General features: G+C 40.9%; 1 protein-coding gene across 1 annotated transcript; it reads right to left on the minus strand.

Moving 5' to 3' along the window:
- Nucleotides 1–2686: 2686 nt before the first annotated feature.
- LOC124132288 lies at nt 2687–98305 on the minus strand. Its single transcript, XM_046496143.2, has 23 exons — nt 98134–98305; nt 55084–58432; nt 54523–54695; nt 53346–53516; nt 47944–48087; nt 46683–46813; nt 40675–40875; nt 33908–34030; nt 30816–30977; nt 29333–29429; nt 27779–27975; nt 26700–26930; nt 24633–25071; nt 23105–23331; nt 21885–22118; nt 21290–21460; nt 14502–14656; nt 12919–13636; nt 11467–11587; nt 9972–10213; nt 9271–9448; nt 6345–7619; nt 2687–5488 (listed from the first exon to the last, which is right to left on the minus strand). Exons 1-23 carry the CDS (start codon nt 98189–98191, stop codon nt 5373–5375), a joined length of 8913 nt encoding a protein of 2970 aa, XP_046352099.2. The 5' UTR covers nt 98192–98305; the 3' UTR covers nt 2687–5372.
- Nucleotides 98306–115145: the final 16840 nt, after the last annotated feature.

Below are 115145 nucleotides of genomic sequence, written 5' to 3' on the forward strand. Positions count from 1 at the left end.
ATCTCCATTCTACCATGACTAAATAAAACCCGAACTCTTTGGTGTCAGCAAATATACTGATTTGAGCGGCATGGTATGAGTCCACTGTTTTGAGTGGATTATCGATATGAATTACGGAATCACCGAACAAAATATGGCGCTGTAAAAACTCAAGCAGTTTGTTTACATGTAATACTTCACTCGAACATATGACAGGCATTGAAAGCATATAAGCAGGGCAACTTGGTAAGCTAACATGAGGTGGGCATCCCTAAAGAAAACAAAGCAAGCTTTGCAAGGCTTTCGCTCCACATCGCGCGTCACCATTATGATGTCATATCGCTCATTGTGACGCAAAAGATATGACGTCACAGTGGTATATAGAAAAGCGCCAAAATTCCAAGCTCTCCGTTGTCTCCAAAACGTTAATTCCTTCCCTTTGTAGATTCCTATTGTGTTTTCTCCACGAAATGTATTGCCACACATCCATTGAATATTGTAGTAACCGCATCTGTGCATTTTGTAACCTTTGTAATATTAGCTTCCGTGGTGATGCGGCCGTCAAACCAGCTGTTTCAATCAGAGGGGGTTTATTGTGATTGAATAGCCTCTGACTGACCAATCAGAATCGAGTTAATTCAAAATTGATGGTAGAATTCCCATTGTGTTGTACATTAACTGTAAGTCTTCCTGAACGAGCTGTGCAACTATGTCTCTTCTTTTTTATTACCGTTGTATACATTTATGACTTAATCCTTGTCATATGGACCTTGGTCATTGGATACATAAGCCTTGGTCCAGAAGCGACAAATAGGAAGGTCTCATCCCAGTTGCTCAGGGGCACCAACAGAACAACACACCAACACAACTACCACTATGTGCTGACATGGCACTTGTGCTTTTTGTATATATATGTATTTGTATGAGGTGAGGTCAAATGGTGTTTAACGTCGCGTCCAGGATTATTGCACTTATATAGCGACGTGCATGCACGTATGTGTGTGTGTGTGTGTGTGTGTGTGTGTGTGTGTGTGTGTGTGTGTGTGTGGCTGCTTGTACTAGTCCGGACTGATGCCGATTGATAGTGCTAGCCCACTGAGATACCATGCCGCAGTTTAACATGAATACCCCACCCCAGTATACTGACTCCGAGCCGACCAGTCCTTGTTTTAGCCCCTTAATGCCGAGCGCCAGACAGGGTAACAAGTACCATCTATTAACGTCTTTTGGTATGACGCGGCCGGGGATCGAACCCCGGACCTTCCGCTCTCCGGGTGGACGCTCTACCACTAGACCACGGAGGCGGTCTGTATTTGTATGAAGCAAACTTGTATATATACCGTAAGCTATAGATTGCATTTTGTCACTTCCTACCGGGAACCGAACATCAACCCCTTACATATAGCAACATGCAAATAATCATTGTCAACGTTACGCGTTTCTCCAACGCACGCGCCGAATACTCGTTGTTATTACCTTATATAGTTGTCTTGGAATAGCATGTTGTGCGGCATCAGGCAAACCACGAATGCCTACTTTTCTATGTAAATTAGGTGAGTGGTGAAAAACAACAGGTAGGGCAGGACATGCTTGCCCTTTTCTTGAACACATGGTGTCATCACTCATTTTCAGTGATCCATTCCTATTATCTTCTCCGCTAATTGTTTTTACGCCCAATGGAATCATGCATTTACGTTCTGTATTTACCTCTACAGGGTCGATGTTTCTCTTGGTGGACTGAAGTCCTCTAGTTTCACCAAAAGCTGAGTAGCATTTATCAACTGTGCCGAGTCAGATACGAAATAAATGTTTGGGCCGAGACATTAAAACAGACTTCACTGCAAAACGAACGCAGTTCTTTTCTTTATAAACAGCATAATCTCTGAACTTGTACACAGAAGGCGTAATTCAATATTAACATATCGTCTTCAGTTTTACCAAATAATAAATTTAGTTTTAGTAAATGTGCCATATATATCTTGATTTTCTGTATGGTCCATCACTGTATTATTTGGTTTGAGTACTGGTCGCCGTCGGGCGCCGCCAAGTAACAAAGAGACCTTTACTTTATTATGCAAATTGTGTGAGTGGCGGGTGCTACCGGTAGGGAAGGACATGCTTACCCTTTTCGTGAACGCCTGGTGTCCTCACTAATTTTCGGGGCACGGGTGGCCCAGTCGTCTAAGGCGCCGCGATTCGCTGTGCAGAGTTGCGTCCCTTGGGCACGCCAGAAACCTATGGTTGTGGGTTCGAATCCCGGTTCGCCCCGATTATGTTTCTAGGTTTGTCAGCACCATACCCGTGCCTGTGGGTTTCACCGAAGTGGTAAACGTCTAAGACCTGCATCACTTCGGGCTTTCCTCACACATTAAGCTGACACGCCGTGATATGACTGGAATACTGTTAAAAGCGGCGTTAAACCCAACTCATTCATTCACTCACTAATTTTCAGTATTTCGTTGCATGAAGGAATAATGAAAGTGAGTAGGAATGTCAAACAATGTAACGTCCCTAAATAGCCACAGGAACCAGATCACTACATGATCAATAGATGTGAACAGTTTCATGAAGGAGTAGAGAACGTCTTCTTGGGCAATTCCCTTACAGCCATGCACCCAGTGAAACCACTTCACCTGTTTCATATTTAGATCTATGCGTAAATATTTAGAGTGACAAAAATCTATATTAAAACAAATGAAAGCAGTAAAAGGCTTTTCAACAAACTTATTTTAATAGATTATGATACGAACATATAATAAATAAACAGTCAGGGTTTTGATGCCCTGAAGTAACAGCCAGCATTGTACATATAAAGAAAACAACAACAACAAAAACATCAACAACATCAACAAAATGTTTCAATGAATAAAATAACCCCCCCCTCCTCCTTTTATCAAAAATATATTGTAAATATCATTCCTACCACCTAAACTGTAATATTTCACGTCAATATCTTCAACTTGTATTTAATTTAACACTTCAGTCGGAAACAGATAAATGTAAAAAATCGACAAATGTAACCAGAATGTTGAATTATGTTCCTTCCGATTGACAATTGAAATGTTTATTGAAGTTTGTATAATAACTGTCGTCAAATTGGGTGTAACAAAAGACGCGCTTCCGAAATGAAATATTCAGGGAACTGCTCCATACTGACAAGCTTTTGAACCAGAGGACTCTCTGTTGAGACTAATGTTTCCGAGTAGTAGCCTGACGACTTAATTTTGATTACCTTCCTGAAACTATGACCACATGTTGCTTGTTGCAATTAAATCATTTAGATATCACCGGGGTTGTGACCATACACGACAGGTTACGTAATATCCCGTATATTAACATGGAAAACACAATATGTAACTTCTAAATAAACAGACATTGCGTCACACATGTGCATGTTCTATACAATATATAGGACTAATCGTATTATCAAAAGAGGGCTAACTCTTGCGCCGATGGCCCTGTTTCTGGAGCTTACAGTGATGTACGTGCAGTTGATTGTGTGTACTTCTCTCAAATATGGAAAGGTGAATTTAATAGGGCTCTCTTCAGAATGGCATGGATTATTTACCAAAACATAGTTTTCGTCCTTAAGGACTCATGGTCCATTTCTTTATGTGTAGAGTACGTAAGTTGGATACATACAATATTAGCCTCTAAAATATGAACACTTAACAACCACATCTAATTATGTCACACAAAATGTCAATGACTTTGAATTAAGACTGTAGTCCGGGCAAAACTGTAAAATTGAGAGATGAGTCTTCAAATTAAACTTTTCAATATCATGGTAAAGATATTTTTCGTCTAGATCTTATCTTCATAAATCATAATTAAAGAATCTCCAAAAGCGAATCCACAAACGAAAACAGCTTTTCAACAAATTGATTTTAAAAGACAATGATATGTGCACTTCTTTAACTATCAATCAGGGCTTTCTTTTAAGCCCCGTCGTGACAGCCATCGTTGTATATATTAGGAAAAACACAAAACCATCAACAGCATAAAAGCAATAAAATCTGTGATTAAACATAAAATCCTCTTATAAAATATATTAAAAACATCATTCTCTCGAGCTAACCTGTAATATTTCTCGTCAATATCTAGAACCTGTATATCATTACACTTCAGTCGTGAACATTTAAAGGTATAAATATCGACTAATGTAACCAGAATGTTGAATTATGTTCCTCTCCGATGACAAATGTTTATTCCAGTATTGTATAATCACTGCCGTCCAAAGTGGTGTCATAAAAACGCGCTTTTGAAATAAAACCTTTTAGAGAACTACTTATTCTTTGCTGTCAAGCGTTTGAACAAAACAAATTCCCTGGACTCTCAATTGGGAGTAGATTTCTGAATATTAGCCTAAAGTCTTAATGTTGGTTTCCTTTTCAAACTATAGGTGCATGTTGCTTGTTGCAATTAAACCATTTAGATATCACTGGGGCTGTCACAATAGACGATGGGTTACGTAACCCCCCGTTTATTAACATGGAAAAACACAATATGTAACTTCTAAATATAAAGACATTACATCACACATGTGCATGGTGTATAATAAAAATATATAACTTACAGTATTATCACAGGAGGGATAACTCTTGCGCCGATGGCCCTACCATGAAGCTTACAGTGTTGTAGGTGCATCTGAGTGTGCACATGTGGACCTCTCTCAAACAACATATCGTAATGCTGATGGAAGGGGGAATTTAAAGCGTATTTGTCTGGACTATGGGTAAGATTACAAACATATGTTCATCGTTAAGGTCTCTGAGGTGCCTATGTTTGACACGCGAGCTGTTAACACCACCAATATTAACTCTTAATAACCACATCTATGTAATTCACACAAATTGTAAATACATTGCAGGGATATATTTCATCTACACGCTCCTAGATCATATACACTTTCAAAGGATGTTCATGTCAGGTGGAGCAAAAGAAATCCAGTTATTAACACACATGGAATCTTGAGTAAAATTTCTCTGAAGTCTGTATTTTTAGTGTATATACACGACTAAGACTTACATTAGCATTGCAAATAGATAATATACTTGTATACTATTTGATAATGATTTGTTAACACATGCTAATGATATAGTCGTACAAGACTTTCTTACGATTACGGAAAGGATTTATTTTTTGTAGAAAAGAAACGTATCACACGTATAAAAATACTAATCTCGACCTTAATCTTCGCGTGTTAATGGCGGATACAGAACTGCACCAACAGTGTTAATATGATCATCTTCCGAGCTATTTTGTCACGTTTGCCAAATAACGATTTTCATCAATAGTACCACTGCTCCATCAATGTTTATATTTCAAATTAACCCCTTTAGTCCAGATGCAATCTCTATCATGTCTAAATATAACTAAAGAGTAATTATCACTTAGATTTCGCTTTCGCTTTCGTTTTTCTTTATCAAGGTCCCATTCAGGTCATGTTGACTGGTTGAGCTCTTGCAGCAAGTGCGTCCTTCAAGTTCATGTTCATTTTGTGGCCATACTGAAAAACACAAATACAGTAAGAATGAAATCTAGAGCGTTTGATCTGCGAATGCAATACTATTGATTGGGGCGGGTACATCCTTCAAAACTAAACATAATTGGCAACTTACATTTGGATAATATTATGATATTTACACAGAATAACAGAATAACCAAAATCACAAAGCCATGAGTGAGTGAGTGAGTGTAGTGAGTGAGTCTGGTTTTACACCATCATGTACAAGTGTAACAACATTACAGAGGGAAAATACATATCAATATATTCATTACACTGGACAATTTGATAATATAGATCGCTGTATGATGAGTTTGAAAATCACTCAAATGACCTTCTTTCGACCTCCACAATGAATCTCACGTGTATGTAAGGGTGAGAGTGAGTGAGTATGGTTTTACGCCGCTTTTAGCAATATTTCAGCAATATCACGGCGGGGGGACACCAGAAATGGACTTTACACATTGTACCCATGTCGGGAATCGAACCCGGGTCTTCGGCATGACGAACGAACGCTTTAACCACTAGGCTACCCGACCGCCCCCACACAAAGCCATGAATATTATTCAGAGCAATTAATCTGTTGTTGTAATATGTGTTTAAGTATAAGTTCACCAACTACCAGTGTCCACCAATGTCATTAAATGGTTCATCTTTAACAATGTGTTTGTGTATACACAACTGGAGGACGAATAGATTTCATGAATAGAATTTCAAAGTTTATATTCCTTTCAAAACCAAATCCACGTGACTGAATTAATCATGGTTCTTGTGAGCTAAGTGAGGTTATTTACAGGATGTATGTTGACAACCGCATATTCATAATGTATTTCTTATACAAATGATTAAAATCGCCTACCGTCTCTAAAGTCCATAGCTGGCTGTTGTGTATTGGTCAACACTGGGTCGGGTAGTTGTTTGGATGTGTCCTTCCCCTTGATGCGAGTCTTAAGAGACTCCCACATGTAAGCGAACAGTTCAATTTCCTTGAAAGTCAGGTTCTTGGGGTCGTCACCGATCAGGGACATAGTGTCCAGTAGAATTGTTATAAACATGTTGGACAGGCCAAAGAAGACGATAAGGACAAAGGACACGAAGTAGACGAGTGATATCCAGGAATCGCTGACAGGAACGTTGGTGTTTCGAAGGCCTGCGTTTCCAAGCACACCGGAAAAGAGGGTTTCCATGGTGGTGAGCATATCTTTGTAGGCAACTGCGTTTGCGCCGAACATGACTTGCCCCATAATGCCAAACGCAAACAGGACAAGGAGGATGTAGAAGAAGAAGCCTGGCAGTGTCTTTGAACTCTCCTTCAAAACAAGGAATACAATTTGTGTGACTCTTGTATAGCTCATGACTCTCAGCAGCCGGAGTGTTGCTATGCTAACCAGGAAACCAAGGACACAGTTTAAGATACTGTCCCATACTGCGATGTGGTAGAAGTTGATGAAGACGCGTTTGTTTTCTTTCAACAAGGCCATGGCTTCGTTGGTGTATTTGAGACGAGTTAAGTACAGAACAACAGCCACGAATGAGAAGATGACACTGACCAGCTCGACAACGTTCCAAAACTCTTTGAAGAAGCTCCATCGGTCTTTCATAAGCTTGAATGTGATGTACCCCAGCCATATCATCGTGAATATGATGAACGCGACTTCACAGAAGAGAATGTACTTTCCAAAGCTTCCGTCGTGGCTGAGCTTTCTAAACGGAAATATGTATGTTGACTCGAGGACCCCTCCACTCTCAGGGTACTCGACAAGTATCGAGACGTAGCAAAAGAGGCTTATGCTTGGGTTGTACAGTGTGAATTCCAAGAATACAGCTCTAGTATCACTATCAACCCACCGGTATTTATATATGTTATTGTATACCTGTTCAGCAACTTCTTTGGTAATATCCAGTTCAACTATGTAACCTCCTCCGCCGTAGACTGTCCTCTTGCCTGTGATGGGAAGGCCCCAGATGTCTAAGGCTGAAACAAACGTCCATGCATTGCTGGTGACAGAAACAGCTTCCTCGTTGGGACACTTAGGTGGCTGCCAGCCTTGGCACCAGTTCCTAGTTTCTTCTGTAGCCAGGTCATACATAGGGTGACACAGAGTTTCGCCAACGTATGGTATTTTGCAAGTTTCTGAAAGACGACGGACGAAAATATTTGAGTAATAAAAATATCAAAAGCGGTGGTACGGAATTTCGTAAAATCCCGTACACCCCTCTAGCATAACAAGTCAGAGAAACCAATTGTCGGTGCAAGACTTTATATTAATAAGTTATGTTGTGTCCGCCTCTCCGTTTGGTAACGCAAATCGGCAATTGTGTAGTGACACATAAGTGACGTTCCATAAACATTACATCATATCATACATACACAGAGAGAGAGAGAGAGAGAGAGAGAGACACACACACACACACACACACACACACACACACACACACACACACACACACACACACACACACACATACATACATACATACATACATAAAACTCTGAAAGCATCATAGTCATATGCACCATTGGCAAAACTGCACTTTCAATGTAAAGTGGGGGGTACACTGAAACATTTATGCATGACAAAATATAACTGGATATAACTATCCGAACTATAACACTCCTTGACTTAGATGACCCGAGGCTGACCCTGCGAGCGGCAAAGTCATGGCTTAACTTACCATGACAACACGGAACGACAATACGTTTAGGTAAATGTAGTAGGGTCCCCGCTCGACGCCATTATGCATTTACGACACGATAATGATGATGGTGATAGTGATGATAATGACGATAATAATAATAATGATTTTGTTGATGGTTCTTTACTGAACAGAATGAGTGTCAACCAAGCGAAGTGCCATATCAAATCGGCCGAGACTCAAGCTTTTCAAGGAGAGGCTATCTAAACGACTACTGCATCGAGTTTATGTGCAGTGTGTTGAGAGGATCAGCAACCCTGCAGATTCCTTCGCTTGGGTGAAGCTTTGGCACAAACACAGTATTTTAAGTGACATGTGGGAGTGGCTCGATCATTTTATTACCGTCTTCGCCATGCTTGTTTGTTTTGACACAGACTTCCTTAATGGTACGACCCAGATTATGTAGAGGGCGTCATGGAAAATGATAAATACAAAGTTCTTTGGAAGAGGCCCGTATACAGCCACAGACATATCAGGCCAACAGACCTGATCTTGTCGTTTTTGATAAATCCAATGAAATCATTCATATCATTGAATTTTCTGTCCCTTTGGACACAAATGTGATTAACAAGATTCAGGGAAAACATGGCAAATATGCGGACCTCGCTTTCGAAATGTCATCTTGCATCCCAAGTACCAAGTTGTCCGACACCCCATTGTTCTCGATGCCTTAGGTATGGTACCTCCTTATCTGATAACTGACATTGGGAGACTACCCGCGTTTGCTGCCAGGAATACAGCAATTCTGATTATCTGGGTAACGCAGAAGTCTGCAGTGTTGATGTGTCTTCACATTCTCCGAAAAGTTCATGGTGGGTTTGACTGGGCAGCGCTTCCTGGGAGAATTCCCATTCGCTGGCTGGGCTGCGTGTAGAGCCCTGAGCTGATAAAGAGCCTAACCAGCCTGACCGTGCCAGGATCACCCAAACCCTCTTTGCTGAATTTTGGTTATTTGAATCTCTACATAAAAATAATATCCACTCAAACCCACTCAGTCAGCTGTTTGGTTAAATGTGATATTTCTCCCACTGTATGAGTTTAACTGTCCTATGTTCACTCCCTATATTACACACACGGTAGCTACTTACTGTTTGCCTGTCTCACTTGGCGCAGTCGAGGTGCTCCTATCCGTAGGTTCGTCAGATCCGAAATCCTATATCGCATGTTCGGAGATAGTTTTGTTTTATTATCAAAATCCATCTGAGGGAAGAGATTGGGGATAACAGTTTTCTCGAGCCATTGGAAGTAATGCGCGGTTGTATTCACCTGTACAAAGACAAAAAGAACCTTATACGGAGCACGGACATCGAAACATATTTTCGAAAAGTCTCACAGAGAAATTTTAATATATAATATTCTTCACGCTTATTGGCAAATGAACTATTGCCTATGGTTCAATTGTTTCAAATGTTTGCGAAGCGGTCCTTAGCATATTAATGCTTTGGCGCAACTGCTTTTCGATGACGTCATCCATTGTTCATAACGTCCCTTTTGATTTGACGTTCCAACAATAGTTTGACTGAGCTGATGACTCTCTGACTATATGATCCATGATCCAGTCTACAGATTATCTGGGCATAACTTTATTAGCGATAAATTAAAGAGACACTTTAACTGAAGCAAATTCAACTTAAGTCAATAATAGTATATTAAAGCGACCATTCATCAAAATGAATTTTGTTGGGATCATAAAGTTAAAGCAATTAAATGAACTTTAGTTAACGAGGTTTCACGGTATTGGATGCCAAATTTGATATGGTTAGATCTGCATCAGTCGAATTCAACATACACGTTCCAATGTAATAGCCGGTTTGAAGGGCTCTATGAAGGTGTTCTTGATGTTCTGATGGAGATGGAATCCGTGGGGGTCTCTGTTGCTGTAGCTGATGCTGGCGAGAAGCCAGAGGAAGAAACTGTTAGCGAGCAGTTCCTGAATCACCTTCCTGATCATGGTCCGGCGCCGACATTGCATCGTCGCACGTTGGAGTTCTTCTTGTGAGAAAGGACTTTCGTAGTCGAGCCGAGACCGATCTGTGCATGTGAATACATGCAGACCTTTACAATGTGTATAGGAACACGCACAACTTTAAGGACAACAACTTCTGCTTTATTGCATTTAGCGACGATGCGATGTTGATTCTTAGACCATTATCAAGCTGGAGTAAGAATCTACATTGAAACGTCGCTCAATGCAATAAACTATAAAGCTATTTCTTACTCACTCACCAACTTCTAGGATGCCAATCAAACAGTTACTTTACAGTTGAGTTCAAAGAAAATTAATTGTAATGGATTCAATATGATAATTATATATTTCATCGAGTGAATCATAATCTTGTTTGTTTACACAACATGTTGTTTTGATACAAGTCTTGGGCCCAAAAACAGGAAGGGTATTATACATTTGTACAAAACAACAACAGAAAATGAATAATTCAATTACTGTTAATGACTATGATCTGCACCTCCCGGGGTATGCTCCCACATGATGAGACCTTCTGATGCACCTGAAGTACTGATAAGATTGATAAGCGATAGCTTCTTTTTTTACGTCGCACTCGACAATATGATAGCGGTCTGTATAAATTGACGTCATGAGCATCAATCTTCGCATTTGGGACAGCGACTTTGACCCCTTGAAAGACTGTCCAGGGCCTCCTTCCACAAAGTGATCTTAGTTGATTGTAACTCACTGGGTACGCGATCTTATATTTTTGTTTGAACGACTGCACTTCCACAAAGCAATCTTAAATAAGAGAGTTGTAAGTTAATATCCAAATGATCAGTTGCTCAGGACCAACTTAGATCGCTAAATCTGATTTTAAGTTGAACCAAACAACAAAGACTTCTATAATGATGAAAATGGATCGTGTATTAAATAACGGGTTTTAGATACCGCATCCGCCAGCTGGATACGCTATATGAAGATGAACTACATGCGCCGTATCGTATGCCTCGCCACACCCTCATGAAACTGTTAGAAGCAATCCCTCCATCTATTACACCAGCAACCAAGCATTTGCATGCGTCGTCTGCTAAACGAAGGGCACTCTAAGGGAAACAGCATATCATGACTGAAGATTCAGCTTAAGAACTTGTAAAGTTACAATCGCCTTAAGACTTGGAATGGGCATAAATATTAGCTAAGACGACTTTAAATCGACGTAACTCCCTGATATTGATTGTAGCTACGATTGCTTTGAGGAACGGGACCCAGAGGAGCACCCAACCTTCATTAATACAATAATATGTTCATGAAGGTACATTTGCAAGGAATACAGCACCTGTTCCATGCTGGCCCATCTCTCTGTTCATCCTGCCAATATGGTTGAGGTCAATCTGAGATGGTTTGCTTGCCTTCAGTGTCTTCAGCAACATGGCAAACATAATCGCCAGCACAAGAACCTACAAACGAAAGTCAAAACGAATATTCTACCATGAATTTGGAATTTACTCGATTCTGATTGGTCAATCAGAGGCTATTAAATCACAAAAAAAACCTCTGATTTAAACAGCTGGTTTGACGGCCGCATCACCGCGGAAGCTAAAATTCATAGAATAGTACTATTTTCAGTCATTGTCGGTAGGCATTTTTATATAATTATTTCTACAATTACGGTTACAAAATGCACAGATGCGGTTACTACAATATTCAATGGATGTGTGGCAATACATTTCGTGCAGAAAAACACGACAGAAGTCAACAAAGGGAATGTATTTACGTTTTGGAGACAACAGAGAGCTTGGAATTTTGGCGCTTTTCTATATACGACTGTGACGTCATATCTTTTGCGTCACAATGAGCGATATGTCGTCATAATGGTGACGCGCGATGTAGTGCGAAAGCCTTGCAAAGCTTGCTTTGTTTTCTTTAGGGATGCCCACCTCATGTTAGCTTACCAAGTTGCCGTGCTTATATGCTTTCAATGCCTGTCATATGTTCGATTGAAGTATTACGGTGTAAACAAACTGCTGGAGTATATACGGCACCATATTTTGTTTGGTGATTCCGTAATTCAGATCGATAACCCACTCAAAACACTGGACTCATACCATGCCGCTTCACTCAGTATATTTGCTAACACCAAAGAATTCGCATTTTATTTAGTCATGGTAGAATGGAGATAAACATACTGTGTTTTCAATGTAGAGCTAGGTTACCTGTAGATTTAACCGCGCTAAATTTAACATTTGAAACCTCACGCTGCGCGTTCGGTTCCAAATTCAATTTAGCTGGGTTAAATCTACAGGTAACCTAGCTCTACATTGAAAACACAGTATGTTTATCTCCTAATTCACACCCTATGTATGCTCAAAATGCTACATAATAATCCCGGCCAGTTGATCAGAGTGCACACCAACTATATTCTCGGCTCCCTAGGGTGTATGCACCCCACGCTGTCGTTTGGAGGTTTGGTCGTGACCAACTCATCCTCCCGGTTATCCATTCACTACTTGGATAAAATACGTGTAGGCATATTTCGAATAAAGTCACATGCCTAAAGAGACAGCATATGTAGCATGTGTTTCGGTGCCAAGCAGACCCTGAGCCCCAGAAAACCTCAGGGTCAAGTTTGCCGAACACGGTCATCCAAATAGAGTTGTGCCCTGTGCGCTGTACGCATGACCTCAGGACCGCATCCTACCACGTTTACCCCATCATCTGGTATTGGTTGTGTCAAATAATAGCTAATGGCACCTCATGCAGAGACAGTGATTACCCTCAAACTACTAACCTTCACAGGGTCCAAAATGATGAGCGATTCGAAGAAAGACATGATAAAGGTCATCAGCCATTCTTCTGAAATGTCCTTGCCCCACTCCATGCTGTACAACATTATGAAGAAGGCTGATAAGAAGACACAGATGAAAGCAAATACCCAGGAGATGTACACGCAAAAGTGAGGCAGGACACCATCTTGGTCATCAACGATGTCCCTGATGGCCATGATTTTTTCAATGGCCTTGGATTGTTTGTAGAAGTTGAAGTTCCGGAAGCAGTGGGGTATCCATAGTCTGGTTGCATCCTTTGTGGCCTTTTCGCTTAGTTTTGACTTTCTAAACAGGAGCATGATAAAGAAGACTGGGACAGCTACGATGATGGTTGAAGCAAACGAGACGTATATCTGCCTCAGACTGAAACTGATTGGGCCAATTTTAAAATCCGACGTTTGGTGTCGTTTTACACTGTTTGTTTTAAAGAACATGGCGTTTGTGATCATTGTCAACATAAGCAAAGTGAAGCAACACCCGACTCTCTGACCTCGACTGAAATGACTCTTAATTGGTCGGAGGAGGACAGACACCCACAGGTGGTCATCGGTCACATGGTGACGTGCGTGCTCGAAGAACATGGTCTTGAAGGTCTTCATGTTTTCTGTGGAGGATACTGGTATAGCCTTTTCTAGTACTCCTTCTTCTAGAGACAGCCATTGGTAGCAAAGGAAGTCCGCTCTGTTAAAGGATGCATATACATGTACTAGTAATTGATCACAGCTGATATGTATCATTGATATAGCGTCTGTTTTATATTACTTTATTTGCATATCCACCGATCTGAAAATATGTGTGGAATAAATATATAACTTTGACAATGCTTTGATTGAGATTAATCTGAATGTAAACTATTTAACATTACTAATCAATACATATCAATTGGTTAAAGGTCATATGTCCAACAAGAAACAAGAGTGAGTGGCTTTGATGTTATGCCTCTTTGAACATTATTTCTGTTTAAAAGGCGTGTGACGTAAAACTGACATATCAACCAAATATGTATATTTTTCATATAATATTTTCTTAATTTCCAGTAACCATATATACTTTAAGGAACCACTTATTGATAACAACGGGTTTTAGAATATTATTTTATGCCTACCAAAGAAAACCAGCAGAGAGCTACCAAAATATGGAATGTGTACACACTTTAAAAAGAAATGGCCGTTCGAAAATGCTAGTAATGATGAGAATCCGGCACATTTTCAATGAAACCAAACACTATTTTTGGTTACATTGAAAATGTGCCTGGTTCTTATAATTCTGTTGCTAACTTTGTGGACACTGTGTCTTTATTTGTAGTTTGTGTACCTGCTTCTTTCAAAATGTGTACCTATTCCATAGTTTGGTAGTTCTCTGCTGGCTATCTATGGTAGGCCTGATATTCTTTTTATTTCGACCACCGACCCAATGGTTTTGTGGGAAGCACATTCGGAAACCGAGTAATAAAACAACAATGCCGTTCAGATGTCATGCTCCACTGGCACCGTGTATGAAACCTTTTTCAACATTTTCTGATGACTCTAACAGTGATGAATCTTACTTGTAAGCCGTTTGGAGATCGGTGACCTCGATCCTGTTGAGGTACCAGGATGTTGAATCCCCTATTCTGTCATGCCACACCCGGAAGTATTGTAGTAAGCCAAGGCCCTCAGGAACAGCCATCAGGAAGTGCATCGTGCTCCCAGTTTTCAGTTCCTGACGGCATACCACATTCAAATAACAACGGTTTACGGATAATGTTTCATATATAATTAATCTGTGACTTTGTTCAGGAAAACTTGGGAAGAAGATATATATATAAGACGTCAAAGCCAGAGGCCGCCTCCGTGGTCTTGTGGTAGAGCGTCCGCCCGGAGAGCGGAAAGTCCGGGGTTCGATCCCCGGCCGCGTCATACCAAAAGACGTTAATAGATGGTACTTGTTGTTACCCTTTCTGGCGCTCGACATTAAGGGGCTAAAACAAGGACTGGTCGGCTCGGAGTCAGTATACTGTGTCTGAGTGGGGTATTCATGTTAAACTGCGGCATGGTATCTCAGTGAGCTAGAGGGGCGGTCGGGTAGCCTAGTGGTTAAAGCGTTCGCTCGTCACGCCGAAGACCCGGGTTCGATTCCCGACATGGGCACAATGTGTGAAGCCCATTTCTGGTGTCCCCCGCCGTGATATTGCTGGAATATTGCTAAAAGCGGCGTAAAACCATACTCACTCACTCACTCACTCAGTGAGCTAGCACTATAAATCGGCATCAGTCCCGACTAGTACAAGCAGCCACACACACGCACGTGCATGCACGTCGCTATATAAGTGCAATAATCTTGGACGCGACGTTAAACCCAATTTCACCTCACCTCACCTCAAAGCCAGAGAATAACCAGCCTCGATTATCACCTGCTGGCCTGACCTAGATAAGATGTTCTCCCCAAAATGCTCAAGTGTAATACTGTACTGAAATACATCCATGTGAAATTTTGGGATATGAAGTAGGCATCTCCATGGACACATTTGTACTCTCCTATTGCTGATCTGTTTCTTTGTGTATACGATTAAGAATTTCTTCTCTGCCTCAGGTTCCCTAACGAAATCGTTACAATGACATTCTAATATTTTTTTAAAAATCATGTCAAGTGAGTGAGTGAGTATGGTTTTACGCCGCTTTAAGCAATATTCCAACAATATCACGACGGGGTACACCAGAAATGGGCTTCACACATTGTACCCATGTCGGGAATCGAACCCGGGTCTTCGGCGTGACGAGCGGACGAGCCCGCCCAAATCATGTCAAGATTCTTACAAATCGCTGCCTGAAAATTATGATGTTCTACTGTCCAACATAAAATAGCACATACATAGTTGGTTTGTTGGTTTGTTGTTTTACGCAGAACTCAGCAATATTCCAGCTATATGACGGCGGTCTGTAAATAATCGGATCTGGACCTGACAATCCGGTGATAGACATCACGAACATCGATCCACGCAATTGGGATTGATGACATGCATCAACCATGCCCAGCCTACAAAATGTTTGACATCTAGTTTAATTTGTGTGGCATAGCACTCTACTCTTGCAAAATGTGGGGTGCGACTCATACATGATCATATTCATTCAGGTTTATCAGTAGTGTAATATCTTTTGGGTTCTTTTATAGCTAAAATAGATAGAATTGTCGTTAAACTGCCCGCATGTTATCAGAAATCAGCGGGCCACTGTAACTTGATAATGCCCTCATATTGCTTGACGACGGGCCATTATCACGCCCGTTGTTAGGTGACGTCATAGGGTAGGGATAGGCGATGTCACGTTCAATAGTGACGTCATCTGGTTTGTTCTATGGCGTTTCCATATTTGTAAACGTTGGTCAGTGACATTTGTGTTGATTGCAGGAAATATTTCAAAACCGATATTATTGTTTTTATTTATTTGATAACAAATTCCTTCCATTTTAGCTACAATAACGGTAACGCTCTTTTTCAGGGCATTATCATTTGCAGTCGGGCAGTTAATGGAAGACCTCGGGCTCTACAAATGATAATGCCCTGCAAAATATCGTTACCCTTACATTAACTACACACATAAACTCTGGATGTAGGCTAATTGAAAGACTTCTACTTCTTTAATGGTAATACAGCATGCTTTCCGGCATGGGAGATAACTCCCACCAAGTTAATACTGAAGACCACAATGGACACCATGCGAGAACTGACGATTATCAATAGCTTGGTGTTCATAACAATTTGCAACAGGTAGTCCATCGAGAATCAAGATAAAAATACCTCTACCTTACTCAGATTCACAATAAGGCATTATCAGTAGGCGAGTATCAGACAAAAACATTCAAAATGACATATAATTGAATAAAAAGCTGATGTATAAATATCTTGTCTTACACAGGGATGGTCCGCGACACAGGCAGATGTATAAATGTAGACCCCAGACTTTGTAATGGTGGAGTTTCTGACATTTTACATTCAGCGCAACTGCGGTTACTGTCCCAAAGTTCTGCTGGGATTTTAACAAACAAACCGGATGTCGAAGGACTATCTGCCAATATTCACACAAATGCTTCACACGTAACAGCCCAACACACAGCGCTCTCATGCTTTTATCAAAAGGGGTGCGTTCCAACCGCTCCTCTTCAAACGCATACCAATGAAAACAACACAAGGCAAAGCACCAGCGTCCATTTGAATGTGTGTCTTGTCACATCAGATCAGTAGTTACATTATTTTCCACACCGCAGATGCTATGTTTTTATCAAAAGTTTTTTTCTCAGGTTTCCCGCATCTTCCCAAGGCAAGGACTATAAAAGTCCAGTTTCCACCCTTGCCGAACTAGGCTAGTATTATGGAGTTACATTTTGGCTTGCCTAACGAGTCTATGCATAGTCCAATCAAAATCGAGCAACGAAATCAAAATCCGGTTCGTTAACTGTCATGCAGATTTCGGTCGATTACAGGATTTGCAAAGCATGTCCACCGCCAACTCGTTGTCACCAGATATTTTCCAAATCTTTTTATGTTTTTAATCAAGGTGCTCACGTGATTTGATGCATTTCGAGATGTAAGGCCCGTTTTATCACAATATAGATCTTGATTATCGATCAGATCGTCCTGACCGGGAGCCACCATTTTGTGTGAAACAAACGCAAGTGATACGAGAGGTGGAATCTGATTGGTCCTTAGGAGAGGCTTAGAAGGGACATAACTGGTAATAGCCACTGGTGGCGCTACGATCGAGCCCAGTAATTCCAGCCTAGTTCGGCAAGGGTGGAAACTGGACTTTTAAAGTCAGTTAACTCTCTTGCCTCGGGAAGATGGGTTTCCCGCGACAGTATACGGGTCCATCGTGTCTAAGAATGGCATAAAATGGCTTCCAAACATTGTGGCAACAATGTTGCGAAAAGATATTGATCTGGGTATAATCGCAGTTACATTTACATCACCACCATTTCATGATATACTAGTTTCTTCAAACGGACTCGCTCCGAAAAGTCAACAAATCAAAACAATGAAAAAGGTCAGCAAACATTTCAGACTTATTCACATCTGTCGTATTCTGTGGGAGAGTCTGTAAACGACTACATATCACACGATGTGTCAACTGTCAAGTACACTAGCTTTGCCCAGGTGCTAACCTTGATACAAGAAACAGGCAACAGTGCAACATGGCAACCTTTGACATAAAGTCAGAATTTCACCTTATGCCTATAAAACCAGATGACTTATACCTTTTAGGCAAACAATTCAACCATAATTTCTACTTTGACAAATATCTACCATTTGGCTGTTCGCGCAGCCGACTTAATTGGCTGCCTATGCATCTTGTCAATATCTTGTCAAATTGTTGTTTTAGCGACTCTCATCTTAATATGGTTATACAGTTGCTTTGCTAATCCTCTTGTGTAGTTCGAACCCCGGTTCGCCCCGATTATATTTCTAGGTTTGTCAGCACCATACCCGTGCTCGTGGGTTTCACCGAAGTTGTAAACGTCTGAGACCTACATCTCTTCGGGCTTTCCTCCCACATTAAGCTGATACGCCGTGATATAACTGGAATACTGTTAAAAGCGGCGTTAAACCAATATCACTCACTCACTCTTGTGTATTTGCTCAGATTTAATTAATCAGTGATCGTTGTCAGTGTGAATTGGGTTTTTGATCCTTTATAGTGTCCCCTATTGATACAATTAGCTGATGGTAATAAAGCCGTGAACCTATTACCACGTTTTCATTAATCACAAAAAGAAACTGTGCACATAGTAAACCAAAATTTATACTGGAACTGCATGTGTACACAAAATATAGATGTAAAAACAGTAATTTTTTAATTGTATTAAACCTACACGTTTGTGCACGTGTATCTCGATAAACTGCATCGAGCACATGGATGTCAAAAACTGCTGTCAATTTGGGAGCTCAATTGTTTGATGTTTTATTGTTTAAAAAATTGAGCCATGATTCACGACAGCATAGCTCATGCGGCTATTGGTCAGTAGGGGGATGCCTCGATTTCCATTGCCACCGAAACACCATTTCAGTAGTGTTGAGACGTTATCACAACAATAATGAAGTTGCGGATCACCAACGTGCAGGATGTCCACGCATCACAACGTCAAGATAGACAGATGGATACGGTTGACCCATCTTCGGCACAGGTGACTGCAGTGGCCACTGCTCAGATCATTCCAGACTTCGTCGCATCCATCCCGACACAGTCAGGAACCGCTTACGTCATTTCATGATTAAGACGACGTCGTCCCGCCATACGACCTATCCTGACCCAAGGTCATACCGTCAAAGGTGGTGCCGAAATCACGTCCGTCAACCTCAGTTGTCGTGAGGGACTGTTGTTTTTACAGACGAGTCCGGATTTAACATTTCCCATTGTGATGGACGTCAACGTGTCCACGGAGCGTCATGCTTAAGCCTGTGGCATGGAGAGGAATCACTTTGGGGTGGTTCCGTAGTGGGATAATGCACGTCAGAGAACCCCTTTAGTTGTAGTTCAGGGTAATTTGACAGGTGTGGGCTACAAGAATCAGATTCTCGGACCATTGTCAATTCTGTTTCTTCAAAATCAGGATAATGCCCGTCCTCACAAGACTAGGGTTGCTATTGATTTTCTTCAACAGCACAATGTTCAAGTGCTGCCTTGGCCAGCAAATTCACAGAATCTCTCCCCAATAGAGCATGTGTGGGATGAAATTGTTTGACGTGTACGCCGTGTACCAGACAGACAGATAACCTTCGTGGTTTGGCAGCAGCATTGCAGTGAATATGCAAGACATTCCACAAGACATGTTGCCTCGGCAAACCTGGAGAGGGGCAGAAATGTGTGGCAAATCGAACACAAAAGAAAAACACTAAATAGGCGGATCGCTGGGGTGGTCCGGGTAGAAATGGGCTAAGGTGTAGCCACATCTTTGTTTGTTAATCTTTCCTTCTAAGGTAGTCTAACCATTATTCCTACACTATATAGAGGACACAAAAGATACAGCGAGAGTCATTAAGATTTTAGGCTCTTGTTTGAAATGCTCGAAGAAAGCTCGGTGATTGAATGAGACTGGCAAGGGGAGACAATAAGTGTGTTGCATCATATGACTCATATGAAATAAACGTCTGTTGATAAATATCATGATATTTCTTTGGTGTATACCTATTTGAGTGAGTGAATGAGTATGGTTTTACGCCGCTTTTAGCAATATTCCAGCAATATCACGGCGGGGGACACCAGAAATGTGCTTCACAAGTTGTACCCATGTCGGGAATCGAACGTTTTCGGCGTGACGAGCGAACGCTTTAACCACTAGGCTACCCGACCGCCCCGTATACCTATTTGAACCCTCGGTGAAGTGTAAGTTGAGACGGCAAGAGCAGGAATCATTTCTAAGCATGTTTTATGAAAGAGTTTGTGTGGAATATGAAGAACCTAGTAATTTATTGGGAAACTATTTTAATTTAAATATAAATGTTAAATGATATTTACTGATCAGTTGCTGGTAATATGACAAGGGTAATGTTTGTATTCTGGGAGAAATACACACAATTTGAGAATGATACAATTATTTATTTAACAAAAAAATATTTTTTTAGAATAAATTTAAAAAGAAAAAGATTTTTTATCAAAGGCAACAGCAAGACAAGTTGATATCCTGTCGGCATAATTCCTCAGAACTATATCTTGTGATCGTATTAAGATATTTTAGATTGTTTGGTTATTTCAAGAATTTATTAAAAAAATTAATCAAAAAAATACTGATAATAGTATTATGGGGAAATGTTGAAATGTACATTAAAATATTGCAAGACTATTTAATCATTTATTTCTGGCTGGTGAGTTCTCAATCGAATTGGGTTTAAATATCTCATATCCACGAGAAAAGATCCAAATTTGACCCAGGAAATTATTGACGTATCCTTAATAAATACTTTGCGTAAAGTTTATACTAGTATTTTGAATAATAAATTTTGGCATTTTCTAAAAATAAGATAAGTGAAGAGCAAGCAGGATTTATCTTACAGAGTCTTGTTCGGAAATATCTATTGGAAAAAGATGAGCTCCATGTATTTGCAGTCTGTCCATTGAGCACTGACCTATGATTAAGGTGTTTAAGGACGGGAACACCAAATTTTAAATATGTCATGCTTTGCCTATTGTTGTTGAACAAAAGTAGTGTTCACTATGTTCAAAGGACTGCGACATATTCATTACATCTGTTTAAACATGCAACATTTTTGTAAACTCAACACTGCAACATAATACCATCCATGATGTGATTATTGCTCAAGCTACATAATATCTGTGTACCGTTAGACTTTTTTTCAAAACCAACCTTTCTTACGCCGTCTGAAAGTATCCTAACGCCCGTGTCATTGTCTTCACCAGCAATACAGAAATGTATGTTGGACTTTGTACCGGCCCCTCTGACCATCCCAGTGTGGACGGTAATGAGGTAGAAGTAGCTATCGCACTTGTGGTTGTCAGCCAACAATGTCACGCCCCACTGAAATATACACGAGGAACTATGCATATCTACAAAAGTATATACAATAGACATAAAGGCAGTCAGGCCTTACACTGTGTTCACTTGGAGTACTGATCCGCCGCCCTTAAAATGTTAGTTTTTTTATGCCGGTGACAAGAAAGATATCCGAAAATGTGGCGTCGACTGACATTCTGCCATGGAATACTGTCTTGAATGTTGTATTTTATTCTTGAAAACAGAAATTGTTCAGAAAACTCTGTGGTTCAATAAAAGTTATTACGCTCTGATCAGGTCCAACTATTTGTTTCATTCATTGAGAGGCCCTTTTATGGTTTGTTACAGTTTGTTACAGTAACGACCGGTGAATCCTATCTCTGGCTAGGGAAATCCCCCTGAACTATCCTGACCAAATCAACGACGGGAAGTATGTTACGTGTGTTACCTGGAGCACATCCTGCCCATCCATGTACCGTGCCCAGAACAGGAAGATCACGAAGAGCACGAAGCAGACAAGAACTGTACCCAGAACGGCACCTTGGCCATTGATGTCGAACTTGCTGAAGACAGTGTTAAAGTCGATGACGTTCGGGGCGAGGTGGAAGGAAACGGTGGTGATGAGTTCTTCCTTGTCACCGCACATACACATGGTCTTCTTGTTATCAGGGTCTCGTTTAACCTGTTGGATTGACACTGACAGTTAGTGAGTGAGTGAGTAGAGGAACACCGGAAATCGGCTTCACACATTTTACCCATATCGGGATTCGTGACGAGCGAACGCTTTAACCACTAGGCTACCCGACCGCCTCACTAACAGTTAGTTGTATTCAAACTGACGCACTTTCATTATCCGCATCGCAGAGTCACTTTGTTCTCCATCATACGATGTAGCTGACTAAAGGGAGAGCACCGTGATTCAAAAGATAACTGAACATCAGACAGCCTGATTTAAGGAATGTTACAACCAGTAGCTCTTACTTTTAATACCCCTCATGTATATAGAATAACATGCAAGGTGAATAGAATAATTTTCTTAATATTAAAATACGTGACAAACATCAGTCCATGAAGGGTGTATTTAAAATATGAACAAATCATCAATGAGAACGTAATTAAACGTCTTGTACAATATATAATTATGTAACATTGAATTTATAAGCATGGTCGCAGAGCGTTAATCGCGCTCCCTACAAACATTCACTCACCCTCTCACTGACATAAGTAAGGTGGAAATCAGAGTTATGTGACTTCCGGAAACAGTAGCATTATGTAGCACGTGTAGATTTTAAACAGTGAAGTACACCTTTTAGATTGCCAGAAACATCTCGATACGGATACCAGTTCCGGAAGATTGGAATCTACCCGCAGATCAACTGCCGCTGCCACAGACGGACATTATTTTAAATCAATCGATATTGACCCCATGTACAGTTAAGATAACTCTGCCACCGCACGTGCTGTTACAATGGTTCACGCAGCAACGTATCTAACTATCAAACTATATGTTGTTTATTAGATTATGGGCGGCGCCCTTGATCTCACCTCCAAGATGACTTAATATATATATTTTGCCAGCTACACTCACTACCTATATGTTACGGCGGAGCACAAACACAGGCACAGCGACCCGATTCGTGCTTATATCTGTCATAAATCAGTACTAACTGTACACTCAGCAGCATCCCAGTCTGATCCCTTCCAGCTGAGGCAGGCTATATTCAGGATCCGGAGAGAGTATGGCGTGAGGAGCATCGCGGTATCATTGATGGCGTTTGTGACGCTTGTACCAGTGATAGTGTTTGTGACGATGGTATTATTGATGGTGTTTGTGACGCTTGTATCATTGACGGCTGCCTCTCGCCTTTGCCGGCTAAGTTCTGGAAGCTCGGGTTCTTCAGAAAGAACAAAACAAAACAAGTACAAATTTAGCGTTTTGGAATGTAAAGTACATTGTGGAATAAACATTGGGAGATGTGTCTCGTCTTTAGTTAAAGTGCGTGGTTACAGGAAATTATAGCAGTTTTGTTTCGAATCGTTTAAACACGCTGCAGCCTTCTGATTAAAGTTTATAAATGTTGCTAACTTTATATATCTTTAACCAATATATCCGTTTGTGGCACGTCTCTCACTGCCTGCCTTGAGCCAGACTGGAAACGTCATCGGGAAAGTCAAACACAGGAGCAGTAGGGATCACCCATTGAGTGGGAACCCAAACCAGAATTACCACATTTTCTCGTGTGGTAAAATGTGATGCCCTGTTATTTCTGATTCTGAAAACCCATGATGCCATGTTGTGAAATGATGGTTCCTTTTGCCTATGTTTCAGATTACCGTTGTAAGTGCATTTGATTACATGATTTATTGGGTTTACTCATGAAGCAGCAGATGATCCTACCAGTGCAATGATCAGTAAGCAATATATATTATATTAATTAAACAAATCAGAAAAATCTAAAACATTTGTAATCTATGTTCAGATATTTAATTAGCAAAATAAGACAAATGGATTGGTCAGCCACAAATGTCAATGTTCCAAACAAGCAGTGTTCCATTCCCCGTTCCTTGCTTCATACACAACATCACATATAAGTGCCATCTTGATCGAGAAACCATGTTAAATCTATTGCACAGTATGTCAATCACAACAATCACATGTGAACCATCCTTGTGTCTGATATTGAACGTAAGAAACAAGGGCATGCTATAGCCAAAAAAGTATTAATCCTGATTTCTAAGTGAAGGTGTTTTACTCTGGGTCAGACTCGGATGTGTCACTATCTAATGCAGAAAGATTGGCACAGAACAATTTATCTTCATCTACCAAGGATGTGCAGTCACAGACCGCAGTACATGGTTGCCCGTTGTCCACGCAGGAACATTCTATTCCACATCCATCTGGTTGTTTCGTTTCAGAACACACATGTAAACATGCTCGGAATAGGCGTAAGAAATTTCAGTCCAAACGCCATCATTTTCTTGAATGTCATCATGGGTTTTCATTAACAATAGTGGTAGATCATCATTTCTGACCACACTACATTACTAGTATTTGGTTATACTGGTGTCTCTAAAACTAAGCCACTTCTAAAGCCACTATTAGACGTTTGATGATTGGGAAATAGTAAGCACAGAGATTTATAAAGGGATGACTAGCACGGTTGGTAAAAATATGAGATAAATATCAAATTGAAACCTTGACACAAGAAGGGTCTGATCCCGAGCCAGCATAGGCCTGTTTTCGTGCAGGATCCTGCCGGGGCACAATACTCGCGGTGGCCAGTGATGTTCTTGGCATGGTGATCATACACCGAAATCGTCGGCCGCAGACTTGCCCTGAGATATTCGTCATAACAAACCGAATCATTCATTGGAATGATACGAATGCAGACTTGTTCAGACACTGATCTGTAAGCAAACCGGTGGTATAGCATTTTTGCAGGATCATTGGGTGTAAACTTTGGTTCATCAAAATACTCAAAGGGCGGGTCTTCGGGATCATCCTGTGTGGTCACTGCCCCTCGGAGTCTCAGTTTCTTGCCATCCTTTCTCGTCATGCTAGCCACTGTCACTCGGTGTTCCACCAGCTTAGCATTCCCTCCTACGACAAAGGGGTTCTCCTTCAGGACTATCAACTGCAAATGTAATGTGAAATCGTAAATAAACGTGCAACATGAAACCCGGTAATCAAGACACTACCGTTGCATATCACATCGTCCAGATTTACAAATTTCCGGATTAAACGAACCATTGGTCCTGCATACTGTTTGTATATCTTCATGTTCCCTATTTCAAAACGGCCGGTAGGGTAGTCTAGGGGTTAAGAGTTCGTTTGTCACGCCGAATGCCCGGGTTTGACTCCCTTCATTGGTACAATGTGTAAATCCTATTTCTGGCGTCCGCTGCCGTCGAGGTACTGGAATATTTCTTTAAACGGCGTTACACCACACCCACCCACTCACTCACTCACTCAACCGTGTTCAAAACCCTCAGCTACCTCTACTACAACTTTGATGGTGAAACTAGACATTGTGCATGTTCTTCTTCAACAGATGAGACTCGACATAAATATCTACTTTTGTCCTGATTTGTAAAGGCTCCGGATTAACGGGATCCAGCGAAACGAGGTTTCACGGTACTTCGTGTATCAGAATGTAATAAATTCTTGCTGGATTTCTTAATCACACAAAGAGGGTGAAACATGTACGTTTCCCTAAGTCGTAAAAGTTGATTTGGACGTCATTCTTTCAGTCACTCAAGTCACTTAAAAGAAATTAAAGAACACCTGATTCTTTCATATTACTATTCTTAATTTGCCATAGCATATTAAATACAGTCATAAGAAAGAATCGGGTGTTCTTTAACTTCCGTCAAAAAATAGCCACACTATTCTCTTTGATCAAAGGCTCACTCGGTCATACATAGCCTCACAGTTCTCTGTGATCAAAGGCTCACTTGGTCATACATAGCCTCACAGTTCTCTGTGATCAAAGGCTCACTTGGTCATACATAGCCTCACACAGTTCTCTTTGATCAAAGGCTCACTCGGTCATACATAGCCTCACAGTTCTCTGTGATCAAAGGCTCACTTGGTCATACATAGCCTCACAGCTCTCTATGATCAAAGGCTCACTTGGTCATTCATAGCCACACTGTTCTGTATGACCAAAGGCTCGCTTGGTCATTCATAGCCACACTGTTCTCTGTGATCAAAGGCTCACTAGGTCATTCATAGCAACACTGTTCTCTATGATCAAAGGCTCGCTTGGTCATACATAGCCTCACGGTTCTCTATGATCAAAGGCTCGCTTGGGCATACATAGCCTCACAGTTCTCTGTGATCAAAGGCTCACTTGTTCATACATAGCCTCACAGTTCTCTGTGACCAAAGGCTCACTTGGTCATACATAGCCTCACAGCTCTCTATGATCAAAGGCTCACTTGGTCATTCATAGCCACACTGTTCTGTATGACCAAAGGCTCGCTTGGTCATTCATAGCCACACTGCTCTCTGTGATCAAAGGCTCACTAGGTCATTCATAGCAACACTGTTCTCTATGATCAAAGGCTCGCTTGGTCATACATAGCCTCACGGTTCTCTATGATCAAAGGCTCGCTTGGTCATACATAACCTCACAGTTCTCTGTGATCAAAGGCTCACTTGTTCATACATAGCCTCACAGTTCTCTGTGACCAAAGGCTCACTTGGTCATACATAGCCTCACAGTTCTCTATAATTATGGCTGCACTTTGTCTTACTTACATTGCTGTCTATAATTTCATCATTGTCTTCTGTTTCAACTGTGGCGACAGTCAAGGTAGACCCGTTGACGCCCTGAGGGTCGTTCTGAAGAACACTGGCCGTATTTTTCTTGACATATTGGATAAATGCATTCTGTTCCACTTGACTGGAGGAATTTTCGAACACCAATACACTGGCCATTTTTAACATATTACTTACAGCCTCCATGATGCTGTTGATATTCTCTTTTAACTAAAACAAAACAGATTAATAAGACATCCATTAACAATTACCTTTTTGAACATATGGTAATAACAGTAACAGTCGCAATACAGTCACTACCTTTACTACCACCTTCCAGGAATGGCGGGTTCAACAGTGTGTCCATGATATTTCGCAGACCCGTGAAGCTCCTGGGTAGTATAGGTCTTCAGCAACCCATGCTTGCCGTAAAAGGCAACTATGATTGTCGTAAAAGGCGACTAACGGGATCGGGTGGTCAGGCTCGCTGACTTGGTTGATGCATGCCATCCCATTTGCGTGGATCGATGCTCATGATGTCAATCACTGGATTGTCTGGTTCAGACTCGATTATTTACAGACCGCCGTCATATAGCTGGAATATTGCTGAGTGCGACGTTAACCAACAAACAAACAAACACAGCAAACTATTCTACTTATATTTCAGAAGGATTTCAACCAAGGATCACATATTTCAAAATTTCAAGTTTTGTAAAAGGGTATTCACATGTATGTTAATGAAAGGAGGTACGACACACGAAGTCATATGATTTAGTGATGGTCTATGTACTGGATCACCAATCATGATTTGGTATTGACGATTGGTTATACCCCTAGTAATTCGCACTGTGGTTCGGAATATACAGTTTGTCTTCCTTGATAACAATATCACCAATGCCACAGCATCGATAGCTCACATGTATTGATAGGCCGTTAGGTGACACATACCCACAGATACACAGTACGCCCTGCCTACATGAATAATTACGAAAGTCAAGATCTTCAGGGTAGTCAGGCTCGTGTCGTAAAATAGATATATGAAAAAATGTGTCTGTATATACTAGATATGTCACACTTACCGTTTCGTTAGCCCGGTCTAGTTTCAGCTGCTTCTTGCGCTTCAGCAGATCCTTAAGATACTTCCTCTCAGCAGCATTCAATTCATCTGCCTCTGCACCTGCGTGTTCGCTGTCGTTATATGAGCTCTCAACCTCGACACCAGTGATGGCGTATTGTTTGTTGCAGTGGATGATGCTGCTGAGCAACGACCCCACAGCTGTAATGAAACATACATACGCGAAATCGTTACAAATGTTCAGATTGTTTTCTGTAATATATTGCATATCATTAGACAGATTTGGGAGGGAGTGGGTCTATGAAGTCGGGGAATTCATGGGTATTTTCTTTGCCCTTCCACAAAGAATTAACAGATATATTCCGGACAGAATTGTTCAACACACTTAAAGTTTTATTATTCAATCCCTGTGGACGACGATTAAGTTCGAAGCACTGATTCAGTTAATGATGCAATTAATCAAAACTTCAATTTGTTCTTATTTTCCGTCAGGTCTTTTGATCGTACCATGACACTGTATAAGACTTGGTTAAAAGCAACTTGAGATGATTAATTTCTTTGATAGGCATTCAGAAGTTGGAGTACTAAGTACGGAGAAGCATTTATGGATGAACAACTTCTTTGTTACAATTAAGAGCAGCGTTTCGGTGTAGGTTCTGACACCGTTATCAAGCACGTTATCCTTACTAAGATGATTGTTGTCAGTTTTCAAATCCAAATACCTTTTGCGATTTACTCTAAAAGGCTAAAGCAATATCTCATTCAGGCAAGAAAACATCAGCAGCTGTTACCGGTACATATATGATTGGCAGAGCTCTGGTATGTTGCTGACAAACATGGAAACATGATCAGGGCGAATATGGGATTTGAACCCACGATCAAAGGCGTCTTTGGCATCTAAGGAACGAAACTCTGCACGCCGATTTACGACTGGGTCAGCCGTGCCACTGCATATATTTGGAGGATAATCCCCATGCAGTTATTACGAGTGAGAAACTTTCGAATCTATTCCCCTTCACAAGCATTGGGTCTCATTTCACAAAATGGCGATCGATAGGCAACATATCCTTTCTCAATTTATTAATGTGAAGGAGTAGTGGCCATATATGTTTTCTTCTAACATAGGGGGGGGGGGGGGGGGGGGGGGGGGCACGCTGTGCAGAGTTGCGTCCCTTGGGCATGCCAGAAACCTATGATTGTGGGTTCGAGTCCCGGTTCGCCCCGATTATGTTTCTAGGTTTGTCAGCACCATACCCGTGCTCGTGGGTTTCACCGAAGTGGTAAACGTCTGAGACCTGCATCACTTCGGGCTTTCCTCCCACATTAAGCTGGCACGCCGCGATATAACTGGAATACTGTTAAAAGCGGCGTTAAACCCAACTCACTCTTCTAACATGGCTCACATGTGGTCATTTGGAGTTTGCTTATGCCTTGTTACAACTATTCACAGCACACATTTGAATACTAAAGGTAATTTATCGCTAAAGAGTTATGATTAGTTTTCAATAAAGTCATTAATCTATAAATGAATCATGTTTGCTTGACATGGTCCACTTACCATGTGTCATGTTCTCCACGTCTACAGTTTTGAGCGTCGAGTTGTAAACGTCCATCATATTTGATGCGAGGGCAACGAGCCTCTTGCCGGCCGCTTCCTGTGTACCCAAACACTTACAATAAAATGACGAATACCAGTTCACAGTTTGCAAATGATTATATACTAATAGTATGCAAAAGAATTGGGGATATTTTGTTTTGAGGTGAACCTACAGGAAAATACACCATGTCTGGCAATGTAAGTGATTAATGTGGCAAGAACATGTCCGAAGAAACAAGCTTCCAAACACAACCATGTGACAGTCATGAAGCACGTGACGTCGGACAGGGGTCACGCGCATGGGGTGGAATGCCAGAAATACCATTGTCACTCAGACTCGGTTGTGAGCGGGCGCATATTGTTTTCTTAGAACCAAACGCTCAAAGACACCTCATGAAACACATTTAATCATTAAGGAAGCAACAGCATTGATCATGCGATGTTTGCAACGTCCTCAACGTTTACATGACATGGGCATGTTACAGGCGGGCACCTGTCAGAATATTGTTGCCGAAACGCTGCATGTTTCTCAGTCTGTCATCGGTAGATTAAGGGCCCGATACCAACAAACACATAACGTCGATGATCGAGGCCGCTCTGGACGCCCAAAGGCATCAACTCCAGCCCTGGACAGATAGTGAGTGAGTTTGGTTTTACGCCGCTTTTAGCAATATTCCAGCAATATCACGGCGGGGGACACCAGAAATGGGCTTCACACACTGTACCCATGTCGGGAATCGAACCCGGGTCTTCGGCGTGACGAGCTAACGCTTTAACCACTAGGCTACCCAACCGCCCCTTGACAGATAAGTCAGAACGATAGCATTAAGGAATCGGTTGCAAACTACCAATCAAATAAGGGACCGGTTGCAACAGGCAACTAGTGTGAGGTACATGCCCAGACGGTGCGAAATCGTCTACACAGATGGTATTTCCTTGCACGACGTCCACGTGTCATCCGCAAACTTACTGCACGTCATGCTACCAGTAGAGGTTCTTTGGTGTGAGTTCTCCAAATTGTACAAGAAAATACCTGATTGCCACAGATTATAGAAATAAATACACTGAATATTTTATGGTGTTTTTTTTGTTGTTTAACGTCGCACTCAGCAATATTCCAGCCATATGACGGAGGTCTGTAAATAATTGAGTCTGGACCCGACAATCCAGTGATTGACATCATGAGCATCGATCCACGCAATTGTGATACGATGACAAGCATCAACCTAGTCAGCAAGCCAGACCACCCGATCCCGTTAGTCGCTTCTTACGACAATCATAGTCGCCTCTTACGGCAAGCATGGATGAAATGGAGTTTAACGTCCCATCCAAGATTATTACTCTTACATAGCAACGTTACATTCATCGTGTCGAGGTTTAAAACTAACATCAATGAATTTCTTATGACAGAACAAACAATAGAGTTTGTGAAAAGCAACATTACAGTCGTTACTGTGTTGAGGAGTTCGGGATTAGCGACTTCAGTGGCCAGACTTTCGGAGAGGAGAGTGATGGAGTCCGCTGAGAGAGTCTGCCTCGTCGTCTTCATCATTTCAAGTTCGGCGTCAATTGCTTGTGTGAGGGACTCAACGAATTTCTCATTCACCTACATCAACAGACAAATGTACAATGCATTCCTCTAATCCATTCTTTATTTCGTTTAACCTTTTCAATATTCCCTTTTTCTTCTAAAATTTGTGTTACGTCAAGAACCTTTTCCATTTTGTTCAGCTAATTTTCTGCGTCTTTTTCTTTAGCTTCATTTTTATTTCGCTCATGAAAAGTAAATTATTCTTCTTATTACTATTAGAATTAGCAGCTTTCCCAAAGTAATTGTTCATTAATTTACCATGGCCAGCATTTGCCATTGTGATAATTTTTATTTTCGTAATGCTTTAGTGTATATTTTATTGTAGTTTTTAATAATTCCACAATGTCATGTTTTTATCATATAGAAATTAATTATACTCTTCAAAACAAAAGAAACGAAAAACGGATATTTTTGGCCATAAAAGCAAAATTAGCGGACCAAGAGGTGCAAAATGAAGAGGTTGAATGTGTTAAAGTGTCAATGACAAATTTCCCGGATCAAAATGATCACAACAAGGACATGCAAACCATTAGTCGGGAAACACGTACGATTCAGAAAAACGCACCCAGTGCATTAACAAAAAGGTCATGGAGCTGCACACACTGCCAGCACAATGAATGGTATTAAAGTTCACGGTTTTTTTATTGCTAGGCATCTGCGTCAGTCGAACAGTGACAGTTCAACAACAAGATCAACAGAAGTGCAAAGAAACAACGTCAAAGGCCGCTTGCAGGGTTTTCAATGTAGCGCCCAGCACCATCACAAGGCTATGGGATTAGTTTCAACAGCATGGGTCAACACGCAATCTCCCCCCAAAGTCGCTGCATCCGACTGCGCCACCTACGTCTATCACAGTCACCCCAACCGCATCCCAAATACCCGGAAGTGCGCAAAGACTCCGAACAGACCGTACGAAACCGTTTATGATCAGCAGGTCTACGAACAAGACGTCCTGTTCGGCGCGTCATATTGAGTCGACAGCATCGTCAAAGACGACTGCATTGGTGTCAACACAGGGTATGGCCTCAACTGCGATGGAAAGATGTCTGGTTCAGCGACGAATCAAGATTTCTCCTCCGTCGAGGGGGTGGAAGAGCACGGGTCTACAGACGTCGGGGAGAACGTTACGCCGCAAACTACGTACAGGAAGTGGACAGGTTTGATGGGGGTAGCGTTATGATGTGGGCGGCTATCTCTCATCATGGCAATCTTACATCAACGAAATTCTCCTACCACACGTCCTCCCAATTGCAGTCAACGGCAACGGTGTATTCCAGCAGGCCAACGCTCGACCGCATACAGCACGGATCACAAGAGCCTGTCTTCACAACAACAACGGTGATGTTCTCCCCTGGCCCTCAAGATCCCCGGATTTGAACCCGATAGAGCACCTGTGGGATGAATTGGATAGACGACTACGCCGACGTCGACCACAACCCCAGACGTTGCAGCAGTTGTCTTTTGCATTACAGGTCGAGTGGGCTACCATTCCCTAGGATGTGATTCGCATACTCGTCTCTTCCAAGGGCAGGAGATGTCAGGCCGCTATCGATTCCAACGGGGACATACGCGTTATTGATGGTAGCTGACCTTCACCTTGGGCTTTTCCTATGTACCGATAACTGAGATGATTACAATCACAAAGTCCTCTCTACACAACATTTTGGCTCAAAACCTTGTACGGTTCCTCGTATAAATGTATTTTCCTACCTCACACAAATCTGGCTTTGCGTTTCTTTTTTTTCTTTTTGAAAAAAATAATATTATTAAATTTTATTTACCCTCTTCCACTTTGCAATTCTGATAAAGATAACATGATTAAAACTATCGAGTGATCTAGTTTTATACTGGGTGTCTTTAATTGAGAAAATCAAATTTTGAGAGACTAAAAACATTGAGGCTCGCCTGTTTGAGAGGGGTAGGATGTGGTCAAGTTTGTCGTATTTTATGTGGGTTTGATTCTCTTAATGGGTCTTATGAAATAAAGTGTCTGCAAGTTCTATGAAGCTATTTCTGGCTTTGGGGTTAAAAATGTGTTTGTAATTAAAGGTATCAGGATTACCATCTAATACCAAATTCCAATCTCCACAAAGAATAATACCTTACTAACTCGGCTATCATTTACCCTTATGTTTTCTGTCAATTCAGATTTATCTTGATTGGGGCAATATATGTTTATCAATGTGTATTTTTTTCTTTTAATATAAAGGGCTTCATAATTTTCACCTTTCACATCAGAGATATTAATTATTCAATAGTATTAATAGATAAAATGGCTGCCCCTCTGGAAAACAATTATGTAAACTAATATAACATTGCAGGGAGAATAGGGGCTGCGCCCCTCATGGTTTATTCTCCCTGCAGTGTTTTATTGTACGATAAACAACTCCCACTCGTCGTTTATTGCTTATATGAGATATCAACATCATGTACAGTCTCTTTAAGGATGTTGATAAAATGTACAATCTGTAATGATATTTACCCAAAATTTAATATTGATGATTCCCTGAATGGAATACGACATCGGAAACGTCCATTTTACGAACATTTTACGGATTAAGTTTGGTATTTCCCGCATATTCTCACAATCCTCAAGCCGAACATCTCTGCCTTTTCTCCTAATACCGATTGTCAGGTCTCTCCCATTTTTGGTGCGATCGCTCAGCCACTGCGTTTATCTGCGTAGCCAAGCTACATCTATGGGAAAAAAACGTATAAGACACTCTCCAAAATGACGTCGTCAAATATATGACGTCATCAAGTTGCGAGCGCATATTCGAATCTCGAGAATGACGTCATGACAGAGCAATATTTGTCGTGGAATAAACCACGCTTCGTTCTATCATTGTTCTTTGCGATTTATCGTGTAGCTTTCACATATCACCCCATAGTAACATACTCTTACCTGGAATGGAAATTAAACACAATGTTCATAATACACTCACCTCCTTTATATTCTCTTTGATAGAGTTATAAGTTGTTCCTGCCTCAAGAATCAGAGATATATCAAAATCTGCGTCCTCACTGCCGACCTTCTGCACATCTTCAGTCGTTACGGTCGTGAAATTCTGGAAGATAAGTTTACAACTAAAAATACCATTAACCAAACAAAAAGGGCCCGTACATCTGTTATTCTCACCGGTATTTGTCTTTTAAACAAGCTATGTCAACATCATAAGTATTAAGTCTTGAAATCTTGTTTCAGTTAAATGAGGCCCCTATTTTAAAAAGTCATACTATTTATCCATAAGTTGTTTTTCATTTTGTTTTGGATTATTGCCGTGGTAACATATTGTGTATTCATCGTTTAATCTTGTTGCGGGTAAAAAGCATCATAAGGGAACTTTCAATCTTTTATCGGTCAATTAAACCTTTTTAATGCGCAGTATCATCGTCGTTGTATACACTTATCTTATCTCATCTTAAAGAAGTTGATATGAAGATTACACGAGGGAAAATTGCAATATATCCAAAATATCAAATTTTGTGTATTTTGTATATCCAAAGGAAATCAAATTTTGCTGAGGCCGCCTGTACAAAGCTTGTTTATTGTTTGTACATATTGAGGGCTTTCCGCACTACTTCATTCAGTTTCTATTATTTACTTTAATAAGGGTTTGTTTGATTCCATACAGTATGTCGTTGATTTTTTATGTCTTAAAAATAACTTCATTGAAAATATCACAAATGATAATGTACCGGACAGTATAATTGCGTATGTGACAATAATAGCTATAAATGCTATATTCATTGTGGCAACTTTGTTTGGAGGGTTATGAAATGATTTGAAAAAAAATAAACGATATATAGAAATTACAGTGAAAGTTATAATCTTTCGTAGGCACAGAAAAAGTAACATGAGTCCTGTTAAACAGCATGCATACATAAAAAAAGGGAAATTACATCAGTAACAATACAGTTACAGACCCATGGACTGACTAATTAAGGTTTATCACACGCCATTTAATTGAACTCTTGCCATAATGTAGTTGCAATACATTTTCCCAATTAACACCTGTCGCAAGGGACAGACCTTTTGGGTTTGTACTCGGGGACGGTGTTACGCAATTGGAGCATTCACAAAATAATAAACAATCTACTTAGTTCTGTACTGTTCGCATCCTCTTTGGCAGCCACGAACGTGTTAATAGACAATTGGTTATGCTGTCCAAACGCGGGCGGATTGAGGCATGCGTACTTGGTCCAAATTCGTTCTTAAATAAATTAAGTAACTGATTAATTTGAACATTTGCAAGAAATCGGTGATCGGATGCCTTAATACATTTCATTTAAGATAACGTTAAATTATTTTAAGAGAAAAATTAAATATTATTTATAACGCAGAGGATTCCAGAGAAAAATACATTTAAAACATTCTAGTTCAGAAACAACACTACATTTATAAGTGTAAGGCTTCTGTTTACAATAAAATTAGCTTGTTGACTATGTGAACACTATTAAACTGAGCTCAGCTGGATTTCAGTGTAGATATAACATGCGAAATTCCACGGCAATTGCGTCAGAACATGATGACTATTCACAAATACCGTACAAACCGACAGCTCAGCACAAACCAAATTCAATACCTTCAAGTGATGATAATAAATCTTTCATCGACAAGATTTATCCACTCCGTTGGATAGAGTGCTAGAGTGTGTTACTTGTCACATGGGATAACCTCCAAACCGATTTCAGCACTTTCAAGTAATTATAATATAGATGTCACCTTATCACCGTCTGCTAATCCGCTACATGTATGTGCAGGAGATAGACCATAATATATACTAGAAGAAGACAGATTTTTTAATTCTTCCCCGCCTGAAGTAATGTTTCGTAATGTAAATAATCCATTCAATTTGTTTTTGTTTGTTTTTTAACTAAAGTTTACCGGTTTATATTTTGTAAGAATAAACTATTGCGTATTGAGCGATTATCTCCTTTAGCTATAGGTGTAGTATAGGTCTTTATCACGCACTGACCTCGCAAGACTGTACATTGTATCTCATTCAAGCCGTACCACTGAGAGTGAAAGATTATCTTCCTTACCCGAATAGCTCTGTTGCACACTACCTTTGCAATGTATCGTATGCTAATTAGTCAGCCAGCGAGAAAGGTTCCAGCGAGGAATTCTGATCAAGCATTTAACGCACACTCAATCTTTCTCCCTTCACACTGCTATTGCAACTTATTTTCAACACGATTAAATACCAGGCAGATTAAATACCGTAAAGTATGACTTTATTTGTTCAATATACAACACATGCAACGGGTTTGATATGAGAAATTTTTAATTAGTTGTCTTCATAATAACATGTATGGGGCTTGCTGTGCACAGTTGAGCACAAGATTATTTCAAGTAGTTCACTGTATGTAAATAATTATTCATGTTGTTTCATGCGGCGGTTTACGGTTCAGCATGGTTTATTGCTTTGACATTTATTTTTAACTTTCGACAGTGATTTTACACCCGTATATGTGCTTTGCTTCTGGATACATAGGAAATCAACAGGTTGGACTGTAGTTTGCAATCATTTTCCTTCAAATCTAAACAGAAGGTAATCACAACACAAACCATGTTAACCAAACGGAACCGTACACAAGAGTAATGACATACGCTGTGTGCCCGTGTGCGACATACGCTGTTAGTCAGAAAGCGCAGGTAAAATCTCCAACTTAAGTAAGTAAGTGAGAGTAATGAGTGAGTGAATAGTACTTTGAATAGTATTCCACATATATCACGGCGTGTCAGCTTGATGTTGGAGGAATGCCCGAAGTGATGCAGGTCTTAGACGTTCACCACTTTGGTGAAACCCACAAGCACGGCTATAGGGCTGACAACATAATCGAGGCAAACCGGGATTCGAACACACTGTCATAGGTTTCTGGCGTGCCCAAGGGACACAACTCTGCACAGCGAGTACAGCGCCTTAAGCGATTGAGCCAACTGTGCCCCCGTACACAACTGTAACAAACTATCATACTACAAAGATGTATTAGATGAGATATGTATTGCGTAACATTTTATGAAGAAACAGTGGCAGTATTACACTATCACACACTTCAAAACATATGCACAATAACACACAGGTACATTCAAAATACAAAGGGGGTACATTATAACAAATACATTTTGAAGCAAATGTATTAAAATGATATGGAAACACTATGTGAATTGAGCAAAACTATGGTAATGTTGAACATACAAGGAATTTGTTTATATTACGATCTTGGAAATATTTTCTGGATAACTGTTGGTAAAAATTATTAAGAATTGTTCCTTTTAACAGAGTGTACCAAATTCTTTATCATGATTGAGGATTATTTGTGATTCTCTTTCTTGGTTGTATTTTATACAACACAGTGCATAATGTTGCCCCTCTTCTAAGACACAACAGAGACGTTGTTCCAATGGGGTTGGTGTTTCTGTATATTTACCAGTTTCAATTTTAGTTTGTGATTACTTGGATAAAGTTTTGAGAAATGAGACCTATGAGCTTTTTTTTTACAATATGTAATAATAATTCTCAATTTATAGATGACTTGACCGACCTGTATGCAGGGTCTCCTACAGCGCCGCAGCAAGGCGGTGGCATCTCCATTTGACGCGGTGGGGTCGCAAAGAACGCCATGCGACGGCGCGCACTTTGAGCATGCACAAAGTACGCGCCGTTGCTCTGCGTTCTGACATGCGCGCAATAGGAACGCCGTTGGGTTGCCGTGGCAGCGCAGTTAGGTCTCCTACAGCTCCACAGGAGCTCTGTGGGCGCACACCAAGGACGCACATGATCGCACTACGGACGCAGTGGTAGTCGGCGGCGCTTACCCGGAGTGTTATTTATTTTACTGGGGTCTCACAGCGACTACACGGAGCTGCCACGGCGATCATTGCGCTCCAACGGCGCTTCTACCGCGTCCATCAGCGTTGCCAGTGCGTTGTGAGCCGACCCCATAAATGCATAAATATATTCTCATCTTTGTCACTCTCATTTCACCATGACTGTTGTACGCAAGCCGGGCTACTCCTTGCCTACATGCATGTCAAGCAGGCCCAGGATGATGCAAACGTTGTACACCTCATACAGGGACGGAGACGGAGGTGGGCCTCAAGGCGTAGGTGGCTCTGGGTACGGCAGTGGCTGGGCGTCGGCAGAAGGTGGCAGTATGGTCACTATCATCGCCTCATGCCTGAGCTGCGGTATGCCAGTTACTGCAATTTCCTCCGTGTGCCACACGACATGTTCGATGAGCTTCTCAACAGATATGTTTTTCTTCTAGTACCCCCTTGCCGGCCATGATGGTTTACGTGGACGTGCGGCGAGCGACGAGCGACGAGCGACGAGCGACGAGCGAAATGGCAACTTATTTTGGCACGCCGTCAGCGCAGTGTACGCGCCGTGGAAGCGCCGTGGAAGCGCAGAGACAACTCCTAGCACGCCGTCAGCACTCTTTGAGAGCGCAGTCAATCGCCAGCTAGAACGCGGTAGCACGCCACGGGAGCTCCGAAGCAATGCCTCAGTCGCTGTAAGGACGCCCTGATATCTCCATCTTGTGAAAATTTTAAGTAAAAGTGCAACGTTTTTAAAAAATTTCCTGCGATCCCTCGGCGCTCTGAGAACTTTCACAACGCCGTGCCATCTCCGTGTAAACGCGGTAGAGTGTGACAGAGGTTTTACACTTCCTCTGCATATTACATTATGTGGCGGGGAACAATTGATGCTCTGCAGCAATCTCCATTTGGTTTTTTTCTCACCCATCGTACTGGCCGCCCCGAGGGCTATGAGAGACAATAAAACACATATATCACAATATAAAACATCAAGGGTTACAAGTCCCAACTGTATGACTCGGCCATATATACATATCATAGCATACCACTTAAACCACACCAAACCTTACCACCGAAACACAACACACAGCCTCAGCATCCTCCGGAAAAAAATTAAAATAAAATAAAAAATAATATTAAATAAATAGTTTGGTGTACACAATGCCTCGCATACCATACCACTCAGCAGAAAACATACCCGGCATTCCAAACACAGAATACACCCACACCATCCATTCACTTAATCACAGAACAAACACTTGGGGAAAATTGTGTCGTTCAGAGTCATATTCGTTACAGCCAGAAAATCACTGTCACAATGTCTCAGTCTATGTCATCCCTCCTCCACACCCTCACTCTCCTCTCTCTCTCTCTCTCTCTCTCTCTCTCTCTCTCTCTCTCTCTCTCTCTCTCTCTCTCTCTCTCAGAATAATAACAATTAAAGTTACTGTTACTAGCAGCAGCAGCACCGAGTACACTCTGCCTTAAGTCGGTATAAAAAGAACATTGTCAATCAATCACAACATGTTTTTCGTCTTCAACAATAGGAGGAATCGACGATGCACAACTGTTACAATATTTACAAGTCCTTTCAGATAAAGGAATGGCGGGCATGGAATATCTGTTTGACATAGTAATATAGGAAGTGATCCAAACCAGAACTTTGCCAGTATAGTTCTTTCGTCTCTTCGTTTAACTGTTTTCACTTATGAGCTGGAAGAGCACTGGAACTTCAACAGTCTGTAGGTTGTGACATTGCGAATGAAAATAGAAATGTTAATGGCAACAAGTTAAGAACCTACAGACATTCTACTTCATTTCACAGTGTGAAACTCTTCAACCTATCCTAGCAAATGGTTAAGCGAGTTAGTGTGTGTGTGTGTGTGTGTGTGTGTGTGTGTGTGTGTGTGTGTGTGTGTGTGTGTGTGTGTGTGTGTGTGTGTGTGTGTGTGTGTGTGTGTGTGTGTGTGTGTGTGTTGGAGGTGGGGGCCGGTGTGTGTGTGTGTTTGTGTGTGTGTGTGTGAGAGAGAGAGAGAGAGAGAGAGAGAGAAAGAGAGAGAGAGAGAAAGAGAGATAGTATGGTTTTACGCCGCTTTTAGCAATATTCCAGCAATATCACGGCGGGGGACACCAGAGATTGGCTTCACACATTGTACCCATGTCGGGAATCGAACCCGGGTCTTCGGCGTAACGAGCGAACGCTTTAACCACTAGGCTACCCGACCGCCCCGACAGTGAGAGAGAGGGAGAGACAGAGATAGAGAGAGAGAGAGAGAGAGAGAGAGAGAGAAGGTAGACATTAAGGAAGACACGCGCACACACTCACACTCACAAACACAAACACGCACACACACACACACACACACGCACACACACACACACACACTCACAAACACAAACACAAACACACGCACACGCACATGCACACACACACATACACATACTCACACACACACACACACACACACACACACACAAACACAAACACACAAACAAAACACAAATATTCACAGCACAACTGTGTAATACACCTAACTAAAATATTCTTCGCAAAGTGCAGTCTGCAGGCATAGTTTTAATAGGAGATAAGTTACAGCAATGATAATAATACTTGAGGAAAAACACGCTTGACTTTGTAAGCCTATTTCTTCTGGTAAACATTAGGATTAAAATATCAGCTGACGGTTTTTGTATTTCACCGCATTGCATTAAATATATTTATTTAACTTTACAGATGAGGTGAGGTTGCAAAGGTTCATATCTGACGTCATCACAGGGGGTACAGGCTATCCGAAAATGTGTCTCAACATCAATCACACCACAGAAGGGACATAGTAAATTGGCAAATATGGCATGCGATAAGTCAAGTGACAACTGTGTACTTACAGCAGTGTTAAGTGATTTTGCGACGGTTGATGCGATTACAGCCGTGTCAAGAGGGGCGCCTTTACCAGCTGAGAATCTGACATCATATTTGATTGTTTCGAGGAAGTCAGTGAAATCTTTCTTTTGTTTTTCTTCCTCTTCTTTATTAAGCGTTGAAGCAGCTATTCCAAACTTTGGAACCGGCGGCATGCTGTTATTCACCTGGAAAGTGAGAATATATTATGTGCCAGTCGCTTTGGTTTGAGTCAATTTACTTCCATTTGTGTTATTCAATATGTAAGGTTGTTAAACATTGAATAATACGTTTCCATCAAAGTGCGCATTATAAATTTATCATTTAACTAAAGCATTTATCCATGACATAAGCTTTTGACATAAAAACATGTATGTCATACCCCAATGACATAAGTATGCAAATTAGATATGCAAATTAGATAACCGGAAGTGGGACTTTTTTCGCCGGTGCACGAGAGTAGGTGTTTACAAACAACATGGATACCTTTGATGTTGGAGACATTATTTCAATTATTCTGCAAAAGTCTGTTCAAGTATTTTGTTTAAAATAATCCGAGGAACTTTTTTTCTCAGAGAAGGAATATGTCATAAAGGAGTTAAGAGGTTGTTTATTTTGGTTTACACGGCTATGGAAAACATGTATCACTACGCACGATCTATACGTAAGATTTCGACAAGTTGCTGATGTTAATGTTTAATGCAATTATTACTTAATTGGGAAGCAAAAATGTGAAAATGATAAATAGAATTCATCACTCGTGTTTTTTAATATGGGAAATATCAACCTCGTCCCGTTAATCGGTATTTGCCTCGCCAAAGGCTCGGCAAATACCGATTAACTAAGACTCGGTTGATATTTCCCATATTAAAAAAACACTCGTGATGAATCCTCTATACATGTAGCTAACTCAATTACAGTGTCAGGATCTTGCGATGATAAAAGGAGGCTGAATTAGTTATAGTTTGGATGGAGATAAAACTTTGTTATAAAATAAATTTGTCTTAAATACCAAACATAGAGTTGCAATGAGTTGCATAACTTACATATACAGTAAACTACGTTTATAACGAACACGCTTATAACGAACTGGCGGATATAACGAACTGGGTTTTTTTCCCCGGCCATTTGCTGTATATATGCTATACATATGCTTATAACGAACTACGGTTAAAACGAACTAAAATTTGTTGTCCCTTTGAGTTCGTTATAACCGTAGTTTACTGTACGTAAATTCCCTGGAATATTTGCATGGCGCCCTCGTACAATTTCTAAATCATGACAACACTTTGGAAAGAGCAGTTATTGATTTAACTAAATAATGAATATTTTGAGAAGAAAAGACTTCACTGTGCCATGTCTGTTTGAAGTTATCTCTCATCATAGATACACATTATATGTTGTGTCCACATTCAGACATTGTGATATTATTTAGCCAGTATTTAACACATTTATAAATGGTACGTACATGGATCGGGTGTCTACCACATTCCCCCAAAACTCCACTGTTTGATGCTGACATGGTTACACCAAGAAACCGCTAGCAAGCAAATAACTGTACTACATCGAGTTTATTAACGTTTTCAACCCCCAAAACATCACCACCATAGAGCAGTATAGGTATAACTTCAGCATTAAATATTTACACTTATCAAAATAGCTATCCATTTAGGTTGTAAAGCTATGCTATAAAAGATTTTTGACCAGTTACGTCCATTGTTAATCATAAAGTACTTCTCTACGTGTATCCTGAGTCATCACTTGCTTGATAAAGGTGTTAGGATCTACACCGAAACGTCGCACTAATTGTAATAAAGAAGTTGTTCATCCATAGAACTTGTCTTACTTCATCACACCAACTTCTATATGCCACTGAAAGAGGTTATCCTTTTTGTTTTTGACATATCAAGTGACATTTTTCACAATGCCCATTTAAATGCATTTATCTTTCGCAGATTAATATAAACACTGTCCTCAAAAAGTATCACGCCATCAGCAAAGTAAAAGAATATTTTTTGGGGGATGTAACCGTACAGCAACTTACACAGTCTATCCATTTGAAATAGAAAGGTACTAAGCGCACAGCCTTGTCTAAAACCAGTAGGATATAAGCAATCCAAAATGAGATTATTTAACCGAACACATAATTTAATATTCTCACAAATGTCTCCTTTACGTGAGAAAACGCTAATTAAAAGCATTAAAAATAAAGCAATTATCCGCGGTACAATACCCCTTCCTGAATTCAGATTTACATTCAGATATTTTGGATAGGCTAACTGCCCAACACACCAACCTCTTCTCCACGATAACGGTAAACACTTTTCTTAACATACTAAAAAAGACTAATTAACCTGTAATTATCAGGATTCGTTTAATCTTTGGTGCAGAGGTATAGAGATGCCAACTGGCCATTTGTCAGGAAAAACATACATTCAGTTTAACAATATATCTAATTATGGAACAATAGTGTTTGATGAGTGTTTTACGTATTCACGTAAAATGATCTAGGCCCGTAGATTTATTGTTTTCTCCAATATTTCATGTCTTGCTTATGGGGCTATCAAGAATGTCATGTGAGATGTCTTGTCCGTCGTTGGTCTGTTCACTGCGATTTCTAATAACTGATGAATATGATTGGAACGAGCCAGAAGCTCATGAGAACACTGTAGTAAAATATTCAGTCCAATCACCCATAACAATAGGATTATGATTGCGGGTACGACCAGACAGACGTCAGACAATGTTCCTCAAACCATTAAGAGAAATAGTAGCTGATTCAATCAATTACTCTCTAGTACGTTGCTGGTGTAGCTCCGCCTTTTTCCTACAGGTAGATGTGCATTCATTTCGAACTCTCACAAACATGGCTGAGTGTTCAAGTGTCTTTGTATTTCAGAAAGTATTTAGGGCATGACAACTTTTGTGCTTTTTAACAATATGTCCATAATCATAATCACGAGGGGTTCACTGCTTCAGGGACATCTGTCAAAGCTGCATTGTCCAAACTATCAGTTATATCTGGTCACGACAGTGATGCATGTCTCTCTTTGTCTCCCAATCCTTGCATATTTGTAGATCTCATTATGCTCAGAGTCAACGTTAACAAATATTTTATGATTTGAGCTCATTGCATTGGCTGATGATCGCAGATGGTGCATGAGAGTATAGTAAATTCTCTAACATTATGGAATATGTATGAGGATGTCGAAACATAATCAATAACACTGCCTCCCATAGTGCCAATAGACGTAGAGTGGCCAGTCATTCACCCGTATCCGCCATACTATATATGAATGTCAAGAACAGAACACATTTCTAGGAGAGATTTGCCAAAACAGTTGACTGTAAAGTCGCAAGATAGTCTTGGCTCGTCAAATTTCCTTAGAATGTCACTCAAATGCTCATCTCCTTCAACGCAATAGATGTTCATCGTTCACGTAATCTCGATGTGTTCTGCTGTTCACATGACCGAACACAAGGGTAGAAGCATCAGAGTGTTTATCCAAAACACTGAGTAAAATGTTCAGTTATAAATCAACACCACTGGGACTCTCTTTCTTGTAAAACCATGACGATCCCTTTGGTTGAACATAACTAAATACACATAACACGTTTCCTTGTAAAAACTACAGAAATGGCATTTTCACCACACCCAACATGACTTTAATATTTCAGCAATGGCAATTTAACTAAATCTACGACAAAACTACGATATCTTGTTTGCGGGTAAACAAAATCAGTCTTAGGTGTCTATGTTTCATGCGATCCTATAATGCCTTACGTGTTAATGACAGAACATCAGTCGGTATGATGGAGCTTACTTCACGTCATTACTGTCAACAGTGTAACCGAGGTTGCAATTTCTATATTTTCCCATAGATATGAAAGAGTTCTTGCACATACCAGTACATTACATTTTGTTGGCCATATGAACACCGGTTCCAAAAGCTAGAAGCAGTTGGGTCATTGCAGTGAGCCGAAACGTGAAATCGTGTGTTTATGTGTGTTTATGTCAATTTTGGATCATACCTCTCCACTTGGACAGATTGTAGAGGGCTGTGTGAATATCCCGATTCTCAGCTGATATGTCCCAATAGTAACACGCATGTCACGGTGGTGTTGTAAGTGTTACCCATCTTGTTCATATAAATTTACTTAGAACAGTAAACGGGATAGGCAGCAAATTAAACAAACACTTGCCTATTTATGCAACGTGTGCGAGGGGTTGGTGCAATCGGTAGAGCAGGACATGCATGTCAGTGGTGGTGTTGTAAGTGTTACCCATCTTGTTCATATAAATTTACTTAGAACAGTAAACGGGATAGGCAGCAAATTAAACAAACACTTGCCTATTTATGCAACGTGTGCGAGGGGTTGGTGCAATCGGTAGAGCAGGACATGCATGTCAGTGGTGGTGTTGTAAGTGTTACCCATCTTGTTCATATAAATTTACTTAGAACAGTAAACGGGATAGGCAGCAAATTAAACAAACACTTGCCTATTTATGCAACGTGTGCGAGGGGTTGGTGCAATCGGTAGAGCAGGACATGCATGTCAGTGGTGGTGTTGTAAGTGTTACCCATCTTGTTCATATAAATTTACTTTGAACAGTAAACGGGATAGGCAGCAAATTAAACAAACACTTGCCTATTTATGCAACGTGTGCGAGGGGTTGGTGCAATCGGTAGAGCAGGACATGCATGTCAGTGGTGGTGTTGTAAGTGTTACCCATCTTGTTCATATAAATTTACTTAGAACAGTAAACGGGATAGGCAGCAAATTAAACAAACACTTGCCTATTTATGCAACGTGTGCGAGGGGTTGGTGCAATCGGTAGAGCAGGACATGCCTACTCTTTTTGAGGACACCTGGGCCCACTTGCACAAAGCGATCTTAGCGCTAAGATGATCGTAACTCCCATACTTTAACATAGGCTTACACTAGTTGTAGCACTAAGATCGCTTTGTGCAAGTGGGCCCTGGTGTCATTGCTGATTTTCAGCCATTCATTCGATTGATGTTAAGCACTATTTTGCCTTTTGCGCCCAATGGAATCTATTTCGGCAGCTGATTGAGGCTCACTATTCTCTGACGTTGAGGCTTATACTAATGTTTATAGTGAGTGAATGAGTGTGTATGGTTTTACGCCGCTTTTAGGAATATTCCAGCAATATTACGTCGGGGGACACCAGAAATGGACTTCACACATTGTATCCGGGAATCAAACACGGGTCTGACCACTAGGCTACCCGACCGCCACACTAATGCCACACTAATGTTTATACATGTCATGTTTGATTCATGTTGGTGGAAAACAGTTAAATAGTTGCCAGCGGAAACGGTTTCGGACCCCTCCCCCTCTCTCTCTCACACACACACACACACACACACACACACACACACACGCACGCACGCACGCACGCACGCACGCACGCACGCACGCACGCACGCACACACGCACGCACACACACACACACACACATTAAGAGGCCCATTCATGATGTTTTACGTGGAGGACATGCTGGTGCATCGATAACGTGGTTCTCGTATAGTGTTAGTTCTCAGCATTGTGTCATGTGTCTGCGTCAAGGCTCGTCCTAGATTCTTACTCCTATGGTGAAACCTAAAGAGGTGAAAACTAATTATTATAACCGGGCAAGTATGGGACTCGAACCAACGACCCAGTATCGTCAACAGAAGCAATTCTGCGTAGCAAATCAGTTATTTCAACAAGAGGTGTGGGTAGCCTTGTGGTTAAATGCTTTGTATCTCTGCTTCCTTTAGTGTTATGTGGATCAACTGTTGCACCACAGCTTCAAAGAAGAGGTACATTGTAACTGTCTTAGATTTTACACTTTCCTCTCCCAATAAGTCGACAAGGTTGTGAATAAAGGTAATTCAGTTCCAAAATTGTTCAAAATGATAATATTCTATTCCAGGTCTATTACAACTACAGCTGAAATTATCATGACCCCTTAATTATTATACATTACCTTGACCGTCTCTGTAAACTCGACTTGACCACCGAACGCATCAGTAACAACCAGTTTAACCTCAGTTTCGAAATCCGGCTCAGGACCAGCCTTCAGGTCGACGGAAGGTTGTGACAGTTTGCGAGTGAAATCTGTGCCAAGGGACACAATCAGTTAATGCTCGTCCAAAATGATCAAGGTATACTCTTGTATAAGAGTTCTCTAGAATATATGATTATTACTTGCCCGTGAAGAGATCACCCGTTTAATAAACATACAGCTGTATTACACATTGTGTAATACCAAAACGCGTGCTTGTGTACTCTCGGAACACGTTTCACGAACAAATATTGAAAGCTCTCAACATCACTTGGCTTATTCAAAGACATTGCGTGTGGAGTTGATAGATCACTGAGAGGAGCTTATGCACACTCGATGACCCCAGCAACCTTGTTGCTAGGGTGACGTCACATGGCATTGTTTCGCCGATGGGTCTTGCAACAAAATTCCACAAATTACGTCATCGGGTATTGTGACGTTATTGTAAAGTTTGAGGTACAAGGCCCGTTCCACAAGGCGATCGTATTGTAGCGCAACGACAGTCGTTAGTCTAATATAAGTTAAAGTATGTGAGTTGCGATAGTCTTAGCCCTACGATAATTTTGTGAATTCTAAAGGTGGACCGTTGTATGGTATTAAATTCATACCTTTCAACTTTTGACGTGTTTGAAGTATTATTCTGTTAAACTCAATTGGACTATGCCGTGGATCGTGTAGGTGTCAGCTAGCCTATTCATACTCAACAGTATAATTCTAAAAACGTTGTAAATGGCAAGTAATAAATAAATTACTAAACTCGCTCCCGTGTAAAACCAATTTTATGAAACTCGTGAATAGTTGTGGTATCTGACTCGCTTTCGCTCGTCAGATACCAGAACTATTCACTCGTTTCATAAAATTGGTATTACACGGGAGCGAGTTTAGTATTCTATATTTAACACATTTGTTATGGAAGATACTAGTAGGTGGTGAAAACAATTCTTTGGCAAGCGGATCATGGCAGCTGTGAGTGCTTTTAGACGACATGACATGGTCTAATAAAGAAGAGCCCGATCACAAGCTATCGTGATATGGAGACAGTAAACAAAGACTAGTTGCGACTGTCAAATTTCGATAAACACACAAAGCAACGGCAGAGTAATCAAAATTATATTTTGACATTGAGATATCAGCCATTAGTTAATGTAGCGGAGAGATGTGATATTCCCATCACTGCATTCACCTGTTGATCGGATGAGGTTACCATCCTGTATAATCTTCAGCTTGAGTGGTTCTTTGATGTCAATCGCATCATCAGTTTCCTCCCGCATACCCTCATCCATCCATCCATCACAAAGAATTTTGAATCTTGTTTGTAGAGCCACACCTACACAAAAATAGAGACATGATCTGACAGATGAGTCAAATATACAGTGCAATTCCAAACTGTGTACAGGACTTGTTTCTGCATCTGCACTCACTATAATGTTTGGTGTACGGTGTATCTCTCTTACATGTCAGTTTTTCTGAAAGATACAGTTTCATGCAGTATTTTGGAGTTAGCTCAGATATCTTTAAAGAAAAGAATATACAAGGACAGTCCGGTTTTGTAGTTCAATGAGTATGATATATACTATAATGTTTGTGTGTTGTTTATGCAACAATATTCCGGCCGTATGACGGAGGTCTGCATATAATCGGGCCTGGACCAGACAATCCAGTGATTGACATCATGAGCATCGGTCTACGCAATTGGGATACGATGGCATGGATCAACAAAGTCAGCGAGCCTGACCAGCCGATGCCGCAAGTCGCTACCCACGACAAGCATAGTCGTCTCTTACGACATGGGCTGCTGAAAACTAATACCAGTCCGGACCATCCCTGGTATGACATGTAAGATAAACGACTACGGTGTTGGAATTGGTTGTTGTTGTCGCATTACAACATGTAAACAGTGAGTGTTCGAAATAAATAATCAACATCCGCTATTTATGAATGGTTTGATAGTAATAACATGTGTAAAAACCGTAAACATTTCACAAGAACTTCGAATTGTTATCCTTTGTCAACACAACACGTCCTGACATGAATTGACTGACAAACAAATCAGCTCCGAATGCCTCTTACGACAAGCATTGTCGCCTTTTTTACGGCAAGCATCGTTACTGAAGACCTATTCAAATCCGGATTTTCACGTGTATCAAAATCCACTTGTAAGAGTGAGTGAGTTGGGTTTAACGCCGCTTTTAACAGTATTACAGTTATATCACGGCGTGTCAGCTTAATGTGTGATGCAGGTCTCTGACGTTTACCACTTCGGTGAAACCCACGAGCACGGTATGGTGCTGACAAACCTAGAAACATAATCGGGGCGAACCGGGATTCGAACCCACAATCATAGGTTTCTGGCGTTCCCAAGGGACGCAACATTGCACACCGAATCGCGGCGCCTTAGACGACTGGGCCACCCGTGCCCCCCACTTGTAAGAAGATTATGTTGGAATGCCTGAAAACTATGAAGGATATATAGTGAACAGCTCAATTGTGAACAGGTGAAAGTTATTTTATGCCCCAGTCAGCAATATTTCAGCATATCTGTTGAATTTTTGTCAAAGTTTCTAAAATTTAACATTACCTTGTCCGGAAAAATGAAATTTGATGATAAAAACAAAGCAGATGACCATAAAACCAATCGCCCAAACGCATCACGGCAACGGCCATGGTAATCCGATGCACGTGAGTTCCGTGCAAACTGAAATGCTCATGCGTTCCCCCATCTCTTGCCCTATAAAAATCCACCCAGATCAGATAACATTCATTCGTTATTGAATTGCTACCACATGCCAAGATTGACAAGAAATCACCGACACCAAGCCCGTGAACGATTGCAAGCTGGAAAAACCGCCCGGCAAGTAGCCAATGCATTTCAAGTCCACGTAAGGACCATATACAGGCTCCAGCAACGGTACCAGACCACCAACACTACAGATGACCGACCACATAGTGGAAGACCAAGGGTCACCACCCGACGTCAGGATCGTCAGATTGTGCGACAGCATCTTCCCGATCGCTTTGTTACTGCTGCGGAAACTGCTCGACAGACCATGGGACCAGCGACACATTAGTGAGGACACCCTGCGTCGACGATTGACGAGCATACACCTCCACTGACACAGGCCACACCGAGGACCCATTCTGACACCACGTCATCGCCGGGACCGTCTTCAGTGGGCAACAAACCACCAGCATTGGCGCCACCAACAGTGGAAAAGAGTCCCCTTCTCAGAGGCGTTACTATGTCTCAACAGCAGATGGAAGAGTCTGGCGACGCCATGGGGAACATAATTCGGATGCTTGTGTTGTTGAGAGAGACTCGTGGGATGGTCCGAGCATCATGGTGTGGGATGGAAGTGGTCTTGCATAGAGGGTCGGCCCTGTGGTCTCCCAGAACATCGGTCCAGGGTGAGGCAATGGTGTTACAGCAGCTCGGTACATTGATCAAGTCTTGAGACCACACGCCATACCTCATTTGGCACGTCGCCGCAACCACGAGTTTCAGCATGATAACACCCGTATCCACACTGCGAGGGCAACAAGAGACTTCCTCCAGCAGAATGGCATCAGAACCATGCAGTGGCCTGCCTTCAAACCCAATTTAAATCCCACTGAGTACCTGTGGGGCGAGATTCAAAGACGGCTGAATGACGTCCGACCAAGGTCGACAACTGCAGCTGAACTGCGGTCGGCGTTCTTTAGAGGGTGGGCTCAAGTGCATATGACCTTCATCAACCGCCTCATCCATTCAATGTATCGACGTTTCACGGCAGTCATCAAAGCACATGGCGGACACACGAGATACTGACTTGTGATGCCATTTTCCCAGAGACTGGTGTTGTGTTTCACTTTAAGAACATTTGTCACTTTAATTTCAACATTGATGACCAGTTTTGCCAAGTTTCATCTTTTTAATATTTCTCAAAGTTTGTTTACAGTGTTTGGACAAATACGATTTCTCATATATCTATCCATGGTGACGTTTCGTTTACGGTTCAGTATACAAAGTGTGTACTCCTGAAAGTTTTCCTACATCTGTTTCATATCCCTGGAAATGATTAGCTGTGACCTTCAAGTCATTGGTATATATAACTGGATTGTAGTCTTAATCTGTAACACTTGACATTGAATGTTTCCTTACCACATCACTGGTGGTACGTTGTATTATCAACACTGGAACAAACATTCAATGTCTCCCTACCCATTAACATAAAAGATTAATCAGCACTACAAGGTCCATGTTGTGAAAACAACAGGTACACCCGTGCGTAGCCGTCTTTATGCTCTTAATCGGTATCTGTCTGGTGAACAATGGGTCTAATCCAGTCCTTGTCAGCCGAATTAAGGGAATTGTGTGTGGGATTCCTAACCAATTTTCAAATCATTAAAAAAACTGACTTTTGTGGTGTTCCTAAGACACACAGGGACGCAAGAGGAGAAACCCGGAGGGTGTACCCAGGAATAACCATAACACGATTGGAAAGGTCGATGTGTTAAGCAGGTTTGGTCTTATAAATACTAGATCTGCAGTAGATTCACGGTTGACAAGCCTGAGGCTCTTCAGGAACTTTTTCAAAAGATCACAGCTTGGATGTGTTAGCCGTTAACAGAACTTGGTTTCGACCAATTATCCATCAGCAAATTAACTCCAGCAAATTAACACCACCAAATGATACAAATTAATGTCGTTTATCGACCACCAAAGTCAAGTCTACTGGATACTTACCTCATGGAGTTTAGTGACCTGACATATAGACTAAATATCTATGGTGGAAAATTAGTGATCTGCAGCTATTTCAACGTTCATGTTGACAAAGTATATGATGTTGATGCGCAGAACATGACTATGCTTGTCTTAAGATCGGATGGTCAGGCTTGATGACTTGGTTGATGTATGTCATCGTATCCCAGTCGCGTAGATCGATGCTCGTGATGTCAATCACTGGACTGTCTAGGCTATATTATTTACAGACCGTCGACATTTAGCTGGAATATTGCTGTGGCGTTAAGCAACAAACAAACAAGATCAGTGGGAAGTATTTCAAGATGGAAATGGAGTACTTTTCAAGAAAATGCCAGCTTTTCTGCCTTCCCGCACAACAAAAGAGAAGTTTGCCATCAAGTTCTTCATTAAAAGCATGATAAACCCAGTTGATTAATAGACAATATGATGGCAAAACGCAGCTCGTTAGGTTTAGCTGGCAATGATATGACATGCTTTGATGCCACCAATGCTGACAAAATTGGAAGGCTTTCAGAAAACATTCCATGCAAAAATTGGACAGGTTGGAGATGTCCTGCAATCCTGCAATTACAAGACACAGCACAGAAACAGCTTTGCTATTTATGCACAATGACCAACTTCATGTTGTTGAACCTGGATGAATATGGATGAAATGTTCTTTGTTTCAATTAGGAGTGACGTTTCAGTGTAGGTTCTAACAATGGTATCAAGCAAGGGGGTACAGATTATGGATGAGAAGCATATATTCAAGTATGGGCTAGCACCCCCTTGTTTTCATTACTGACATTTTGTTTCCAACTTTTCTACTTAACAGGCTTCTCCACTCACCTGTAACCACACCCCAATCTATTCAACTGTATAAACTCTAGCGCCTACGTGTATATATGTTTTTCATCCATACTCTGTACCTCATTTGCTTGATAACGTTGCTGGAACCAACACCGAAACGCCCCTCCTAATTGTAATAAAGAAGTTGTTCATCCAGAAATCTTATCCTAACATCATGTTTGTTGATTCCAAGGGCGACTCGATCTATCATCAGCATTTGCCACAACAGACCACTAAACTCTTCTCAGAGATAGGTGTTACTGGTGAGGCTCTATCATAGTGCACATCATATATTACAGGAAGCCATCAGTCACTGATTAATGTTTGGGAGAGAACAGATAGAAGGGGAATGAAATTTGAATTGTCACAGTGATCTGTTCTTGGCTCAAAACCTTTAACTATAAACCCTATACCAGTTGGAAGAATTGCAAGATCTCATGATCTGAGTTTTTATCTATATGCTGACGATACAGAGCTCTATCTAGGATTCAAACTAGTTTCCTCATCACTTCTTCAAAATGTACCCCACGTATCCCTCGTGATGCTGCTACAACTTACGATATATGCGGACAAAGACAAGTAAAATGCTTATTCTGTGTATTTGTCTCTTCAAGATTACACTATGCAACAACCTCGTGCATGACATTCAACAAAATCATCTGAACAAGCTGCAGTGTCAGCAAACTACAGCTGCCAGGTTCATCAAACAATGTCGAATGCACGTCCACCTGACACTGGTCCTCAAAGAACTGCATTGCTGCCATTGACACAGAGAGTCAGCTTCAAGCTGTTGGTATTTGTCTACAAATCACTCATTGGCGTGACTCCAGTGTACCTACAAGAACTTACAACTTTTACCCAACGGAACGGGCATTCAAACACCAGATATGATGCTGCCATCCAGGACGGCAAAGTATGAACACAGAACCTTAAGCGTTCTTGAGCAGGGAGTATATGAATAAGATGCGCTACAAAAATATATAAAGAATAGTATTATTGAACAAACCCATGCCTACCTTCTGTTGGTGTTATTTTACAAGTTCCACCTCTTGGTTTTTCATTTACCAGTAAGACTCTGAAGGCTATGCTCTGAGGTCGGTCCTGTATGTCGGCTGTAATCTGTAGCTTGTACACGCCACCAGGCGTGAAATAGTTAGGTTCCAACTCAAACAGTTGGTCAGACGGTTCTGCAAGTGTGTTATATACATATCAATAGCTTATGAACGTGTTCAACATTTTATGACAAACGTGCGAGTTTAGTATCTGTACGACTACTATTACTTCTACTGGGGGCACGGGTGGCTCAGCCGTGTAACGTGCCGCAATTCTCTGTTTGTTTGCGTTCCTTGGCACCTCAGAAACCTATGAATGTGAGTTCGAATCCCGGTTCGCCCCGATTATGTGTCTACGTTTGTCAGCATTAAGCAATCACGCAAAAAATATAGGCATACTCATTGAATCAACGTTCAGTTTGAGAAACCATGTGCATAACATTTGCAGTTTGCGTTTCCCATACTCGTTAGCTTCACCAAATTGGTAAACGTCTCCGACCTTCATCACTTTGGGCTTTCCATCCACATTAAGCTGACATGCCGTGACATAAATGGAATACTGTTCAAAGTGGCGTTAAATACAACTCACTCACTACTACTACTCCTTAACTACTAATACTGATGATTATTGTATCATTTATTAAGGCGATGAAATGGAAAGTATTCTGATTGCCTATCGTGATACTCCCAAGGGCAGCTCGTGTGATGTTATGTTATGTAGACATAGAGTGACCTCCCTTGTGTGGCGTGCAGCCCAAACAAGGTCCTAGCGCATGACATCTCGCTACACTCCTTGCACAAAGACGTCCGCTGTGAGTAACTTGACGTGTTCATAGCTATCAAGTACATTATTCTAGGCACTTTCGAGAAGACGGGCTGCACCTATATACGGCGAGACGAGGGCGATTCGAGGCCTTCCAACTATGACCTGACTTGCCCAGTGGGGACGGGACACTTTATATCGGAAAACACTGAATTTTTCAACAGTTATTCCAAGGTTCAAAAACGGAGCACGTGCCTCATTCGAAACGTTCAAGTGTGATAAGGTAACACCTAACAATAGATTTAAATACAAACGCTAAATCTGAAGAAAGATAAAGCGACAACGATATCAAGTCAGATGTAAGTTAACTTAACTTACCACGCTTGAACTTCTTGTCGGCTGACGAAAGTTCGCTGTAGTCTGCATTTGATTGATCATACTTAGAAAGTGTCCAGTTGAACTTTGCTGCAACCGGTTTAACACTGCCAGTGAGTACCCTGAACGCTGTTGGTTCCTCTGGTGTGATCTTTTCCATGCAGTTTTTCAAGCATCTGCATAACACGATACAGACATTTATTAGATAATGGATAGTGTTATCCTATCCGATAAACTTTGAATCCTGACTCGAAAATTGTTTTAAACTTTTAGGAATGCCTGCATGACAAAGACATTACTGTATCGTAAATATCCTATAGCAACTAAAGGTTCACATGATGCAATTTTAATATGTGTGGATGTTATGCAGCTGCAATATGGCTTTCCTATATATACCTATATTGCAATGCCTACAGGTTGACACAATAGAGTTTCCAATGACAGGAATGGCGTACCGATAGTGTAGCGCGGGAAGAACATTGATTCTGACATGACAACTAGTTTTTCTTGATTCGTGGTTTCTAAATAATTTTGCAACATAAATAAATATATCTGATTACTCACATAATATCAATAGGACAGGGTTTCTTCTGTTCCAAACGTACAACTTTTATTGCTGTCGCTTTGCGATTATCCTTGCTGAGTGTCTGCTCAAATACGTAACATTTTCCATTTTCAAAGCCAATCGCTGTGTCCACCTTTATGTAACCCTCATTACGCAATGTAAGATTACACTGTGGTTTATCTCTATAACTTCTGTCAGTGTTCTTGGGAACCATGTATGCTTCAGTGTCTCCACAGTCAACAGCATAACATGCCCAAGAGAAGTTGAGAGTGCTTGTTTTGTGTTTTGTGTCTTCCCTGCTAACATCTCGTACGATCCCATCGAGGGGATCATACGAATTGGTTTCAGCATCTAAAACAAGTATTTCGCCTTGTCCTATCAAAGTGAACACACCCCCAACAATGCTGCAGACGAGGGGAGGGTTGACAATTTCAAGATATTGTTGGTCTTCCAAATAGTCCTCCTCCTTTTCTTGAAGCCTCATCGTGAGATTCACTGTGTAAGTCCCTTCTTTGATAGTAGAGTTGGCGAGGTTCATGGATATGTTATTCGGAGTTTCTATATCATAGGGTTCAAATTGTCCAGTCAATGTGTTTTTTTTCTGGAATATCCATGTAAACACAAACACTGTTGTGTTCTTGCATTTATCTGCTAACTTAACACGAGCCGTGAGTGTAGGAAGTGAAGCTGTGTTCGCCCTCATTGGTCGTTTTTCCTCTCTATGTATTGACTCAAACATGTCTGGAGCTTGGAAGCATTCACTAAACACCATGCGGCTGTAATTCTTAATGCTGACGCTGAGTGAATTTTGACAAACAACTTTCATTAATTCATACTGCTTGAAAACATACTTATGCTCAGTTGATGTTGCACTATTATCAGATGGTAGGAAGTTCCGTGTTGCCAAAGTTTCATTGGCGGTTGAATTAAATGTTATAGTGCAAGAAATATTTTCCAAAGTGTCAGGTCCGACGTAGAGAATTATTGGAGCAAACATTTCACCAACGAGTAGAAATTCTGGCAATTCAAGCTCAAAATCTTCCGCAGGGTACGTTAAATATAATTTCTCTTCCAGTGAGGCGGAGTCCCTCCCCCTGGTTGTATTGACACTATAGAATGGCGTCATGTAGCCATGAGTAATGAACGGGTGTGACACTGTGCGAGATGCACCCCCAGCCAGGACCACGTCAGAAGTACTTCCGTCTTTCCAGTCAATTGAAACAGTAATGTTTTCCATAAACAAATGGTTAAGAACCACGAAAAGAAATGATGTTGTATTGACAAATCCAATTATCGCAGACCCTTCTAACGTCACAGAGCAATATGCCAAAGAATAGGTCAGGTTTTTCACAGCTTTTACACCGTCATATATAATAGTAATCTCACCTTTATACACCCCTCTTTTACAAAGTTTCTTTGACACAGCATATACAGAAAGAACTTTTTCTATTACCTCATCACCATCGGCATAATTCACAGTGTAATTCACATCATTGGGCACTTTTGGTATATCATGAAAGGAAAGTTTGAAATCAAAATTAGTGCATGTTCCTTCAGGCAAGGGTGTAACAGGTTCAAAGGTAACAGAAAAGTCTGCTGCCCGCACAATCACCACGTCAACAGTCGCGTTAAAGCGTGCATTGCTGACACGATTCTCACAATTTATCTGGTAGTTCACAGTTCCCTCTGCAGTAGTGTAGTCGTGTGTTATGACGTAGCCCGTTGAACGTGAACTGAAATCCATTTCAGTGAGTTGATCAGTCACAGGTGTCCCATCACCCAGATTCCATGTACATGTAACATTAGTTGGGTTGTCAGCTGTTGTTCCTGATTGTGTCACAAATGAAAAGGTTGTTGTGTCATCCGGTGTCATTATTTTTCGGTTTGGTACGATCACTAAGTTGCAAGGAGGGATCTTATATTCAACAACAAGAACTACAGATGAAGATACAGAGTAGCACTGGTTATATGCATAAAGGCTAACCGTGTATGTTCCTGGAGTGTTGTACAACTGCGCTGGGATTGCAGTGAAGGTATTCAAACTGACCAACACTGAATCTGCCTCATTTGAGTGGATACTCGTACCATCACCCATATCAACTCTATATTTGAAGCCTGACGTGGGTAAAGTGTTCATGTTGACAATCACCGGCTCTCCAACAGCCCAGGCAGTCTTGTCTACATCGATGGTTATTGTCAAGTTGTCACAGACAACAGCTTCGAATGTAAAGTTTTCTGAAGAAACTGCAGATGATATTGTAACATCAATAGAGTAGTTACCTTGTTTTATGAACTTGCAGTTGAATTTATTCGTAGCACCAGCCGAGACAGGCAATACATCTCTGAACTCCGCGTTACCACAAGGTGATATTGTAATTTCTAGAGTTCCCATCGGTATGTTTGCCAACGCATCAAGAGCCACGTTGATTTCCAAGTTCTCATTGGATTGGATTGTGGGTGGTGTCACTGTAACGTTGTAGCCATTAATTGGATGTACAACTGAAATATCAAATGACTTGCTCTTGTTGTTGACCCTGTTAGATGCGATGATTCCAAAGGTGTATACGCCTGTAGTTGATGCATTCTGTTCAGCAAATACTCCCGCGGAACCCTCCTGCAGTATCGTTGCATTGAAGAAGGTCACCACCCAAGAGATGTTGGGGCCTGTTGCATTAACCGTCAAAGTAAATGTTTCTCCTATCAGCAGATCCCGTGCGCTTGGTACAACTGTAAGATCCGCCACTCCTACACCCAGTTCGAAGGTTAGCTCAACATCCTTCCTGTACAACTCGTTCCAGAATGTTGCATGAAGAGTGCAGCTCCCAGGTTGTGTGTAGGTGATGCTGCTTAGATCCACAGGGTTAGCTGAGTAACGGCTGCCATAATTTGATGCTGCAGTACTTGTGAGTGTGTTATTCTCGCATGCATCAATATTCCACTGAATTCCATAATTGGGAACATTTTTAATATTAAATGGTATGACTTCATTCGTGGGTTGTAGGTCCTTATCTAGGGTAATAGTTATGTTTAGCATGTCCCAGCAATAGATCTCGAACGTTTCTTGGGTGGAGTTCAGTTCTGTACTCACATTGACGGTGACGGTTTTGTTGGTTTGAGTGTCGCAAACACACGGAATAGCTACCTCGCCACCAGCGGTAAGACCACTGAGATCAAGAGCTTCTTGAGTTTCGCCAGCTGTACAGGTGTGCCATCCTGTCAGGTTACCCATCGGTAACTGTGCTGCGCTCGCCATCGTCACCTTGATGCCTGGGTCCTCGGTAGTTTGTGGTTTGTTATTACCTATAGTTATTGCGACATCGTCGACGAGGAATCCTCCTGTCTGTATCACTACGAGAGAAAAATATAGACGGTCAAAGATACGTACCAAACAGTATATACTGTTAATATAGTCTGAAATTTTATAATGCATCTTTAATACATATGAATGAAGACATTTACTCGATTGTTTGTTTGTTGTTTAACGCCGCACTCAGCAATGGTCAAGCTATATGACGGCGGTCTGTGAATAATCGAGTTTGGACCAGACCAGATTGACATCACTAGAATCGATCTACGCAATTGGGATGCGATGACATGTATCAACCAAGTCAGCGAGCCTGACCAGCTGATCCCGTTAGTCGCCTCTTACGACAAGCATAGTCACCTCTTACGCATGGGTTGCAGAAGACCTATTCTCTACCCGGATCTTCACGGATCACATCTCCTCGAGGTTTGTTACGAATAAGGAGATGTAAGGATGGTACAGGTTTTATTACTTCAGGTAAACTTCGGTTATAACTATACATAGTTTATAGAATCTGTCGAGCAAAAGAAAATATAAACTTTAAAATTAGATTTGGTCGTAAACATCATTTGATTGTGGTGTACATAGTATAGTACATTCTACTTGGTTTCCTTCTTTTCCAGCAAATGTTGGAGTTCACCACCAGCTATGTTCAGAACAAATGAAAGAATTAATATAATTTACGTAGCAGCAGTGTACGACAGATTGCCTCAACTGCTCCTGTTGTGAATGACAGCAATGAATAAATATACACGGATTCATTGCTTCTTAACACAATGGAGACCGAAGCCACAATGACAGCAATAAATAAATATACACGGATTCATTGCTTCTTAACACAATGGAGACCTGAGCCACAATGAAAGCAATGTAGAAATATACACGGATTTATTGCTTCTTAACACAATGGAGACCTGAGCCACAATGAAAGCAATGTAGAAATATACACGGATTTATTGCTTCTTAACACAGTGAAGACCGAAGCCGGAATGACAGCGATGTTAAAATATACACGGATTCATTGCTTCTTAACACAGTGGAGACCGAAGCCACAATGACAGCAAGGTAGAAATATACACGGATTCATTGCTTCTTAACACAGTGGAGACTGAAGCCACAATGACAGCAATGTAGAAATATACACGGATGCATTGCTTCTTAACACAATGGAGACCTGAGCCATAATGACAGCAATGTAGAAATATACACGGATGCATTGCTTCTTAACACAATGGAGACCGATGCCACATGCCAAACATGCTATCAGTATGGAGGAGATAAGGAAATGGAGGAAAATGATTCATTTCAAAGATCGTCATACGACTCTTGCTCAGAGGTTGTTTGATCAAGGTCTCGATAAAGCTTTCAAAAACTTTTATGGTAGACATGTGGAGGACATTTGACGCATCAGTGACAAAATTGATGTCCGATGCAATTCCCTATTTTGACTTGCACCATATGTGCCTATGTTGTTGTTTTTCAGGTGAACAATTGACTTGCTTTTGCATGTGTTTGTGATGGGTGCCACCGGTGGGGCAGGATACGCTCACCTTTTCGCGAACACCTGATATCATTACTATTTGATAGTGATTCATAAACACATGCTATAGTCGGAATTGTACAATCGACTCTGCTTTATGCAGAGATTTCTACTGGAAAGGGTTTGGTCGCTTTATTTACATAGAGATCCCAATATATCCAAATTGGAAACGTCGGCGACACATTGTAATCAGTCCCCGGTATCTCCAGAAACAGACTCCGTGGAGCGAAAAGCGTAAATTGGTAATGAAAATTATATCAATCCTGAATATCAGCGATGACACTGTGTTCTGCTCTGCTGGTAACACTCGTACCTATTTTAATTACAAAGTAAATATTTGTTTGTTGCCTAACGCCGCACTCAGCAATATCCCTGCCGTATGACGGTGGCCTGTTAATAATTGAATCTGGATCAGACAATCCAGTGATGATATAAGAGCGATGATCCACGCCGAGCCCAGCCTGAACACCCAATCCATTGAAGTAAGCAAAGATGTGTGAAAACATCATGGGACGGTCAAAGTATAGTATAACATCACTAATTATGTTGACAAGCGACATGTCAAATTCAGTAAAAATGTGAGTCATTACAAGTAACAATCTCTTATTTGAAATTTGTCAAATACATTAAAACTATATTTCAATACAAAACTAATTCATTTGATATCGGATAAGAACTGATAATAGGGAATCATTCATTCTTTTCGTTCTTTTTTTGTTTGTTTGTTTGTTGTTTAACGCCGAATTCAGCAATATTCCAGCTATATGACGGCGGTCTGTAAATAATTGAGTCTGGGCCAGACAATCCAGTGATTGACATCATGAGCATCGATCCATGCAGTTGTGACACGATGACATGCATCAACAAAGTCAGTGAGCCTGACCACCCGATCCCGTTAGTCGCCTCTTACGACAAGCACAGTCGCCTTCCTTGTGTAGGAGCATAGAATAATATTTTATTCCAATGTAGGTTTGGGGTCATTACAGTTTACCCCAGTTTAATTTTGTACAAATTACAGAATTTAACAATTACAATTTATCACGGTGCAGGTACAGTTCACCGCTTTATTACAATTGACCGCAGTTTATAAAAACAAAATGTCCTCAAAGCACGAGTCATCACCGTTTTGCTCGTTGTTATCAATAATCTTATTACAGCCCAAGAAGAGACAAGAACAAAGTGGTATTCGTATAAAGGGTATGGCGCTTCCTACAGTTTTGCTTGCTGATGACACCACATTGTAATACCCCACTGAAAGGCGTACTGATATCATTTGGTAATGCTCAACATAGTATCCATAGTACTTGTGTTTATGCGGATAATCAAGGCTAGTTATAAATGGAATTGTTGGGGATCCACACGCCATGAAATGCTAGCATGTAGGCATGAATTGGCTTGAAACGCCAGGGTACAAAATATAAGTAAAAATTAAATAGATGTGAAGCCCAACTGCGAAACCAGTGATGTAAATCTGAAATCTGAAACGAGGCTGCTAAGACAATAAACTCGTGGCATGCTTGGTAATAAAGGCTATTATGAAAAACTAGTAATTATTACACAGATATTAACATTTAGATTAATTGATTACATGCGAGTAATACTGGAATGAAAAACATATAATGTGACAGGGGTGATAAATAACATTGTTGAGAGGACTGCGATAAAAACTTGGAGCCAGATTACCGGAAGTCAGTGTAAGTTATATGAGCACATTGCCACAGATACATAAGGAAGGTGAGCTAGTGGAACGTGAGGCCCGCTTGATAATACAATTCATGCAGTAATTTGGTATAGTTAACCCTGCACAAACAAAAACATAAATTTCCAAATTTGTGCAAAAACAAGAAAACATAGAGTAGAAACAATATGATTTATTACATATATGCTGAACCTCAAAAGAAACGTCACCCCAAGTAGAATTGCATGAAAAGTTCTCATTTAAATATATGGGTATTTTTTGTCAAAGTTTCTAAAATTTAAAATCACCGGAAAAAACAAAGCAGATGACAATAATACCAATCGCCCAAACGCATCACGGCAACGGCCATCGTAAGCCGATGCACGTGAGTTCCGTGCAAATTGAAATGCTCATGCGTTCCCCCATCTCTTGCCCTATAAAAATCCACCCAGATCAGATAACATTCATTCGTTATTGAATTGCTACCACATGCCAAGATTGACAAGAAATCAGCGACACCAAGCCCTTGGACGATTGCAAGGTGGACAAACCGGCCGGCAAGCAGCCAATGCATTTCAAGTCCACGTAAGGACCATATACAGGCTCCAGCAACGGTACCAGACCACCAACACTACAGATGACCGACCACGTAGTGGAAGACCAAGGGTCACCACCCGACGTCAGGATCGTCAGATTGTGCGACAGCATCTTCCCGATCGCTTTGTTACTGCTGCGGAAACTGCTCGACAGACCATGGGACCAGCGACACATTAGTGAGGACACCCTGCTTCGACGATTGACGAGCATACACCTCCACTGGCACAGGCCACACCGAGGACCAATTCTGACACCACGTGATCGCCGGGACCGTCTTCAGAGGGCAACACAGGACCAGCATTGGCGCCACCAACAGTGGAAAAGAGTCCCCTTCTCAGAGCCGTTACTATGTTTCAACAGCAGATGGAAGAGTCTGGCGACGCCATGGGGAACATAATTCGGATGTTTGTGTTGTTGAGAGAGACTCGTGGGATGGTCCGAGCATCATGGTGTGGGGTGGAAGTGGTCTTGCATAGAGGGTCGGCCCTGTGGTCTCCCAGAACATCGGTCCATGGTGAGGCAATGGTGTTACAGCAGCTCGGTACATTGATCAAGTCTTGAGACCACACGCCATACCTCATTTGGCACGTCGCCGCAACCACGAGTTTCAGCATGATAACACCCGTACCCACACTGCGAGGGCAATAAGAGACTTCCTCCAGCAGAATGGCATCAGAACAATGCAGTGGCCTGCCTTCAAACCCAATTTAAATCCCACTGAGCACCTGTGGGGCGAGATTCAAAGACGGCTGAATGACGTCCGACCAAGGTCGACAACTGCAGCTGAACTGCGTCAGGCGTTCCTCGTAGTTGTGGCTCAAGTGCCTATGGCCTTCATCAACCGCCTCATCCATTCCATGTATCGACGTTGCACGACAGTCATCAAAGCACATGGCGGACACACGAGATACTGACTTGCCATTTTCTCACAGACTAGTGTTGTGTTTGACTTTAAGAACATTTGACACTTTTATTTCAACCTTGATGATCAGGTTGCCAAGTTTCATCTTTTTTAATATGTCTCGAAGTATGTTTACAGTGTTTGGACAAATAAGGTTTCTCATATATCTATCCATGGTGACGTTTCTTTTGCGGTTCAGTATAGTTGGGCTATATAAGAATATACATGGGGGCTTCTCAGTTCCTAGGGGCGTGCCGACCTGACTAGGACTGGGATACTCTGCGGGTCCATGTCACAAAGACCAGGAAATCATGTGATTGAAGCTGAGGCTGGGCCGACCCAGCTTTACATAGTTATTCGTTTACATTTACGTTTTCTATTTAGTGTAACTGAAAGTAAGTGGCTGAACATCAGCTGTAAGTTTGCTGTGATAAAAAATATTACCGTAGGTAATCTTTCTTGTAAAAGAAAATGTAAAAGGTACTTTATATTTTCAGCTCAGGAAATGCCTTGTGAATAATAAGAATGTAAGTACGACGTACATTGTTGTCCCGTGATTCCATACAAAGACACAAACATGTCACGTCACATACGAATGCATGCTAAATAAATAAATCGTGTACTTTACAATTATCGTATGTGAACCTGGAATGTGGACCTGATTTACAACAGTTCGTCAAAGTCTAATCATGTAATGAGAGAGAGAGAGAGAGAGTGAGAGAGCGAGAGAGCGAGCGAGAGAGAGAGAGAGGGGGGGAGCGAGCGAGAGAGATAGATAGAGAGAGGGAGAGCGAGCGAGCAAGGGAGGAGAGAGAGAGAGAGAGAGAGAGAGAGAGAGAGAGAGAGAGAGAGAGAGAGAGACTCTGAACGATGAACGACACGGTTGAACGACACTGTTTGCCCTAAGTGTCACATCCTTTATGTGTTTGTTTACCATTCTAAAAGAACAAGGACCGTGTCATGGCGACGTCAGTTTCTGGACAAGGAACGCAGTTCTGCGCAGCCAAATAAAGCGCTTTGTCCTTTGGGCCGGGAGAGACATGCCACCCTTGAGTACCACTGAATTGACTTTGAACGGGTAATACTATTATAAACAGCACACTTTATTCTTAGCCCGTTGTGTATGTACGTCTCCTTGGTACAACAATACAACATTTAATTGATTGAGTCTTTCAGCCTGTCTTTGCTATTAACAATGCATCAGCACGAACAAAGTTATATAAATAATAAATATGAGGCGAGATTTGAATGAATTGTGGAGCTGCGAATCTGATATTCAGCAATGTGTGATAGTACATTTTGTACAGAAAATACGATCCTTTGTGACTCACCATTATACTAGGCCGCTTGAGGTTTGGTGCATTGCCGTCTCGAGCGATGAAGCCATATTTACAAGGTTATATTAACAATGCTAACCCGCCTAGCTCGAATGAACCTGTGACATTTTAATGATAAGGGCGGAGATACCCTTGCATGGTTCGCTTCACTTGTTTTAGTGGCGTGCGTGTGTATCTACACAGAAACACACGAGTCTGAATGTTATACACGTATCTACAAAGAGACACACAAGTCTGTATGTTATGCATGTATCTACACAGAGACACACGAGTCTGAATGTTATGCATGTATCTACACAGAGACACACGAGTCTGAATGTTGTGCATGTATCTACATAGAAACACACGAGTCTGTATGTTATACATGTATCTACACAGAAACACACGAGTCTGAATGTTATACACGTATCTACACAGAGACACACAAGTCTGTATGTTATGCATGTATCTACACAGAGACACACGAGTCTGAATGTTATGCATGTATCTACACAGAGACACACGAGTCTGTATGTTATACACGTATCTACACAGAAACACACGAGTCTGTATGTTATGCATGTATCTACACAGAGACACACGAGTCTGAATGTTATACACGTATCTACACATAAACACACGAGTCTGAATGTTATACACGTATCTACACAGAAACACACGAGTCTGAATGTTATACATGTATATACACAGAAACACCCGCGTCTGAATGTTATACACGTATCTACACAGAGACACACGAGTCTGAATGTTATGCATGTATCTACACAGAGACACATAAGTCTGAATGTTATACACGTATCTACACAGAAACACACGAGTCTGTATGTTATACACGTATCTACACAGAAACACACGAGTCTGAATGTTATACATGTATATACACAGAAACACCCGCGTCTGAATGTTATACACGTATCTACACAGAGACACACGAGTCTGAATGTTATGCATGTATCTACACAGAGACACATAAGTCTGAATGTTATACATGTATCTACACAGAAACACACGAGTCTGAATGTTATACATGTATCTACACAGAAACACTCGAGTCTGAATGTTATACACGTATCTACACAGAAACACACGAGTCTGAATGTTATGCATGTATCTACACAGAAACACACGAGTCTGAATGTTATACATGTATATACACAGAAACACACGAGTCTGCATGTATCTACACAAAAACACACAAATCTGAATGTTATACATGTATCTACACAGAAACACCCGAGTCCGTGTGTTATGCACGTATCTTCACAGAAACACGAGTCTGAATGCCATACATGTATCTACACTGAAACACACGACTCTAATTAATAGGTATGAATGGATTGTTTGTTTTTTTTGTTTTTGGGGTTGTTGTTTTTTTCATTTTTTTTTTGTCTGATCAAATTTATTTAAGGCATCTGCGTACAAAGGTTCACGTTCATCATATGTGTACGGTAGCGACATATTAGCGATATTTCTGGTCTCTAGGAACCTGGAGGCAACAGAACAATGTGAGGCGGGATGTTTTGGACTCAGACGGGAGCGGATGAAAATCTATTAAATATTTTAAGGAAAAACCTCACTGGCCTGTGATAATTCTCTAACTGAAGGTGTAGCCGCGAATAGCTGCAATACTACTGATGGGGCTCAAGGCAATATTTACGGTGATATTATTTTTCCAGCTTCCGGACTCGTTAATGTTTTCACTTTCAATGGACATTCATGTACACTATTTCTGTTGTTAAATTATATTGAGCATGTTAAGGGTTATAATGTAAAGTACACTGGAAACTGTAACAACGGTAGAGGACGTGTATACACTTCATCGGAATTTGTATTCTAGGAATTTCAATTTACGACACATTTCGTATTTATTACATGATTAGTTTTAAATTCGGCATCTTAGAAAATTAATAAAGTTTGTTCTACCCCCAAGTGTAATGTTATAAAGTAGGGTTTTGCCCTGGACTATTATAGCATCAAATCACTCGTGCTTTAACTATAATAGTTCAGGGCAAAACTAGTCTTTATTACACTACATATGGGTGTAGGGCAAACTATATTTCTTGAGCATTAGCATACTCATAAATTGTCTTCGTTCCGTTTTTGCAGGCGTATTTGTGTGTGAAGTCTCAGTTTCTTTGGGCGTGCTCAGATTTGAAGAGGTTGATGAGCTTGAAGATTTCTGAATCAACGGCAGTTGCGTCTTCTAGCGCGGGTACCCACACATCTTCTTGGTGGTGTTCTGAATCAACGGCAGTTGCGTCATCTATGGCGTGCATCTACACATCTTCCAGATGGTGTTCTGATTCAACGGCAGTTGCGTCTTCTATGGCGTGCATCCAAACATCTTCTAGGTGGTGTTCTGAATCAACGGCAGTTGCGTCATCTATGGCGTGCATCCACACATCTTCTAGGTGGTGTTCTGAATCAACGGCAGTTGCGTCTTCTATGGCGTGCATCCACACATCTTCCAGATGGTGTTCTGATTCAACGGCAGTTGCGTCTTCTATGGCGTGCATCCACACATCTTCCACATGGTGTTCTGAATCAACGGCAGTTGCGTCTTCTATGGCGTGCATCCACATATCTTCCAGATGGTGTTCTGAATCAACGGCAGTTGCGTCATCTATGGCGTGCATCCACACATCTTTCAGATGGTGTTCTGAATCAACGGCGGTTGCGTCTTCTATGGCGTGCATCCACACATCTTCTAGATGGTGTTCTGATTCAACGGCAGTTGCGTCTTCTATGGCGTGCACCCACACATCTTCCAGATGGTGTTCTGAATCAACGGCAGCTGTGTCTTCTAGGGCGTGTGTATCCACACATCTTCAAGATGGTGTTCTGAATCAACGGCAGTTGTGTCTTCTAGGGCGTGTGTATCCACACATGTTCTAAGTGGTGTCCTGGAATCAACGGCAGTTGTGTCTGCTTTGTCGCGTACCCACACATCTTCTAGGTGGTGTTCTGAATCAAGGGCAGTTGCGTATTCTGGGGCGGGTACCCACACATCTTTTAGGTGGTGTTATTTAATCAACGGCAGCTAGGTCTTCTAGGGCGTACACCCACACATCTTCTTGTTGGTGTTCTGGAATCAACGGCAGTTGCGTCCTCTAGGTCGCGTACCTACACATCTTCCAGATGGTGTTCTGAATCAATGGCAGTTGCATCTTCTATGTAATGGAGAAACCATGACACCGAAGGAATGGTATGATTGTATAACCGGGTAGGCACAGAAAAGCCGAGGACGAGCAGCGTCCTCGGCTTTTCTGTGCCTACCCGGTTATACAATCATACCATTCCTTCGGTGTCATGGTTTGTCCAACTTATAAACCGCTATCCATTAATCTATGTCATTTTTTAGCTTATATTTACGCGGTATACTAGTCTCAAATAAGCGCGGTATAACGAGACACGCTTTATAACAGTTGTTATCGCGGGCCGCTGCGCGGACTGCACGTGCAGAAGAGGGCTGTACGTGCAGAAAGAACCGCGTGCGTCGTACCACATGGCATTGTGTCGTTGACTGTTCACAAGAGAGGATGTCTGACGATGACGATATTTTCCTAACTCAAAGTAAGTTAATTGATGAAAATTCTGCAGAAAAGGATGAGAATGACTTTTGTTTCCGTTTTGGTGACCCTTTGTCAGATGATGAAGTTGCTAAAAATTGCTCCCCAGGTTTTACAATTGCAATTGTAAAACCTGGGAGCAATTGTAAAACCTGCTGAGTGGTCTTACTACAAAAGAAAGGTCGTCTGGGAGATGGTTACAACACCATGATAGGTTTATAAGTCGCGTACCAACACATCGTCTAGGTGGTGTTCTGAAACAACGGCAGCTAGGTCTTCCAGGGCGGGTACCCACACATATTCCAGGTGGTGTTCTGAATCAACAGCAGTTGCGTCTTCTAGCGCGGGTACCCACACATCTTCTAGGTGGTGTTCTGAATCAACAGCAGTTGCGTCTTCTAGCGCGGGTACCCACACATCTTCTAGGTGGTGTTCTGGACTCAACAGCAGGGATGCTGCTCTTCTGACAAATTCTTACTAATCTCGTGAGAGCTGGGGAAAACCTCCAACTGCAAAGTCTGTAAATACAGTTCTTGGCACTAGTTCTATATTGGAGAAAAGTGATGTTTTTTCTCTAACACATCTGAACGTCTACACATGTTGTCTCTTTCTTATCAAGTTATCGTCCATAAACCAATGAGAAAGTCTAGAGACGTGTAGAGAGTAGGACTCATGCTGAATGTTCCATTACAGAAAAGGGTGTTTGCAGCAGCAAGGCACTGTAGATCTCTCATATCAGGAGTCTGTTTGTCTGGGTTGGCATGCTGAATAAAGTTATCACTGGAGTTGGTCTTGCTGTAGCTGTTGGGAAGCTGAACGGCGGCTTGGGTCTTAGGAAGTGGAATGATCTTGTCTCGGGCTCGGTACACTACTGCCTAGAAGTTCATTCCCCTTACACGCATGGGCACCGCGTGACGCAACACGTGTGCACCCCGTTGGTCACTCGTGTGGAACCCGTCCGCCACGCGTGTGATACCCGTGTGCAACGCGTTGAACACGGGTGTGCACCCCGTTCCTCACTCGTGTGCAACGCGTGACACACTCATTAGAGGGGGAACAAACTTTTGACAAAAGGAGGACCCTGTTAAAGGGCAAGTTCACACGGAAATGAACCTATTTTTCTTGTACTTTTTCCACATTAAAAGTGTTAACCTAGAAGTGTCATAGACAAAAATATAAAAATATCACAATTAATTAACATATTTTTCGCATTAAAACGATTTATATTTTTCACATTTACCAAGTGTTCTATTTCCACAACAAAAACACCATGGCTTATGCCCCTTGCAATATGACGTCATTGGTGCCAATTGATAAACATTATGACGTCATCATGCTTTGTTAGAGCCGCTTCACGTGGTGTAGGTCTAGGTGTGTGATTCTAGCGTCTCAGATGCCAGCCAGCATAGTGTTATGCTGAGTCACTACTGCGCCGGAGTGTGTCGTAGGCCATGTTGTTTTACCGCAAACTGGTACTTGATATCTTTTGCGTTGAGAATAGACAGGGACCCAGTTGAATTGGCACCAATTACGTCATAATCTAAGGGGGATAACTCAGGCCTGTTTAGCTCGAAAAACGAAGGCCTCATAACGGCATATCATTTTCACACTATTGTGAGCTTCCTACTTTCACTGTGAAAAAAATGAGTGTATATTTTCAAACACAGATACTAATTAATTCTAAAATTGCGTTTTGTTTAGAAAAAGAAAGAAAGTGATTTTTGCGTGTACACTTCCCCTTTAAGCTGAACTTAGTCGTGGTAACAAGGAGAGTCATTTTTGATATCCTGACGACAAATGCTAATACGTGTTATTTTTTGTACTTGCTGATGTCTCATTTTCAGATGTGTGATTTTGTAGAAAAATATGAGTACTGGTGTGGCTTCTACATGATGCTTTGCGGTGGTGTCAAGAGAATACACGATCCCAGTAAATGTTATTGCCATTCAAATGGTTTCTTTTCTGCTTTGACATTAAATGTCTGCAGTACGACTTTCAGTGATTATATTTATGAGGCCTAGCGGAGCATTGTTTTAATTAGACCCTAATAACTTTATGATGGTTGGGTCTCTTGGTCTCAGCTCCATAGCCGTGACGCTGGAAAAGAGCAGCATTTAATTAAAGATACACTTGAGGGAGAGGGTTCTACTAATTACCGTACCACAGGAAAAGACCTGTAGACGTGAGCGCGGGGTTGTGTATAAGATGGCCGTTGCATAATGGCCGGCAGGAGAGATAAACATTGAGCTAAATCACTTTTGTTTTCACGGGCTTGTTGAATAGTTTCCCAGCGCTACTGTCAATATATCTTATACTTGATCCTTGATACATCATTTTGGCATTAACAATATATTATTTTTAACGTACATTAATAGTTTACTAGTCATTTTTTTGGAGTATTTGTCAATTGTGTTTAGCTAAAAAGCAATAATGGTAATATATGGTAACATGTAAATATAAAACGTCTCACGTAAAAAGGAATTAAGTACAATAGTAAATATAATATTCAAATCGCATAAAAATACAATTATAACAAGATACATATGTTATTCTAAAACCTGTGTTCCACATTCAGAGGCAGGCGGAAAACTGATTAAATAAAGGGAAGAAGCTTGCCCTTACACATATGTAGATACATCGACTGAATATGACTATATATGTAAATGTTAACATACTGTACCTATCTACACGAACTGTAAAAAACGGGCATAAGGTCACGGAGACGAAGGCTATAGATATTATACCTGATTCGATTTTTTAGATGATAAAGTACATCGATCTAAAAATCGATTTGCGGTATCAATAAACATTTCATGGTATAATAAAATTATATTTGTGATATAAATTCATTCTTTGGTACCCATAAATGAATTATTAATATAAAATATGGAATAAATAGTAAAAAGGCACCCTTTATATATATTGTTCCTTGTGGATTGTATTGAGTAACGCGATTGCATCACGGTTATAGTGTTAATTGCTTGTCTTTTTTTCTGCACCATCATTTCTTTCATCTTTTCAACAACTGTTTACAAAATGGCAACTTATAATGAACCAATGAAATTATACTGACCCGACCTGCGTTTATTCATCTCTCTGTCATTATTATCGTTAACATGTGTCTAGTTTTAAGTGTATATACTTGTGCTATACATCGTACTAAAGGGGAACTGATCTAAAGCAATTCCCCGGGACTCAACTGATCACTTAGATTGTTTCTAAGTGAGTCTTTACATGTCTAGTTCTTTTTGTCTGTTTTTTTAGACTGAAGAAATTAATTAACATGCGCCCTTTGTCGAAATCTTTATAGATCACGTTTAACCAATCAGTGTTCAAAAATGATTAAAACAAATATTGCCTCTAAGTTTATTCAGCTGTTCTTGCGGACGGTAGCCCAGTCTCCTGTCACGCTCAGTTGCGTTGCGTATCATCCGGGTACTCGCGGGAAAAAACAATAACAAAGGCAACAACCAGTCCCGCGGAATTGCTTTAGATCAGTGCCCCTTTTAAAAATGAAGGAATGACAGATCATCGTAACATCTAATATATACATGTAGCACAACGGTACTTTCATTCTGTAGCACAAAAAAAACATCACCCCGAATTACTGTGTAACGGTTAATCCGTTGATTTCAGACGTTCCATTCAGACAAATAAATCAGGTGTGACAGTTACCGGTTATAAAGAGTTGATACATACTGACTTCCTACCTATTCAGTATGATTACGTATGATTACATGGCTGTGTGTGTGTGTGTGTGCGTGGGTGCGTGCGTGCGTGCGTGCGTGCGTGTGTGCGTGCGTGCGTGCGTGCGTGCGTGCGTGCGTGTGTGTGTCGGTCGAAGAAATACAAGACTGTTAAGTCGACGTAAAAGCTATAATTGATGATGATAATATATGAATGTTATTGTAAATTAGATATATTTAAACGTTAGTAGCATATAAACACTTGAATTGAAAGGTTACAAAAAGATATATTTCTTATAATAGAAGGCCCACAAGGGTATTCAGAAAACTCGTTACGACAAAAATAGTTCTCTTGATATTCAATGCTGGACATTTCCCCACACCCACCTTTTTGCTGTTGTTTTTTTGTAAAAGTTAACGAGAGGATGTTTGGTGGGGGACTTGACGTATGTTTTCTGAGGGTGTTTATCTGTAACAACTTCGAACTGGTGACATTTCAGTGAACTTGGCAAGTGGTGGTGAATTTTGATATTCATATTATTATAACCTGTCAAACAGTAAATAAATTTGTGTTTAAATCATAAATATTCAAAGGGACTGTTCCTTACACCCGTCCATATCTTAATTAATAAACATTATTTATTGTATGGATTATATAAAGATTTTATCTAAGTATACGTTTGACATTTTGCGTGCATGAAAGATGGGATTAAGGGAGAAAGGAAATATTTTCCTAAAAGTTTCCAATAACTAATGGAGGAAGTTGGAAATGGCTGAACCTGTAGAAAGCATCAAATCCGTGACAGATGTGACAGATCTCACAGGGTGACATTTAACAGGCCTATTACCTTGTGATCACGTTAACGTTTTTCTTAACAGTTTAGAAAAAGATAAGAAATCTGAAGTGACTACATTGGAACTTCATTGGAAAATGAGAGAAGAAATTGATAGTTAATGGGTCTTTTTTATCATAAACAACTCTCTGTTCAGTAAACAACAGTTGTTATTTTGGCACTTTCAAGAGGAATCCCAAACCTTCTCTTACTCTGTTAAGATATATTATGTCAAAGTGAAAACAAAAAACATTAACATGCAACAAAGAATGTTAATTGGACTTGTTAATTTGCTTATTGTTGATATGCATGTGTTCATATTAATGAAAACATATACTATATGTTTAATTAACCTAATCTCTCATGTCAGAGACCGATTTCAAACCGCACGTCTGGGTGTTACACAGCCAGTGTCCCAACTCTCGTGTATCTGCTTTAATGTTTCGCCCTCGCGATCTAACGTTCTAACATTTCAGGGCATAGACATCATGTTATACACAACATATGCGTTCTGGACATATTTCGGTTCCATAGCCTGTACTATCTTAAAATTGACTCTATTAGCCTTCGAATGTAACGTCTAGTACACACAAACAGGACCGTTTAGCCTATATAAGGAATGTAGCATCTTTCAGTTTGTTGACTTACTGTTGGTAATATCCGTTTTCTTTTAGCAAATAAGGGGATAGTTAGTAACACAAAAATACGATATACAACGATTTTGTTTCCCAACTATCACAAAGTCATTCGACACTGACACCGCGTCACACCCCGCGGTAGACTGGACACAGTTATGTGCGCACCGATTATATATTCCCTACCGACAGGGTGGTGTGGTGGTTCGGTCTGTTGTCTAATAAATGCTGGGCGGCGCCTTTGATCTCGCCTCCAACCATGCATGTAGTAGAAGTAAGATGATCAGGATGGCCTGGAAATAAACAAGATTCTTTCTTGTTGCATATCAAGGCACCAATTCATCTGTCATTGGGGTTTTGTTATGTATGTGTAGCCAAGTGTATCCACAATTAACTAGAATGTTTCATATCTACAAGCCAGGTATTTGCCCACACCAAATACTTTTTTGCTTAATTGCGTCAGTGTGGTTTATCAACACTTGTATAACGCTTGCGTCAGTGTGGTTTATCAACACTTGTATAACGCTTGCGTCAGTGTGGTTTATCAACACTTGTATAACGCTTGCGTCAGTGTGGTTTATCAACACTTGTATAACGCTTGCGTCAGTGTGGTTTATCAACACTTGTATAACGCTTGCGTCAGTGTGGTTTATCAACACTTGTATAACGCTTGCGTCAGTGTGGTTTATCAACACGTGTATAACGCTTATTCACGCTTGGTGTGGCAGACTGAAATTGAACATTATGATAGCGTCAGCAGAGATAATAGAGGTAAAAAAACACAACTTTATTTGCTTTTCAGGCCACAGACAGTTGCATATGAAGATCATACATATATATGTTTAAGTTACTTCTTGGATAGGCATGTAGAAGTTGCAGTACTAAGTAAGGATAAGATTTATGGATGAACAACTTTTTTTAAACAATTAAGAGCGACGTTTCGGTGTTGGTAAACTTGCTTGATAACGGTGTTAGAACCTACGCCGAAACGTCGCTCTTAATTGTAATATAAGATGTTGTTCATCCATAAATCTTATCCTTACTTATGTTTAATAACATGGACAGCAGGCTAGATTATTTACATAAATACAGTGCAAATATTGTGTTCAATAAAAGAAAACGTTGATAGCGTTTTAACACCCCTTTTTTGTACTATTAAACAAACTGTGGACATATTCGCTTATTGTAATAACATCTAGGTAACAAATAAAATCTATTTCTGAAATTCACGAGCATAATTGTTGTCAAACCTAAAAACATAAACAGGGCGGCCAGTTTTTACTTGCCTAGTGCCTTAAAGTGAATTTATTCTTAAACATGCCAAAAGCGATTGACCTTACACTATATAGCTGGGAAGTGTCTCTTGCACGGTTATGGGCAATGACGTATTGTAGAATATTACTGGGGAATGTTCAAATTAGTTGCTGTCATTTACTCCAACGTCAAGCGTCTCAACAGGACCAGAACTTTGGTTTTATATCAACTCCCTGTCACTGTGTCTTAAGTTGTTAATCGGTAATTGCAGTCCAAATTTATCAACTTATTAATCTATTGTTGCAAACGTGACTGATTTGTTTACACAATAAGAAATGTAATTGATCATGAACTACTGAGGCAGTCAAGCACCTGTATAAGAAATGTAAAAGCAGCCATGTTACATGTAGTCCAAAAGTATTAAACTTCATCCATCACTAAAAGTCACCAGTTGGAAGACCAGTTCACAGATAAACAAGGATTCTAACTAAGCTTGAATCTATGAAAGCTAGCATGTGAATAAACTCAGGTCACTGAAATTTAAATAATTAAAGCACTTGCAGTGACCAGTTAACAAGTAATCAGTGAGATAGTATATAAATACTGGGGACGCCAAACAACTTCATTGTAAATAGACATATACTGAACCAAATTAAAAACTTCACAATCCTAAAATTTTAACACTTTGACCAGTTATCATTGTGGGCCCTTATTGTGTATTTAAACAGTAATGACCACGTATTGTCTTCAGATAACACCCGTTTTTATGCAGGTGAATCGATCAAAATCATGTGCACAGCACTATAGTGGCAAAAGTGGTTTTTCACATGCAACTGGTCACGTGGCCATAATACCGCACGTGTTTTCAGACATACTTGTTAGCAGTCATTAATTATATAACAAAAAAAGAAAAACACAAGAAAACAAAAGTCTTTACGGCCATTTGTCATGCCACGCCTTTCAAATGTGCAACGTGAACGTGCCATCGGCATGTTGCAGACGGGAACGTCCGTAGCTGAAGTTGCAAGGACGATGGGTTGTAGTCGACGGACTGTTTATGATTTACAGACGCGTCTACAGCAAACGGGTACCACCGCTGATCGCCCTCGGCCAGGTCGACCACGTGTGACGTCACATGCAGAGGATCGTCAGATTGTCTAACGTCACCTCCGTAACCGATTTTTGACGGCTACATCAACCAGAAATGAACTGTTTAGGGCTAGACTGAGTGCGCAAACTGTTCGAAACCGTCTGGGAACTGCTCACCTTTAAGCAAGACGGCCCTACTGCGGGCCGATTCTGACTCAATTACACAGACGTCAACGTCAAATGTGGGCACAGCGACACTAACGATGGACTCAGAGGAATTGGAATCAAGTCGTCTTCAGTGAAGAATTCCGATTTAATCTTCGATTTGCTGATGGTAGGGCGAGGGTGTGGAGGCGCCGTCTTGAACGTTACGCCCAGTGTTGTGTACAGGAAGTTGACAGATTTCGAGGCGGAAGTGTCATGGAGTGGGGTACTTTCTGTGGCAACGCACGTTCCAGGCTTCTTGTCATCCGTGGCAACCTCAACGCTGCTGCTTACCGCCACCAGGTACTGGCACCAGAACCTTTGCCTTTTATGGCAGCACATGGACCCGGTTTGATCTGCCAACACGACAATGCCAAACCCCACACAGCAATTTTGACAAGGAATTTCCTTCAGAATGCGGGAGTCAACGTCATGGACTGGCCGTCAAGGTCTCCCGACCTCAATCCCATCGAACACGTCTGGGATGCTCTTGGCAGAAGTCTGCGCACTCTCCAAAACCAACCACAGAATTTGCAAGATCTTGGCACCATTTTGCAGCAACAATGGCGTCGTCTTCCCAATCATGTGTTCACAAGCATCACAAGGTCCATGCGGAGGCGTTGTGTGGCAGTTGTCAACGCACATGGTGGCCATACACGCTACTGAACTTGTGTGCCATCAGATTCTCGTGCTTGGGACTTATGATTAAAACTGTTGATGTTATTACCGAATGCCGTAGGTGCTTGGAACAAATTATGGTTACCACCGTTAATTAAAATCCTTCTTTGGACATTAATGATTAAAAATTACCTTCTCTGATACATTTGTCCGTTGTATATCATATATGGGATTACTTTTAAAAATGTGAAGTTTTTAATTTGACTCAGTATATGTACCTGTGAATGGCGTGGTGGCCGTAGCCTTGTATATCAAAGTTTCAAATACCGAGTGAAACAAAGACGAAGTCCCTGCATACACTGGAGATGATGTATGCTGTATGTCCAGCCACCATCAATATCTCTAGTGATCTTTTCGCGATTCCGAGCCTTGCGCATAACCATTGTCACCACCTGGTTAAGTGGCTTCCTTCCATCAACGTGAAAGGATAACCCACAATAAATTTCCTCTAATAATAAACTGTTACCTTTTGTACCCCTTGCAATACTCATTATGGTCATTGGGCAAATGTTAACATCACAAACCCTAACGAGATTCTGTGTACATGGTCACACCCGGTGATTGTGAAGATCTCAAATTCTATCAAAGTCAGACAACATGGCTGTTCATATTCATTACCAATCTTCTCTTAGAATTAGTGATACATATTAGAATCCCACACAAAACTTTCTCTTATTAATTCTTACAAAATACAAAACAGAAAGTGAGGAGTGGGGAAATGGGACATATCCCTACGAGAAAAAATCATCAGAAATCGCTAAGTATTTAATGATGTGTACTCCTTCAGTGATGTAGGTAAATGACGACTTGCAAATCTTCAATTATAGCCTGACACGAAAGTTAGCAGGTGAACAGTCCAAAACAGACACAGACTGTAGATAATCCCTTTATTGTTCTCCGCCTAATTGACCAGTGTTGTTTTTAAGAAAGTTAGCACTCTTGGGGTAACCTACCAAAAGACTAGTGGTCTAGTGGTAGTGCGTCCGCCGTTCAATCCCCGAGTTCGATCTCCTGCCACGTCATACAAAAGATGTTAAAATATGGTACTTGTTGTTACCCTGCCTTACGCCCGGCAGTAAGGTAATAAAACAAGGACTGGTCGACTCGGAATCAGTATACTGTGTCTGAGTGGAGTATACATGTTGCATTTCTTCATGGTATCTCAGTCGGCTAGCACGATAAAACTGACAAATCTTGACTCGTACAAGCAGCCACACACAAACGTGTGCAAAAATCTTGAAAGCAACGTTAAACTCAATTTCATCTCACCTCACTTCTGTAAAGGTTTGTAATTTTAGATAATTATTCAAAGCAAACAATTTTTTATAAATTCGTCATTTTACTTTTAGAAATATTCAATTTTGTGGGTTAATAAAATAGATACGGTTTAGCTATAGTTCATAAGAATGGGTGGGTATATCAAGTTCATAAAAGGGAGTTATTCTGACATTCGCACCTGATGACATGACACACCTTCATTGCCACAGAAGGCCCCTCTCTGAGTGAGTGAGTGGGTGAGTTGGGTTTAACGCCGCTTGTAACAGTATTCCAGTTATATCACGGCGTGTCAGCTTAATGTGGGAGGAAAGCCCAAAGTGATGCAGGTCACAGACGTTTACCACTTCGGTGAAACCCACGAGCACGGGTATGGTGCTGACAAACCTAGAAACATAATCGGGGTGAACCGGGATTCGAACCCACAATCATAGGTTTCTGGCATGCCCAAGGGACGCAACTCTGCACAGCGAATCGCGGCGCCTTAGACGACTGGGCCACCCGTGCCCCCGCCCCTCACTGAGAAACGGTTTAAGTTTCTTCATTATGTATATACTGATCGGTTTGTTTCGATGCCCATGTAGCTCTATGTAAAGTGCGCGTGATTAGGCTTATGTCGGAACATCAACCTCGCTATATTCGCCTACAGTTAATCACATATGGTTATAACGTTTAACATAATTTATGACAACAAAACAGCATGAATTATAGATTTGCAAATTGTCTATTCCATATTCTGACTTGAACCATATGTTCCCTTGTTTGCAAAGGTGAACACTTGCCTTGCCTTGTGCCTCCGTGTGGCGGGTGGGGCAGGACAGCTGTTATGATCATTTTGGGATAGTGATTCATAAACACATGCTCATGATACAGTTGGAATCGTACAATGAACTCTGCCTTTAGCAGAGATTTCTTAAGAATATGGGAAGGGTTTTGTTGCAGAAAAAAAGCAGGGAATAAAAACTAGATTCTTCCGAGAATAAACCACACATAATAAAACTTCCATAATATTTATATATACGTAACAATGAATGTTTTATTGTATAACATTGTTTTGATACACAACAGCCATATTTCTTTTATATAAAGTTTCACATCTGAGGCTTACATGCCTTATAAGAGGATAATGTTTCTAAAATCCGTGTGATTTGAACAGAATATTATGTCAAATACATGTCAAAGTTCATCTCCCTCGGTCTGGCAATTTCAGAGGAGACGGTTACAGAGCCAGAAATGCAATTTAAGAACATCTTTGTACAGTTTGAGTGAATCAAAAATGACTGCGCAATGGCCATACATAGCTTTCTACACTGCGGCTGCCTTGGCGACCATTTTGCAAAAATCAGATTGGAACCACTTCAGGCGCACCATTGATGGAAAAAGCATTGGAAGTGTCAGGGTCATTGGTCCAGTGGTTTCTGAGGAGATGGTGTTTATTTTGCGAGGAAATGCATTTTGAAAGAATTTAGGAGCTTGGTCTAGAGTACAAAGGAAAACGAAAGTTTAAATTTAAAATATCGCGTAAAACGAAACATATGTGTTGAGCCCCACAAAAAAACCTTCATGATTTGTTTTGCATCTTAAGTTTGCGCTGCGTGTGATCAATAGATTTGTCCAAAAAAATTCAAATAGTTTAAAAACTTCTGACGGAGCGTTAAGGACTCTTTAATGGATAATATATAATTTAAAGTGTTAATCAGTACTATACGCTAGTAATTGTGTTCCAGAGAAAAGGCTCGAGGTTGTTGATATGCATTACAAGGTGCACGAGAATGAAAACCTGAGTACAAACAAGTTGAAGAAATAAAATATTTATACATAATCACTTCCCTACAATTGTGACGGATTTTTTTAAAGAGTCCAGTGAACGAACCGTGATAGTTAGTTTAGTTTAGTTACTTACTCGAATAGATCATTTATCATTATATTGAAGAGTGTGGGGCTGAGGATACTGCCCTGGGGGAGTGCCATTTTCTAGGGGACATTGGTCCGATAGCGTTTGGTCTATACCCACGGTTATTTTACGATTGTTTAGGAAGTCCTGGATGTAGTTTATTATTTGACATTTGAGTCCTATATTTTGTAGTTTTTGTATTAGCCCGTCGTGCCATACCATGTCGAAAGCTTTGGAGAAGTCTAAGATGATGCCTGTAGTATATTGTTTGCTGAGTTGTCCTGTTTTAATGTCCTGCTCTAAACGGGCGAGGTTATCTAAGGTTGAGCGGCCAGGAGTGAAACCACTTTGATCTGGGTTTATGATGTTATTTTGAGTTAGGTAATGTTGTAGTCTGTTTTTAGCCATAGATTCCATTACTTTACATAAGTTTGAAGTGAAGGAAATTGGTCTATAGGAGTTAGCCTGATTAGCTGGTTTATTAGGCTGAGGGATTGGTATGACTAAGGCCTGTTTCCAGGGAGTAGGTACTTATCCGTTTTGATAGATGAGATTGTATAGTTTAAGTTGTGCCTGGAGTAGTTTAGGGGGGAGTTTTTTAATTATTTGGTAGGAAGTTAGGTCCAATCCTGGGGATGTGCCCTTTTCCCTGTTTTGGATGACGTAGAGTAGCTCCTCCATTGTGTAAGGGTGATACGACAGACTACCATGTTTCGGAGATTTATAACAGAGTAACTGTTGAGTCAATCAGTTGAGTAAATAGTACTCACTAGATTATCAAAATCAGAGTTCACCAATTCAGTGAACACATTTCAGTTTTCCTGTACATATTTCAGTTTTTGACACTAACCAAGGAGTTAATCCCCTCCTAAAACAACACCACACATCAAAGGCGTACCGGCGGGTCGTCGTCCTGCGAATGGAAAAATTCGAGGGGTCGTCGTCCTGCGAATACCCCGTTAGTTTTAACATGCAAAAGGACTCCGCTGCCGAAGCTACATACTTAAACAAAAGCCTTAAAACCATTTTCATAATCACAGAGTATAAAATATAACGCCAGGAAATAACCAGTCTTGATTATCGGCTGAAACTGATTCTGTTGGGATTAAAAGGCAAAACAGAGATGAAATGTACATGAATTGATCACTGAGAATCAGTGATGAAACCGGGTGTTAACGAAAAGGGTACGCAAGTCCTGCCCAGACTGTCTGCTTTCTGTACCAGTAAAGAATAGCGTTGATTCCGTTGTCATGAGCATATATAGACATCAAAACCCACAAGTTGAAATGCTTCCAAACTTCCTGAGAATTGTCTCCATACATAACACATCAAACTATCTTAGTCGTTTTCGGATATCATTTCGGGTTGCAGCCATTTTGGATTTTATTTCTGTTTTCTCATAAATTTAACATTACAAATTATATATTGTTTCTTCATAGAAAATATCGAAAGTTTGCGCGCATACGTTTGTGTGTATAGTTCGAATACACGTTTGTGCATGCGTACGTTTAAGCGTCCGTGCATTTGTGGGTGCGTGTGTTTGTGCGTGCTGTTGTGTGTGGGTGCGTTTCTGTGTGCTTGCGACCAGTGACGATCCGGAGTAGAATAAGTCTTCAGCAACCCAAGCATGCCGTAAAAGGCGACTATGCTTGTCGTAAAAGGCGACTAACGGGATCGGGTGGTCAGACTCGCTGACTTGGTTGATGCATGTCATCGATCCCAATTGCGTGGATCGATGCTCATGATGTCAATCACTAGATTGTCTGGTCCAGACTCGATTGTTTACAGACCACCGTCATATAGCTGGAATATTGCTGAGTGCGGCGTAAAACAACAAACCAACCAACCAACCGTGTGCTTGCGTGTGTAAGTTAGTTTGTTGGTGTGTGCGTATTTTGCGTACGCGTGGGCGTTTGCCTGCAAAGGTTTGTACGTACGTACGCACGCATATGCGTACGTTGTTGCCTGCGTGGGTTGTGTGCGCGCGTTTTTCCGTACGTTGAACGTCCATTTTTTGTTTGTGGGTGCGCTTGTTTATACGTATGTTTTTTAAGTGCGTTTTCGCGTGCATGCGTTAGTGTGTAACGTTTGTGCGTGCATTTGATCGTGAGTATACATCTCTGAATGCTAGGTGAGCAAAAGCAGTGAATAATTTCGTTTTAGTACTCGTTTTCTGTATAGTCAAATGACAGGGCATCCAAATGGATGGATGTCAAACTGGATAGTCCAATATTTACAAGTACCACTTGAAGCCTACCATTAATGCTTGCAGCTATATTTGATTTCTTTCTATTGGCTTGTTACGACACAGAACCATGCTGTTCGTAAGAGGCGACACACGGATCAGGTGGTCGGACTCGCTGATTTGGTTGATGCACGTTATTGTTTCCCAATTTGTGTGGATCGATGCTCATGATGTTAGTCACTGTATTGTCTGATCCAGACTCGATCATTTACAAACCGCCCACATATAACTGGAAAGTGCGGCGTTAAACAACAGAGAAACAGCACCTTAGCCGTGTTTGTTGGCCACACAAAAGTGTCAAATGGCTGAGACCTACATCAATTGGGGCTTTCCTATCACATCAAGCTGACATATCAAGTGACATAACTGGAGTGAGTGAGTGAGTTGGGTTTAACGCCGCTTTTAACAGTATTCCAGTTATATCACGGCGTGTCAGCTTAATGTGGGAGGAAAGCCCAAAGTGATGCAGGTCTCAGACGTTTACCACTTCGGTGAAACCCACGAGCACGGGTATGGTGCTGACAAACCTAGAAACATAATCGGGGTGAACCGGGATTCGAACCCACAATCATAGGTTTCTGGCATGCCCAAGGGACGCAACTCTGCACAGCGAATCGCGGCGCCTTAGACGACTGGGCCACCCGTGTCCCCTGACATAACTGGAATACGGCTCAAGGAGTCAAACCCAACTCGTTTGGTTCGACTGAGTCTCGAGTCATCGGTTTACAATGTATTCATCCATATGCATGACAAATACACTACTTCTAACGCGGGGTTGGACTGTGCGGTCAATGAAAATGATCAGTGGTGTGTGAACTAACTAGCATCAACTTCCCATGGTGTTGTTGACACACTACAGATCACAGCCAATATAAACCATTTCATCCTTAGCATTCAATTATATCTCTGTGTAATCGAGACGGGTTATTCTCTGTCGTGGACGACATTTATTTGTTTGGAGTGTAAATACTTGATGATTCAAAACAAAACAAACGTGTACCCCTTATGAATTCACTGTAACAGTAGCCAGGACACAGACAAAGCATGATTGAAATGCATTGTCTATCTAATCAAAATGAAACATGATATTGATCCGTGCACGGACATCCTGCCAATATTGAGTAATGCCACAAAACCCTTTAATATCCAATAGAAGTCTCTGCATAAAACAGAGTCGATTGAACCATAATATCATGAGCATGTGTGTATGAATCACTATCAAATAGTAAAAAAGTCGCGAAAAGGTGAGAGTATCCTGCGCCAATGGTGGCGCCGTCACAAACACATGCAAAGGCAAGTCAATTGTACACCTGATAAAAACATGGGAACATATGGTACAAGTCAAAATAGGGAATTGCAGCGGACATAATTTTTGTCACTGATGCGTCAAATTTGGAAATGCACTCCGCATGTCTACCATAAAACATTTACGGAGGCTGAAAAACCGCTGAATTGAAAACACAAAATGCCAACATCAGAGAACAACCAGCTCCGGCCATTAAGCGAAACAAATTCAATTGGGCGCCAAAGGCAAAACAACTGTGAAAAACACACGAATGGACCACCGAAAACCAGCGATGACACCTGGTGGTCACAAAAAGGGCAAGCAGTCCGGTTATGCCCCCTGCTGTTGTTAAAAAACTACTACTTACTAAGAATTCAGACAGATGTCCTTAGTCCTTAGCTACAAAATCGAATCTAACAAATCTAATGTGAGCAGCCTCTTGAGTCCCCTGAACCTTTGGAATTGTTTTGTGACAGGCATCTGGCGTCCCTTCAGACCCTGACATTTGATATAATGGTTTACATTACAACATTACCAATTCATTCGAAATTTCCGGGTCTGCATAGCCATGACCCTACCTCACTTTTTCATGGAGATACGCACTGTGAACATTGTTTACTGTAGCACAGTTGTTATCTTATGATCTTTTTGCTGGTAATGTAATTAATTTCTGGAGAGTAGTTAAATTTATGCCGTATTATCCAAACCTTTCCAATTTCTAATTGTGTGTGTGTGTGGGGGGGGGGGGGGGGGGGGACATTAATTGTCTCCGAGAAATCCTTCAAAAGAAATTACTTATGCTTCTGAACGTTGGAAAAAAGAAGTTGCCTAGCAACAAAATGGCATTGTTGAAATATGCATGTTTTTCACCAAAAAGTAAAGGCTCATAGTTTTAAGTAATATCTGGTTTTGTAGCTGTAGCTTAAAATGGTCGGTGCCCTAATAGTTTACATGAGACAAACCATGGAACACAGTGTTGCTTGTATTTAAAGCATTTTAGATAAACGTCTGCGTCAACACTCAGCATACGACAACCACACGAAGAAACACACGAGTCTGTATGTTATACGTGTATCTACACAGAAACACACGAGTCTGTATGTTATACATGTATCTTCACAGAAACACACGAGTCTGTATGTTATACATGTATCTACACAGAAACACACGAGTCTGTATGTTATACATGTATCTTCACAGAAACACATGAGTCTGAATGTTATACATGTATCTACACAGAAACACACGAGTCTGAATGTTATACATGTATCTTCACAGAAACACACGAGTCTGTATGTTATACATGTATCTTCACAGAAACACACGAGTCTGTATGTTATACATGTATCTACACAGAAACACACAAGTCTGTATGTTATACATGTATCTTCACAGAAACACACAAGTCTGAATGTTATACATGTATCTTCACAGAAACACACGAGTCTGAATGTTATACATGTATCTACACAGAGACACACAAGTCTGAATGTTATACATGTATCTACATAGAAACACACGAGTCTGAATGTTATACATGTATCTACATAGAAACACACGAGTCTGTATGTTATACATGTATCTACACAGAAACACACAAGTCTGAATGTTATACATGTATCTACACAGAAACACACGAGTCTGAATGTTATACACGTATCCACATAGAAACACACGAGTCTGAATGTTATACATGTATCTACACAGAAACACACGAGTCTGAATGTTATACACGTATCCACATAGAAACACACGAGTCTGTATGTTATACACGTATCCACATAGAAACACACGAGCCTGAATGGTATGCACGTAACCACACAGAAACACACGAGTCTGAATGTTATACATGTATCTACACAGAAACACACGAGTCTGAATGTTATACACGTATCTACACAGAAACACACGAGTCTGTATGTTATACATGTATCTACACAGAAACACACAAGTCTGTATGTTATACATGTATCTACACAGAAACACACGAGTCTGTATGTTATACATGTATCTTCACAGAAACACATGAGTCTGAATGTTATACATGTATCTACACAGAAACACACGAGTCTGTATGTTATACATGTATCTTCACAGAAACACACAAGTCTGTATGTTATACATGTATCTTCACAGAAACACATGAGTCTGAATGTTATACATGTATCTACACAGAAACACACGAGTCTGTATGTTATACATGTATCTACACAGAAACACACAAGTCTGTATGTTATACATGTATCTACACAGAAACACACGAGTCTGTATGTTATACATGTATCTTCACAGAAACACATGAGTCTGAATGTTATACATGTATCTACACAGAAACACACGAGTCTGTATGTTATACATGTATCTTCACAGAAACACACAAGTCTGTATGTTATACATGTATCTTCACAGAAACACACGAGTCTGTATGTTATACATGTATCTACACAGAAACACACAAGTCTGAATGTTATACATGTATCTACACAGAAACACACAAGTCTGAATGTTATACATGTATCTACACAGAAACACACGAGTCTGTATGTTATACACGTATCTACAGAGAAACACACGAGTCTGAATGTTATACACGTATCCACATAGAAACACACGAGTCTGTATGTTATACACGTATCCACATAGAAACACACGAGCCTGAATGGTATGCACGTAACCACACAGAAACACACGAGTCTGAATGTTATACACGTATCTACACAGAAACACACGAGTCTGAATGTTATACACGTATCCACATAGAAACACACGAGTCTGAATGTTATACATGTATCTACACAGAAACACACGAGTCTGAATGTTATACACGTATCTACACAGAAACACATAAGTCTGAATGTTATACACGTATCCACACAGAAACACACGAGTCTGTATGTTATACACGTATCTACACAGAAACACACGAGTCTGTATGTTATACATGTATCTACAGAGAAACACACGAGTCTGAATGTTATACACGTAACCACACAGAAACACCCGAGTCTGAATGTTATGCACGTATCTTCACAGAAACACATGAGTCTGAATGTTATACATGTATCTACACAGAAACACACGAGTCTGAATGTTATACACGTAACCACACAGAAACACACGAGTCTGAATGTTATGCACGTATCTTCACAGAAACACATGAGTCTGAATGTTATACATGTATCTACACAGAAACACACGAGTCTGAATGTTATACACGTATCTACACAGAAACACATAAGTCTGAATGTTATACACGTATCCACACAGAAACACACGAGTCTGTATGTTATACACGTATCTACACAGAAACACACGAGTCTGTATGTTATACACGTATCTACAGAGAAACACACGAGTCTGAATGTTATACATGTATCTACACAGAAATAAGAGCGACAAAACCCTTCCATATTAAATAGACATATCTGCTAAAAGAAGAGTCGATTGTACGATTCCGACTATATCATGAACATATCCAGCCCCACCTGTGGCACCCGTAACAAACACACGCAAAGGCAAGTTAATTATACGCCCGAAAGAACACGAAAAGATATGCTACAAGTCAAAATAGGGAATTGCATCGGACATCATGTTTGTCACCGATGCGTTACATTTGAAAATGTCCTCCACAGGTCTACCATAAAACTTTTTGAAAGCTTTACTGAGGCCTTGAATGTTTTAACCTTGATCAAACAACTAGAATCGTATGACGCTCTTTGAAATCTTGGTATAGAAAGAGCATGCTTGATTGCACCTCAAATTTGACATCGCTTATGTCACACAGTCTTGTGGAGAGTGTTTTGTCACTTTGAATCTTTATGCATAGATCTAAATACGAAACAGATGAGGCGGTCTCACTGGTCTCCTTTATTTCTAGTTCATGGATAAATCAGTGGAAGGGAATTGACTATTTGGTTGTCATTGAACCATATGAGATCATCGATATACCAAAAGCTTAAGTTAAACTTCTTTGCCAAATTACTTTGGTTTGACTTTGCCAATCCGAGCAGAAATTCCGATTCATATGCATAAAGAAACAGATCCGCAAGAAGGGGAGCACAATTTTTGCCTAAATGTCTTTTACACACTTTTAACGTCGTGTCGGCTTAATATGGGAGGAAAGCCCCAAGTGATGCAGGTCTCAGACGTTTACCACTTCGGTGAAACCAACGAGCACGGATATGGTGCAGACAAACCTAGAAACATAATCATAGGTTTCTGGTGTGCCCAAGGGACGCAACCCTGCACAGCGAATCGTGGCGCCTTATACGACTGGGCCACACGTGATGAAATGATGCTTCAATATAATGGTTATGTTATTTCAGTCCTCATCAATGGGAACCGCCAGAAACATTGGGCAGCCAGGCTTTGGATGGCAACTTGAAAGGGTTTACTTCATGGCTTTTTTCCTTGTATGCATACTACCAATATCACGCACTGACTTAACCCACTCTGAAAAACATTTATCAGGTTCATCTTATCGTTTGGCCCATTTTGGCATATGCTTCAACAGCATCCATAACATTTAAAACATGTGATCCAAATTGACAGGAAGCTGCTCATTAAATTTTGGCCCATATTTGAATAACTGAAGAATGTTCTTATTATCAACAATAGAGAAGTCAGCTGTGGTTATATAGCCTTCAGGTTTGTAGCAGGATGTTGTGTCTTGGCAGCCACAAGTAGTGGAATTTACATCATGAACTGATGTTCAAGTCCACGTTCCAGTAACTGAACAACTTGAGTGAAATGGTGTTCGTATAGGAAAATGAAATTTTTTGTGGTTCCTGAAATTTGAACTAATGTGGGATATGTTTGGAAGCTGTTTTTGGTGTGAGAAAGGTTGGGTTTTTTTACATTAAAGGCATCAATTCCCTTGTTTGCAAATGTAAAATTTAAGAACATGCGGTCTTTGTCTGTTTCTGGTTTGGCGAAACGTATCAGAGCAATATCAAGCACAATACTCTCCTAAATAGATATTGTGGGGTCTTACTGCTTGTGGTCCCACCCATCAGCAAATAATTCTTATAACGTTATTCTATTGTTCCAACGAACAATTTCAACCAAATACATGGAGCTGAAACGCCCAAGTGTTCCAACGACATCTCAAACTGCACATGCAACCGCCACTTTCATTTCGACACAAGTGTGGTTGGTTGTGTTTGCGCGTTGGCTCAGCAGCGTTGTATTATTTATGTCAAAGAAAGCCCCCCGCAAGCGTATTCGTAAATAAATCAACATTTTAGCATATACGCATTTTAGTTTATTCTTCATGACATAAATGCTGGTACGATCCGACGTAAGGCCTTTATTATTTCATTATGTCACTGCCTTTGTGTTACTCCATGAAATGAACTAACCAAGACTTTTTAAGATGCCTTTGTTCACACATAATGTACCATGGAGTCCGACAACTCCCCACACAAACATATCCCTAGCAATAAAGAGAAACTTTCACAATTATTGTATTGTGTGGATTTCATACAGATCTCACTAAGACTATGTTTGTAATTTTGTGTCCATAGAGGATGGGATTAAGGGTGAATGCAAATGTTTTCTTACCGTGAATAATAACAAGCGGAGGATATTGGAAAAGACTGAACATGAAGAAAGCACCAAATTATTAATAGATGTGACAGGTCTCACAATAACTGAGCTTACAGGGGTAGTATATTTGAATTTGTTGTGCGTATATGTGGAAGCATACGCGCAGGATTAAAAACTTGCCATCATTCATTCAAGTTTGTATGATCTATGGAATATCGTATAATATGACACAATATGTGCTCAGGAAATAGAGTTGCGGTTAAAAGCTAATTCAATTTGATTCCACTATTACATTCTGTACAATCATTTATGGATTGTCATTTTGCTTAATTGTCTAATTTCTCATGTCAGTGACTGATTGTAAGCCACATGTTTTGTTGTAACTTAGCCAGTGTCCCAGTTCTCGTGTGTCATTAAACACTTTGATACTTCGCCCTGGTGATCTAACGTTATAACATTTTAGGGCACAAACATCACCTGATACAAAACATGTTTCCTGGACATATTCTATTTCGGTTCCATAGTGTGGGGTGACCATGTTCATGCCATCTAAAGTTTACTGAGAAAACAAGATGTGTACTATTGGACTCCCTCATCGATAACGTGTCAATATGGGGGGTAAGGCATTTCGGCACAAGTAGACATCCCCAAAGGTACTAATGGTGTTCCCCTCGTTGCTGACTTGTTCCTTTTTATATGAATCGGAATTCTTGTTCGGATTGACACAGTCAAAGAAAAATATTTTGGCCAACATGTTTAAGTTAAGCTTCAGGTATATCGATGATCTGATATCGTTAAATGACAATCAAATAGCCAATTTTCTTCCACTGATTAACCCACCTGAAGTAGAAATAAAGGAGACAAGTGAGACTGCCTCGATTTACGCATTAAGATTCAGAGTGTCAAAAAACTCGCAACGAGAATGAATGACAAGAGGAACTTTCCAATAATCAAATTTCCCTTTATGTCGAACAATATTCAAGCAACTCCAGACATTGATGTCTACATTTCACTACTTTTTCTAGTACAATCGAGCATACTCTTTCTCAGAGATTTCAAAGAGTCATGCGACTTTTGCTCAAAATTTGTCTGATCAGGTTACAACAATCAAGCCTCAGCAAAGCTTTGAAAAGAATATGTCCCATGCAATTCCCTATTTCCCTGTTCCGTGGGGTGTTTTTGCAAACAACTGACTTGCTTTTGCATGTGTTTGTGGCCACTTGTTGGTCAGAATACGCTCTCCTTTTCGCTGGTATCATCACTATTTGATGGTAATTCATAAAAAAAAGCCATGCTAAACAAGTAGTTGGAATCGTACACGCGACTCATAAACAAATTAAGAATCTCTGTTATTCAGCAGATCTATATTTGTTCTTAAAGAACTGGACATACAGTATACAATATACAACGGAAATATGAGAATATGGGAATTATTAAAAGTTCAATTCCAAGGTTGTTTTTCTAAACCGTTCCCGACTTCAAACTAAAAGGGTCAATGCATTAAAATACTGCTTTCGTGTCAACTGTTCACTTGTGGGCGTGGTATCATAGCATCTATTTTTACAGGAACGGAGCATCCCCGTAGCCAAACATAGCCAGTGTACATGGGATAATATCTTCAGTATAAAGTTCTACGCCTCAAGACTCCAGTTTAGTTGGAATTTTTTTTTATCGTTCGTTACATGTCATTTGTGTCCAACTTGTTCGGACACAATGAAGACAAAAGACATAACTATATTTGTTTTTCTGGTCACAGACTGGCATATAAAGATCATACATAAATATCTTTACGTTACATGACATCGGGGCAGATTATCTTCAATTTACAAAAATCAGTACATATATGATTTACCTAGAGGACTTATATGTTTTCAGCTTAGCCTTGTTCAATAAAAATACGTAGGATAGTTTTTGATGAATCTATCGCTGAAATTCACATAAAGTGAGTTTATTCTTTAAAGCGATTCACCATACACGGTACAGCTGAGAAGTGTCTCTCGGGCGGTTAGGGGCGATGACGTATTTGATGATATTAATGGGAATATTGAAATTAGTTACTGTCATTAACGCTAACGTTCTAGCTGTCATTCGTCTCAATATGACCACAACTGTGATTATATATCGACTCGCTGTCTCAGTGTATTTTGACTGCCTCCATGGTCTAGTGGTAGAGCGTCCGCCCGGAGAGGGCCGCGTCATACCAAAAGACGTTAAAAGATGGTACTTGTTGTTACCCTGTCTGGCGCTCGGCATTAAGGAGCTAAAACAAGGACTAGTCGGCTCGGAGCCAGTATACTGTGTCTGAGTGGGGTATTCATGTTAAACTGCGGCATGGTATCTCAGTGGGCTAACACTATAAATCAGCATCAGTCCGGACTAGTACAAGCAGACACACACACACACACACACACACACACACACACACACACACACACACACACACACACACACACACACACACACACACACACACACACACACACACACACACACCTAATATACACACGCAATATACCTAAGAAAATGGATATTCCTGACATGACTCACATAGGCAAAAACTGAAAACAACATTTACGCATTCCACAATCACAATCACTTGATTTCATGGGGAAAATTTACCACCCGTGACAATTGTCTCAACTCGCGGATCCAGAGGACGCGGAGCACGTAAGTCTGGGATTCAGCTGTTGGAAAAGCGAGCACCGCATCAATAGGTTGCCTGTGATTGCGATGAACCGTGAATACGTACTGTTTAATGATACAAACGTGGCATACAGAGAGCACTACAGAAGAGTTCTTGACTGTGTTTACAGTTTGAGTGAGTCTACCAACGATGGGTTTAGAGATAAAGCGCTTGTTTTTGAAGATAAAATAGATATAGTAAAAACGTCGATATGGAACTAAGTTCGTTCATTCATTCGTTCGTTTGTTTTTAACGCCGCACTCAGCAATGTTCCAACTATATAAGACGGCGGTCTGTAAATAATGAAGCATGGACCCGGCAATCCAGTGATTGACATCATGAGCATCGATCCACGCAGTTGGGATCGATGACATTCATCGACCAAGTCAGAGAGCCTGACAACCCAAACCCGTTAGTCGCCTCTTACGAGAAGCACAGTCACCTTTTACGGCAAGCATGGGTTGCTGAAGACCTATTCTACCGCGGATCTTCACGGGTCTGGAACCGTTAAAACGCATGTCTTCCACAACAATACCACCAAAATGGGAAATGCGCAACTGAGTGAGGTTTTTGTAGAGAGTGTGGGAGGCGGACAGCAACTGTAACATGACCGGTTAACATTGATGACTTTTAAAGGTATTCAGTCAAACACCGTTGTGTCGAAGTGAATGGGACCTATGTAAATACTTCGAGTTATACGAGGTTCGACCTAACTGAAAATGATAAATAAAGAAGGACCCAATAATTTACTTCGAGATAACCGTACGTTCGACACAACGGAGTTCGAAAAAACGGTGTTCGACTGTATGATGTAAATAATGAAACGGAAAACATCGACATAGACGAGTACTTAGTACAAGTAAATAATCTACCAACAACGTGCTTGATTGATTAACACGTTACCAAAGATAAAATAAGTAAGGTCATACAAAGACTTCAGACAAAGAAAACTACTGTAGGTGATTGCATAGCAAATGAGTATTTCAAATTTGCCGAAGGAAATCTTCTCCATTTTATGGAAAAGTTTTCTATTTTCAAAAGCGGAATATTACCTGGAATTGGCTGAATCGTAACTCATTAAAAAAAAAGAAAGGACGCAAATATTGTCTTGCCGACCACTTATTAGTATAAGCTACTTTAACAATTCCTTAACTGCTTTATTCAACACGAGAATTACACAATATCTTGAACAGAACGAAATTCTGTCAGAAAACCAAGTGGTTGCAAAGGTTATAGAACTACTGATTATATCTTTTTCTTTGTACCCCTTCTCCTATTGAACTATTGAAACAAAGCAAATAGAATTAGTCAACTCAACATTCATGTAAATTGCTATACATTAACTGCAGTGCTGAAACTGATTCGCGGTGCTCATTTGTTCTCGTTTTATTGGCAAATTGGTTAGGAAGGAGACAATCCATTTTACCACTTGCGTAACAAGCATTGGATAGTGGGAGATCTCACCGTGACGCTTGTGAGTTTAAGGCCTCTGACAAATGGCGGCGAGACCTTCATACCAAAGAGTCGAGTGACTGAACAGTTATTAGGACGTCCAAGTGTTAAAGGTTTGGTGATCACAGATCAATGGCCGCTCCCTAACTCAAGGTTCACATTTCATTGTATTGTTTTATCTCGCTGTTCATTTGATCTAAATGTCAAATGCACTTACACCCGATCCCGTGTCAACTGCGTGCTACACGCATTCTCAACGCGTATAAGAGAACTTCTAGTTTGGCATACATCGAACGTGATGTTGTATGATGATGGAGAAAACATAATAAGATGAGATACATGGTGTGGGATCTAGAAATGAGAAGATCAAATACAAGACTTGGGATCAACATTACGGGGGATGAGATAAATAAACTAATGTCCAAAGGTGAGTGAGTATGGCTTTACGCCGTTTTTAGCAATATTCCAGCATTATCACGGCGGGGAACACTAGAAATGGGTTTCACACATTGTACCCATGTGGGGAATCAAACCCGGGTCTTCGACTTGACGAGCGAAAGCTTTAACCACTAGGCTACCCCACCGTCCCTAATGTCCAAAAGAAACGATACCAAGTGTTTGAAAGGTTATGGAAGGAAAACAAAAACATACAGAAAATTCACATTCAATTCACATGGTATATTCATTAGAGCAATCTTTTAACATCATGTGTACACAAAAGCATTGCAATCAAGCGTTACCATGCAGTCGGACAGGCCCATAAAGACGCGTAAGCTCAACAATAAAAGTCAGTCCTAACACATGACGAGGCAAGTGTGTAGAATGTCAGAATACTCATCATTATGTCACGTTAATATCGGGTATGTCCACATTGAGCCACGTCGACGGACCGTTGACGTCAAGCGTCAGATGACGTTGGCGGGAATGCGTTGCCTTTTGGCAAGGAGGCATTGTTCCAATTGCTGGCGGTTGACCGGAGCCACTGGGGAACTTCTGATTTGGCGATCGAGGTGGTCCCAAAAATGTTCAATGGGGTCCATGTCCGGCGAGCATGACGGCCTTGGTAAAACGTGAATGTTCGCGTTGTTAAAGACGTTCTGCGTCAACCATGCTGTAAGCGGCGTCGCATTGTCGTGCTGGAAAATGAATTCACGAGGCTGCTGCTAGATGAATAGTTCCACAACTGGTCGCAAAAACTTCATCTCGATATCGCTGTGCATTCATGTTAGCATGAATAACCACGAGTCTCGTTTCAAGTCACCGCAGATTCCACCATTACGCCCCCGCCTCCAAATGCCCGGACTTGATGAATGCAATTCGGCGCTAAGTGTTCACCAACTCTTCTGTAAACAAGTTGCTACCATCATTCCTAAAGAGACAGAATCTGCTCTCATCGGAGAACACAACACGTGTACGGTCACGCAGTTGCCAACGTCGAAGTCTCCTAGTCCATCTCAGTCTGTCGAGGCGATGTCGAGGTGTCAACAACACTCCTCGGTAGGGTCGATGTGCTCTGATACCATGGGCTCGTAATCTCCTGTACACGGTTTGTCAACTGATCTTGTGTCGCAGTGTCATCGCTGCCGTTAACGTCGCCGTGACGAAGCGGTTTCTGAGGTGAATTGTCCGGATGTAGCGGTCTTGAATGGGCGTGGTCGCCCGTGGTCTTCCGCTTTTCGGCCTGTCTGTTGTCCGGCCTGTCTGACGTAACTGTTGCATCAACCTGGTAACTGTTATACGGACGCATCCAAACGTTCTGGCAATGACGGGGGGGGGGGGGGGGGGGGGGGGGGGGGGGGCACGGGTGGCCCAGTCGTCTAAGGCGCCGCTATTCGCTGTGCAGAGTTACGTCCCTTGGGCACGCAAGAAACCTATGATTGTGGGTTCGAATCCCGGTTCGCCCCGATTATGTTTCTAGGTTTGTTAGCACCATACCCGTGCTCGTGGGTTTCACCGAAGTGGTAAACGTCTGAGACCTGCATCACTTCGGGCTTTCCTCCCACATGAAGCTGACACGCCGCGATATAACTGTAATACTGTTAAAAGCGGGGTTAAACCCCCAACTCACTCACTCACTCACTCTGGCAATGACGGCGTGCGTCGCTCCCTGTTGGGTCCAACGGCTCTCTCCTTCTCTATCGCAGTTAAACGTGTCATTTCTTTGGTGTGCGTTTTGGTGTTGTGTTCCTAACGTGTCTGGTCAGCAGTTTTATACAGTACATCTGCACGTGAATTTCGTGCTTACGCACGTAACATCGTTTTTGCAAAGTGCATGTCTTTTACACAAAATGTCAAATGTTCCCAGCAATTACACTTTGCTTGGTACGTGGGATTTGTTTAAGTATGTTTTCATATTAAATAGATCACCTTTAACAAAAATATTTTAAAAGATAGTTGGTTTCGTTTCTTTTGGACATGGGATGAACAAATGGCAGGATGTGATATATGTTACGGGATCAACAAATGGCAGGATGAGATATATAATACGGGATCAACAAATGGGAGGATGAGATATATAATACGGGATCAACAAATGGGAGGATGAGATATATGTTACGGGATCAACCAATGGGAGGATGAGATATATAATACGGGATCAACAAATGGGAGGATCAGATATATAATACGGGATCAACAAATGGGAGGATGAGATATATGTTACGGGATCAACAAATGGGAGGATGAGATATATGTTACGGGATCAACAAATGGCAGGATGAGATATATAATACGGGATCAACAAATGGGAGGATGAGATATATAATACGGGATCAACAAATGGGAGGATGAGATATATGTTACGGGATCAACAAATGGGAGGATGAGATATATAATACGGGATCAACAAATGGGAGGATGAGATATATAATACGGGATCAACAAATGGGAGGATGAGATATACTAGTATGTTACGGGATCAACGAATGGCAGGATGAGATATATAATATGGGATCAACAAATGGGAGGATGAGATATATAATACGGGAACAACAAATGGGAGGATGAGATATACTAGTATGTTACGGGATCAACAAATGGGAGGATGAGATATATAATACGGGATCAACAAATGGGAGGATCAGATTTATGTTACGGGATCAACAAATGGCAGGATGAGATATATAATACGGGATCAACAAATGGGAGGATCAGATTTATGTTACGGGATCAACAAATGGCAGGATGAGATATATAATACGGGATCAACAAATGGGAGGATCAGATATATGTTACGGGATCAACAAATGGCAGGATGAGATATATGTTACGAGATCAACAAATGGGAGGATCAGATATATGTTACGGGATCAACGAATGGCAGGATGAGATATATAATACGGGATCAACAAATGGGAGGATAAGATATATAATACGGGATCAACAAATGGGAGGATGAGATATATGTTACGGGATCAACAAATGATAGAACGACGTCCGACATACATGGTTCGAGATCAACAAATGAGAGCTTGAGATACATGGTGTAGGATAAACACATGGGAAGATCTGATATATGGTGTAGGATCGACACATGGGAGGATGAGGGATATGGTGCAGGATCGACACATGGGAGGATGGGATATAATGTGCAGGATCGACACATGGGAGTATGGGATATATGGTGCAGGATCGACACATGGGAGTAGGGGATATATGGTACATGATCGACACATGGGAGGGTGGGATATATGGTACATGATCGACACATGGGAGGGTGGGATATATGGTGCTGGATCGACACATGGGAGTATGGGATAAATGGTGCAGGATCGACACATGGGAGGGTGGGATATATGGTACATGATCCAGAAAAGATAATATGATAAAGATTACAGTGTGAAGAAATGGGGGGATGGGATACCTTGTATGGGATCAACAACACAGGATACCAACATACTACGGGATTAACAAAAAAAGGATGAGATGCATAGTATGGGATCGATCTATGCAACATATATGTTTATGGTCAACATATAACGATTTTTGTTTGTTGTTTAACGACGCATTAATTTATTATGGACCAAAGAAACCAGCAATTGATGGTGCGAACGGGGTATGATTGCATGCATCGCCGAGCCTGACCATTCGATCCATTTAGTCGCCTATTACGTTTGAGTAGCATAGGTGGACGGGGCCATATTCTACTACTGACTATGCAGATACAATATTTGAACACAAATGGTTTAGCGCAAGGTCAAAAGGCAAACGTCAAATCAAGTGAGTTAGTATGGTGTTACGCCGCTTTTAGCAATATTCCAGCAATATCACGGCGGGGGACACCAGAAATGGGCTTCACACTTTGTACCCATGTCTGGAGTCGAACCCGGTCTTCAGCGTGACAAGCGAACGCTTTAACCACTAGGCTACCCGACCGCCCACGCCAAATCAAGATCAAGGTTAAAATATTGTGAAACTATACATTGTAAAACTATACTTGGCTGAATAATTGCCATGAAAAGTTTTTTTCAATATGTCTGACATGGCCGTCATATTGAAAATAAGATTCGAACCTATGTGCAGTTTCATCTTCGTATGTCCTGTTGCTTTTATGATATAAAAAATACGACAGACAAGCAGACCATGGCATAAGCTCACTCGACTTTCAGACAAGTGACCTATAATTAATATTTAAACCACGTTTTACACGTTTTTCTAAAGTGAGTGAGTGAGTGAGTTCATTTTAACACTACAGTATTTCCGTTGTATCACGGCGTGTTGGCCGTGACAAACTACTAACAACACCGCACAGCGAATTCAAGGAGACGTCTTATACACTTTATACTATTGACCGCAGTTGATCTGTCATAAATTGACGTTTAATATCCCACATCCCGCTCTTCTCCCACATCGCGCTGACATTCCGTGATATAGCTGAGACACTGTCAATAAACCAAACTCACTTACTCACTTCCCAGAACAAACTGAGAGAACAAATTCATAGAACAAGTTCATAGAACAAATTCATAGAACAAGTTCATAGAACAAATTCATAGAACAAATTCATAGCTAAAAACATTGAACTGATCAACTGATTCGGCATAATTTAATGGTATTGTGAAAGATGGTGAGTAGGTAAGAAAACGTACAACTTTCTGGATAACAAGTTCTGGGTTATTGCATGTAGCGACGTTTCGATGTAGATTCCCACACCGTTATCAAACTGGGGTAACATTAATAACGGTGTAAGAATCTACATCGCAATAAGCCAGAAGTTGTTATCCATAATGTTTTGCGTTTTCTTACTGATTCAGCATAGACATATATTTTATATTTTATGTAATACTTACGGCACCAAATGTATTATTGAAGGTTGAAATGATATAACATTTTAAACTATCTAAATGTTTAGTTTAAGTTCTTACCTTGAAATCCAAGAAAAAAAAGACATAAAAGTCTGTAAATTGAAACACAAGGCGACATGGTGGGTCAGTCGTCAAATTTCTCTACATGATCTTCCAGTGCATGACGCCTTAAAGTAAAGTTGTATCCGCACGAACTTCTCACCAGTCGGTCACTGTATGGTGTGGTTTTATACGGCTATAAGCATCTGGCGTCTAGTGGTTGTTCTGGCGCATGCCCGACAGTTATCGATCTTTCACATGTAATGAAGCTAAATCAATGAATATGGTTCAGTGATGAACACTGACACCGCAGTCAGTCAGTATAGTGTGCTATTCGGGATGGATGAAATGTGTTCTACAATGTAGCCAGTTAACGAGCAAGTGTAGTTGTTTTAAGTCCTTATATAATTCCGAAGAAGATTACAAAAGTAATTATTGTTCTGACACGACACATACACCTAGCAGTGTTAAACATTTTTCTTTCATTGACTAACCGTCCATCGAGTGTACAATTAACATACTGTTAAAAAACTACTTATATCGGACGAAGAAGAAGAAGAAGAAGAAGAAGAAGAAGAAGAAGAAGAAGAAGAAGTAGAAATTCAGGGTATTGATACCCCCACACGAAGAATCAGACAATAGATCCCACCACCCTCGCTCTTCCCTCAATCGTTTATATTTACCAATTATTATGGGAGGGCATAGTTTGATTAACGTGGCGGTTCTTCACGATAGAACTGTATTGTGCACTTTGAACATATTTATTTGTTTGTAGATGATCATCTTTTGAAGCATTTTGACTCATGATGAAAACAAGGCATTCCACAGTTTTCGTAAACGACCTCGTTTTCGAAATGTAACACATCCCAAGTACCAAGTCGTCCGACTCCCCATTGTTCTCGGTGCATTAGGTTTGTTACCTCCTATCTTTGACTGATATTGGGAGATTACCCGGGTTTGCTGCCAGGAACACAGCCCTTCTGACAATCTGGGCAATGCAGAAGGATGCAGTGTTGAGGAGTCTTCACATTCTCCGAAAAGTTCTGGGTGGGTTTGACGAGGCAGCGCTTCCTGGGATGAAGTCCCATTTGCAGTCTGGGCTGCGTGTAGAGGGGGCCAGGGCCCTGAGCTGATGATGAGCCTAACCAGCCTGACTGTGCCAGGATCACCCAAACCCTCTTTGCTGCATTTTATATTTTAATCTGTTAATAATAATAATAATAATAATAATAATAATAATAATAATAATAATTGCATCGCCGTATCTATGTTATGTAACTCCAGATTGTCTGAAAAATGTCATTAAAATGTCCAAACTTAATAAGACAACAGGGCCTGGTGGTAAAAGGGTGCTGGAAAATGTGTCTTTTTGTTGAGTTTCATTTACTGATCAATTCTAATTTACTCCTATTCCTACGTGGCCCTTTAAAGGTCGCACAATAATCCTTGTCAAGAAAAGTGACTTCACTGAATCCAAAAATGCACTTTTACATGTTTTCATACACAATATATGATCTTTACAAAGAGTGTTGGACAAATCTCGTGACATCGAACTGTATTAGAATAGGCTCAAACACATCACAAGCTCTTAATGTGCTGGAATGACTACAAGAAAGCATAGCATTCTGTCATTCACGAATGGACTTTGAAGTCTCTGCAATGCATTGACCTACCTAAACGACTACTTGTTTTACTCAAATCTTTCAATGAGTTGCTGGTCAACTCAACTCAACTCAACAACTCAACAATGTGATGCAGGTACAGCCTTCGGAATCTATTCAAATTAAATGGGGGTTATTTCAGGGTGATTCGTTCAGCCATTAGCTTTTTTGTTTGGCATTGAATCCGTTTGAGTTTCTTACTCAACAGAGAGGAGGGGTACCATATTGGACCTCCGTAGCACATATCCCCAACACCCCTTAACCATCTCCCATTTTTACACGGATGACACTGAACTGACACTGATAACTGAACTTCCCAAAGATGAATTCAAGGTATAAGGTCACGTTCTTTTTGTCGAGTCTTTCTTGAGAGATATTGGCATGATCTTGCCTTTGGGCTTGGCACATACAATATCCTCCATTTTAAAAATGACAGGCTTTGGGTGGTTGGATCAGTTGAGTTACAAGAGTCGGGTGGAGGAGGAGGGATTGAGTGGACATCTTTTGAAAGATCAGGCATATATCTGTTTAGGGATGCAAATCAACTCCAACCTCGAGAAAGTCGATATCAAAGACAATTTTTTGGCAGAGTCTTAATTTCGTTTTTAAAAATTCTGGAGATAAGGTCTTGATACCCTCGACAGAAGAATCATTCCGACAAAAGATCCCACTACCCTCGTTCTTCCTTCAATCGCTTTTATTAAAGAATCAAATCGGACTATCCCACACGAAAACGATTTAATTCTAGATCCATGGGGTATTTGTAACTAAACGTGGTGATCATGGATATTGTTACGTGTCGATTCCCAAATTGAAACAATTTAGAAAATAGATTTAGTGTGAAACCAACCAACAACCAACAAATGATATACAATCAACAAATGTATTACAAAAGCACTAGGTTTTCAAATCAATTAAAATTACTGCACAGTAATTACAATGGCATTAAACAGTAGAGTGGTAGTACAATATTCAATGACAATACGTAATATAATGGCAGTTGTCAGTATCAAATACAAATATACACTGGTGATAGCAAAAGTCAGTGATAATAATATATATTAACCCAGCGGCAACAGTGGTCAAGCTTCCTTGCTGAGCAAGGCAGGGAATCAGGGCTGATGAGCGATGCTCACATGAAAGTTGGTTCCGGTGTGATGAAAATGCGTGAGAGATACGTAAACATGTCATTGTCCCCTTATATATAACCTACCCAGCCACTGGAAAGTTCCACACAGTGCCTTCACAAGTCCATCTGCACTAGAACATTAAAGAAGTTTCCATAACATACTATCATCGTCTGCGGTATTCCGGACCGGAAGTTTACCCACCACACTAGCATCTTAATATAGTAACTTTCTGACGACTGATCACTGCCCAAACACAATGCAATTCACATCTATCGAATCTCAACAGAAACAATGTAACACAGCTACAATTATTGTTAAGCAATAAAATACACTGCCATATAACAATATGTCTTACATGTCTATGTTCCAAGGTTTAGGAGAATTTGTCAGAAATGAAAGCAAATGCCATATGATGTTTGCTGAGAAACCAATGTGTGATATACTGGACTTCCTCATTCATAACATTTATGGGAAGTTTGGGTATAGGACATTTAGGCAAGACGTAGACATTCCCATAAGCACAAGTGGTGCTCTCCTATTGGTTAATCTGTCTGTATGTATACGAGGAAGAATTCCAGCTCGATTTGACAAAATCAAAACAAGTGTTTGACCAAGAACTTTAACTTCGATGAGCTGATCTCGTTCAATAATGGCCAGATAGCAATTCCATTCCGGTGGTTACATACAATGGGCTTTTCAGTGCAAAAAAAAAAGAAATTAATTGTAATGTTTTATATGAGGTTCATGTAGGGAGATGATAAAGGGGTATGAAATATTTATTTCCTCAACTGACATTGATGTATGTCTCTCTTCCGGTTCATCTTGACACACATGATATGGGAAACCAAGAGTTCTTTCTTCCTAACATGAATATTAATGTATGCCATGTAGCAACCTTTCAAATTATAAGTTATGTAGCAACCTTTCAAATTATGATTTATGATTAAAACCATGACAGCAGTTCTTTCAGGCGTGATCTGACAACCTCAGAGAAATGATTAACAACAAATTGATATTTACAAGTAATTGATCACACGCAGTACAATGTTAAAATGCATAACAAAGCACGGATCCTGGCCGACAGAGGGTTGTTGTTGTTGGTTTTTTGTTTAACGCCGCACTCAGCAATATTCCAGCTATATGAAGGCGGTCTGTACAATAATCGAGTCTGGACCAGACAATCCAGTGATTGATATCATGAGCATTGATCCACGCAATTGGGACCGATGATATGCATCAACCAAGTCAGCGAGCCTGACCACCCGATCCCGTTAGTCGCCTTTTACGACAAACATAGTCACCTTTTACGGCAAGCATGGGTTGCTGAAAACCTATTCTACCCCGGCATCTTCACGGGTCGCCGACAGAGGGAGCATCTCTGTGCACACAGAGCATCCCATGACCTCTTCTGGAGGGGAACCCCTAAACACACCAAATGAACATCTTAATCGTACGTCATTATTATCATTAAATACCGATATACATAACAAATAACAAACTTGTCTTTCAAATGTAAGACCTTCCGAGACTAGTTTTTGTAGCAGGCTCTCTTACTGGTTCGGGAAAAGTGAAAGCTGATCAGCGCCTGAATACCTTAAGATGATTTATATACAGTGTTTTTCCAGAGTGAAAACAATTTAAACGGTAGGAGTTACCTCCCCTTGGACAGGATTGTCCGGCTTTTAGTTTAGCGTACTTCCATATCCGATGGCTGGCAAGCATACAGTGGCGGCAAAATTTATTCATGGCAACGAGAGGTACGGAAAAATTGAATCATGGCAACGAATGAATAAGTCTATACATAAATCGCTGAGGGGCGCTGCGTGTGAGTTAGATCTACATACAGGCTGAATGTTAGGATGAGTGTATTCGACTTTGATAGTGCGGCTGCTGCCGCGAGAGAAGCCCAGAAACCACGTGCTTTTTATGTCAAACTGTTCATAGAAGAGGCAGGAAATGGCCCATGTGTTAATTCAAGAAGAATTTGATACGAAGGTCGCATTGATGAACATGAAACAGGAAGATTTTGAACTATTAAAGCTAAAAAGGGGGCACATCAGGGGACTTCAAAGTTCACTGGCAGGGGTTTCGTCTGCTCATGCTGATACCGGGGGGAATAAACCGCCAGCCCCGGTTGGGCTGGGGCTACTTGGAGATATTCTTGGCTTCCAATCAGATGGTAGCAGGAATCCGGTGCAACCAGCTAGAATAGATCTGGACCCGTCGACCTACCTGAAAAGAGGGAGATCTGGTGAGAAACCTCTATATATTGTTGACGTTTTACCTCCTGGCCCAAATAGTGTATATTCTGAAACAGAGGAGTTTGATATCGGGAGTGGAATTACACTCAAAATGAATGAAAAGAAGAAACAAAAACTTGAGACAGATACACCATCCCAATGGATTGCTTCTAATGCTTGCATAATGGCAGAGTTGATTAGGGGGAATAAGTTGCAGGGGACCAGATCATTGACTATCTTGCATACACTGCTAAGATTGGAGGATTAGTCTGCCGTTACACATGGGCTTCAGTACTGTGGTATGACTTTGACTATAGAGATAAGCAGACCCAGGCAGGGTTTCGTTGGGGATCAGATGGAAAGCACTTAATGTATCTGAAAGAAAGGATAATGGCTGCAGCTAGCTTATCAAAGAGAGACAATAGACGAGGGAAACATGATGGTCGATCCCCAGTGTAAGAAGTGCGTTGGCAGTTCAACAAGGGCAAGTGCAGCTATGGTCAGAGGTGCAATTTTGACCATGTATGCAGTGTATGTGGAACAGGACATCCGCAAGTTGAACATGGCGGGAAACCACCGGAAGGTTCGGAAAAAAGTTAATAGGATCCAAGTGTCACTCCCCTATCTATTGTTGGGACCCACTCCTCTTTCACTACTAAAATCTTGCAAACTTTAATTCTATTTCTGCAAAAGCAGAAGCATGGAAGAAAGAACTGAAGAATGATCATGATCGAAACTATTTGTTAGATGGCATCAAGTCCGGATTTAGGATCACAGATTCAAACTCCACTCCTGTCAAGGTATCTTCGCAGAATCATAAATCTGCAGTGAGTAAAGATCACAAAGAACTTGTGGAGAGAGAATTAAAGGAACAAATAAAAAGTGGACATTATTTTGTTGCCAATGAGAATCCTACAGTGGTCAGTCCTTTAGCAGCTATACCCAAAGCTGGGAATCGTGTTAGGATTATACATGATGGAAGTCGACCTGTTGGACAAGCAATGAATGATTGTGCGTATCTCAACTCTGTACACTTTGAATCTATAAAACATGCTTGTGTATTTGCCAAACCCAATTATTTTATGGCAAAAGTTTACATAAAATCAGCCTACAGATCAGTGGGGATTCACCCAACAGACTATAAAATGACTGGTATTAAGTGGACATTTAATGGTGAGAGGGATCCTACCTTTCTGTTTGAAAGGTTCCCGGTTTGGTCCTAGCATTTTCCATCGGATTTCTCAGGCCATTAAGAGAATTATGGATAGGAGAGGCTTCAAACATTTGGTGGTGTACATTGATGATTTTTGTATGTTTGCTCCTACAAATGAGTGAGTGAGTATGGTTTTACGCCGCTTTTAGCAATATTCCAGCAATATCACGGCGGGGGACACCAGAAATGGGCTTCACACATTGTACCCATGTCGGGAATCGAACCCGGGTCTTCGGCGTGACGAGCGAACGCTTTAACCACTAGGCTACCCGACCGCCCCTCCTACTAATGAACAATGTAATGCAGCATTACACTTATTGGACTTTTAGGGGAGCTGGGTTTCTATGTTAGTTGGCAGAAAGTTGTGAGCCCCACCCAGAAACTTACCTTCCTTGGTGTTGATATCGATACTGTTACAAAGACACTATCACTAGGGCCTGAGAAGCTGTCTAAGTTAAATGCAGAACTAAAGAGATTTGAAAGCAGAAGAGCATCAAAACGACAATTGCAAAGTCTAGCAGGACTATTAAATTGAGCATGCCAGGCGATACGAGGAGGGAATGTTTTTCTTCGTCGCATTCTGGACACAATTTGTGGCCTAAAGCATCAATTTGACAAGGCAGTATTATCGCACGAATTTAAGAGCGATTTGGCATGGTGGGTAGCTTATCTAGCCTTATTTAATGGATCAGTGTATTATGATTTAATGGAAATGGTTCCAGTTCATGTGGATGCTTGCACAGCAGCAGCTGGGGCATTTACAAGTGGGGAGTGGCACTATTCAGCATGGCAAGCTGATTGGCCGGCAGCTGATACCCTGCATACTACCTATAAGGAAGTGCTGGCAGTTGTTCTGGAAGTGAGATAATGGGCCAGTGGGTGGTAGGATAGAGCCATTCTTTTGCACACAGACGGTGTTGTGGCAAAGTCTGTGATTAACAAAGGGAGGAGTAAAAACAAGCTGGTTAACAAAGCACTCAGTGGATTGATTTGGTTAAGTGCGCGTTGGAATTTTACAATAAAAGCGATTCACATACCCGGCAGATTGAACATCATTCCAGATACTATTTCTCGACTCCATGAGCCTCACATGCTTCAAAAATTATGCACATTACTCAGTAACTGGTTTCAGTCCTGTAAGGCAGTCCCCAGGGTGCTTTTAGACTTTTTAAATTCAATGTCCCTGCAGTCAAGGATGTTTTTGTATTGCAGATGGACAGAGCAAGTTGGCAGAAGAGCTCATCCAGGAAGTTTCTGAGTACCGTGCATCGAAATTCTCAGAGAACACTGTGAGCAAGTGAGTGAGTTGGGTTTAACACCGCTTTTAACAGTATTCCAGTTATATCACGGCGTGTCAGCTTAGTGTTGGAGGAAAGTCCGAAGTGATGCAGGTCTCTGACGTTTACCACTTCGGTGAAACCCACCAGCACGGGTATGGTGCTGACAAACCTAGAAACATAATCGGGGCGAACCGGGATTCGAACCCACAATCATAGGTTTCTGGCGTGCCCACGGGACGCAACACTGCACAGCGAATCGCGGCGCCTGAGACGACTGGGCCACCCGTGCCCCCGAGAACACTGTGAGAACGTACAAGTCGCATTTGAGTGCATATCTGAAGTTTTGTGAGTTAATAGGGAAGGCTCCCGTTCCAGTCACAGTTTGGCATGTTGTGCTCTATGCCGCCTTCCTAGCAAGAAGATTGAAGCCTACTTCAATCAAACAGTACTTGAATATTGTGCGAATTTTGCATCTTGAGTGTGGGTATGAGCACCCACTTCAAGATAGTTGGCTCCTGAAGTCTACTCTCAGAGGAATTTCAAGAATTAAAGGATGTGTTGTACATAGGAAGACACCTATGACACCGATCATGTTACTACAACTCAAGGGAGTGCTCGAATTCAGCAACCTTTCACATGTAAACTTGTGGGCTGCTATGCTGTTGATGTTTTTTGGATTATTTCGCAAGTCCAACCTTTCCCCGTTTTTCAAGCACGAAGCAGTTTTCAAGAGGAAGTTTCATTTTGTACTCGGACTGTTCACTTGGACTGAGAGTGAATTGGGCCAAAACTATTCGGTTTAAGGAAAGAATGTATGAAGTGAGACTACCATGTATTCACCCACATCCCCTTTGTCCAGTTAGAGCTATCCTTCATTTGTTCAATGTGAACAATGGCGGTTCTCTGGAATCACCAGTTTTCCTCAATTACTAGAAGGGTAAACCAGTTGTAATGACCAGCTCAAAATTCACTACAGATCTCAAAGCTCTCGCTACCAAGGCCAGGGTAGAGGGTGATGTATCAAGTCATAGCTTCAGGCGAGGTGGCGCCACCTGGGCGCTTGGCTGTGGTGTGCCGGGGGAAATTGTGAAGCTCATGGATGATTGGAAAAGTGCTGCCTACTTGGCGTATGTTGATCAAATTCCTCAAACTATTCTCAATCATTACAGGACTGTTGTTACAAATATGCTTCCCGATTGTTTCTAGACGTGTGTTGGGGGTAAAAGAGTGTCTTTCTCTTTTGGGGGGTTTAAGAGTTTCTGCTGGCTCTTTCCCTCAATGTAGAGTTTCCCATGTCATTAAACGAGACCCTCTCTTTCACCCAACACATGTGTTTTTTCTCATTCATTAATGTTCTGCATTTGCTGTTCCAGTATGTTTGCATTGTACCTACCCTGTAAGCAGTTTAAGAGTGAAAACAAATTAAACGGTAGGAGTTACCTCCCCTTGGACAGGATTGTCCTGCTTTTAGTTCAGCGTACTTCCATATCCGGTGGCTGGCAGGCATACAGTGGCGGCAAAATGTAATCATGGCAACGCCCATCCCCACCCCCATAACACCAACTACTCATAAACTTTGAATGTTACATTTTAATATAAAATGCATTATGCTTTAGCCCTTTTATTGTATGCAATACTGAATTACAAGGTTTTAAAGTTCTCTTAGGTTTGGCTGTATTCCACATTTGTGGGGGTACTCTTCCTAATACTCATCTTCAAGTTAACTGTTTACGAACCTTTGTTATTGGGGTCATAGCTAAGGCTCAGTAGAAGGTCTTCCATTTGTTATGTTATGTGTTATAGGTAGGGGGGTTAAGAGTTTCTGATGGCTCTTTCCCTTTTGCTTAATGTAAAGTTTCCCATGTCATTAAACGAGACCCTCTCTTTCACCCAACACATGTGTTTTTTCTCATTCATTAATGTTCTGCATTTGCTGTTACAGTATGTTTGCATTGTACCTATTCCGTTAGAAGTTTAAATTAGGATGACGATGTACAAAAAAATACAGTTCATAAATATAACGAAAGGGCTAAATCATGGTGGACTGTTTCTAGCTTACGAGCTGAGGTGTCAGACTAGCCACCCTGAAGAAATTAGCAGTGTGTATTATAGTATATGTAATACTGAAAACGTTTATATTACAAATATTTATGAATAATTAAATTTAACCTCATGAAGTGAATTTAGAATGTACATATACAATAGTTAAGCTTACAATGAATTTGGAATGTACATAATATTATGAATGTTTGCTTGTTGTTTAACGCCGCACTCAGCAATATTCCAGCTATATGTCGGCGGTCTGTAAATAATCGAGTCTGGACAAGACAATCCAGTTATTAATATCATGAGCATCGATCCGCACAGTTGGGATTGATGACATGCATCAACCAAGTCAGCGAGCCTGACCACCCGATCCCGTCCCGTAGAAGTTAAATATGTTGAATATGTGAAAAGGTTGGTACAATAGGTGTCAGAGAAACATGGTTGGATAATGTAAAGGATGTAAAGGACACTTTCACAGACTTTATTCTTCAAAGTGAAGAAGCTGATAGATTGTCTAAGACAGGCAGACTTTCAGGTGAATAGTAGGACATATAAGGAAGCAACTACATAGATATATTAAATGCTGTAAAATAAAGGAAAATGGTATATACATATATGCTTAAATCTTTGTGTGGTCGTCAATCGAACATATATGCATGTTTATATCCATCCTGAAGGGTCTAGCTGGCATAACAATTTGTCCGTTGACTGTGAAAATGACACCACGATATTGTTGGTTGAAAGAATTAAGAGATGCTATTGTGATTTGTGGTGGAGACTATAACGCCAGAACAGGAACTAAGTCTAATTTTGAGGAAGTTGACATTTTTGAATATATCGAAGGAGAGGTAACTCCAGTTGGGATTTTATGTGCGATTATTTCACCTTACATCGTTTCTCAAGTGATATAATTGTAAACAGCATTGGTAAATGTTTGTCAGAGTTTGTCATGAACGGAAGATCAGGAACTGGTCGTGAAATTGGGAATTATACATTCACTGGGTCGAATGGAAGATATAATGGCATCTGCAGCAGTGTTTAAGCTTGCCAACTAATCACGTGCATTTACCCACGTGCTTGTGAAGCATGTGAAAATGTAAAAAAACACTGGTAATAATCACAACTCATTCAGATCTAAATGTGTAACAAGTTAGAATAATTGAGTGAAAATATGCTATCATGAATACAAGATATACTTGATAAATTTGTTGATGTGATTTTAATGTTTGCTTGTTTGTGTTATTTAATGCCGTGCTGAGCAAAAAACAGCTAAATGACAGTGGTCTGTAAATAATGGAATCTGGAGCAGACAATCCAGTGATTGATATCATGAGCATCGATCCACGCAATTGGGATACGATGACAAGCATCAACCAAGTCAGCGAGGATGACCACCTGATCCCCTTAATCGCCTCTTACGACAAACATAGGTTGCTGAAGATAAATTCTAACCCGAAGCTTCACGGGTCGGGTATGGTGCTGACAAACGGGGGCTGAAAATATTCGGGGTAAACCCACTATCAAAGGCGGCTGCACAGCTTTACGAATAGTATATACAACGAGACTACATATATGTATTACACTCTCCTGGCCAGTCATTGGCCACACAAATACTAAAAGTATAGTAACATTCTAAAAAGCATGGGTTGCTGAAGACCTATTCTAACCAGGATCTTCACAGGTCTGATTTTTAACGACGTTGATAGACTATGATAGACTGATGCACAATGTTTTCCTATTTCGTTTTATCTTGTGTTAAGTTTTATATAAGCTCGTGATGCGTAATGTGTTAGCTGTTTTGTTTTTACGTGTATGTGCATGATTTTTATACTTTTGATAACATAAATGTATCCATATCATGTATTTGACATGTAATTGATTCAATTACCACACCATTATTGCCAATAATGATCAATAATAAAAGTAATTTTGGTCATTTTTTTCATTTGCTCATTCATTCTTCATGCAAAAAAGTAAATTATGCCAAGTTGTATTTCGGTTGTGTCGAACCTCGTATAAATATTTATGTAGGTCACTTCAACTTCGACACTACAGTGTTTGACTGTACATCCAGATGTTGTTCAACTATTTCTTTTATCATTTGGAGATGATATCATGTTATCGTTTGTTTGTTTGTTGTTTAACGCCGCACTCAGCAATTGGAATCGATGACATGTATCAACCAAGTCAGCGAGCCTGACCACCCGATCCCGTTAGTCGCCTTTTACGACAAGCATAGTCGCCTTTTACGGCAAGTATGGGTTGCTGAAGACCTATTCTATCCCGGAATCTTCACGGGTTATCATGTTATCGAGCACAGTGTGTGGAAACGCACTCTTAGTAGAGTCAAAACTTCAATTATTGTATCAAAAAATAGTAGCAAATTTGTCAATAATGAAATATGATCCTTTTTAAATAAAGTAACTGTTTGATTGGCATGATAGAAGTTGGTGAATAAGTAAGAAAACGTGCAACTTCTTGTTTATTGCATATTGTGCATATTCTTACTCCGGTATCTAGCTGGACGTTCATCCCATGTTATACATCTGTGGTATGTACTATAGGCCTGTGGCCTCTTAAGTGCTTGGATAAAGATTGATTGATTGACTTTGGCTTCTTTGTGCACGTGCTGTTCATGCATGATGTCAAATTTATTTGTGATCAGATGTTGCGTTCAGATGCCACGCCGTGGTATAGCTACATTCAAATCATCATGAGGGAAGTTGATGACAAGATACTGCGAAATATAGAGAAAGCAATTTTATGACAGCTAGTTACAAATGATAGTTACAAATCAAAATAAAGTATGAATCACCTTTTCTGTCGCGATGTAGACTCTTTGTACCTTCTTTCCTGAGTGAGCATTCACAAACTGGCGAGAGCGTAAATTTGTCAACAAGGGTAGATACCATTTGATCCGTATACGCATAAAGTGTCGGACAGATCCAGCGGAAATCGCCGAGTGCCCACACCGTCAATGTAGAATCTCTGTTTGAAGCTACGAAATAATAGTACTTCCTCGCAGACTGCGCCCTGTTAATAAGTCAATATAGATCTAATCATATTTTATCAAAACTGGGATATTCATTGCCATCGTGTTTTCATCGCGTTGTAAATCAGTTATTCTTAAGCCAAAAGGGGCGGTCGGGTAGCCTCGTGGTTAAAGCGTTCGCTCGTCACGCCGAAGACACGGGTTCGATTCCCGACATGGGTACAATGTGTGAAGCCCATTTCTGGTGTCCCCCGCCGTGATATTGCTGGAATATTGCTAAAAGCGGCGTAAAACCATACTCACTCACTTAAGCCAAACATTTTCTTTTCCATGTGTTGTTTTAGAAGGGTGTTACGATGCTATCAGTGACAAACGTAACCCAATTAGTACCAGCATATTCATCCGTCAATACACTTTCAGTGTTCAAGGTATTTATATCCTCTTCATGAAGTGTAGAGATGTCTGGTTCTGCAATTGTGAACAGGTATTTAGTGAGTGAGAGAGTGAGTTGGGTTTAACACCGCTTTTAACAGTATTCCAGTTATATCGCGGCGTGTCAGCTTAATGTGGGAGGAAAGCCCGAAGTGATGCAGGTCTCTGACGTTTACCACTTCGGTGAAACCCACAAACACGGGTATGGTGCTGACAAACCTAGAAACATAATCGGGGCGAACCGGGATTCGAACCCACAATCATAGGTTTCTGGCGTGCCCAAGGGACGCAACTCTGCACAGCGAATCGTGGCGCCTTAGACGATTGGGCCACCCGTGCCCCCGTGAACAGGTATTTAAACATTATCAAACCGAATGAATGTACCCTGTCATACATCAGTTAACACCAGTTCAGTTTATTGTAAAAAAAATCAAATCCATATATTCTCCCCAAAAGGACTTTGTGAGTGTCAAGTAACAATATTTATAATATTTATAGCACATCAAAACGCTTGATGATTGATGACATATTGCAACAGCGACACGTGGCCAATATAAAGACACTACACGGAAAATGACAATGTGAAGATCATGGGAACTCTAAAGGTCTATCAGATTTTATCCGAATAGCGTTGAGTTGTTACGGTTCCTGGCACCAGGTTTGTTCTACCGGTTTGAGTGAGAACTGTCCACATCATTATGCTGTCACCGTCAACCATGTTGGCTCTCCCATTAGTTACGTGCAACTTAAATCACGTTCTCAAAAATGTACTCATACTGTATATGGATTAAACCAAAGTAGAAAAATGGAATTATATGGGGAAACCGGAAGTCATTTAATAGATACGTATGTGTACGTTTTACAAGCAGATAAACATGGTTTAGTCGGCATATTATTTTTTTTGCATATGATGTTTATTTAAAATAATTGGTGCAAAATCAGACCCGATTCTGTTGACTTTTTGGGACCTGAAACATTTGGATGTTATTGAAAAGGTACATGTTTGTGCATATCAATAGTTCTGGGACGTACAATCTAGCACGCTGAAGGCATGGGTATATGATGAATGTGGAACAGTTCCCATGTATCGCTCAAGTTATTACTTGGTTTATGCATGTCATCGTATCCCAATTGAGTAAATCAAAGCTCCTGAAGTCGTACATATGGGTCGGGCGCTATGGTCCTAATCAGTCACCATATATAAACAACAGCAAGACTTTCCATTTTCAGCTTCCAGCACATATTGACTGATGGCATACTTTAAATTGTTTCTTTGTTTATATACTCACACGCAAAAGTAACGCAAGTGGTTTTAAACAAATAGTTAACAAACACAGAACCATAAATTGATACGAGTTTTAGCATGTAGTGAAGCCTGATGGTGGTATCAATATTTCTGGTTGCAATTTGGAAGCCCAGAGTAAAAACGCAAAATAAAAAACGAATCGCCAAAACGCACCATTTCAATGAATATGTGGGTATCATGCACCCATTTCTCGCGAAATCGAAATGCACGAACTGTCACGAACTGTAGTGGGTATAAAACTGTGGCCGATTCTTGGGCCTACCACTCCTTGGTCAACAATGCCACGCCTAACTCAAATTCAGAGAAACCAGGCTATCGGACGTTTGGAAGCTGGAGAGTCTGTCCAAGATGTTGCCCGTCATTTCGACGTTAATATAACCACAATTTACCGTCTCCTGCAGCGATACAATGCTACACAGACCACAGATGACCTTCCTCGGAGCGGTCGTCCTAGGGTCACCACACCTTGACAAGATCGGCAGATTACCCGTTAACACCAGCGACATCCGTTCCTAACTGTAAGTGAAAGTGCTCGACAGATCATAGGAACACATAACCGACACATTAGCCGGGACACTGTGATCCGACGTCTCCGTTCCAACAACCTCAGATGTCGCCAACCAGCACGTCGTCCTGTTCTCCAACCACGGCATCGACAAGCAAGACTTCAGTGGGCACAGGGTCATCACAATTGGCGTCATCGTGAGTGGAGGCGTGTCATCTTCTCTGATGAAAGTCGCTTTTGTGTCTCCCATGCAGACGGAAGAGTCAGAATTTGGCGGCGTCGAGGTGGTTTCGGCGGTTTCGCTGACAGAAACGTTGTGGAAAGGGATTCAGTCCCTACAACTGCCGATGAACTACGCACAGCTGTTCTGGATGTGTGCAGGAGGATCACAAATCGTCTGATCCACTCAATGTACAGGAGATGTGTGGCAGTGATCAATGCTAATGGTGGTCACACCAGGTATTGACTGACATTTTTGGTATTGACCCGAAACTCTGTAAGCCCTTAACATTTAAAAAATACAATTATGTCATCTGCCTTTTAATCCATTAAACTGTCTTCAGTCAAATGTGTGTCAATCTTGCCCTATTAGTATTTCTTGTCTTTACTGTTGAAAATACATAACATGTATACTGCATACTCGACTTGCGTTTCTTTTGCGTGTGAGTATATTATGCAGTACACCAGTCAGGCAAACGTGGCTTTAAAGTCAAAGGGAGATAATTGAACAACTGTGTAGTGCCCTGTTGCAGATCGTACAGGTGTATTGATTGACGCTTAAAGTAAATTAACATGTCGTTTTAAGTTTCAACAAAATCAATAAATGCGCTATCGTGTCACTGGATGTTAAAATCCATCGATCATTTGTTTGTCTGGTGTGTTTACAGGCCGTGTCGAATGGCAAGAATACTGCAGTTTGGCATCAGGCAACAAACATTTACTTTTTATGCAAGATTTGTGAGTGGCGGGTGCTGCCGGTAGAGCAGGTCATGCTTACTATTACCTTATGTCATTACTGGTTGCCGGTGATCCATTCGTACAAGACCCGTAAAGATCCGGGGTAGAATTGGTCTTCAGCAACCCATGCTTGCCGTAAAAGGCGACTATGCTTCTCGTAAGATGCGACTAACGGGATCGGGTGGTCAAGCTCGCTGACTTGGTTGATGCATGTCATCGATCCCAATTGCGTAGATCGATGCTCATAATATGAATCACTGGATTGTCTGGTAAAGACTCGATTCTTTACAGACCGCCGTCATACAGCGGGAATATTGCTGAGTGCGGCGTTAAACAACCAATCAACCTGAATCGGAATAGCCAAGCCAATACTGGACAATTCGGCCAAGAAGTTTAACTTAAGCATCGGGTATATCGATGATCAACTATCGTTCAATAACCATCAAATAGCCAATTTCCCTTCAACGGATCTACCCACCTGATCTAGAAGTAAAGGTACCCGTGAAGATCCGGGGTAGTATAGGCCTTCTGCAACCCATGCTTTCCGTAAAAGGCGACTATGCTTGTCGTAAAAGGCGATTAACGGGATCAGGTGGTCAGGCTAGCTGACTTGGTTGATGCATGTCATCGTATCCCAATTGCGTTGATCGATGTCAGTCACTGGAATGTCTGGTCCGGATCGATTATTTCCAGACCGCCGTCATATAACTGGAATATTGCTGAGTGCGGCGTAGAACAACAAACCAACATAAGTAAAGGAGACCAGCGAGACCGCCTCGTCCGTTTCATATTAAGTTCAATCTATGCATAAAGATTCAAGAGTGACTACAACACTCAAGACTGTATGACAAGAGGGATGGCCTCATCTTTCCAATAGTCAACTTACCCTTTATATCGAGCAATTTTCCAGCAGCTACAGCCTTTGACGTCTACATTTCACAACTTTTGTGGTAAAATCCATCATGTTCTTTCTACGAAGCTTTCAAAGAGCGTTGAACGACTCATAAGTTGTTTTTAGAGCATACAAAATCGCTGATAAGAGGCCATTCTATGTTTGCGATGATACTTTGTGCATGTGTTTATGTTTGTTTGTTTGTTATTTAACACCGCAATATTCCAGCTATATGACGGAGGTCTGTAAATAATCGAGTCTGAACCAGATAATCCAGTGATTGACAACATGAGCATCGATCAAACCATTTGGGATCGATGACATGCATCAACCAAGTCAGCGAGTCTGACCACCCGATCCCGTTAGTCGCCTTTTACGA

The sequence above is a fragment of the Haliotis rufescens genome, unplaced genomic scaffold (genome assembly GCF_023055435.1).
Source record: "Haliotis rufescens isolate VD_foot unplaced genomic scaffold, xgHalRufe1.0.p SCAF_20, whole genome shotgun sequence".
NCBI classification, from domain to species: Eukaryota; Metazoa; Mollusca; class Gastropoda; order Lepetellida; family Haliotidae; genus Haliotis; species Haliotis rufescens.

Bases quoted from the DNA above. Each gene is read 5' to 3' on its own strand.
- LOC124132288 (XM_046496143.2), bottom strand. From the start codon at position 98,191: ATGTCGCCTTGTGTTTCAATTTACAGACTTTTATGTCTTTTTTTTCTT. The intron at 25,072-26,699 runs GTAAGTAAGACA...TTACATTTGCAG, and splicing joins ATGAAATTATAGACAGCAAT to TTGATAGTCCTGAAGGAGAA. The intron at 10,214-11,466 runs GTGCTGTATTCC...TCACATGCACAG, and splicing joins GATGGGCCAGCATGGAACAG to ATCGGTCTCGGCTCGACTAC.